The following is a 131,547-nucleotide window of genomic DNA, read 5'->3' as shown; positions in this document are numbered from 1 at the left end:
ACATAAACGCTCATAATCCAACTGAGATCAAGATTAAAATACATACCTTCATCATTCGAACAAATACGGGTACTGCTCCCTCATGTCCGCTGCTCGCTCCTAAGAGAAGTCTTGAGCTAACGGATCTCCCCAAGCCACTTTAACTAAAGGTATCGTCTTGGACCTCAACTGTTGCTCCTTCCAATCCAAAATCTACGACGGAACAACTTCGTAAGTGAGATCCGGTTGCAACTGAATACCTGCTGGGTCGATGAAGCGAGGCTCTTGCTGCCCAAAGCTCTTCTTCAGGGATGATACGTGGAAGACATCATGAACATCCCCAAAATAATCTGGCAAAGCAACCCTATAGGCGACGGACCCTACTCTCTCCAGAATCTGAAAAGGGCCGACGTACCTCGGATCTAGTTTCCTTTTCTTACCAAAACGCTTAACACCTCTCATGGGAGAGACTTTAAGATAAACCCAATCACCCACTTCAAATGACAATTCTCTCCTCCTGGTATCAGCGTAGCTTTTCTGGCGACTCTGAGCTGCCGCCATTTTGTCTCTGATGATCCGGACTTGGCTTTGCATTTCCTGAATTATTTCGGGTCCAATTACCCTACTCTCCCCAACTTCATCCCAACACAAGGGCGACCTACACTTTCTCCCATAAAGAGCTTCATAGGGAGCCATCTGAATGGTCGCATGGTAGCTGTTATTGTAGGCAAACTCAATGAGCGGCAAATGATTTTCCCAACTCCCTTGGAATTCCAGGACACATGCTCGCAGCATGTCTTCCAGGGTCTGTATGGTGCGCTCTGACTGGCCGTCTGTCTGCGGGTGATAATCAGTGCTGAACTTCAACTTAGTACCCAAAGCTGCCTGCAAACTCTTCCAGAACTGCAATGTGAATCTCGGGTCTCGATCCGACACTATACTCTTTGGTATGCCATGTAGCCGCACTATCTTCTTGACATACAAACGAGTCAACTTACCCAAAGAGTCGGTGTTGTTAACAGGCAGAAAATGAGCGCTCTTCGTTAACCGGTCCACGATCACCCAAACAGAATTCTTCCCACTAGGCGTTCTCGGCAAACCCACTACGAAGTCCATCGTGATGTCATCCCACTTTCACTCAGGAATAGGGAGGGGTTGGAGCATGCCTGCAGGTCTCTGATGCTCGGCCTTTACCTAACGGCACGTGTGGCATTTCTCCACATATAAGGCAACGTCCTTCTTCATTCCATCCCACCAGTAATTTTTCTTCAAGTCTCGATACATCTTTGTACTGCCGGGATGAACTGAATACGGGGCCGCATGAGCTTCCGCCATGATCCGTTCTTTGAAATCTGAGTCCTTTGGGACCACTCTGCGATCTCGGAACCGAAGTATCCCATCACTGTCCATGCTATAGTGCAACGGCCCTCGAGATTTTCGGACTCTTTTCCTGATGTTCAGCAGTTTCGGATCCTTTCTTTGGAGAGCTTTCAATTCTTCAAAATCTATTACCCGAATATCAAGAATTGAAGACAAAATCTCTACTTGCTGCGAACTCTCTATAAGGAGTCTTCTCATCCCATAAAGTAACGAATCCATCTCTGACGGTTCGGCTTCATCCTCCAAATGAGACTTCCGGCTCAAAGCATCAGCAACTATATTAGCCTTCCCCGGATGGTACTTGATCTCACACTGATAGTCACTGATTAGCTCCAGCCAACGCCTCTGCCTCATATTCAAATTTTTCTAGGAAAACAAATGCTTCAAGCTCTTATGATCAGTAAATACCTCACAAGCTTCCCCATACAAGAAATGCCGCCAGATCTTGAGTGCAAAAACAATCACAGCCAATTCTAGATCATGCGTCGGATAATTCTTCTCATGGTCCTTAAGCTGACGAGATGCATAGGCTACAACCCGTCCTTCCTGCATAAGGACACAACCCAAACCGAACTTAGACGCATCACTGAAGACTACGAATGGCTTATGCGGTTCTGTGAGTGCTAACACTGGTGCCGTTGTCAACCTGTTTTTCAATTCCTAGAAGCTTCTCTCACATTTCTCTGACCAAACAAATTCTGTATTCTTCCGAGTCAAAGCTGTGAGAGGTCCGGATAGGCGAGCAAAACCCTCTACAAATCTTCGGTAGTAACCGGCGAGTCCCAAGAAACTCCTGATCTCGCGTACTGTAGTTGGGCGTGGCCATGACAAAATGGCTTCTACCTTACTAGGATCAACTGCCACTCCGCCCCGAGAAATTACATGCCCAAGAAATTTAACTTCTTCCAACCAAAACTCACACTTGCTGAGCTTGGTGTATAGCTGGTGTTCTCTCAATCTCTCAAGTACCAGGCTAAGGTGATACACATGCTCTTCAACATCTCGGGAATAAATCAGTATATCATCGATAAATACTACCACAAAGGAATCCAGGTAAGGTTGAAACACCCTATTCATCAAATCCATGAACGCTGCAGGGGCATTAGCTAACCCAAACGGCATCACCTTAAATTCATAATGCCCATACCTCGACCTGAAAGCAGTTTTAGGCACATCTTGGTCTCTGATTCTCAGCTGGTAGTATCCCGACCTCAGATCAATCTTAGAGAACACGGCTGCTCCTTGAAGTTGGTCAAACAAATCATCGATCCGCGGGAGAGGGTATTTATTTTTTATGGTCACCTTGTTCAATTCCCGATAGTCAATGCACATACGGAGGGTTCCATCTTTCTTCTTAACAAATAGAACTGGTGCACCCCACGGCGACGTACTAGGCTGAATAAATCCTTTCTCTACCAGTTCTTGCAACTGAGTCTTCAACTCTTTCAATTCAGCCGGTGCCATGCGATAAGGAGCTTTATGCACAGGAGCCGCTCCAGGTTCCAAGTCTATAACAAACTCCATCTCCCGAACAGGGGGTAGTCCGGGCAAGTCATCCACAAATACATCGGGGAACTCTTCCACAACTGGAATGTCTGCCAAAGACTTCTTCTCAGACGGCGTGGACACCATCTGCACCAAGAATGCATCCGCTCCCCATGCAATCTCTCGTCTTGCCTGAATCGCCGATATAATTATCGGTTTCTCTTTTAACCTACTCCCCACAAATTCCAGACAATCACCATCTGGAAGCTGAAAGCTAATTATCCGACTTCTGCAATTAATACTCGCAGAATATCGGTATAGCCAATCCATTCCGAGGATAATATCAAAACCCAACAGCTTGAACACTACCAAATCCGCATCCAAGAATCTTCCCTCAAAATTTAACGGGTATCCCAAAGCAACCTTAGAACACCACACCATCTCGCCATCGGGTAGCGCCACTACCATAGCCTTCGGCAACGGTTCCGTGATCAAATTACACACCCGAGCAAACGTGGAAGACACAAACGATCGTGAAGCACCGGAATCAAACAAAGTACAAGCATAAAACTCATACAAACGGACTCTTCCTGAACCAAACACACAACCCATGAAATCCAAAAAAAACAACGAAGAAACCAAATACACCAAAAATTAAATCCAACTTTAAAAAAATAAATTAATCCATACCTGTGATTACTCCAGCATCATGGGTCGCTGGTGCCTCATCATCCACCTCTCCGGGTGTGACAGCATAAACCCGGGCTTGCACTGCTTGTCTCGGGTTGGTTCTTCCACCGTGTCTACCTCCACGGCTTCCTTGAGCTCTAACGGGGCAATCCCGAGCAATATGTCCCACTTGGCCGCACCGATAACACTGGGGTCCGCTACTCGTTCGACACTCGCCCTCATGAGCTCTATTACAAGCTCCACAAACAGGCATACGTCCTCCCATGCGAACACTTGAGGATGTTTGAGATCGGGTTCCGGTCCGCTGAACAAACTTCTGAGGCGAACCCGACCTGCTTCCTTCACCAGAAAAACTCCGCCTCTTTTGCCCTGAAGGGGAGCCCAAACTCAGATTATTTTCCCGCTCTATAAGGGTGGCCACATCCACTAACTCCTGAAAAGTGGATATCCGATGGCTGACCACCATACGGCGTATGTCATGACGCAGCCCCTCCTGGAAACGATCTGCTCGCATCTCCTCAGTGGCGACAAGATGAGGAGCAAACCGCTCAAGTTCTATGAACCTCCGGGCGTACAGCTCCACTGTCGCGCCCCCTTGGACCAGATTGGAGAACTCTCTTGCCTTTTGCTTCCTTACCGATGCGGGAAAGAAGCGGTCATTGAACTCTTTCTTGAAACGCTGCCAGGTCACTGCAGCGAAAGATCCCAGTTCATATTCCAACAGCACCCTCTTGGTATCCCACCAATCAGAAGCAGTGCCTTGCAAGAGGTAGCTGGCGTAAAGTACTTGCTGTGCCTCAGTGCACCCACACACCTCAAAAGTCTTCTCCAAATCTTTGATCCATTTTTCAGCCTGAATTGGATCCTCATTTCCAGTGAAGTGTGGAGTCCGATGCGCTAGGAAGCGCTCATAGGTGCATCCGGCTTGCACCATGCTACTGGACCCTCCTGGATACATCCAAGGCCCTCCCTGATATGGCCAAGGACCTCCTGGTTGTGGCCAATACCCTCCTTGTTGCGGACAAGGTTCTCCTGACGGTGGATAAGGCCCTCCTGATGGTGGACAAGGCCCTCCTGACGGTGGCCAAGGACCCCCTTGTGGTGGCCAAGGTCCTTGTGGTGGCCAAGGTCCTGTCTGTTGGGACCTCGCACTCTGTTGCATAAACTCTGTCATCTGCCGAATTGCTTCGGCTATGGAGTCATCTCTGGAGGTATTTTCTTGCGGTTCCTGAGTATTTTTCCTTGGTCTCCCTGGTCTCCCCATTTTCCTATCACAACACCACTCTTGACCCTCATTTAAGAAAACAAATAAAACCATCATAAAACCAACAAAAACAAAAAACAGCACTACACAGCAAGAAACAAAAGAAACCAGCATGCCAAAACATAACTAAATAAATAAAAACAAGCAAACAAGCTCAAACAAATAAAACAAAAAAAACAACTATACTTCACATAATTTTCAAAACACAACTTTAAAAAACATTCTGGTACTACCTACGGGACATGTGGTTTTACCCAGAGCCAAACCGCTCTGATACCACCTGTGACGCCCCCAAATCCCCACGCCCGAACACGGGGAAATTGAGACGTCCGGATGGTGACAACCTGGGTCACCATCCCATCGACGGGTGCCGGGTGTGTGCAAGGCAACAGATGTGTACAGAGAAAACACGCAGCGGATAACGAAAGTCATAACTAAGTACCAGAATTTTTCTTAACGTAATACAAGCTGTTTAAAATATACATAGATAAAATATTACAAAACACAAATACAGTTTTAACAAATATAAAAGATAGCATCAGCAACCCGGTGGAGCCGCATCCTCGGTCTCGGCCTCCTCCTCTTCGTCCTCTAACTCTGCACCAAAAGCTACGGAACCACGAATGGTACCGCAGGTAAGTAAAACCCAAACACTACCAGATAAAAACACATAAAACTCAAACAAGATGCATGAACCATGCCCAATGCACAAAGCCCAAAAACACCAGTTTTCCACACACGCCAAAAACCCGTTTGGCCCAAAACATATCCTTTCCGAAAAACTCGCCAAAAGTCACATTTGGCCGCCAAAAGTCCATTTGGCCCAATATCTCGCCAGAAGTCCATCCGGCCCAATATCTCGCCAGAAGTCCATCTGGCCCACGCCAAAAGTCCCATTTGGCCTCATAAACCATTATCCAATTTTAACCGTATGCACCATGACCTCCCCTAGGGGTCATCCGCACACCCTGGCTCCAGTGTCACACCGTAGAGTACCACCACGCATGTGACACCTAACGAGCGATGCCCAGTTCCGCGCCCCGCGCGTGCGTAGCCAAGCATCCTTTAGCCCTCGCCAGCAAAGGGCCACGGAGTCGGTGAGTAGGGCGATACCCGGTTCCGCGCCCGGCGCGTTCGTAGCCAAGCATCCCCTAGCCCCGCTCCCGTCATCTCTCTCGACAACTCAGGGGACATCACTCAGTTTATTCCGCTCCCGAGTGACCAGAGGAGCTCCACCGAGATAATAACTCATCCTGGCTTGGGCTCGTGATAGACACGCACCCGTAAAACTACTCACGCCAATACACAGGCTTTTCACACATGAACAAAAACACACGTGCATGCACCATGAAATGCCATATCAATGTATAATAAAATAATCCAACAAACATAAATCACATAAACAGGCAACTCCGTCCTCCATCCATCCGACCCCCGAAACTCCTCGGACTCAGTCCGGAATCAACAACCAACAACAGTAAATAATTGAATGAGCAATATATATTAAAATCTGAAAATAGGGTTTGGAAAATACTTACAGCGCTATATGGCAATTTTAGAAAACAAGCGGCGTTGCAAACGGCGGAAAAACAGCAACGTCACAGTGAAAATTCACTGTGGCCGTGGGTTTGAAAAACCCACTTTTGAACGGGGACAAACTAGGACACGAGATTGATAGGGAATTGTCTAGGGAGGGTTGTGAAGCTATTGGAAGTGGCGAACGGCCGTGGGTGGCGGCGGAATGGCCGGATTACCCAAAACGGAAACTAAGCTCGTAGGAGCTGTTCCGGTGGTCGTTGGAGGCCGGAAATGGGTGGGTTAGGACGGCAAGGAGTCGGTGATGAAGTGGTGAAGAAATAGTGGCCGGAGGTGGAGCGACGGCGGCGGATCGGGGCAAAATCCGTGCGCCCTTCTTGGAGCTTTTCCGGCCAAACGGCCGGCCGGTTGGGGGTGGGTTTTGGAGGGGTGGTGCACCGGAGGGAGAGGAAGAGAATGGGACCGGTGGGAGGCCGAACGGTGGCCGGACGGCGGCGGTAGGGTAGAGAGAAGGTGACGCCGGCGTGAGGGAGAGGGAGGAGAGAGAGAGAGCACGGGGGGGTTCGGTCGAGCGGGAGAGGAAAAGAAAGAAAAAAAAAAGAAAAAGAAGAAAAAGAAGAAAAAGAAAAAGAAAGGAAAAAGAAAAGAAGGGAAAAAGAAAAGAAAAAAGAGAAAAAGGAAAAAGATGTGAAAAGAGATGAGGTCCAATCCTCACTCCGGGAAAACGAAACAAACCGCCGAAAAAGATTAAAACCACAAAACAACTAAAAGAAATAAAACACAACCTCAATTAAATTAAATTAAATTAAAACCCAATTTTTAAAATGCACATAAATTAAAATAAAATAACTGATATATTAATTAAAATAAAAACAATTATTTCAGCGAAAATACACTCAAAAGCGGGTCATCACATATTTTTTCTTTCTTTGAATTTTTTTTTAACAAAATATAACATATCTTTAAAAATTTGAACAATTTATTCCTAACTTAAATCAATTTTGTTTTATTTTATTTTTTTTACAGCAATTTATTTTTTTTCCTAAATAATTTTGTTGGTTGTTGATGTGTATTTTTAATAAATATGTATATTTTAATTTGTTTTGTTCTTATTTTTTATTTTTTTGTGTACACAAATAAAATGATACCTTGTCATTTGCTGGTATGAATTTTTTATATATTTTAAAATCTATTTTTCTTAAGTTACATGTAAATTTTTTACTCTATTTTATATTACTCAATACAATTGACCATATTTAAGCTAATCAATGTTAATATTTATATAAATTGACCATATTGACTATTTTTATTGATTATTGACATATATAAAAATGAAATGTTATGTTCTTATTTATTATTCAATTTTATATGTATATTAAATTATATTTGTATTTTTAGCTACATCTACCATTTTTGTTTTCTTTATATTACTTAATATCATTGTTTTATTATATGTAAGACTTTTAGATTGGGTTTATTCATGTTTCAAAGATTTTTTAAATATTGAAATAAATGAGTACTATAATAATTGATTACATCTTTGTTGAAACAAATAAAAAGTAAAACATAAAGAAGACAAAAATAGCACTACAATTAGAAATGAAAAGCATGAAAAGATTTAGTTACCCATTCTGCAAGTCAATTTAGTTTTATAAATTTAAACATCCTTGTAGTTTTCTATTCTTGTTCTTTCATTTTGAGTTTATTTGTACATCAATCATAAAGTTGAAAATTAATCCAAAAGAACCAATATTAAAACTCTATTTTATATAAATTAACCATATTGACTATTTTTATGGATTATTGACATATATATAAATGAAATGTTATGTTCTTATTTATTATTCAATTTTATATGTATATTAAATTATATTTGTATTTTTAGCTACATCTACAATTTTTTTTTCTTTATATTACTCAATATCATTGTTTTATTATGTGTAAGAATTTTAGATTAGGTTTATTTATGTTTCAAAGATTTTTTGAATATTAATATAAATAACTACTCTAATAATTGACTACATCTGTGTTAAAATAAATAAAAAGTAAAAAATAAAAAAGACAAAAATAGCACTACAATTGGAAAAGGAAAGCATGAATAAATTTAGTCACCCATTTTACAAGTAAATTTAGTTTTATAAATTTAGTTCATATTTAGTTTTATAACTATTCTTTTAAAAAGTCAAAAGAATAAGGGAAAACAATTTTACTTAATAGCAAAATGTACAAAATGAAGAAAGTAAATATGAAATCAATCTTATATTAATATATAGGTAGTCGAAATGATGAAGAAAAAAATCAGAATCTGATAAAAAAAGAAGAAGACAAATTTGAGAGAATAACAGAAAAGTAATATTATAAAAGTATTAAAATTAGATTTCCCATAAAATTATCTTTAATTTACCAAAAGAAGACATTATCCAAATTTTTTTTTGGAAAATTTTACTTATTTTTTTAAAACCTCTAACATTTCATTCATTATTCTTTATCTATTTTACTCTATTATTGTTTTATTATTAATTTTTTACCTCTATTTATAAATTTAAGAACTCAATATTTTTTCTTATTTTTTAAAATGTTACTTTACTGAATATTTTAAAAAAAAATTAGATATGATAAATTTTTTATATTTCCATAAATATTTAAAATATTTTTAAAATTATAATAAATATGTGTATAATAAAAACTGTAGATAATTAGAAGTAAATAAATATAATAAAAATTTTAAATGATTATAAGAACATTTACATTACGTTTCCCATAAATTTACATTTATGGGGAAAAAAAAAGGCAAACAAATTAGTTAAGTTATCTAATAAAAAGGAAAACAAAAAAGGCAAAGAAATTTGTTTTTTGACAGAATAACAAAAAAGTAATTGTATAAGAACATTTACATTAAGTTTCTCATAAATTTCTTTATAATTTACCTTGAAACGAGATTTCGTAAAAGTTTTGTAACTTTCACCAAATTTTACTTATTTTTTAAAAAACTGAAACATTTTATTCTGTATTCTTTATCTATTATGTTAAAATAATATTTCTCTAATTTTTTTATTTATTATTTTTAACTTATATGTACAAATTTAACAACTCAATATTTTTTCCTATTTTTTGAATTGTTATTTTAGTGAATATTTTAAATAAAAAATTAAATAAATTTTTGTGGGTATGATAATATTTTTATAATTATATTCTTTATATTTCCATAATTATTTAATTTATTTTTAAAATTATTGTTTAAAACAATCATAAATATGACTATGATAAAAAGTGTAGATAATTGGAAGTAAATAAATATAATACAAAGTTTAAATGATTAGAAGAAAATATTTAAAAAAATAATATTTAAAATTAATTTTATAGCAACATACAAGTGGTGTAAATGATGGGAAAAAAAAAATGAAAATCTAACAAAAAGCAAAACAGACAAGTTTGAAAAAATGACAAAAAAGTAATCTTATAAATGCATTCATATTAATTTTTCCATAAAATTATGTATAATTTAGCTAAAAATGATATTTTAGAAAATTATTATCCAAAATTTTCTCATTTTTCAAAAACCTCTAATATCTCATTATCTATTATTTCTCTATTATATTAAAATAATATTTCTGTATTATTTTTTATTAATTATTTTTTTCTTATATTTACAAATTTAACCATTCAATATTTTTTTTTGATTTTTTTAATTATTACTCTAACGAATATTTTAAACAAAAATTTAAATAATTGTTTTGTGGGTATGATAATATTTTTATAAATAATTTTTTTATTTCCATAACTATTTAAATTATTATTTAAAATTATATTAAATATGACTATGATTAAAAGTGTAGATAGTTGAAAGTAAATGAATATAATAAAAAGTTTAAATGATTATAAATGTATAAATATTTATATAATATAACTATAAATATATAAATATATAAATATTTATATATATATATTGATATATTCGTCCGTATATAGATATAGATACAAATATACAAATATAGATATAAATAGATATGAGTAAATAAATGTAACCCATAAACCGGTAGTAAACAAATGATAAGAGGGGTAGAAAAGTAAATTTGATCCTAACCCCAGACACCCATATATAACCATCTTTGTGATGACCCGCCTTTAAGTGTATTTTCGCTGAAGTAATTGTTTTTATTTTAAGTAATATACCAGTTATTTTATTTTAATGTATTTGCGTTTTAAAAATTGGGTTTTAATTTAATTTAATTTATTTGAGGTTGTGTTTTATTTCTTTAAGTTGTTTTGTGGTTTTAATCTTTTTGGCGGTTTGTTTCGTTTTCCCGGAGTGAGGATTGGACCTCATCTCTTTTCACATCTTTTTCCTTTTTTCTCTTTTTCCTTTTTTCTTTTTCCCTTCTTTTCCTTTTTCCTTCTTTTTTCTTTTTTTTCTTTTTCTTTTTCTCTCTTCTCTCTCCCCGATTCGGACCCCCCCGTGCTCTCTCTCTCTCTCTCTCCTCCCTCTCCCTCACGCCGGCGCCACCTTCTCTCTACCCTACCGCCGCCGTCCGGCCACCGTTCGGCCTCCCACCAGTCCCATTCTCTTCCTCTCCCTCCGGTGCACCACCCCTCCAAAACCCACCCCCAACCGGCCGGCCATTTGGCCGGAAAAAGCTTCCAAAGGGCGCACGGATTTCACTCCGATCCGCCGCCGTCGCTCCACCTCCGGCCACCATTTCTTCACCACTTCATCACCGGTCCCTTGCCGTCCTAACCCACCCATTTCCGGCCTCCATCGACCACCGGAGCAGCTCCCACGAGCTTGTTTTCCGATTTGCCATTTTCGGCCATTTCCGGCCATTCCGCCGCCACCCACGGCCGTCCGTCACTTCCTTTAACTTCACAACCATCCCTTGACCATCCCCCATCAATCTCGTGTCCTAGTTTGTCCCCGTTCAAAAGTGGGTTTTTCAGACCCACGGTCACAGTGAATTTTCACTGTGACGTTGCTGTTTTTCCGCCGCTTGCAACGCCGCTTGTTTTCTAAAATTGCCGTATAGCGCTGTAAGTATTTTCCAAACCCTATTTTCAGATTTTAATATATATTGCTCATTCAATTTATTTACTGTTGTTGGTTGTTGATTTCGGACTGAGTCCGAGGAGTTTCGGGGGTCGGATGGATGGAGGACGGAGTTGCCTGTTTATTTGTTTTATATTGTTGGATTATTTTATTATGCATTGATATGGCATTTCATGGTGCACGCACGTGTGTTTGTGGTCTTATGTGAAAAGTCTGTGTATTGGCGTGAGTGGTTTTACGGGTGCGTGTGTATCACGAGCCCAAGCCGGGATGGGTTATTATCTCGGTGGAGCTCCTCTGGTCACTCGGGAGCGGAATAAACTGAGTGATGTCCCCTGAGTTATCGAGAGAGATGACGGGAGCGGGACTAGGGGATGCTTGGCTACGAACGTGCCGGGCATGGAACCGGGCATTGCCCTACTCACCGACTCCGTGGCCCTTCGCTGGCGAGGGCTAGAGGATGCTTGGCTACGCACGCGCGGGGCGCGGAACTGGGCATCGCTTGTTAGGTGTCACATGCGTGGTGGTACTCTGCGGTGTGACACTGGAGCCAGGGTGTGCGGATGACCCCTAGGGGAGGTCATGGTGCATACGGTTTAAATTGGATAATGGTTTAAGAGGCCAAATGGGACTTTTGGCGTGGGCCAGATGGACTTCTGGCGAGATATTGGGCCGGATGGACTTCCGGCGAGATATTGGGCCAAATGGACTTTTGGCGGCCAAATGTGACTTTTGGCGTGGTTTTCAGAAAGGATATGTTTTTGGGCCAAATGGGTTTTTTTGGCGTGTGTGGAAAACTTGGGTTTTTGTGGGCTTTGTGCATTGGGCATGTTTCATGCATCTTGTATGAGTTTTATGTGTTTTTATCTGGTAGTGTTTGGGTTTTACTTACCTGCGGTACCATTCGTGGTTCCGTAGCTTTTGGTGCAGAGTTAGAGGACGAAGAGGAGGAGGCTGAGCCCGAGGATGCGGCTCCGCCGGGTTGCTGATGCTATCTTTATATTTGTTTAAAACTGTAGTCGTGTTTTGTAATATTTATCTATGTACGTTTTAAACAGCTTGTTTTACGTTAAGAAAAAATTCTGGTACTTAGTTATGACTTTCTTTATCCGCTGCGAGTTTCTCTGTACACATCTGTTGCCTTGCACACACTCGGCACCCGACGATGGGATGGTGACCCGGGTTGTCACCATCCGGACGTCTCAATTTCCCCGTGTTCGGGCGTGGGGATTTTGGGGGCGTCACAGGTGGTATCAGAGTGGTTTGGCTCTGGGTAAAACCACATGTCCCGTAGGTAGTACCAGAATGTTTTTAAAGTTGTGTTTTGAAAATTATGTTAAGTATAGTTATCTTATTTGTTTTATTTGTGTGAGCTTGTTTGTTTGTTTTTATTTATTTAGTTATGTTTTGGCATGCTGGTTTCTTTTGTTTCTTGCTGTGTTGTGCTGTTTTTGTTTTTGTTGGTTTTATGATGGTTTTATTTGTTTTCTTAAAGGAGGGTCAAGAGTAGTGTTGTGACGGGAATATGGGGAGACCAGGGAGACCAAGGAAAAATACTCAGGAACCGCAAGAAAATACCTCCAGAGATGACTCCATAGCCGAAGCAATTCGGCAGATGACGGAGTTTATGCAACAGAGTGCGAGGTCCCAACAGGCAGGGCCTTGGCCACCACAAGGACCTTGGCCACCACAAGGGGGTCCTTGGCCACCATCAGGAGGGCCTTGTCCACCATCAGGAGGACCTTATCCTCCTTCAGGAGAACCTTGTCCGCAACAAGGAGGGTATTGACCACAACCAGGAGGTCCTTGGCCATATCAGGGAGGGCCTTGGATGTATCCAGGAGGGTCCAGCAGCATGGTGCAGGCCGGATGCACCTATGAGCGCTTCCTAGCGCATCGGACTCCACACTTCGCGGGAAATGAGGATCCAGTTCAGGCTGGAAAATGGATCAAAGATCTGGAGAAGACCTTTGAGGTGTGTGGGTGCACTGAGGCACAACAAGTACTTTACGCCAGCTACCTCTTGCAGGGCACTGCTTCTGATTGGTGGGATACCAAGAGGGTGCTGTTGGAATCTGAATTGGGATCTTTCGCTGCGGTGACCTGGCAGCGTTTCAAGAAAGAGTTCAATGACCGCTTCTTTCCCGCATCGGTAAGGAAGCAAAAGGCAAGAGAGTTCTCCAATCTGGTCCAAGGGGGCGCAACAGTGGAACAATACGCCCGGAGGTTCATAGAACTTGAGCGGTTTGCTCCTCATCTTGTCGCCACTGAGGAGATGCGAGCAGATCGTTTTCAGGAAGGGCTACGCCCTGATATACGCCGTATGGTGGTCAGCCTTCGAATATCCACTTTTCAGGAGTTAGTGGATGTGGCCACCCTTGTAGAGCGGGAAAATAATCTGTGTATGGGCTCCCCTCCAGGGCAAAAGAGGCGGAGTTTTTCTGGTGAAGGAAGCAGCTCGGGTTCGCCTCAGAAGTTTGTTCAGCGGACTGGAACCCGATCTCAAGCATCCTCCAGTGTTCGCATGGGAGGACGTATGCCTGTTTGTGGAGTTTGTAATAGAGCTCATGAGGGCGAGTGTCGGACGAGTAGCGGACCCCAGTGTTATCGGTGCGGCCAAGTGGGGCATATTGCTCGGGATTGCCCCGTTAGAGCTCAAGGAAGCCGTGGAGGTAGACACGGTAGAAGAACCAACCCGAGACAAGCAGTGCAAGCCCGGGTTTATGCTGTCACGCCCGGAGAGGTGGACGATGAGGCACCAGCGACCCATGATGCTGGAGTAATCACAGGTATGGATTAATTTAATTTTTTTAAGTTGGATTTAATTTTTGGTGCATTTGGTTTCTTCGTTGTTTTTTTTGGATTTCATGAGTTGTGTGTTTGGTTCAGGAAGAGTCCGTTTGTATGAGTTTTATGCTTGTACTTTGTTTGATTCCGGTGCTTCACGATCGTTTGTGTCTTCCACGTTTGCTCGGGTGTGTAACTTGGTCACGGAACCGTTGCCGAAGGCTATGGTAGTGGCGCTACCCGATGGCGAGATGGTGTGGTGTTCCAAGGTTGCTTTGGGATGCCCGTTAAATTTTGAGGGAAGGTTTTTGGATGCTGATCTGGTGGTATTCAAGCTGTTAGGTTTTGATATCATCCTCGGGATGGATTGGCTATACCGATATTCTGCGACTATTAATTGCAGAAGTCGGACGATTAGCTTTCAGCTTCCGGATGGTGATTGTCTGGAATTCGCGGGGAGTAGATTAAAAGAAAAGCCGATGATTATATCGGCGATACAGGCAAGAAGAGAGATTGCATGGGGAGCGGATGCATTCTTGGTGCAGATGGTGTCCACGCCGTCTGAGAAGAAGTCCTTGGCAGACATTCCAGTTGTGGAAGAGTTCCCCGATGTGTTTGTGGATGACTTGCCCGGACTACCCCCTGTTCGAGAGATGGAGTTTGTCATAGATTTGGAACCTGGAGCGGCTCCTGTGCATAAATCTCCTTATCGCATGGCACCGGCTGAATTGAAAGAGTTGAAGACTCAGTTGCAAGAACTGGTAGAGAAGGGATTTATTCAGCCTAGTACGTCGCCGTGGGGTGCACCAGTTTTATTTGTTAAGAAGAAAGATGGAACCCTTCGTATGTGCATTGATTATCGGGAGTTGAACAAGGTGACCATCAAAAATAAATATCCTCTTCCGCGGATAGATGATTTATTTGACCAACTTCAAGGAGCAGCCGTGTTCTCTAAGATTGATCTGAGGTCGGGATACTACCAGCTGAGAATCAGAGACCAGGATGTGCCTAAAACTGCTTTCAGGTCGAGGTATGGGCATTATGAATTTAAGGTGATGCCGTTTGGGTTAGCTAATGCCCCTGCAGCGTTCATGGATTTGATGAATAGGGTGTTTCAACCTTACCTGGATTCCTTTGTGGTAGTATTTATCGATGACATACTGATTTATTCCCGAGATGTTGAAGAGCATGTGTATCATCTTAGTTTGGTACTTGAGAAATTGAGAGAGCACCAGTTGTACGCCAAGCTCAGCAAGTGTGAGTTCTGGTTGGAAGAAGTTAAATTTCTTGGGCATGTAATTTCCCAGGGTGGAGTGGCAGTTGATCCTAGTAAGGTAGAAGCCATTTTGTCATGGCCACGCCCAACTACAGTACGCGAGATCAGGAGTTTCTTGGGGCTTGCCGGATACTACCGAAGATTTGTTGAAGGTTTTGCTCGCCTATCCGGACCTCTCACAGCTTTGACTCGGAAGAATACAGAATTTGTGTGGTCGGAGAAGTGTGAGAGAAGCTTCCAGGAATTGAAGAACAGGCTGACAACGGCACCTGTGTTAGCACTCCCAGAATCGCATAAGCCATTCGTAGTCTTCAGTGATGCGTCCAAGTTTGGTTTGGGTTGTGTCCTTATGCAGGAAGGACGGGTTGTAGCCTATGCATCTCGTCAGCTAAAGGACCATGAGAAGAATTACCCGACGCACGATCTAGAATTGGCTGCGATTGTTTTTGCACTCAAGATCTGGCGGCATTTCTTGTATGGGGAAGCTTGTGAGGTATTTACTGATCATAAGAGCTTGAAACATTTGTTTTCCCAGAAAAATTTGAATATGAGGCAGAGGCGTTGGCTAGAGCTAATCAGTGACTATCAGTGTGAGATCAAGTACCACCCGGGGAAGGCTAACATAGTTGCTGATGCTTTGAGCCGGAAGTCTCATTTGGAGGATGAAGCCGAACCGTCAGAAATGGATTCGTTACTTTATGGGATGAGAAGGCTCCTTATAGAGAGTTCGCAGCAAGTAGAGATTTTGTCTTCAGTTCTGGACATTCGGGTATTAGATTTTGAAGAATTGAAAGCTCTCCAAAGAAAGGATCCGAAGCTGCTGAACATCAGGAAAAGAGTCCGAAAATCTCGAGGGCCGTTGCACTATAGCATGGATAGTGATGGAATACTTCGGTTCCGGGATCGCAGAGTGATCCCAAAGGACTCAGTTTTCAAGGAACGGATCATGGCGGAAGCTCATGCGGCCCCGTATTCAGTTCATCCCGGCAGTACAAAGATGTATCGAGACTTGAAGAAAACTTACTGGTGGGATGGAATGAAGAAGGACGTTGCCTTATATGTGGAGAAATGCCACACGTGCCGTCAGGTAAAGGCCGAGCATCAGAGACCTGCAGGTATGCTCCAACCCCTCCCTATTCCTGAGTGGAAATGGGATGATATCACGATGGACTTCGTAGTGGGTTTGCCGAGAACACCTAGTGGGAAGAATTCTGTTTGGGTGATTGTGGACCGGTTAACGAAGGGTGCTCATTTTCTGCCTGTTAACAACACCGACTCTTTGGGTAAGTTGACCCGTTTGTATGTCAAGGAGATAGTGAGGCTACACGGCATACCAAAGAGTATAGTGTCGGATCGGGACCCGAGGTTCACATCGCAGTTCTGGAAGAGTTTGCAGGCAGCTTTGGGTACTAAGTTGAAGTTCAGCACTGCTTATCACCCGCAGACAGACGGCCAGTCAGAGCGCACCATACAGACCTTGGAAGACATGTTGCGAGCATGTGCCCTGGAATTCCAAGGGAGTTGGGAAAATCATTTGCCGCTCATTGAGTTTGCCTACAATAACAGCTACCATGCGACCATTCAGATGGCTCCCTATGAAGCTCTTTATGGAAGAAAGTGTAGGTCGCCCTTGTGTTGGGATGAAGTTGGGGAGAGTAGGGTAATTGGACCCGAAATAATTCAGGAAATGCAAAGCCAAGTCCGGATCATTAGAGATAAAATGGCGGCAGCTCAGAGTCGCCAGAAAAGCTACGCTGATACCAGGAGGAGAGAATTGTCATTTGAAGTTGGTGATTGGGTTTATCTTAAAGTCTCTCCCATGAGAGGTGTTAAGCGTTTTGGTAAGAAGAGGAAACTAGATCCGAGGTACGTCGGCCCTTTTCAGATTCTGGAGAGAGTAGGGTCCGTCGCCTACAGAGTTGCTTTGCCAGATTATTTTGGGGATGTTCATGATGTCTTCCACGTATCATCCCTGAAGAAGAGCTTTGGGCAGCAAGAGCCACGTTTCGTCGACCCAGCAGGTATTCAGTTGCAACCGGATCTCACTTACGAAGTTGTTCCGTCGTAGATTTTGGATTGGAAGGAGCAACAGTTGAGGTCCAAGACGATACCTTTAGTTAAAGTGGCTTGGGGAGATCCGTTAGCTCAAGACTTCTCTTGGGAGCGAGCAGCGGACATGAGGGAGCAGTACCCGTATCTGTTCGAATGATGAAGGTATGTATTTTAATCTTGATCTCTGTTGGTTTGTGAGCGTTTATGTGGCTTGCTGTAAGTTGGTGGCTGATTTGCAATTTCGAAGACGAAATTGTTTTTAAGGAGGGGAGGATGTGATGACCCGCCTTTAAGTGTATTTTCGCTGAAGTAATTGTTTTTATTTTAAGTAATATACCAGTTATTTTATTTTAATGTATTTGCGTTTTAAAAATTGGGTTTTAATTTAATTTAATTTATTTGAGGTTGTGTTTTATTTCTTTAAGTTGTTTTGTGGTTTTAATCTTTTTGGCGGTTTGTTTCGTTTTCCCGGAGTGAGGATTGGACCTCATCTCTTTTCACATCTTTTTCCTTTTTTCTCTTTTTCCTTTTTTCTTTTTCCCTTCTTTTCCTTTTTCCTTCTTTTTTCTTTTTTTTCTTTTTCTTTTTCTCTCTTCTCTCTCCCCGATTCGGACCCCCCCCGTGCTCTCTCTCTCTCCTCCCTCTCCCTCACGCCGGCGCCACCTTCTCTCTACCCTACCGCCGCCGTCCGGCCACCGTTCGGCCTCCCACCGGTCCCATTCTCTTCCTCTCCCTCCGGTGCACCACCCCTCCAAAACCCACCCCTAACCGGCCGGCCATTTGGCCGGAAAAAGCTTCCAAAGGGCGCACGGATTTCACTCCGATCCGCCGCCGTCGCTCCACCTCCGGCCACCATTTCTTCACCACTTCATCACCGGTCCCTTGCCGTCCTAACCCACCCATTTCTGGCCTCCATCGACCACCGGAGCAGCTCCCACGAGCTTGTTTTCCGATTTGCCATTTCCGGCCATTCCGCCGCCACCCACGGCCGTCCGTCACTTCCTTTAACTTCACAACCATCCCTTGACCATCCCCCATCAATCTCGTGTCCTAGTTTGTCCCCGTTCAAAAGTGGGTTTTTCAGACCCACGGTCACAGTGAATTTTCACTGTGACGTTGCTGTTTTTCCGCCGCTTGCAACGCCGCTTGTTTTCTAAAATTGCCGTATAGCGCTGTAAGTATTTTCCAAACCCTATTTTCAGATTTTAATATATATTGCTCATTCAATTTATTTACTGTTGTTGGTTGTTGATTCCGGACTGAGTCCGAGGAGTTTCGGGGGTCGGATGGATGGAGGACGGAGTTGCCTGTTTATTTGTTTTATATTGTTGGATTATTTTATTATGCATTGATATGGCATTTCATGGTGCACGCACGTGTGTTTGTGGTCTTATGTGAAAAGTCTGTGTATTGGCGTGAGTGGTTTTACGGGTGCGTGTATATCACGAGCCCAAGCCGGGATGGGTTATTATCTCGGTGGAGCTCCTCTGGTCACTCGGGAGCGGAATAAACTGAGTGATGTCCCCTGAGTTATCGAGAGAGATGACGGGAGCGGGACTAGGGGATGCTTGGCTACGAACGTGCCGGGCATGGAACCGGGCATCGCCCTACTCACCGACTCCGTGGCCCTTCGCTGGCGAGGGCTAGAGGATGCTTGGCTACGCACGCGCGGGGCGCGGAACTGGGCATCGCTTGTTAGGTGTCACATGCGTGGTGGTACTCTGCGGTGTGACACTGGAGCCAGGGTGTGCGGATGACCCCTAGGGGAGGTCATGGTGCATACGGTTTAAATTGGATAATGGTTTAAGAGGCCAAATGGGACTTTTGGCGTGGGCCAGATGGACTTCTGGCGAGATATTGGGCCGGATGGACCTCCGGCGAGATATTGGGCCAAATGGACTTTTGGCGGCCAAATGTGACTTTTGGCGTGGTTTTCAGAAAGGATATGTTTTTGGGCCAAATGGGTTTTTTTGGCGTGTGTGGAAAACTTGGGTTTTTGTGGGCTTTGTGCATTGGGCATGTTTCATGCATCTTGTATGAGTTTTATGTGTTTTTATCTGGTAGTGTTTGGGTTTTACTTACCTGCGGTACCATTCGTGGTTCCGTAGCTTTTGGTGCAGAGTTAGAGGACGAAGAGGAGGAGGCTGAGCCCGAGGATGCGGCTCCGCCGGGTTGCTGATGCTATCTTTATATTTGTTTAAAACTGTAGTCGTGTTTTGTAATATTTATCTATGTACGTTTTAAACAGCTTGTTTTACGTTAAGAAAAAATTCTGGTACTTAGTTATGACTTTCTTTATCCGCTGCGAGTTTCTCTGTACACATCTGTTGCCTTGCACACACTCGGCACCCGACGATGGGATGGTGACCCGGGTTGTCACCATCCGGACGTCTCAATTTCCCCGTGTTCGGGCGTGGGGATTTTGGGGGCGTCACAATCTTTAACTCTTAACCCTTTTCATTTCACCCCTACAACTTTCAGCCGTCCCCTCTCCCTCTCATTTCGGCCCCTACCCATTTGAGCTTCCATCCTCTCTCTCTCTCTCTCTCTCTCTCTCTCTCTCTCTCTCTCTCTCTCTCTCTCTCTCTCTCTCTCTCTCTCTCTCTCTCTCTGTTTTCATTTTCTTGTTTGATCTTTGTTTTTATTTTATTTTTCTTTTAATCTCTTGCAGTTTTGTCCGCATTACTCATCTCTTGCATTTATTTGATTTTTTTTTGGTGCATTTAGATCTAGAATGTTCTTTACGGAAATTTTTCTCTCTCAGTTTTTATCTTCTTGTTTGATCTTTGTTTCTACTTTCTTTTTCTTTTAATCTCCTGCAGTTTCGTCTGCACTACTCATCTCTTGCGTTTATTATATATTTTTTTTGTTCATCTTTTGTGCATTTAGATCTAGAATGTTTTTTACGGGAATTTTTTTTTTCTAAACTTTCAGATCTGAACCGTTTATTTCATTTATTTGTTATTGATTTTTTATACGTTTCGATGAAGAATGTTTTTGACAGTTTTTCACATTTTGTTCTGTTTTTACTTTAAGATCTGAACAATTTTTTTTTTTGTTTGAGTTTCCTTCTCGTTTTTTTGTTCTTGTTTTTGTCTCTTGCCTTATTTTGTTCTTCCGTTCTCTTATTTTGTTGTTTGATGTTTGGAATTTTCAAATCTGTACAACAACTTATTGTTTTGCAAATGATGTATGTAACGTGCGGATCCTCCATGCACAATAACAACTTATTGTTATTTTTTTATGCATATTTTTGAATTTTTTTGTTGGATTTGTTATTTGTTAGTTCTTCCTCTCGTGGTGGCTCAGATTCGCTGCCTATGGCCGCGCGTAGCAGCCGACTACCACGGCGGAAGGTGAAATATTTTTCGTTTGTGTATTATTTCACCATTGTGTATTAACGTACTCTGTTTGGGTTTTAATTTTTTTTTATCTGAACGATATTTTCGGTTTGTTGGTTGGATCTGTTGTTTTTGGTTGAAGGAAGTTTTTGTTTTTCCTGATGGATATTTCTGGGTTTTTCCGTTGAATATGTTGTTTGTTGGGTCTTCCTAACATCGCAGTTCACATCGGCTGATAATGGCCAGTCGGCAGCCCACGACCACGCCGGAAGGTGAAATTTTTTTCATTTGTTCATTATTTTCGTGTATTGATGTAAATTATTAATATAGATAGATATTTTTCACATCTAGACGAAATTTTTCAACTGGATAGTTTTTTTTTTCAAAAATTTTGGAACTCGGTTTTGTGTTTTCACTCTTAACTGCTGTTTTTTTTTTTTTTTGTGTTCTTAGGACATACGAACAAATTTGAAGATTAAATTTCAGAAGATCCAATTTGTATGAGGGATTTAATTTTTTTGTTGGGTTTACTCTGTGTAAATAAAGATGTAAATATGCAAATATAGTAAATATGCAAATATAGTTTTATCTTTCCATTTTTTTTGGTTGTAATACACATGCATATCATGTAATTACATAATATAAGAAATAGATTCATACAATACAGTTAATTTTTACAATACTGAGGAAAACAAATAAAACGTACCTACAATGCTGAGTGAGAGAGCAGAACGTAGTAGAGAGCCACAAAACGGAAATGAAAAAAATTCTGATATTTAAACTACAGTTGGATTCAAATTGTCAGATTAAGAGATAAGTATTAATGGTAAAAAGACAATAACATAAAGTGGGCAAAGTAAAACGATACTGAAGACAATGAACTGAACAACAAAAATAAGGGCAAAATCGGAAAGATAATAAAGCAAACTAATCTGTCGGTGGGAGGCAGAAAGACAAAAATAACTGTCGGTGGAATAAAAGTAAAATGTAAACTGCGGTAATTTCCAAATAAAGTAAAGGATAAAATGGAAAAAAATTTTTTACTGTTCTTAACACTGTAGCAAGCGGATTGCCGCTTATATTATCACTATAGATACATATATATCATTTTCAAAATAATTGTTGATCGCAAATTTCAAGATGTAGGTCCCCCCAACTATTTTTGTATCCCTCATCTGTCTCAACGTCTGCATCCACTCTTGATCCCTTTAACATTTGATTTCAACATTCTTTTGTATCGGTGATCATACGATGAGTCTCGTATACCACATATTTCATATTTTTATTTTTTAAATTCTTTTTTAAATTTTTTTAGATTTATTTTTTAAAATTAATTTAATTTTTTTATTTATTATTCATATACTGAATATTTAATAAAAAATTAAAAAATTAAAAAAATAGATGATATGTAATATATGGAATGATGGATTTATATTTAAAATTATATATATATGCGCGAGCGCGCATGTAATTTTATTTTTTATTTTTTTAATTCTCTTTTTCATACTAAGTACTGAGCGAGCTGCTTGCTTGGCATTGACAAGAGGTAGAGCAATTAATTAAACTCACAGTAGGAATTAAGAAACTCATATATATATGCATCACAGCTGGATGTTGCTAGGTAGCTAGCTAGCATGCATGTGCAGTAGACTATTAGAAAACTTGAAAATTAATTAATTAATTAATGGTGGTGGGGGATGATTAGGAGTGATGTAATAATAGTAGTGGATTAAGGTCAATGATTATCTTCGCTTAGGTAAATTAGCTTTTGACCTTTATAGACCATATCTATTTTATAGAGGAACTACTGTTGGTATTATTTGATACTATAAAAAAATATTTTAATTTGATAACATCTGGAAATAATTAATATATATGTGATCTTTTATTTGCTAAAATTTGTATTTTTTTTTTAAAGTCGTCACCAACTCTTGCACTCATGTCTAAAATAAATACAAACAAAAAAATCAATTTTAAGAAAAGTATCTATCACATGCCTTAAAATAGTTAATATGCTAATGACTTCATTTGGTTTTTAAATATGTGAATGTAATCTTGCATTTGAAAGCGAAAAAAAAATCAAAGGATAATGTTGCACTTTGTTCTCTGGGTAGATAAGGTTACTGTCGCTGTGAATCTGTCGTACATTAGTGAAGATATTTTAAGATTATTTATTTGTGTCGTTTGGGACAGGTTAAAGAATGGAAAATTAAAAAAATGAGTCGTGGGGGCAATTATTGAATTATTTCAATCTCCAACCAGCACGTTTCTTAATTGAGTGGGGTCCACTCAATTATTCGAACCCCAAACACAAAGTCCAAACCCTATATTCTGAGTTATATTTTATTGACCGGAAATGTGTTTAATTAAATCTAATCTTGAATTTATTAATTATTCAAATATTTCGTGTCAAATCCATACCAATTAAACTCATGATAGGTTATGTAAGTATAGTGTATTCTTTTTAAAAAATAGTTAAATTTATTATTAAGAAATTAATTTTAAATGTAGATTATATATTTATTTAATTTTTTTTAAAAAGAGCGTAGGGCACTTATATGATTTTAAATATCATTTTTTCTCTTTAATTTATATATATGTATATATATAAAAGCCAATATCGTTTTGTTTATAAAGTATTAATAATAACTAAATTAGAGTAAATATTTCGATTAAATGTGGGACTATATATAAGTACATATATTTCAGTTACGTGAATTATTTATTTACTTTTTTTAAAAAAAGATAAATTATAAATTATTTTTCCCCGAGCCACTCCAGTATAATAAACACTGGTAAGAATGCCTAATATATATATAAAAAATATTTTCTCATCAGTCACTATTTACCACTCCACACCACACATCTTATAAAAAATACTTATATATCCTACGAAAAGTATCCTTACATCTTATAAAAATACTATAAGTAGTTGGTATGAAAGTGAATAGTGGCTGATCATAATGAATCTCATATATATGTATATATATATATATATATATATATATAATAAAGAGTGCTGCTAGAGTTACCGAAAAACTTTTCCCGAATATCAACTGAATCAGTGTATTTTTTTTGTAATTTTTGATTTTTTTTTCATTCATTTTTTTAAATACATTTTTTTTTAAAATTCACAACACCAAAAACAAAATTTTTACTTAATCACTAAGCCAAAAAAACAGAAAAAAAAAATTGGGGACACATTCGAGACCCAAATCATTTTCCTATTATAAATAGTCATGAATTAGATTGAATCATGCATATATGTTGAAAGGGATATTTAGTCCTATGTATTAATGGGCCCAAGCCTAATAAAAGCCCAGAGGTTGAACTGCAAACCTAAGAATTGGTCTTATACATATACATTGTGAATAATAAGATAGATAACACTTCCAACTGATCAGGAAGATGATTAACCATTATTATACCTCTATAAATAACATCTAAAGGTAATGCATTCATTCATATACTTATATTGAGATAACTTCTCTAACTTAGACATCGAAGTTCTACTGAGCTCTTTGTGCCATCCTCTTATTTCATTGCATGTTATCCGTGTTGTTGTTAGTGTGAAACACGTTCTTAACATACACACATATAGATACATATAAATATACATCATGTAGATGGAAGAGCAACTCAAAACGTAAACATATTAATACTACTATCTAAAATATTTATAATTAGATATCACGGCAAGAAAAATAAGTATTTATAACTAATTTTTTTTAAATGAGAATGATTATTTGCAACAAAAACATACTTATTTTAACTAAAAATAGTAATTTTGTTAGCATAATTGATCGTAAATAAATAGTTTTTTTTATAATAAATGTAAGATGAGAAGCTAGCTAGCTAGGAACTATGAGATCAAGTGGTATTTAATTAAGTCGTTGAAAATGATTAATGTTTTTATAAATAATGGCATATATAGTTGTCTACCGTACCATTATTGCAATGATGAGATAAAGGTAATTAGAAAGAAAGATAATAAAGGAACGTCGAGATAAGGACAAGTGTGAGACAAGAATATTATTTAGTACTAAAATTACTATTTTAGATGGGAAAGCAAAGACGACTACTGTAGATCGAATGCATATGGCATTAACAGGAATATATCTCTAACCTATAAGATATCAAGCCAATATATATATATGAGAAGAGAAAAGCAGTGAGAGAGAGAGAGAGGATGGAAGCTGAAAGGGAAGGCGAAATGAGAGGCAGCTAATTAAGGAGGTTTATATACGAGAGCTGTAGGGTTAGGGTTTTATGGTGTCTAATTACGCTTTCGTCCTTCCTTTTTGGTTACTGCCTTTCACGAATTTGTCCGCTTTGCTCGTCAAATTCTGGTTTCTTCTTTTCACCACCTACACCACCTACACCTTAGTATAAGATTGATTTCACATTCATTTTCTTCATTTTCTACTATTTAGTATCAGGTAAAAATAACTCTTCCCATTGTTTTAACTTTTTGAAATCTGCTTCTTCAGTTTTGGGTTCTCAATTTGCATTTCAGGTCTCAGCTTTAACAGGTTATTTTTTTTAATGTTGGTTCTTCTGGATTAAAGATTTCTAACTATTTCTTTATTCAGTTATTTCCTTATACATAATAGTTAATTGTTACAAATCAATTTAGAAAAAAAAATGCATTACAATAAATTTTAAGATTGATGGACGAATAAACTCGAAATGAAAGAACAAGAATAAAAAGCTGCAGGGATGTTTGGATTTACAAAACTAAATAAATAACATAAAAAAATATTAATATACTTGATTTATTTCATTGTTGTCTAGGTTTTGAAACATATTACTATTGATCGAGGTTATTAGAAGCTCATCACTCTATGCTTCACAGCACGCATTCTGCAATTACACCATGCATGCAAACCAATGTCAACTATCAAATATCAGAAGCTGTTAATCTATGCTTGGTAAAGTTTGGGTAGCTTAAGCATTCTCCAACCTCTACTTATGGTGTAGCCCAATAATGTGTCTCATTGTTGCTGTTGAAGATGAGACAGATCATCCACGCAATTCGAATAAGAGCATATTAATTTAATTAATTTCAGGCTTACGTAATTAATAAACATTTAATTAACTTTAATTGATGGTTGGTGCATGATCAAGTTTTAGATTCCCCACTATGAAATTCGCGGGTCACCTACTGATCATGATGATCATGATCAACTCAATTCATTATTAATTATTATTTATGTTATGCAAGAAAAATATATACTTTTATATTAATTAGCTCTAAAAATCATTAATATTTTTATATATAAAATCGTATTCAATCTTTTCTGATACAGCTTTTTGCTCAATAATTGCGCACCGTAAGCATCAATCTATGTATCAAGCTATTATATATAGCAGTCCCACCCTGCGATATTTTAGACTAATCTTTTATGTTTGACACAAACCCATGGCTGGCTAATTTAAATTCTCATCAGTGTCGTTGGATCCTTTTTAAGTTACTATTAGACTCAGTGACCCTATGGAGCATTTCCATATACACAAGATTCTATATTGGTCATGATCCATATGCAAACCTTATCGCTACTTTGATTGCTCTCATAAATACTTATTTTTATCATTTACTCATTTTTCCGCCCTACTTTATTGAGTAGCTGTAGATGCATTTTTTTTTTTCGAGACTTGATTCAACCTTTTTATGGACAACATTATTGTCAAATGTACTACAGAAATATTAAAATATTACTTTGCGCTTCTTAGCTATCCAAATTAGGTAGGTGGTCAATTCGTCATAGATGAAAAACATTGTGACAACAAAAAAATATAGTCCAATCAAATCAGACGACCAATAAAAAATAAGGGAGATTAAAGGATTGAGTTAAATTGTGGTATTAAAAATTGTCGGTGGAACAAATTATGAAATTTGATCAAAGATAGATACAAGAACAGTAAATCAAACCAAGATGTACTATATATGTTGAACTGTTTTTAAATTGAAGCTATATAATAGTAGATCAACAAGCAAACACCATAAATTAACTATATATGTTTTATTGCACTAACAACGGGAATGAAAGCTCCCTGCCCAATGACTTCAAGAGAAAGAAAGACACGTGATTATCGGTTCCACAAACTCTATGTTGGAAAGCGATATTCCAGCTGCTGTGTCTATATTATGGATGATTTTTTTTCTTTGTCAGAATTCTCAACCTTTCTTGAGAGAAAACAATATATATATATATATATATATTATAGAAAGCCCCCTCCCATAATTAACGTAGCTTTATGTATTAGTATTGGTTTTAACACTTAAAAAGCAAAAGGCACTTTTTTTTTGGTCAAAAAAGTAAAAGGCACTTAATAATTTGTTTGGTGCGTGATAGTCATCATTTCAATTTAGCTTTATATATTTTGCTTTACTTTTTTTTTTTTTTTTTTTTCCGGTTAGTTGTAAATCTCTAAGAAAGTGAGAAACGTTAAAAGTAATTTAGAAAGAAAAGATAAAAAGAGGAAAAAATCTAATTGTAAATACAATTGTATACTAATATGTGCACCAATCTAATGTGATTGGTCAAAAAATAGATTTTATTGAAAATAATGCTAATTTAAATTTTAAATATGAAGAAATCAGTATTAGTACGCAGATTAGTACGCGAGTTTGGTTGTATATAGCAAAACTCTAAAAAGAGACTGGAGAAATGTAAATTATAACACTTTATATATTTCGCTTTACTTTTTTATAAGAGTAGCGCTACCAGCCAGTTCGCAGTGAATTTTATTTTCACACTCGCCAATCATGAATAGCCACGTAAGCATCCCAACAAATTTCAAGTTATACCCGCATGCAGGTAGCCTAAAGGGCATGGCGTCCATTTTCTCACAATATTTTTTGCCCCTGTGACCTTCCATCTCCACTAGCCAGCTTCCTCATACAAGAAAGATTCACGAAATCTGAACCCTAGTTGTTACTAATTTATTTGTCTTGGCACGAGGCAGAGCTTTTGAGGTTCCTACTTTGGTTTCTTCAGGCACAAAACATAATGTATTTTGAAATTAAGCCAACAATGTTTCGAACAAATATCAATCATCAAAATAGACAAAATAAATAGTAGATTAGGATAATTATTTCTTTATTAATTCTTTAGAAACGTATCAAAGATTCATGTTGTAGCTGAATTTGCTTCAAATTGACAGGCAATATATACATTAGAAAAGTGATATTAAGGATGCCATCTTGCCAAAAGGTGGTAACTTCGGGGTTAAAGTAATTTTAAATAGCGGATAAACCCGCTATCATATAATAACAGAAGTTTCACGAATTCTATATACACAGACAACCTAGATACGTGAAAGCTATCTAATTCATTGATATAGAAAATGGCGTTTTCCATTATGATTATTGACTTAGGCATCAAAGGTGTTCTGTTGATAAACCCGCTGTCATATAATAACAAAAGTCTCACGAACTTTACATACAAAGACAATCTAAATTTGTGAAAGCTATCTGATATAGAAAATAGTCCTTCCTTTTTGGTTACTACCTTTCACGAATTTGTCCGCTTCGCTCGTCAAATTCTACTTTCTTCTTTTCACCACCTACACCTTAGTATAAGATTGATTTCACATTCACTTTCTTCATTTTCTACTATTTAGTATCAGGTAAAAATAACTCTTCCCATTGTTTTAACTTTTTAAAATCTGCTTCTTCAGTTTGAGGTTCTCAATTTGCATTTCAGGTCTTAGCTTTAACAGGTTATTTTTTTTTTAATGTTGGTTCTTCTGGATTAAAGATTTCTGACTATTTCTTTATTCAGTTATTTCCTTATACACAATAGTTAATTGTTACAAATCAATTTAGAAAAAAAAATGCATAAATTTTAAAATTGATGGACGAATAAACTCGAAATGAAAGAACAAGAATAAAAAGCTGCAGGGATGTTTGGATTTACAAAACTAAATAAATAACATAAAAAAATATTAATATACTTGATCTATTTCATTGTTGTCTGGGTTTTGAAACATACTACTATTGATCGAGGTTATCAAAAGCTCATCACTCTATGCTTCACAACATGCATTCTGCAATTATACCATGCCTGCAAACCAATGTCAACTATCAAATATCAGAAGCTGTTAATCTATGCTTGGTAAAGTTTGGGTAGCTTAAGCATTGTCCAACCTCTACTTATGGTGTAGCCCAATAATTTGTCTCATTGTTGCTGTTGAAGATGAGACAGATCATCCACGCAATTTGAATAAGAGCATATTAATTTAATTAATTTCAGGCTTACGTAATTAATAAACATTTAATTAACTTTAATTGATGGTTGGTGCATGATCAAGTTTTAGATTCCCCACTATGAAATTCGCGGGTCACCTACTGATCATGATGATCATGATCAACTCAATTCATTATTAATTATTATTCATGTTATGCAAGAAAAATATATACTTTTATATTAATTAGCTCTAAAAATCATTAATATTTTTATATATAAAATCGTATTCAATCTTTTCTGATACAGCTTTTTGCTCAATAATTGCGCACCGTAAGCATCAATCTATGTATCAAGTTATTATATATAGCAGCCCCACCCTGCGATATTTTAGACTAATCTTTTATTTTTGACACAAATGTGACGCCCCCAAATCCCCATGCCCGAACACGGGGAAATCGAGACGTCCGGATGGTGACAACCCGGACCACCATCCTAACGACGTGTGCCAAGTGTGTGCAAGAGCGACAAAGTGCACAAGACAAACGCAGCGAGAAGCAAGTCAATAATTAAGTACCAGAATTTTTCTTAATGTAAAACAAACTGTTTAAAACATACTTAAATAAAATATTACAAGAAACACAAATACAAGTTTGAAAACAGATAAAAAGCACAGCATCAGCAACCCGGCGGAGCCGCATCCTCGGGCTCAGCCTCCTCCTCCTCTTCCTCGAACTCTGCACCAAAAGCTACGGAACCAAGAAAGGTTCCGCAGGTAAGTATGACCCAAACACTACCAGATGAAAATACATACAACCCAAACAACAAGAAAACAAGATCAAACAAACACACGCCCCGCTACACATATATTTTAACACGCACGCCAAAACCCAAAATGCCCACCAACCTCCATAAAGCCACACCTCGCCATTATCCCAGATAATGGCCCAAACCACCATTTTTCCCAGAAAATGGATCATAACTGAAAAACCATACCACAACCCGCTCCGTATGCACCATGATCTCCCCTAGGGATCATCCGCACACCCTGGCTCAGTGCCACACCGTAGAGAACGGCTACGCGTGCGACACCTAAACGAGCGATGCCCAGACTCGTGCCATGCACGTACCGGGCCGGGCCATCCTCTAGCCCTCGCCAGCGAAGGGCCACGGGATCGGTGAATAGAGCGATGCCTGGACTCGTGCTCAGCACGTACCGGGCCAGACCCATCCTCTAATTTCCGCTCCCGGAGTCAGTGAGTAGAGCGATGCCTGGACTCGTGCTCAGCACGTACCGGACCAGACCCATCCTCTAATACTACTCCGTCATCGCGCAGGGCCTCAGAATCGGTGAATAGAGCGATGCCTGGACTCGTGCTCAGCACGTACCGGGCCAGACCCATCCTCTAGTACCGAACTCGTCAGCGCCCAGACGACTACTCAGGGGATGTCACTCAGTATTGACCGCTCCCGAGTGACCAGAGGAGCTCCACCGTGATAATAACCCATCACGGCTTGGGCTCGTGAGACACACGCACCCAAACGCCAAAACGCCGATAAACATGATGCACATGCACGCGATATGCAACGCACACAAATAAAATGCAACGCACACCACACGGCCCAATCGAAACAACCAATAACAACCAACCAAACAAACACTCCGTCCTCAATCCATCCGACCCCCGAAACTCCTCGGACTCAGTCCGGAACCAACAACCAACAACAAACAATTAAATAAATAAATAAATCAATCAATCAATTGAATGAGCAATATATATTAAAATCTGAAAATAGGGTTTGGAAAATACTTACAGCGCTATACGGTATTTTTAGAAAGCTCGCGGCGTTGCTAACGGCGGAAAAACAGCAACGTCACAGTGAAAATTCACTGTGGCCGTGGGTCCGAAAAACCCACTTTTGAACGGGGACAAACTAGGACACGAGATTGATAGGGAATGGTCTAGAGGTGGTTGTGAAGCTAATGGAAGCGACGGACGGCCGTGGGTGGCGGCGGAATGGCCGGAAATGGTCGAAAATGGCAAATCGGAAAACAAGCTCGTGGGAGCTGCTCCGGTGGTCGATGGAGGCCGGAAATGGGTGGGTTAGGACGGCAAGAGGTCGGTGATGAAGTGGTGAAGAAATGGTGGCCGGAGGTGGAGCGACGGCGGCGGATCGGAGTGAAATCCGTGCGCCCTTTGGAAGCTTTTTCCGGCCAAATGGCCGGCCGGTTGGGGGTGGTTTTCGGTGGGGAGGTGCACCGGAGGGAGGGGAAGAAAATGGGACCAGTGGGAGGTCGGGAGGTGGCCGGACGGCGTTGGGCCGGAGGAGAGAGAGAGACGACACGGGAGAGGGAGGGAAGAGAGAGAGAGCACCGGGGGGGGAGCCGATCGGGGAGAGAGAAAGGGAGGGAAAAAAAGAAAAGAAAAAAAAAAAAAAAGAAGAAGAAGAAAGAAAGAAAAAAAGGAAAAAGAAAAAGAAAAAAGAGAGGAAAAAGGGAAAAGATGAGGTCCAAACCTCATTCCGGAAAGCAAAACTAACCCGCCAAAAAGATTAAAAAAATACAAAACAACTAAATAAAACACAACACCAAATAAAATAAATTAATTTAAAAACCAACTTTAAAAAACGCAAATAAATTAGAATAAATAGCTAATATATTAATTAAAATAAAAACAATTATTTCAGCGAAAATACACTCAAAAACGGGTCATCACACAAACCCATGGCTGCTTAATTTAAATTCTCATCAGTGTCGTTGGGTCCTTTTTAAGTTACTATTAGACTCAGTGGCCCTACAGAGCATTTCCACATACACAGGATTTTATATTGGTCATGATCCATATGCAAACCTTATCGCTACTTTGATTGCTCTCATAAACACTTATTTTTATCATTTACTCATTTTTCTGCGCTACTTTATTGATTAGTTGTAGATGCATTTTTTTTCTTTGAGACTTGATTCAACCTTTTTATGGACAACATTATTGTCAAATGTACTACAGAAATATTAAAATATTACTCTGCACTTCTTAGCTATCCAAATTAGGTAGGTGGTCAATTTGTCATAGATGAAAAATATTGTGACAACAAAAAAATATAGTCCAATCAAATCAGACGACCAATAAAAAATCAAGGGAGATTAAAGGATTGAGTTAAATTGTGGTATTAAAAATTGTCAGTGGAACAAATTATGAAATTTGATCAAAGATAGATACAAAAACAGTAAATCAAACCAAGATGTACTATATATGTTGAACTGTTTTTAAATTGAAGCTATATAATAGTAGATCAACAAGCAAACACTATAAATTAACTATATATGTTTTATGTCACTAACAACGGGAATGGAATCTCCCTGCCCAATGACTTCAAGAAAAAGAAAGACACGTGATTATCGGTTCCATAAACTCTATGTTGGAAAGTGATATTCCAATTGCTGTGTATATATTATGGATGATTTTCTTTCTTTGTCAGAATTCTCAACCTTTCTTGAGAGAAAACGACATATATATACATATATATATATTATAGAAAGCCCCCTCCCATAATTAACGTAACTTTATGTATTAGTGTTGACTTTAGCGCTTAAAAAGCAAAAGGTACTTTTTTTTTTGTCAAAAAAACAAAAGGCACTTAATAATTTGTTTGGTGCATGATAGTCATCATTTCAATTCAGTTTTATATATTCCGCTTTACTTTTTTATAAGAGTAGCTCTACCAGCCAGTTCGCAGTGAATTTTATTTTCACACTCGCCAATCATGAATAGCCACATAAGCATCCCAACAAATTTCAAGTTATATCCGCATACAGGTAACCTAAAGGGCATGACGTCTATTTTCTCACAATATTTTTTGCCCCTGCGACCTTCCATCTCCACTGGCCAGCTTCATCATACAAGAAAGATTCACGAAATCTAAACCCTAGCTGTTACTAATTTACTTGTCTTGGCACGAGGCAGAGCTTTTGAGGTTCCTACTTCGGTTTCTTCAGGCACAAAACATAATGTATTTTGAAATTAAGCCAACAATGTTTCGAACAAATATCAATCATCAAAATAGACAAAATAAATAGTAGATTAGGATAATTATTTCTTTATTAATTCTTTAGAAACGTATCAAAGATTCATGTTGTAGCTGAATCTGCTTCAAATTGACAGACAATATATACATTAGAAAAGTGATATTAAGGATGCCATCTTGCCAAAAGGTGGTAACTTCGGGGTTAAAGTAATTTTAAATAGCGGATAAACCCACTATCATATAATAACAGAAGTTTCACGAATTCTATATACACAGACAACCTAGATACGTGAAAGCTATCTAATTCATTGATATAGAAAATGGAGTTTTCCATTATGATTATTGACTTAGGCATCAAAGATGTTCCGTTGATAAACCCGCTGTCATATAATAACAAAAGTCTCACGAACTCTACACACAAAGACAATCTAGATATGTGAAAGCTATCTGATATAGAAAATAGTCATTCCTTTTTGGTTACTACCTTTCACGAATTTGTCCGCTTTGCTCGTCAAATTTTGGTTTCTTCTTTTCACCACCTACACCACCTACACCTTAGTATAAGATTGATTTCACATTCACTTTCTTCATTTTCTACTATTTAGTACTAGGTAAAAATAACTCTTCCCATTGTTTTAACTTTTTGAAATCTGCTTCTTCAGTTTTGGGTTTTCAATTTTCATTTCAGGTCTCAGCTTTAACAGGTTATTTTTTTTAATGTTGGTTCTTCTGGATTAAAGATTTCTGACTATTTCTTTATTCAGTTATTTCTTTATACACAATAGTTAATTGTTACAAATCAATTTAGAAAAAAAATGCGTTACAATAAATTTTAAGATTGATGGACGAATAAACTCGAAATGAAAGAACAAGAATAAAAAGCTGCAGGGATGTTTGGATTTACAAAACTAAATAAATAACATAAAAAAATATTAATATACTTGATCTATTTCATTGTTGTCTGGGTTTTGAAACATACTACTATTGATCGAGGTTATCAGAAGCTCATCACTCTATGCTTCACAGCACGCATTCTGCAATTACACCATGCCTGCAAACCAATGTCAACTATCAAATATCAGAAGCTGTTAATCTATGCTTGGTAAAGTTTGGGTAGCTTAAGCATTCTCCAACCTCTACTTATGGAGTAGCCCAATAATGCGCCAGGACACACAGGTGATCAATCTTTTAAATGAGACTGCAAGTTTTACATACCATTAGACAATCCAGGACCATAAAGATGAAGGAACCAGGAGACGGAGACAATTTAACCCATTTTCCATCCTTAGTTTCAACTTCAAGCCCTGAAACTTCATCCTCGCATAGGATTGTGGTCCATATTTTATCAGTATGAGGTTGGAGCCCTTTCATATATTCCCCAGCTGGAGGAGCTCTATATCTCATTACCCTCAGCAGTGTGTTACATGAAATAATTGACTCTGTTTTCTCTCCCAACCCATAACCGTCAAGAATCGCCCTTACTATTATATGATTCAACTCTTCCAGCGACTTTAGTATAGAAATAACAGCTTGGCTATTGGAAACAATACAACATGCATAAAAAATTTATAAAAGTAAAGAAGAGTAAAGTAAGTTGAAGAAGTGCAAGAAGAATAGCTTTTTGCTTTTAGCTGTCTCGATGTAATAGTGCTCAACATGAAGCCGAAGATAGTGAACCATTTTTGAAATCTTCTAAGAAGGAAAAGTGATCTTCAAAGGGAGATTCTCACCATAACCGATCATGACCACCAGGCCACATTAGCCCCGTGAAGCTTTTAAGGGATTCAAAGTTAGAGGCATCTTCAATGCCAAGGCTCTCGTACAAGGGAATTGCAGCAATCTGCCCACAGTAGCCAAGGGCAGGATATAGATTAACATTTTTCTGTTTTGTATACAATGGAAGGTCAAATAGTTGTCGTATCGCTGAGAATGTTTCGGCTCTTGATTGTGTAGGTATCTTATCATATGCTACTTCAAAACATCCATAATTTTCACAAGCCTCTCAAACCCTCTTGCACAGCTTGTGCCAACCTTCAGTTCCTCAGTTCAAGACCGTGTGTGTCAAGAGCAGCCCTCCATACTTCTCCATCATGCAACATGATGGCATCAATGAAAGACCCCTCATCAAACATAGAAAAATCACAGCGTAGTAACAAAAGAAACTTAGCAAATATAAAGACAAAAAGATACTTAGGACTTACTTCTACTCGTTTTCGTAGAATATCAATTATGTTTTGGAGGTCTTCGTGAGCCCTTTTCAGGTTTGTATCTTCCATTTTAGTGTGTTTATAGAAAAATAATATCATGAGAAGTTATATTGCAAATCCTAATTAGCTCAAAAAAATAAAATTCACAAAAATCTAAACCTCAATCAAGCAGAGTAATAAAAAACCCATTAGGTTTTCCCAAGCAAACAAATGAAACACTGGTTATGATAAACAAATACATTAAAAACAAGGCATGGAGTTGAAATTACCGCGATCTTTGATCCAATCAAACTAATATTCTCCTTCCTCTGCAAACAAAAATCACAGAATATATCATCAAATCCATAAAAAAAATAATACATAAATTAAAAAAGGTAGAGAGAGAGAGAGAGAGAGAGAGAGAGAGAGAGAGAGAGAGAGGATTTGGGCATTTCGTAGGTATAATTTTTGCTTATTGTTCTCTCAGTTCAAGCTTCTTGTCCTCTCAGTTCAACATGTTTTAATTTCTGCACGATCATGAAATTTGTGATACACATATGCACGAGTAAAAAAAAACCAAACACAAAGAGGATCAAATTTGAAATTGAAGTTCAACCCAACAGAAGGAACCGAAATCATATGGATGTCCATCACACCAAAAAAAAAAAAAAATCCAAAAATATTGAACAAAATCTTCCGATTTTTCAGAAAAGTAATCATTCAAACATTCGTTGTTTGAACAAAAATTGAAAAAAAAATAACATAGCTTTGGGAAGATCCATCGGTGTTTTTCTTCACCCACCTTTGTTTCTCATTCAGATGGAGGATGGGATTTTTCGGCTTTTGTCTTTGTCGGGCTGAGACAGGAGGCATGCGATGTTGAGGTTGGAGATGAGGATGGAGGTGGTGGTGTCTCAATTTTGCTTTGTTAGAGGTAAGAGTGTGGCGGTGGAGAGAGAGAGAGAGAGAGAGAGAGAGAGAGAGAGAGAGAGAGAGAGAGAGAGAGAGAGAGAGAGAGAGAGAGAGAGATTATGGGTGGGAGTGTCGGCATGGAAGAAGAACTAAAAAGATCATAAATGTAAAAAGACTAAAATAGCAATCAGCAAAAGAAAAATAAAAGCAAACCCAACGAAATTTTGAATTACAGCTAAAGGTAAAATTGGATAAAAAAAAAAAAAGTTAAACGAAAATACTGTAGCATCAGGATTCCCAATAGTAGAGTTTTAATATTTTTTTATTATAAAAACTTTTGCACGGACAGTGTACACAAAAATGAAAGGAAAAAGTGATGACATGAAACACACGGAAACGAAATGTGATTTTACTGCTCATTTTTGTAGCAGTGGGATAGGCACTTATTATTATAGAAAGATATATATCAGAATGCTAGGTACATTTCTATGTAAAAACTGTTCACATAAGTTTGAATAATTTTATCTTTAAAATTTTTTTGAGATTATAATAAGATAATTCTTAAAATATAATAATTTCTATTTAATAAAATATATCAATAAATCTATATACGCAATCTCGTTTAGAGATTTTTCTCAGTAAATTATAACAACCCTTTTTCTGTCCCACTCATTGGCCATGGGCTCGGTTCGGGCTTCCGTAATACCAATTTTCGACCCAGTTATGGGCCCAACCTAAGTCCATTTTTATTTTTTTGGAACTAACCTAAGTCGATTTTCTTTCTAGAGATGATACTGATATTTATTAATTCACATTATTTCATCATTTTAATATGTTATCAAATGATTAAAAAATATTTATTATTAATATTTTCATATTTATCGTTTGATGTGGGAGATTATTCAAAAGCGATAGATCTTGGTACAGGATTGACAAGCCCGTTGTAGTGTTTAACCAGACAAATCCCCGCGGAAGCGCCTGCGCACCGTCAGATTAAGGAGAGAGATTGAACATGAGCCGTCAGATACAGGAATTTGAAAAACCCTAATGTTACCCCCATCTACCATTATATAAACCTGGCCTCCGCCAACGGTCTTTCTTCTTTCTTCTTTCTTCTTCCATTCGCCTCCTCCGTCTCTAGGTCCTCCTAAACAAACCCTCGACCCTAGTACAGGCAGGAGAGGTTAAAGAGACGGCGCCGTTTCGCTGTCCGCCTTGACTGAGTCCTCAGCTTCGTCTTGGCCCTCGATTTTGCTATATTTCTTAGCGTCAGTCCTCTATAGTTCGATCTCTAAGTTTTCTTCGAAACCCATAGCATCGTAGAAATGGCGGTGAAACCCACCAAGTCGGAAAAGAAGGTCGCTTACGACACAAAGCTGTGCCAGCTGCTTGACGAGTACACTCAAATCTTGGTGGTGGCGGCCGACAATGTTGGATCCAACCAGCTACAGAACATTCGCAAGGGTCTACGTGGCGACTCCGTGGTGCTCATGGGTAAGAACACCATGATGAAGCGCTCTGTGCGGATCCATGCTGAGAATACCGGAAATCAAGCCTTCCTCAACCTCATTCCCCTTCTTGTGGTACGTTGCGCTCTTTGGTTTCTTAAATTTTCTCGGAGTATCTTAAATGGAACAATTTGAACTCACAGGAAAAGTATGATTTTTTTAACGTAATTTTTTTTGCATAGGGCAACGTGGGGCTGATTTTCACTAAGGGTGATTTGAAGGAGGTCAGCGAGGAGGTTGCCAAGTACAAGGTCCGGTGGTTTGAACCCTTTACCTTTCATTTGTAGTTCATTCGCATCGAGATTTTCACCCTCTGGTGTTGGTTTTTGTGTATATGATTTGGTACTTATTTTAGTACGTTTATGATTTCCATGTGGTTCACGTGGTGGAGAAATCCTTGCTTCAATTAATTATTGTTATACACCAGTAGCGTGGCTGAAACGGCTGTCTGAGAATCCTAAGTTTTCTTTCCTGTGGTATTTTGATAATAGAACGAACCATAGGATCGCTCATTGACATGTATGCGGGGTGTTACCATGCGTTTCTCAGTAAATATGGTAGGTTGCTGGGGAAAGCTAGGAAATTGATGAAGTATTTTTTACGGTGCTTCGTTTTTTTTAACATTCATGAATAAATAGAAATTTATGTCAATTCTCGTATATTGTATCACTACTGAGTTCGTGGTAAAGATCATATCCTGCTCATACTAGGATAAATTTTGAAAAACGACAGCTAGTCGTATTTTTCTCTTTCTATGTGCATTACAGATTTCTTGGCTAATTGAGGGTGTATTAGACATAATATTTTCCAGGGTGTGGCCATTTGCCTGACTGACACTGATTCTGTTTGTGGTGCCTGATTTTTTACCTGTAGGATGCTTACATTAATAATATTCTCCAAAATAAGTGTGGTTTCCCTGGTTTCATACAATTGTTTTCTAAAGCATTCACCCATAATTGTGGCATGTGTTTGCTAAATTTTTCTTTATTTGCCTTGGTAGATTGAAATTTGGTTTTTTTGTGTGGTTATAATGGCTTTCTCTTTATGTAGTCTCATTGGTGTTCATATAACTCGCATACTTAAACAGGTTGGAGCACCTGCTCGTGTTGGTTTAGTTGCTCCAATTGATGTTGTTGTCCCTCCCGGCAACACTGGACTCGACCCTTCACAGACCTCTTTCTTCCAGGTTTGTGATCTCCATAGGAAGTCTTTTCAATTTTTGCTTACTTGAAACATCAGTGTCTTATGCCATTGCCTTTCAGGTTCTTAACATACCAACGAAGATTAACAAGGGTACTGTTGAAATTATCACCCCTGTGGAGCTTATTAAGAAGGGTGACAAGGTCGGCTCCTCTGAGGCTGCCCTGCTTGCAAAGCTTGGAATAAGGCCATTCTCTTATGGTCTTATTGTCCTATCTGTTTATGATAATGGCTCAGTCTTCAGCCCTGAGGTGCTTGATCTTACCGAGGATGACCTTATTGAGAAGTTTGCCATTGGTGTATCCATGGTCACCTCATTGTCACTGGCTCTCTCATACCCAACCCTAGCTTCTGCACCACATATGTTCATCAATGCCTACAAGAATGCTCTAGCAATTGCTGTCGCTACTGATTATTCCTTCCCCCAGGCGGAGAAAGTTAAGGAGTACCTGGAGGTATTTCATCCCCATAACTATTGTTGACTCTTGTTTTCTATTTCTTCAGTTATAATGGACTGGCTCTTTTGCTCTGACAGTTGTTTAAATTCTTTCGTTTCCCATTCAATTAATTATTTTTGTAATTAATCCAGGATCCTAGCAAGTTTGCTGTTGCTGCGGCCCCCGTTGCAGCAGCTTATTCGAGTGCTGGCCCCGCTGCTGTTTCTAAGGAGGAAGAGAAGGAGGAGCCGGCTGAGGAGTCCGATGATGACCTGGGTTTTAGTTTGTTCGATTAAGTTTGTATTGGTTATGTTTTTACTTAAGGATGGCGATCCTTTCATTTAACCTTCTTTTTGGATTTTAAATGCTGGACTTTATGTTTTATGTTCTTTTGTTGACCTTGTTCTCTTGGGAAATCACCAAGTTTAGTATGCCCTATTGCTTAGCACTTCAATATGCTTTTTGCTATTGAATTGTTCTTTTGGAGAAGTATCAACTATCAAGTGTAACAATTACTTGGCAGTTACTATTACTCTATTTTTTGCTAGCTAGTTATTTTCTACTATCTCAGTTCTTAGTTTAGATTACATTTTGCAATTTGTTGGTTCATGTGTGTGTTTATCTTTCTCTATTTCGATGGTTCTATGTTGTTGACTTAACTCCATACCGGTTTATGTTTATTGAGCAAAGCTGTACACTATACTCCTATTTCATTTTTATTTCAGTATAATTGATGGGCAATGTCATCTCATTACAGTGGAATGTGAGTGTTGAATAGAATTTTCCATGTTTATATAGTTGAAGAGTGTCACCAAATTCATTTGTTGTATCTTTTATGGTTACTCGCAATTTAAATTCCTATGTGATTTTTATTATTAATCAAAGCCTCGACAAAACCTGAATCTTCGGAATGTATCGAATGAGTTTCATGCTGCCATTTCCAATTTGTTGACTAATTGACTCGTGGATGTATTTTTTGGTCTTCGAAGCAAATAAAATAAGGAAAAAGGGTAGGGATCCAATTTTTTGTTTTTTAGTTTTTTTTTTTAATTTTATAACTTAATGATTAAGAAAATATTGTTTATTAATATTGTGAATTTTTTAAAAAATATATATTTAAAAGTGTAAAAAAAAATATATGAAGAAAAAAATTATTTTGGTCTATGTGGGTCTACACCCACCAAAATAAAGTAAAATAAGATTCCAATAGAAAATCAAAAGCGGGTCCTAAACAGAAAACAGACGGTGGCTCTGATGGCTGTAATATAAAAGGCCCAATGACTTTCGGAAATACCAATCTATAATGAGAAGATGATGAGCTAACCCAATTGATTTATTTCGATACACAGCCTCAGGCTAATCCATGGTTGTTTTCTAGGTGTGTAATAAACAATGTCGGTGCCTGATAGGACTTTGTTTTCCTAAGAGTAATTCTACGGAGCAGCCACTGTAGCGCTGCACACAGTGCACACCCTACGTGGCTGCTTTTTTTTTATTTTTAAAATTTTTCCTACTAAAATTGTATTTTGAATTACCATCGACCCATTTCGTCAATTTCGATTTGAATCCATCCCGCGTCCCCCTCCCTCTCATAGCCTAGCACGGTAGCACCATCGAACGTCGCCTTCCCTCTCGTTGCCCAGCATCTGCGATTCGTCGACCTCCCTATGCCCATCGCCGCCAGCACCCGCGACTCCTAGCTCTGTTTCGCCGCCCATCTGCTCAGCAACAAGAGGTAACTCCACAATAATGCATTTCTACTTCGGTCTTATTAAGTTTTGCTTTTACTGAGAGAGGTGAAGTTTGGGACAGATTTTTTCTTTCGAAGATGGGTATTGGGCTTAGGGCATGGAGATATAGAACTTCATTTATGGGTATGGAAAGTTCTACTTTTTAACTCTAAAGACATACTTAGTGTGCAAAGTGGCTGTCGAAAACATTTTTACCCTAAATTAGAATTCTCAAGTGAACGCAGTTATGCAAACGCTAGCTAGATTCATGGAACCACCTTTAAAAGTCGTCCAAAGTATCATTTACAACAACGAGTTGGACCGTGGTGGATACAAGATACATCATGTGCAAGTAATTCTTAGCTTCCATTTTATTAGATGCTTTGTCCCTTGCCTTCTCAAAATTGGCTTGGAATTTTGGAGTCATGTTCAAGTGACTTTCTCAAAATGCTTTCTTGAAGTTAATGGTTGCTAGTGATGATCTTTGGAGATTTGAAGTCTTGGTTAGCACATTATTTGTAAGTTGTTGATGACTTGATTGTTCGGGTAACAATTGGTTGAGTACTTGTGCATACATGGTTCTAATTTGTTTCCCCTCGCTAGGTAGGATGAGTGAGAATATGAGGATCAGTTGGTAACACATCTATGCATGGATGATTACATAATTGAGTTTGATATATTGATAGTGCGTGTAGATTTAATAGAATATGAGTGGTTCTTTTCTATAGGGCTAGGCTGGTCTGATTGAGTTCTTTTAAAATGAAATGTCAAAATCTACTTCGATCTGGACAAAGGAAGGTGAAGGTCCTATTTTAGGATGCAGATTTGTCATCCATACATAATCATAGATTGGTTAAATTGATAGGATATTTAAGCTCGGGTTTCAGTACAAGCCAACAAAGCTAATTAAGTGAAACTCCAGCAATAATAATATTACAATTTCCCCTTCAAATTAACTCCACAAATAAAATCATAGTTAAATATACGAATTTTATTTAAATGTTTTACCAAACTTCATGACTTTAACATTTTGTTTAGTTTCTGATTTTGGTAGGATCAAATTTTAAAATAAGCTCTTACATTTTGTTTTTTGTGACACTTTTGTCAAGGTAAAGTCCTTTGGGGGGTTTTGAGAAAGATTTGCAGTTTTTGACTCTCCCTATTTTTTTTTCTTGAAAAGAGAACTGAGCTTTCAACCCAATGGTTTCTAAGCAATATTTACAAATATCAAAATATAGAAATGGTGTTTGATTTTATCTTTGAATTGCTTCTGTGATTCTTTTTTTTTTTTTTTTAATTAACTGCTTCTGTGATTTTTAATTGTATATGTTTACATATCTTCACTTGGTAGCACGAATTGACTAGTCTATATGCAGTGTTTGGTTCTTTTCTTCCTCAAGTTGTTAAAATTATGTTAATTTACTGTATTTTAGTATTTTCTTGGAGAAATTTGCAATATTTATGATGAGATTTACTAAATCTACTTGTTATATGCAGATTGGTGTAATGATGGAGTATTTTGACTATTAATGTTGTAAAGTTTACAGTGTTTTGTGTTCATTTTCTGATGAGGTTTTGATGGTATTCTTCTAAGTCCAAATTTTGTTTTGTGCTGTTTTGTTTTGGAGATGATCTGGATGAATCATTTAGATCAAGGTTCACCCATAGCATAGCTGCAATTTATGTGAAGATTGTTGTTTTGTGCTTGTGTCCAAGTGCCCACAATTTAGTAGATCTCATAGCTGCAATCCTTCAGAGGGTGGGAGATGACATTGATCCCAACAGGCTACCTTAAATTCTGGTATTTTTTATGATGATTGTATTTCAACTTTGTTCTTTTTTGAAAACTATGCCCCCAAAAATAATGTCTTTCAAAAGCTTATGTTAGGTTTATAGGTAAAATCGATATTTTTTAGATTTGTGAAATTGTTCTTAGTATATGCCTTTGTTCTTTATTTTTGTGTGAGACCAGCTAAGAACCATAATTTTTCTGTTCTTTTTCTCAGTTTAATTGCACGTAATTTTTCTTTCATTATCATTATTTTGCTATTTGGTCTCTGATTTTTGTGTTTGAGTTCGAAAAAGGCTTCTTGCGTTTAATTGCTTTCGTTGTATGTAAAAATCCATCATGGGCATATTTAAAAGATGAAAAAAATATGTATATTGGGATTTTAAAGACCTAGAGACTATAACCTCCCTGCCCCTCAACCATTTTTTTATTATCTGTGTTCTAATTGTCCTAAATGGAACCCAACATGCATACTGAATTTATAGTAATTTTCAAACCATTCCACTTTTAAAAAGGGGAATAATTCAGGAAAATAAAGAACTCGTGGTGTGCTGAAGATGGAATAATTAATAGAAAAGAGAAGCAAAAAAGGAGTTATGAGGCATTTGTGAATTCACATGAATAAAATTTTAATTGGGTTCTTGCCTATTCTTATAATCAATAAAATTTTATTTACTGAAAAAAAAAGTTTGTCCTGCCTATTGTACCTTCCTTTCAATTTGTTGGTTAGTTAATTTTGTTTTTGGTGAATATTCAATGCAGTGCAAGGTATGCATGCAGACATTTATGTGCACCACCATGGAGGTGAAGTGCAGAGAGCATGCAGAAGGAAAGCTCCCCAAATCTGATGTTTATACTTGCTTCCCTCACTTAAAAAATGAATGAATGTTGAGATGTATTCAGAATATTATCATCATATATGTAATTCTTTCTATTATGATGTGCTTTAGTCCTCCATCGTGGTTGCTTTATGCATATTGTGGTATTGTCTGTTTGAGAAAGGGAAAGAGAGAGTCATGTATACTTGTTTTTGGTTCAAGTGGAACTCAGTGTTCAATTATAATGAATATCGATGCCATTGGTGATGCAAGCTTATTTAATTGTGATGAGAAATGCATTGTTCATGAAAGGTTGGTGGAGTCATTTTAATCATTTTCAATAACTAAGCAACCAATCTAGACATTTCTTGTATGAGAAATATTGTTCAAGTTAAAATTTGCCATTCCCAAACACAATTTCCATGTGGCATGTTATACGACTTATTCTAAGTCATCATGCTTGGAAGTTACTTAAAATGTATCACGGCAATAAGTGCAACCAAGGATGATAAGATCTAGGATGAGAAAAGTATTGCCCTTTCAATAGTAAAACAAGGTTTCCAAATTGTCGCTTATGATGAATCGCTCAGATGGATAATACTGATGAGGTTTTAATTTCATGCATGCAAGTTGAGCCCCACGGAGAACAATTGAGTTTCTCTTTGCCATCTTTCATAGATCATCAATTGCCTCATATATAGAAAAACTATTTTCTATTGTAACTCAAATGGTTTAAAGGATCGGCCATCAGGTGATACCCCCACAGTTAGGAAAGTTTTCATAATCTTGGCCACTCTTATATTGGCCCTTGGGAAGGGTAACGTAAAAGAGGATATCTATTGCGGCCAGCTTCACCACCAAACTCTGCATGTAAATATTACTTACTAATCAATGACAATCATGGATGGCACTGAAGTACAGGATTGAAAATTTCACAAAGTTTCATTCAACTAAACATGAGTCTTCGCATTAATAACTCACACACAAAATTGACTGCCCACATTTAGTTACAGGGTGCCATAAAAATTTATAGGGTTTATAATACATAATCCAAATAGCATGGCCTCTTCTTTGTTGGCGCACAGGACTCCATGGGATCAGCCTACTGTGTGCACATCTTGCTTTCTGCTACCCTCACTTGAGAGAAATATGGATGTGCCTGCACCACCAACATAAAAGTGGCAACATTTTATCATGCCCTAGAATAACACTGAGATACTTGAGTCATCAACACAAAGTTAGCACGCGACTTTATTATCAATTGTTTTTTGGGGGGGAAGGGTGGGGGGGATAGAGAGATGAAAAATTCAAGATATATCAACTATCAAGTCCTTAAGACTTTTATGTTTTGGGAAAAAGCTGTGGAATGGGTTCAGCCGGAAAACAACTATTAAGACTTCATGTCCTTAAGACTCTGTATCAACTATCAAGTCCTTAAGACTTTATGTCCTTAAAACTCTGTATCAACTATCAAGTCTTTAATAAAACAAAACCAAGATATAAAAAATAAAAAATAAAAATACATACAATCAGAGTACAATATTTGTTACTAACTAAAAATTCAATGCATAAAAATAGTCTAAACCATAGAAATTAGCTTCCCCCGTCACTATAACGGATTACAACAAATAGGGGTTCAGCTAGAAAACAATCGTGGAGTTGTCGTGGATCTAAACTATACCTCTTACAGCATTTGATATGGAAGTATGGATCAAGTGCACTCTAAATAATAAGGTATCTTATGAGCAAGGTGTTTGTAAACAATGTTCTTAATCTTTTTAATTTATTATTGTAAACTTGGCCATCTCATCTAAAACCAAATAGATTGAAAATTACAAACTAATACAATAAGTACTTCCACTGTGCTCTGAATAAAATACAATTGTACCAACAAACTGCAATGAAATGATATTTTTCCATCACAAACCCAAACTGGTCGAGCATTTAAATGTTTTAAAACATCCATCATGTTAAAGACTACAATCACTAGGTAATTTTCAAACTACAAGCACCCAATCCCAAACTCGAGTATAAATTTCCCCCAGACTACAATGAAATGGTATTTTTCCATCACAAACCTAAACCAATCGAGCATATGTTCTTTCTTTTTAGGTTTACCCGAGTGAGGCAAACTCCTCTATGGCCGCAGATGTTTGGAGGGGTGGTCAAGAGGTGGTGGATCTTCCGCCGATCTTCCGTGGGGTGGTCGAGAGGGATGAAGCACGCAATGGGACGATGGTCTCGTTACACGGGGTTGTCGCTGCGTAAGAGGGAGGGAGGGTCGCTGCGGGAGGGTGGTCTCATCACGCGAGGTCGTCATTGCAGAAAAGGGAGGGAAGGTCGTAGTTGTGGGAAGGTGGACTCAGTTAACAGATTTCTAATGGGGAGATGAAACCCAGGCCACTGCTGAAGAGATGAACCCATGGTTGCAGATTTTGAATGGGATTTGGAAGGTCTCATTGAGGAAGAGAAGAGCGGGGGTGTTTAGGGGAGATGAAACCCAAGGAATGGAGGGGGTGCTGCAGATTTCAAGAGGGAGATGAAGAAGGTTAGCATCGCCAAAGAGATGAGGGGGAGATGACATGCTTAAGAGAAAAGGGGGAAGATCGGGGCGTGAGTGGGGTTTAGGGCAAATACTGAGGGAGGGAATGAAAAGCTAGGGAGAATTTGGTCTTTTAGCAGCGCCACGTATGGTGTGCAGTCTGCTGATCCCAAGTAGGGGCTGCTCCCAATACTTTCTCTTTTCCTAAAGGCTTTTCGGAGCCTTTGTGTCCCGTCCCCAAAAAGAAACGAAAAGGTATTATTCATCATGGGCTAGCCTATACGATAAGTGTCGGGCTGGTTTAACGAGCTCCGTTCCGTTCCATATTCATTCCTTACTTCTTCTTCTTCTTCTTCTTCTTCTTCTTCTTCTTTTTATTGGTGGATTTTGGGAGGAGATCAAACCAAGATCTCTCTTATGGAAGTTGAGTCTCATGCCATCTGAGTCATATGCTCTCGGCTATTCATTCCTTACAATTTGGAATGCAAAATCCAATTATGTTATTTGGTATCCCCACTAGAATTAGGGTATTTTAATAATTTTTATATAACTATTTTCACAATTATGTTTTAAAATGAAGATATCTTTATAATTACTCTATAAATTACTATATAAAAATTGAAATTTTATATGCAATCACTTTTGCATACATCTTATACATTCTACTCATATGATTAGCTGTCGCTTTTTCTCAATATAAAATAATTACTTTGGCCAATCATATCAGTAAAATATACAAAAAATACGTAAAGTGATACAGTTACGCATGAAGCCACGTCACATAGAAGCATGAGGGCTACTAAACCGAACGTACAGCTGGCCGACTACATAGCTTGAATTGGCAAGCTGACTTTCCAATATTTCTTTCCATGCAGAGATGTTATTTTATTTCTCTTCCTTACGTTAAGATCGTTTACTTTCTTTGTTGGTATTGTTTCTTTATTCAACCATTGTTTCCTTTTGATGTAATTGGTTTATAACCAACGATGGGAATGGGCAATGGTTTTTATGCCAGGAGTTATCAATAAAACGTGGTCTTCTCAATATCATGAATTGAGTATTGGTCTCTCTGCACCGTGAGCAGAGGACTTTGGTGCTTGTACCTATCAATTGGTATCAAGAGCCGGTCGATTTTCCCTTCCCACTGTCCATGGCTGATCCCGCAAAGAAGAATAAGGTTCGCTTTGAGCAACTCGAAGAAGCTGTGTTGGAATTGCGCCGCGGCATGCAAGCTATGCAGGAGACGAGTGTGACCACCCAAACTCTTCTTCACGAGTTGGCCTCCTGCTCTTCTAGTCGGGATTCAGATCGTCGCTGCAAGGCTTCGAAATGACATCTGCCCAAGGATAGTCCACCATCATCACCACATTCTACCAATTCCAGGAGTTCCGGCACGGATGCATCTGCTGAAAGCGAGAATGATGGCTCTCGTTCCTCTCGAGCGTCTGATACGGAAATCGATGAGGGTCGCACCACAGCTACGGACAAGACTTTACGCATGCATTCTCGCATAAAGCTTGAATTTCCTCGTTTTGCAGGTGAAGATCCAACTGTTTGGCTTGACTGTGTTAAACAATATTTTGCTACTCAAGAAATTCAGGACAAAAAGAAAGTGACGCTCGCTGCCTACCATCTCAAGGGCGAAGCCAACCAATGGTGGCAATAGTACAACCGTTCCCATGACAAAAATACCATCTCCTGGCACAAATTTGAAAAGGGAATCTTGCGCCGTTTTGGATTGACAGATTTCGAAGACTATGACGAGGCGCTTAGCAAGATTAAAAAGAGGGTCACTTTTCGGGAGTATCAACAGAAATTTGAGAAGCTGGCTAACCGAGTGACTGGTTGGCCAAAGAAAGCATTATTAGGTGCTTTTATGGGAGGATTAAAGGAAGATATTGCAGTTGAGGTTCGTATGTTTCAGCCTAAGGGACTGAAGAATGCTATAGACCTGGCCAAACGCCAGGATGAGAAGCTACTGAGGGGCCGCAAGCCGTCTGGCTGTGTTTCTTCCAACACTCGTCGTATGGGCACTGCTATTTCCACCAACGCCACTACTCTGCTACTCACTACCAAGCCTATACCCGTGAATGCAATGAAACGTTTGTCATTTGACGAGATGCGACTTCAACGTGAAAAATCTCTGTTTTAACTGTGACGAGAAATTTGTTCCAGTACATCGTTGTCAAGCTCAATCATGTTTCATTGAAGCTGAAAGTCCATTTGATGTAAAAAATGATGATGAGGAAGAATTGTCGCCTACGGATATACCAACAGACCCACTTATTTCACTCCATGCATTGTCAGGGAGTATTGGCAATCGTACTATACGGGTACGTGCTCTGGTCAACCGGCAAGAAATTAATGCACTGATCGACGGAGGATCTAGCCATAACTTTATTAACCAAACGATGGTTAACCGATTGAATCTCGCAGTTACACCTATCACTCCATTTTACGTCCAAGTTGCTAGTGGAGAGAAACTCGCCTGTCAATCTAAGTATGAGAAGGTACCTATTTCATCCAAGGATTTTTCTTTGAGACGACGCTATTTGCCTTACCAATTCGGGGCCTGGACCTTGTTCTGGGCTATCAATGGCTTGAAGGATTGGGTTGTGTGGTACATAATTATGCGCGTCGCTCTATGGAATTTGTTATTGGCAATCGAAAATTTATAATTCAGGCCGAACCTGTGGGTCTCTCTATGGTTGTAGACGTTAATGCACTGCTGCTGGAATGGAAGCACGGCGCTGAGCTATTTTGCTTGGCTGCTATTGAGAGTGAGCCAGCACTTCCAGTGGATTCCACTCCAAATTTGAATCCAGAAATTTAGACTATTTTATTGGAGCACCAGGAGGTATTGAACACTTCATAGGAATTGCCACCCTCACGAACGTTTGACCATCGCATCTTGCTGAAAAATGAAGCCGCACCCGTCAATGAAGCACCATATCGGTATGCCCACTTTCAGAAAAATGAAATTGAACGCCAAGTGGAGGAGATGCTATCTACGGGCTTGATCCGTCCCAGTACTAGCCCCTTTTCGTCCCCCGTCCTGTTGGTTAAAAAAAAAAAGATGGAACTTGGCGCTTTTGCACTGACTATCAAGCCTTGAATAAGGCGACTATTAAAGACCGTTTCCCAATTCCCACTATTGAGGATATGCTAGATGAGTTATTTGGTGTGACTTATTTTTCTAAACTAGATCTTCGAGTGGGCTACCATCAAATTTGGGTTCAGCCGGACGATGTCCATAAAACGGCTTTTCGCACCCACCATGGTCACTTTGAATATTTGGTGATGCCATTTGGGCTTTGCAATGCGCCTTCGACTTTTCAAGCCGCCATGAATTTAATTTTTAAGGTTCATTTACGGCATTTTATTCTTGTATTTTTTGATGATATTTTGATTTACAATAAAACTTGGCCAGATCATTTACGTCATCTTTGGACTACTCTTGGAATATTGGTCGAGCATTTCTTTTACATCAAACCTTCCAAGTGTATTTTCGACGAACAGGAGAGAATACCTCGGTCACATTATTACACCAGCAGGTGTAACAGTGGATTCTCGCAAGATTGATGCTATGCTCCACTGGCCTCAACCCAAAAATATTACCGCACTACGGGGATTTCTCGGTCTCACAGGATACTACCGAAAATTTGCGCAAAACTATGGTCTCCTCACAAGACCATTGACCCAGTTATTACGGAAAGGGCAGTTCGCATGGAGTGAAGAGGCTGACCGTGCCTTTGCTTCCTTGAAGACCGCCATGACAACTACCCCTGTTTTGGCACTTCCTAATTTCTTGGAAGACTTCATGATCGAAACGGATGCTTCTGGTTTAGGCATGGGTGCAATGCTTTCCCAAAATGGTCGGCCAATTGCTTTCCTTAGTAAGGCCATCGGACCAGCAAAGAAGTCTTGGTCCACCTATGAAAAGGAGATGCTTGCAGTATTGGAGGCTATAAAATCTTGGCGACCTTACTTACTAGGCAGACAATTCAAAATTTGTACAAACCAAAAAAGTCTTCGTCATCTCCTAGAATAGTGTATCACCACCCCAGAGCAACAAAAGTGGGTTGCTAAACTCTTAGGATTTGATTATGAGATCGTTTACAAACCTGGGAGGGAAAACGGCGTAGCCGATGCACTTTCACGAAGTGGTTTAAATTATGAGTTGGTTGTCATCTCTGGACCGATATGGGAGATTTGGGATGACTTACGGAAGGCTACAAAAGAGGATGCCACTTTGGGCCCTTTGGAATGTCAACTACAGGCAGACCCCCTCTCTATTGCGGGTCATAATCTGAAAAATGGGTGCATCATGCGAGAAGGTCGTATCCTTGTTCCTGAGGTTCCGGCCATTAAAGAAGCTCTTTTACATGAATTTCATGACAGTGCTGTGGGTGGGCACTCAGGCATTCTTCGTACCTACAAGCAGCTTTCTTTGCTTTTTCACTGGCGAGGCAAGAAAAAAGATGTTCGGCTCCACATCCAGCATTGCGACACTTGCCAACGGAACAAGTATGATACACGACAACCAACCGACTTGCTTGAGCCATTACAAATTCCATCTGGGGTGTAGATCGATGTGTCCATGAATTTTATCGATGGCCTTCTGAAATCAGGCGGTAAAAATTTCATTTTTGTGGTCGTCGATTGGCTTACTAAATTTGCCCACTTTATTGCATTGGCCCAACCGTATACAGCTCGAGATGTTGCGGATGCATTCGTTCGGAATGTGGTCAAACTTCATGGACTGCCATCGTCCATCGTCAGTGATCGGGATCGCATTTTCATGAGCCATTTCTGGCGTGAGCTCTTCTGTTTACAAGGCACTATGATGCACACTAGTTCCGTATATCATTTGGAAACTGACGGACAAACCGAAGTCGTAAACCGTTGCTTGGAGCAGTACCTTCACTGCTTTGTGCACACGACGCCAAAACAATGGGAAGCTTTTCTCGCCTGGGCCGAATTCTCCTATAACACCTCCTTTCACAGCTCCATACAGATGACCCCATTTGAAGCGCTTTATGGCCGCCCTCCTCCCGTTCTAAATGCTTACATACCGGGCTCCACAGCAGTCACTAAAGTCGAGAGTGCTCTTGTTGCTCGCGACAACATTCTACGCCAACTCAAGACTAATTTAGTGATCGCTCGCAATCTCATGAAACAACAAGCTGACAAAGACCGTCGGGATGAAGTTTTTGTTGTAGGTGACTGGGTCTATTTGAAGTTACAGCCCTATTGACAACACTCTGTTCTTAAGCGTCCATATCAGAAGCTGACGAGCAAATTTTTTGGACCCTATCAAGTTTTGGAGCGCATCGGCAACATGGCTTATCGCCTAGTTACCTCCTGATGCTAAAATCCACTCTACCTTTCATGTGTCCCTCTTGAAGCAACGCCTTGGGACTTCCACAGTTGTACAACCCACTCTACCCCCTTAAACTGATGATGGATTGCCCCTGTTACAGCCTGAAGAAATCTTGGGGTCACGTTGGGTCTAGAGTGCAAGTGGTCGTGTGAAGGAAATTTTGGTTCACTGGAATATTTTACCTGCCGAAGACGCCACTTGGGAACCACTTTCGACTATTAAGGAGCAGTTTCCTACTTTCAACCTTGAGGACAAGGTTTGTCTCGCAGAGGGGTGAATGATACGGTTACGCATGAAGCCACGCCACGTAGAAGCATGAGGGCTACTAAACCGAACGTACAGCTGGCCGACTACGTAGCTTGAATTGGCAAGCTAACTTTCCAATATTTCTTTCCATGCAGAGATGTTATTTTATTTCTTTTCCTTACGTTAAGATCGTTTACTTTCTTTGTTGGTATTGTTTCTTTATTCAACCATTGTTTCCTTTTGATGTAATTGGTTTATAACCAACGATGGGAATGGACAATGGTTTGTATGCCAGAAGTTATCAATAAAACGTGGTCTTCTCAATACCGTGAATTGAGTATTGGTCTCTCTGCACCGTGAGCAGAGAACTTTGGTGCTTGTACCTATCATAAAGTTATTGTAATTTGCGTGTAGCATAATTCCTGTTCACAATTTCAGACCCACGAAACTAAACACATGTATTTGACAATCGTGGTTAACAGTTAACTTGACCAACTCCTGCACTTCCTTGTCGGATTTGTTCGATGCGTATGGCTAGCTATGTAGTCTTTAAATTTGAACCAGACACGAGCCAACATGACGTGCGGAAATGGTAAAGAATAATCTTCATTCGAGAGAAACGTACCGAGGATATCTCTTCTAAACAGCCGATCCATTCAAAAAGAATTATTTTCGTGTTATTCATGTTTGACTTCCAATGAGGAGGCAAACCTGTCTTATCACTCGCATATAATATATTTAAAATAATATATTCTAATATATTTTATATATTTGTTCTCATCCATTAAGACATGATCGTTGATAAGGAACATTCAGGCAGGCTTTGTCCTGCATATATATATATATATATATATATATTTTATTAACTAAATTTCCATAAGCATGAATTGTCTACCATTATTATAGCTACTGCAACACCGACATATGCCGTTGCTCGTATATTACTTTTGACTTCGGTGCCCGAAGTGACGATTTGAAGTTATCTTAAAGGGGAATAACATTCATGCTTAAAAGGTTTCTAAGCATGACGTACGCATGAGCTAAAACTTCTGCCCAAAACCAAATTTCCTACTTATTTTTAACTTAATTATTATTTGGTTAACTACTTTACGTTTTTTCCTGTTCATAAATGCACCTTGATTGATTGGAATCCAACGAAATGAATTCAACTGGGACACGATCATATCTGTATTTGTAGGATTTTTGTTGAGAATCCTTGTATTCGCATCTGATCGGTATATGTACGATGTTTAAGATACGTACGGAATACTAGAATAGCTCGATTAAATAACTTTGACATCTTGAAAAAGAATGTAGGGCATTGGCGACTCATAACTAATTAGGGAGAATTCAGATGCCATCACTACAAACTTTAAGAACTCCAGGTCTAATATGAGAGAAGACATGTATAAATAAGGTTGACTCCTGATGTTTCGATGGCCCAGAAATAATAAGTCAGTCTCCTTTAATAACAAACTTTGGCTGTCTATGGTACTTTTGACATTTGAAGTCTATACGATTCGTTCATTTTTTTTTTCTTTTTTTCTAAGCAAGTAATTACATAGATAAATTGTGGCTATATGATACAAGATTATATGGGGTGGAGTCTCCAATAATCATCACAAACCAAACAAACACAACACTAGTAGAATAAAAAAATTAAAAAAAAAAAAAGATATGGAGCCAAATATTGGCTTTCATCCATTTCCTATTAAGAAAAAGTTGCTTGAAATGGTTTTAGTATAGTCTGATAAACAAACTATTAGTCTGCAACTAAAAGTCATAGTGAAACAAAATGTGTTGCAACTTGTTTGTTGAACTGGTTGAAGGAGTCTTTTATGACCATTTTTCCTTGATCATCAGTTAGGGAAAGCATGAATATAGAAACGTAACAACTAAATAATACGTTGACATGCTGGCATATGATCTTCATTGTTTGTGGTGCGCCACATGTGGTGGTTGTAGGAGGCCGATAGGCAATTGCCCGGCTCATCTAGTCATATGGACAAACATGACGAAAAAAATTGAGGAAGAAAAAAAAAAAGACTATAAATGACTCTAACGTTGGCTAGACAGAGGAATGAGAGGGAAGCCTCAGCTCCAATTCCCCTCTGGATGGAAGAAATAGAGAGAAACCGACAGTTAGATAGAGAGAAAATGATCTCAGGAGATAAAAAATCTAAACTAGTGATATATTTATCCAATTCATGCTTTTATTTTCATTATTATAATTTATAACATCTGAGTCTTAAATTTCAATAATTTTTTTTTTTCATATTTATCCTTACAGGATACTCCTTTCTGCGACATCAAGTATTGGATGAAAAAAATAGTAGTAGATCACATCAAAATAATTAATGCTACAGATTGTAAGGCCTCCAAAGTATTTTCGAAGTGGCAGCACCCCAACCCCCCAATTAGACAGACAGTCTTAAAGGGCCAAGAAAGAACACACAAAAATCATAGCAAAATCTGTATAATCATCGTTATTTGGCCTTTTATGACAAATTCAAATTGATATGAAGTTATGATCACTATTTGTGCAGTGCGGATATGAACTCAAATTGTTCAAAATAAAAAAGGATAGAAATCTGTGTTAGCCTAACACGACGTGATGTCCAATCCAATGGCACATTCATCAACAGTCTGTTACTACCGGTCTCTCTCTCCTTCTCCTTCAATGCATCATCTATTCTTTTACTTGACCAGATACTGGACAAGGATCGTTGAAATTTGAATTAGTCTTTAGTTGAATGATTAACAAATATTATTATTAAATATTATATATACATATATATATACATATTTTTAAAAAAACATGTATAATGTACTTAAAATCCGGATAAGGTAGAGAAACAAGAGCCCAAGCATATGCCAGAAACTCAGATTCATCCCTATCTACGAGAAGACGTGCAAATGGGATGATCCCGCATTCTGGGTGCGTTATGTAGGTAACCATAATGCCCCATTATCTACCCCAAAACATGCTTCGTTGCCAGTAAACCTCTGCAACATCACCTTTGACTCCCTTCAAAGTCAAATAAAAGAAAAACATTTAATTGATCGGTTTGCCATTCTTTCTAAGTTCAAAGACCAAATTAAAAATAAATGTTTTATTTAGTATACAAATAAGTGGACACCTTGCTCAACGACACATGTCCCATGCTAGACGTGCAAGCCAACTAAACGTTCAATGCCAACAGTACATGCCACGCGTCATGATCGGGAGCGCTGGTTTGGCACCGCCAATGGGATTCGATCTGTACACCTATGCCAGACAGATAGAGTGGATGATAGTGGGTGGCGCAGGTGATTTACGTGCCACGTGTCTGGAAATGGGGCCATGTCACATGCCTTCCCGCGCGATTAGTTGGCCAAAAGAGAATCGCCGAGTTGGAGCCAAGCCAGGCCATACGGCAGGGGCCATCGCCTCAATGGAGGCAAGCACATATATTGACCGACACGTGTACCAATCAAAGGCAGTGGGATTGGCGGAGTTGAAGCGGTAAACGCGGAGGGTCGAGTCCAACTAGTGAAGCTTCTTTGTTTCGCCAACCTTTGAATTGTGCGCAGTGCGAGGAACGGACAAAAGGAATGGAGGCTGGCTTTATCCAAAAGACCAAAGCCAACGTGAACCACTTCCACCTTCAATGATCTGAAATGGGATTGATTGAGGAAAATTCTTCTTATGAAAATTATTAATTTTTTCTTGTTAACATAACTGTTGAGAGAATACAGTAGGATAAACGTGACATTAGTTGTTATGTTTTACTACCTTTGACGCTGTTAACCATAGCTGTGGATTTTGTAGGGCTTCAATTACGCTGAGTGGGTCTTATTATAATTTATATTGGGGTGAATTATTGCCATTGCTATTTTGTGGTTGGGAGAGGGCCGTTCTACATATATAGTAACTTCGTACAGGGGAATTCGATTATTTTCAACAATGGCTCTTCATTATCGCTAGCTGGATGAAGTTACACTTCTGATGTTGACAAACAAGGGATCAAAAACGTTGAGAGAGGAACGACGATTGTTGTGTGAACCCCTTGAATTGGACTGTTTATTGATAGTTGTTGGGTATAAGGAAAAAGAACCCAAAAGAAAAAGTAAAGAGTTTTGTAGGTTGTTGCTTAGTTGATTTGTTTGAGCATCTTTAATGGATTAGCTAAAAATTAAATTTATTGAGTATTTAATTATTAGAGAACAAAATATGATAACAATAGATTAGCTAAATTTCAAATAATTGGACTTTGAAATTTGAAGGTTACTGTAGATGTACCAAATATATATTTTATTAATTATCTCTATTTCCTCTTTTTCATCAACCACTTAGATTTCTTTCCTCTTTCTCTTTCTTAGTTGAATTATGCTGTCATTTAATTATTATTTTTTTTTGGGTATGTTACAAAATTTTATTTACTTCATATGAAATAATATTAATTTAATTATAATATGATTACTAATTCACATATAATAAGTAGAATGATAAAATATGAAAAAATTAAATAAATTAATAGTTAAAAAAATAAATATTTTTTAAAATAGTATTATTTTATTATTATATAATGAATAAATGAATAATTCAATGTGAGAATTTGATGTGAATATAATAGTTAAAGTCAAATTCATATCATATTATTTTATTATTATATAATGAAAAAATAACTACTATTTGGATTGGAATAGTCAAAGTTAAATTTATTTAACATGAATAAAGAGTGTCCTTTAATTTTAACTAATCCATTGAGAGTTTTCTTTGAGCAGATTCATCTTTGGATGGAGAAATATGTTAGAAAAAGATTCGTTAAACCTGCAAATTGACATGTATTTGATGTTTGCATATAATTTCTTAATGGTAGGCTTAATCCTTAGTTTCATGCTAACAAGATGGAATATTGATGGATCGAACCTAACAAATTAACAATTAACGGGAAAAAAAAATCTTTTTTGTTTGATGGTTTTTATCGAAAGTACAGTCAAATCCAGTTGCTTTAGCATCTTATCTTATCCTAAACACGATCAAGTTGCTGATCTATATATTAATCTACTTTATCGTTTCACCATCCGAGAAGGTGGACTCTAAATGGACTTGCTCCATTATATATCAGCCTTATCATTATTGCTTCTTTTAATTTTAATCAGTATTTGCCAAAAATTTTATTCCGACAAAAAACCCATTATTTTCAGCTTTTATTCCCGATGTGGGCGCATGAAATCTTAGAAAATCTTTGTACCTTTCGTATATCCAACGGCAGAAATTAATATATTAACAGAAATACTTAATTTGGGTCTTCGAATGGTTTTTTTTTGTTTTTGTTTTATTTAGTGATTAAGAAGGTATTTTTTAGTGATATTATGAATTTTTTATTTTTTAAAAAAAAATTAAAAATATAAAAAAATAAATGAAAAAAATGATTAAAAAAAAAAACTTTTTAACTTATTTGATAAGTTTCGGCTACATCATTCGGCAGCTGGCTGCACCTGCACCTGCACCGCTGCAGTATTTTTTTTCTTTCCCTGTAAAGAAGGACAAATTCCTGAGTTTCCTATACCTGGTAAACCGACGACAATACATTCGTAAACATTTTGATCAACATTGGACTCGGTAAAGAACACTGACGAAGCATCCTAGGAAAAGACCAAATGCTGTTCCTTTGCTGCGCTGCTTACTATAACATCCATCCCCCCAACGTTACTTGGTCCAGCCCATCATAACACGTGGCTAAACGTGACTGCATTCTAATTTCTACACCATGAGCAAAACAAGAAGATGCAAAGCTACGGGATCTAGAACATCAGCCTCCTACGCGGACCTAATCCTAGTCGAACGGCAACGTACAATGACCCAGGTCCAACTTCAACGATACTGTTCCTAGAGATTACAACAAAGGGCAGCTTCCTTCTTAAGCGTACAACGCGCTCGAGCACCTTCTGGCTTCTACGTTAGGTGAAATGGATAGGGTACATACATGTGCCCTTTTTATTTTTATTTTTTCATTTTTTTCGTTTTTTAATGTTTGTAGACCACCCGCGTCTTTCATATTCCTCGTTATTCATATTCGTATCTTCAGTCCACACGCCTTTTGGCTGGCTGGCTGGCTGTTCAAATTTCCTCTTATCTACTATAAATACCCCTTTATGTCTCTCACTTCCTCAAATTCACACAAAACCATAAATTACGATTCAAATTTTCACTCCGCTTTTGTTTCGATTTTGCAGTTCAAAAATGGTTGATTTAGAGCGGATGGCAAAGACCGTCTCATCCGCCAAATCCCCCAAACTCTCCAACAAACTCCAAGTCTCCGTTCCGCCATCCTTTCGTGCTGCCGAAATATCCGCCGCTACTGCTGACGTTTGCTCCAATTACGATAACTATTTTCGCCTCCCGGAGCTTCGGAAGCTATGGAGTTCCCAAGAGTTTCCGAGTTGGAAAAACGAATCTGTTTTGAAACCGGCCTTGCAGGCTTTAGAGATTTCATTCCGGTTCGTCTCGACGTTCTTGTCGGATCCGAGGCCGTATACGAACCGGCGCGAGTGGAGGCTGAGGCTCGAGTCGCTCGCAACGTCTCAGATAGAGATCATTGCCAATCTCTGCGACGATGACGAACAAGACGGTGTGACACGTGGAACAGCTCCTATCGTCGATATCAGGTCTTCGAATGGCGTCTTGGCTCGCGATGGGAGCTACGCCGAGGTGTGGAAGATTCCAGGTGAGACGACCGTGGTGAGCCGCACCAGCGAGGCCAGCTTGCTTCCTCGGCTTGCCACGTGGCATAAATCAGAGCGCATCGCGCAGAAGATCCTCTACTCCATCGAGTGCGAGATGCACAATTGTCCATACACTCTTGGTTTGGGAGAGCCAAACCTCGCAAGTAAGCCGAACCTCGAGTACGATCTGGTTTGCAAGCCGAGCGAACTGCACTCTCTAAAGAAGACTCCGTACGAACACATCGACAACTACGAGAACCAGACGCTCTACACCACGCACCAAATCCTGGAGTCGTGGATCTACGTGTCGCAACAGCTCTTGAAGCGAATCACAGAGCGAATCGAAAACAAAGATTTTGAAAGAGCCGCGAGCGATTGCTATCTGATCGAACGGATCTGGAAGCTTCTGGCTGATATCGAGGATTTACACCTCTTGATGGACCCGGACGATTTTCTCAGGCTCAAGAACCAATTGAGCATCAAGTCCTCCAACGAAGCGGGACCGTTTTGCTTCAGATCAAAGGGGCTAGTGGAGCTCGCGAGGCATTGCAAGGATCTGAAGCACAGGGTGCCGTACATTCTCGGTGTTGAGGTTGACCCCATGGGTGGGCCTAGGGTCCAGGAGGCGGCGATGAAGATCTACCGCGAGAAGAAGATGGAGAAGATTCACCTGCTTCAGGCTTTGCAGTCTATTGAGTCGGCTATGAAGAGATTCTTCTACGCGTACAAGCAACTGCTCGTGGTTGTGATGGGGAGCTTGGAGGCGAGCGGGAACCGAGTCGTAGTGAGCTCAGATTCGTGTGACCCGCTGAGTCAGATCTTCCTTGAGCCGACATATTTCCCGAGTTTGGATGCTGCAAAGACGTTTTTGGGGGATTTTTGGAACCATGGACGCTGACAGAAGACCCAGCGAGTCTAATCGGGTTTGACTCGAGAGTCAAATTGTTTGACTCGCGTTTGCGAAGCCGAGTTTTCAGAAATCAAGGGGGTAGTGTTAGGTTTAGACACACTTGGGAGGTGAAAAGTTAAATTAATTCTTTGTACTGTTTTTGGCTTAATTCTGAATATTTGAATCCTTGGTGATTTAAAAATTTTCCATTATACTCATATACTTGTAATTTTTTGTGCATTGATCTTTATAAATGGACAAAGCAATAGACCAAGGTTTGATTTTAAAACACCAAAGTCGAGTTCAGAATGGAGCAGGAATTAATTCAATATGACAATTGGAAATTTGGACGAGTTTGAAGTAAATATTTTAGTATTAATAAAAATGTTATATATTGATTAAAAAAAAAAAAAAAAAAAGCACATCTCTCAAACTTTATATGATTAAACTTAATAAAGAATCATATAAAGTTTTGGTTTGAATTTGATGAGAGAACAAGTTCTATCAGTGATTTAGTGAATTCACCAAAGAAAAAAAAAAAAAAGGGCTCCTTGTCGTCTGAAACAAGGAATACCAGCTTATCAATACAAATTAGAATAGATATCCAGAAGATGCTCAAGGAGCTGAATAATATAAGGCGGCAGAAAATTGAGATATCTCCCGCAAGCCAAACTTATTTGCTTGTATTAGCCAGATTGATTACACAAAATTAAAAAATTTATCTCATCTTAACTCATCATTACAATTTTTTTAAATCTCTATATAAAATATACTAAATAATTTTACTTTTTTAAATCTCAATATAAAATTAATATTATAAAATTATATATAATAATATTTATTCATTACTATTTAAAATATCTCATCTCATATTATCTCATCTATGTAATCAAACGGCGCCTAAGATCTTTATTTATACAAAAAATAATATTATAAATCATATTCTTATTTTACTTTCATCCATTATAATAAAATTAGTTTAAACCAAAAACAAATTGTAATTTCTTATAATTTAAAAGGTATCTATTTAATTTAGACAATGAGTGATAATTAATGAATAAATTTTATTACGTACAGACGAATTTACATATCAATTTATGTATTAATATTGATGATTTTATATTCAAAATTTAAATTGACATTATTTTTAATAAAATCCAATTTCTAATCAATCACATTAAATAAATATATATATTAGTATTCAAAATCACTTATAATTAAATTTTCGACAATATTATATATAGTCGTGAAATTATAAATGACGCGCAATCACTTTAAAAAAGAGTAAAATCTACGATTAAAAAATTTATTTTTTTATGTGAGTCATATTAATTCATTTTTTTCAAAACGACTGCACAACACTTGTACAACTACGACGGTAAATATCATTTCTCTTAAATTTTTCCTTAAAGAAAATTTGGTGGGTATTATACTAAAATTTGTAGGGATGGCCACGTGTACAGCCTAGACTATAAGCCGGTCACTCACGTGTTCAATTACCTCTTTTCTTGGTTGCCGACGAATTAATACCAAGCTGAACAAAGAAACGAGTACAGTGGTACCATCTTAGTTTCTTTTACGTCGGCTGCAAACGTGGTACCCTACGTTTGAAAGTATCACTGTCAGTCTCATTCATATGACAAACGGAACAGATCGAGGTGTACTCGATTCTCCAACCCCAAAAAAGATTATTTTCTGGATATGAATGAAAGAATTCCTAAACGCAAAGACAAAGAAAGCCCCATCTCTGAATCTTTTATGGCTTTCTATTATTAGATAAATGTTTGATACACGTTCTTTAATTTAGTAGTCTTTCTATTTGATAGCCAGGCTGATCCGTGTAAGCAAGGAATGAATAAAGAGGTATCGATCCTTACTGTCTTGGAAACTTCTTTGTGCGACTTTAATCCGTTGGACAGAGATGGAATTGTTCTTGGCTCATGAAGTATTCTTTGGTGTGATTCTAAGGGCTCCCTTTTTAAGTACTTATTCTTTAGACTAGTTCATAGCAACCAAGTAAACAGAGTTTTTATACGTAATTTAGTCAGAAGTGTGAAACTGAAATACATTAATGACATCAAATCACATCCAGAAGTTTCTTTTAGAGCTTTGTCTTCCATCATTATTCATGTCACTATGGAAAGCTGCATCTAGGTGTCAGAAAGAACAAAAGATATGTCCATATCCATATCTATAGATTCCTACTAAATCAAGCCTTTGGGATTATGTCGATCTTAAGAATATCGAAGTTGACTGCGGAATTTAAGCAAACAAGACAACCATCTAGTGTCTTTCATTCTGCTCAGAAGGTTGATCTGAGTAGGTATCTCACATGGTAGCAACTGCCACATGTTACAAAATCAAAATACATGAAATCAATCCAACGGATATGATGACTTCTACTGCCCACACACTAAGTGAAAGTTCAATATTTTACAACTTAGAATCCCATAAGAAGTGGAATGGCTAATATATATATATATACCTTTTGTCTTGGAATAACTCAATTTTCTTTTTGATAGGTAATAATAACTCAATTTTCTAAACCCAAAAGTGTGGAAATTCAGCAATTGAAATGAAGGATCATTGCTGTGTGTCACCAAAACCAGACATTGCGGCCATCAACAGCCTTTACAGAAGTAGACACTAAAGGCATTCGCCCAAACTCTGCAACAAATCTATTGACGCATTGGGTTCTTCTTTCACTATGGCCTCCCATGCTACTGATTCCAGTTGAACCAATCTCAAATATATTACCTTCAATAATGACACCACCAAAAAATTTTGAATATAATTTATACAAAAATTATATGTTAAAAAACTAGCGAAATACCAAGAATAAGCAGAAAGGAAAATCTTGGAAAAACCTTTCCAAGTATTAGTTGCGTCGTTCTTTGGAGGAGAAAAAAAAACTGACTTCTATTTTTCAGTTTCCCGCTATAAAGTGGCAGTTAGATACCATTATGTATATGCATTCGCTATAAAAGATCCACATGTTCTCAAAATGCAATAAAAATTATAAACTTTTAACTATAATATAGACACACTAGATTGCACAAAATAAAACGTGGTGTTGTACCAAAATCAAACTACTAAAGAAGTTTTGGTATTTGGTTAAGAGTCTGTTGAGCACCACATGCTACATGCCATAACTGATCCCAATACTAAGCTTCCACATCCACGGGTTGAAGGACAGAGTCAGTCCTCTTTTTCTTTATGGGCAAAAAGAGCAAAAAGAGATATGAGGCAAAAAATTCCCACCCAACTACTCCCCAAACAGATGATAATCCCTCAAAAGACAAAATAATTCTGTTTTTTAAGATACTGGTTCTAACCCTTGGTTTAAAAAATAAAACGGTAAGGTAATGTATGCTAGTATCTGGTGGATGTTGAATTCATGACTTCTCCCTCCCATACATTCTTGTGGGTTGAGAAAATGCCATTTGAGCCAGAGCTCAGTGGCGCCAGTCCTAACCTAAATTTTCCACTGGCAACGGCAATGGAGGACAGATCAAATAACAGTGGAAAGTTTTCATATGATCATTTCTAACACTGGCTTCCTTCTTAGGGCCTTTGACCAGTAATCACATGATCAGCATATTTGAATCTGCAATAATCAGTGTAATAACAATCGAAATTCCACTGCTCCCTACATATTGCTCATGGCACGAGATTTCAAGTAATATATGTAGCTTTCTGAGGTTTGCTGCATATGTTTTTCATCAAAAAAATTATTTAACATTCTCATCCTAAATATAGTCCATTATCACAATATGAATATCTGCTATGATTTACATGACATTAAATCCTACTAGTTTTTCAAAAGGAAAAATTTAGCTAGTTGGGTGTGTAAATTTGTCTACTTCCGTTGAACTTGGGTTCCACTCCTCTACACTTATAATAAGGTTTTCAATACTTATCAACCAAATGGCAAAAGAGAAATAACCCAATGACAATAACCAAATTTGCATCCTGGCATTTACCTTTCACCCATATAGGGGGAGCACCTGAGGCATTTGCAACGAGAAAAGACATTGCAATATCTTCACAATTCCTGGAATATCCATTCCAAGATTTGGTATGAATATACTATCAACAAAAGCAGGGGAAACAAATTCCAAGCAATGCATTAAGCAGATGGAGAAGAACCTGTTATTTGTTACGTATTCTCTAACTGATGCTGACATTTCATTTGTGTACAGACTGAAATACTTTTTGTGGAAGAAGGCCGCCTTTGAGAGTACCATACTGTATGTACCCGTCCACCAAACTGACCACCACCCACCATATACGTAGTAATCACTGCTAACTTTCTGCACAGAAATGGAATTACTAAAATGGCAAGTTTTGACAGATCCAGATATTCAACATGCAGGTAGCTTCTTGATTCCTTCTAGGTAATGCCAACAGAAAATAAATGGGGGTGATATAAACGAAATTGATACAGAAATTCAAATTCCAGGCTTAGCTCAGGATTTGACACGAGTCATAAGTCATAGACTGCCATATTAACAGCTTCATGAAAAGTTTGCTTCTTCAGATTGATCCCCAAGTTAAATTATGACAACTTGTCAAATTTCTTTTCCTTATTGTTCTGTGTGCTATAAGAAAGAATGTACTTTACCACATTTGATAGGGCAGAAACTTGAATGATGACAAATAAGGCATATGTTTCACATACATTCTTCCATACTGTGGACAACAAATGGATTTGCGGGAGGGGCGGTGGTGAAACAGGTGGTGAAACCGGAAGTGACCAGAATCAGGTATTATAGAATACATATATATATATAATATTTTTTTATCGAACATGAACATCAAATAAATAGAAAGGCAAGAACTTAAATTAACTAGCTTGAGGGTAAGGAATTATTTGAAAAAAGGGGTTTCAAGAAAGAGAGGAAATAGATATGTGATAAAGGCATACCGATTGATCAACCCAATGTATACGTGGTACAAACCCCACCATTGTATCAGGTGCACTTTGCCAAACACTAAATGCAAATTCCACAGAGGAGCAAGGAAATATCACGTCATCGTCAATTGAAAAAACAGCATCTGCCTTCAAATCCTTAATCTCTTTAAATCTATTGTTCAAACTGTCTTCCTTGTTGACATCAAACTTTAGTTCAACTTGTTGTGCAATCCCAGAGTTGGACTGTACAATGTGGTCTAGAAATTTCTTAAGAGAATCTGATGGAGGATTGGGCTCACTCCAGACAATGTGAATAGATTCAAGTCCAGGACATGATGAGTAGTGAGAAATCGACTGTTTCAAAAGATCATATCTTTTCCATGTGTTCATTACAATAGCATATCCTTTCCTGTTGGAGAAAATATACATCCAGCATTAATACATAATACGAACTGGTATTCTGTTTAAGGAATGATATAATGGCCGACAATTTCCAGAAAAACAAATAACAAATATGCCTGTTAAACCCACCTATTAATACATTGTCCCCCAACACAACTTTGTGACCATGCATATTAAGCTCCAATCTCTCCATTTTCTTACACAAATATATTCATCTAAAAGGATTTCTTTATTCATAATACAAAGAGTCCTCTCAGTAGCGGGTATGAAGTGTGTGAACTGTGAAGTGTGAATACCGCTCTCTTAACTTTATGCTTCTTTGAGGAGCAAATTAAAAGTAAGTGCTTGACAGAGATCTAAAGAGAAAAATAAAAAACACGCAAGGTTAATGATGTGTATATTCTATCAGAAATATTTTACTTTTCACCACCATCCAGAATCACTCCCTCGGTAAATATTATGCCATTCCAAAATAAAATGCATAAAAACCCTTCCACTTCTTTTCTCTTTTCAGCTTTTCAGTTGTCAATCCCCCTCCCACTCCATCCCTATATGATAAAAAATCATGGGAAATTTGAGCCTTTTTTTTTACACCAGCACCAACTGCTTTAAAGCAAAACTAGAAACCTCCTACTTTCTTTTACATAAAGAGCTTTAGATTTTTTACACCAGCACCAGCTGCTTTAAAGCAAACTAGAACTTTCGTATTTATTTTACCTAAGTGTTCAAAGATGTCCTTCTCTTTTTTCCCTTTTGGGTGACAGTCTTAGAGTTTATTACAAAAACTGAATAAATTTGTCTGCTTAAGCTAAATGAACTGCAATAATCCATATGAATCCCAAATCTAAACAGTAAACACCAAGACATGGTCAAACTGAATTGTTTCTTAAGATATTCACTAAACATGGATACAAACAAAAATTTTACGCACGATAAACTTATACATAAATATATATACCTACGCACCAGATATATAATTCTTATAAATACCAGTGTTAATTAATCATAAGTTACTGATCAGAGAGTATTTTGTGTATCTAGTTGTACGAACCGTGGAGCAGATAACCGTCCCAAACCAACACCGGGACTGGTCCATCCCGTAAAACCCGAAGCACGACTCAGAAGCGCGATAACCGTGAAGGCGATGCAGCAGCAGAGGACGAGCTTGATCTTGACCGATCCGACAGTGGCGATCGCCAGTTGCCGGAGCCTCTGTACTGTGCGACGGCTCAAAAAGCTTCCTCTCATCGCCACGATCCCTCCGCGTCCGAGGCGGTTTCAGGGACGAATCGATTCGGTCTCCCTCGTCACTGCTCTTGTAGAAAAACAAAGATCCATGCATAAGATTAGACCCCGCCCGTTCTAATACCCGACGGTGCCGTCCGGTGATTTGAGAGAGAAAAGGGAATAATATGGTGAAGCTTAGGGCTAAAAACTCGTTCACATTGAAGGACACGGCGTAATCTCACGTCTTCTTCTTCTTCTTAAGTTCAACTGTTCAAGGGGATTGAGGTTCCACACTTCCACTGATGGAGAGGAACGGAGATTATTTAGTGTGTTGTAGTGGACGTGAAAACGGTGTTAGCGTCCATTGAATATATATCATCATATGCCGTTGGATCACTCGTACACTCCGCCTGGCCCATTTGGGCTTGGCACCCATCCCAGTCTCAGATATTTATAGCTTTTTTTTTCAAGAAAAACAAAATTGTTTTATTTTTAGCAAGTCCGCTTGATATTTAATATTTAATAAGAGAAATAATTTATAAAAGTTATAAATTTTTGTGAAAAAATTAAATTCTATTTTAGAAAACTATAAAAAAAAACATTTTCTATTACTAAAATTCACTTTATTATAAAAAAAATTTATACTAAATTTGTCTATTTTTAATTTATATCTAGCATTATAGAATCGGCTCGTAAGTCTTTCTGTTTTGGGAATGATTTGGACGATCTGATAAATAAAGCTGGAATTATTCACTATCCAATGAGTGGCTCTGCAGCCACAGACCCGACAAGGGTAATATTTTTTTATTTTTTATTTGGTATACTCTTAAATATTTTTGTTTTAAACAATAAAATCTACAACATAAATAAAAAATACTTAAAATTTAAGTAAAAATAATAACAAAATATATGGAAAGAAATGCTCAAACCATTATCGGTATACTAAGCACTGCTCTTAACCAATTTGGTATCCACACCTCTCCCAATATAGTTGGTAGTATGTTTTATCAAAAATTCTATCCGTAATTATTTTTACATATATTTTTATATATTTTATTAATGTGATTATTTATATATTAAAAAAATTTGATACAACCAATCATATTAATAAAATATATAAAAATATATAAAAACATGTATATTCATGTTTTATACATGTTACTGTTAAAACCTTTTTCATTCCAACAAACATAATACTAGATATTGTCAAAATACTATAATCATAAAAAGTACGGAAATATGATTAACATTAACTAGGATCATAATACAAAGAGTAAAAGTGATCAAATTTAATCGAATTAGACGATTCAAAATATACAGAGATAAAAGAACGATATTAAATATTTATGTGGGGTTAAAGTGTTCAAAGATCTTATATTTAACGGGGTCTAGCCCAGAAACGGATTAGCAGTCAGGAGCCCACAATTAGATTGAAACATCCCTCCACATTCTGATGTATATTTAGTGGTTGGGCCGATCCAATTGATCTCTACTCTAGCCCACAATATAACATAAATATAAAGAGCATATCGATAAGGAAATGATTGGGAGCCGCTGGGGGAATACATTGGTTTATATATATATATATATATATTAAAAATACATGTAAATAAAAAAAACAAAACTATCTAGCGATAGCTCCAGCTGTGGCTGTACTGCCATCCATATCAATAACCACTATCTTTTGTCCTTTCTCTTTATGGTTAGTCATCGAGGGTCCGAGGGATAATCAGGACAAAATAATTCAGAGGAATTTCACGACAATAACTGGTTAGTGGATACTAGGACCAAGGCCGGCTCAATGGCAAGGTCAATTAAGTCATTTTTTAAGTCCCATTTAATGTAAGGTTTTTAAAATTAAAAATAAATATTTTTTTCTTAATTATTTTAAAAATAAAAATAAAAACCATTTCATTATATTAAATTTTAAATAATTTTTTTTATTTTTCAATATATGCAAGGTCCCATAATACTAAATTTAATATTTAATACAATGAATTATTTATATTTTAAATAATTTTTTAAAATCTTGCTAAATTGAGGTGCTAAAATTACATTGAGGCCTCATTTTAAGTTGTAGTATTCAATATAAATTCAAAAAAAATTTATTTAAATATTTTAAATAAAATCTCATTTTATTTAAAAATTTAAAAATATTATATATAATAATTTATATTTTATTGTATTATAATTACAAATGACTAATTTAAATTTCGTCTTAAACCTTAATTTATATTGAGCCGCCCCAAACTAAGACACAAAAAATTTAAATTGATCGCGTGGAGAAATAAATGCAACTCAATTTTCGAATAACACCAAACCCAAGATCAGTTTCATAAAAGGTTATAACTTTGAACTTAACTATGTTTGGATGTGATCATACTAGTCCTAATGTACCGGATTTTATTAGAGCTCTTCAATTTTTTACCATAAGTAAAGGTTGATCAATAAAAATTTGGAGCTACCGTTCTCTTTTCCTTAAAAAAATAATAATAATAATAAATAAATTCCATGTTCGGCGCTGAAAGTCTGGGACGTCCACCACTAATAATATTGTGGGCTCCTAATTGGACCAACTGGGCTGCCAAATCCATGTACAAACCCAACTACAAATCTGTCTTTGGGATGAAAACCACATCTTTTCCTACACAAGGGATTTCCAACTGTATTCCGTGCTTTTCACTTTTTGCTAGTTTGGATGATGAATTATTTTGAGAATATTATATTATTATTATTTAATACTTTATTTTATTATTTTTTATTAATATTCACAAAATATCTAATGTCCTTACTACTCATACAACCTTAATTATACTTTTGCTATAATCATGATTACAAAAATAAAAAATAAAAATTGTAGGATGTGGCTTCAGCTAGCAATAGCTTTGCTCTGGGTGCCAATAGAGTCTCTGTAGTACGTCGAGTGAGCCTCGTGCAAGGTGACAATGTTGTGGAATTTCGGGCAATAATTGAATTACCTTGATAATGACAGTGAGTAGACATTTTATTAAAAAATAAAAAATAAATTTATAAATTAAGTATAAAATTAATTTAATTATAAAATAAATCGAATGAATTATATAAAATTATATAAATTTATAATTTTATTTTTTTGTCATCTTTTTGTAATTATAACACTTATTATTTATAAAAATCCATTATACACTAGTCTCTAAAAACTTATCTTCAATCTCAGAAAAAAGTTTAAAGAAAATTATGGATCATATAGAGTACAAAAAATATTTCTCAATCCGTGTCATTGGCGGTGATGTTGTATAATGTATAGAGACATTTTGCCCTTCGTGGGGCTGATACCCAATTTTATTTATTTAACTGTCTCCATTGTGCCTCAATCTATTTGTCTTGTACGTCGTTTGCATTCAAAATAAAGTATCGATAATCATTTGGATTCGCTTATCAGAATGCCCAAAACCAAACGCGAGACTTGAACATATCAGATAGAAGCTACGGTCTAGCTTAAATAGGCGGTTGTTTCGTAGAAAAATAAATATACAATTGCTATATGCTTTATGATGTGTTCGTCACAATGGGATAATGATCGAGAATTTTCTCTTTGTTTACTCGGGAGTACTTGTCCGTCCTGTAAATGTCATCCACCTATTTCTTGCCTAAATTAATTTAGTATTCATATGCTCCCAAACAAATTCAGTATTTATATGCAATTAGGTTCTGACAAACCCAGACCATTACAGACTAATAAATTGCCATACAACTGAATAATAATGTTATAAAAACTTGGGTAATCTAATAGAAGTTTCATTTGCAATTTGTAACAAAATAGTGCTATTGGTAATTTTTTAGAGTAATGCTATAACTCAATCATACAAAAATAATTCTATAAGTTGATGTGATTTTATATGATCCGTTATATTTATTTTATAATAAAAGTAACTTTACAGTTTACAATCTGATTAATCACACTAAACTATGTCAGTTTGTGAAATTATTTTTGTGTAATTTCTTTGTGGTTAAAATATTTCTCAATTTTTTATATCTAGAAATGATGAAATAATAGTTATTAAAAGAATAAAAAATATTTTTTTATGAATTCATCAATATAAGCTACTCCACTAATGCCTCTCTGAAATTAGAGATATCGAATTGAGAATGGAAGGACTTACAGACAATAGAAAAACAATATCTGGTGGCGCACATGAGCAGTTGGGGCTGGGGCAGTCCCCAAATGAAGCCGACGATCGAAGTGCTGCTGTAGTAGTGCTGTGGTCCAGAAAAGAACCCTGGCCCTATACTGGTTGTACCAATTCGCACAAAGTGCATCTTGTCTTTGAGTTTGAACCACACCAATGTGGGGGCGGCTTTGCCATCCAGATTCTAACTCAGATGCGAATTGTGGTGCGAGTCTCGCCTGTAATTTTCTCCCGAACGAGATGATGAAGATACATTTGAAAGAAGATTCGAAGACATTGGCATGCGACAATAACATCATTTTTTTTTTCTCCTTTCCTTATCCGAACATGTCATCCGTAATAAAAAGACATGTTAATGGAAGAGATTAATCTTCTCATCCAAACAAAACTTCCCGCATGAATGTCTGCCACCCTTGGCCTCTGCACCGTGAACAAGTAATCATTAGCTCATCTACTCACATGTATAAAAAAACAATATTAATAGGGCTATTAGAAGCCCAATGGTCATTTAACAGGCAAATGATGAATTAATTATTACGAGCCATGTTGAAAAAGAACGATTAACTATTGGGTATTTGTCATCACTATCGTTTGGCCCATAATAATTGGCCCCACGTAACAAATAACTCAGTAACGTCTTAATGTTTGTGATGATTATAAAACCGTATATCCAACATCGATCTCTTGGATAAGCTTGAAAATAATTAATGTTTGTGATGATTATCCTGATCTTGTCCATCACCTCACCTTGGGATTTTATTCATTTTCCATATTTATTATATATTTAATGTTATATAAAGAACTCATCTTACAACAATAAACAGTGTATAATATATTCATAAGTTTATTTATTAATACATAAATATTATTAATATAGAATGTATAATCACATATAATATTTATATCTGAACATTTTTATGACTGTAATACTCGAGGCGAATGTGAAGATGCATCCGATAATACAGTCACAGGGAGGAGGGCGAGGGATCAACTGGTAGTCCATGAAAAGTGGGAAAAATCAACCAAACAAATTTTCTCCATTTTTAAGAGCTTCTCATAATAGGATAATGTAATGTCATTTAAAAAGAAAAGGAAAAAAAAAAAAAACGAGGGTAAAATAGACTTAACGAATGGTAGTGAAAATGATTGGTCGGCCTCTAGATAAGAAAATAAATGCATTCTAAAAACATCTACATGTCCCACCACCTCTCCTCAGCAACTCTGGTCCGGTTTTGCTTTATATAATCCCACAACCCACTCACCACTCTCAACGGGCGCAGCAGATCAAACGATCACTCACTAATCAACTCGTTTGTTGCTAAAGCTTTGGAGTCGGGGGCCTCGGGGCTGAAATGGAGGGTAAAGAAGAGGATGTTAGATTGGGAGCCAACAAGTTCCCGGAGAGGCAACCGATCGGGACGGCTGCTCAGAGCCAGGACGATGGCAAGGACTACAAGGAGCCGCCACCAGCTCCACTGTTTGATCCTGGCGAGTTGAGCTCTTGGTCTTTTTACAGGGCTGGGATTGCCGAGTTCGTGGCGACCTTCCTGTTTCTGTACATCACGATTTTGACGGTGATGGGCGTTGTTAAGCCAGTCGACCCCGGTAAAAATAAGTGCGCAAATGTCGGGATCCAAGGGATCGCTTGGGCCTTTGGCGGCATGATCTTCGCCCTCGTCTACTGCACCGCTGGCATCTCAGGTTCGACATTATGCGGCTGTATTTTTACAGTTATTTTTCTTTGCCTTCTAAAATCTAAATGGTGACTGGGATCCGGATCCCGGTGATGGAAAACAAAAACAGAGCCCACCGTGGGGCTTGAACCTACGACCACAAGGTTAAGAGCCTTGCGCTCTACCGACTGAGCTAGACGGGCTCATACTTCTATTTCTAGCTGAATACATTAATTAATTTTTATGTTTTTTTTTCTTTTAAATTGCGGCAGGAGGTCACATAAATCCAGCCGTAACGTTTGGGCTGTTTCTGGCGAGGAAGCTGTCGCTGACGAGGGCGTTGTTCTACATGGTGATGCAGTGCCTTGGTGCCATCTGTGGTGCCGGTGTTGTGAGGGGGTTCTTGAAGGGCGAGTACGTAAGGTTGAATGGTGGGGCCAACTTTGTGAACCCTGGATACACCAAAGGGGATGGCCTTGGCGCTGAAATTGTTGGTACCTTCGTTCTTGTCTACACCGTTTTCTCCGCCACTGATGCCAAGCGTAGCGCCAGGGACTCCCACGTTCCAGTAAGCAGTCTCCCCTCTGGCTCTGATCTCCCTCTCTCTTTTTCCTTCTTTCAATATGATGATTGGTTGATATATTTTCTTCTTGATTAGATTTTAGCACCTCTACCTATTGGGTTCGCGGTATTCTTGGTACACTTGGCTACCATACCCATTACTGGAACCGGTATCAACCCAGCTCGGAGTCTTGGTGCTGCAATCATCTACAACAAGGACCGCGCCTGGGATGACCACGTAAACCATCTGATTTCTCCCGTCCCTTGATATATATATATATATATATATAGATATATATTTAAATCATATATAACGTATGACCCTATGGGGTAGTTGTTTAATTTACACTCTTAATTTTTTTTTTCCCTTGAGCAGTGGATTTTCTGGGTGGGACCATTCATTGGGGCAGCACTCGCAGCTCTATACCACCAGGTTGTGATCAGAGCCATTCCCTTCAAGTCAAAGTGAAGCTAGTGATGATTTGTATTTTGTGGCCATCGATGTTGCAAGTTAAAAGACCAAGCTAGCCGAGTCTGTCCAGATTTCTCTGTGTTTGTGTGGGTAAGATAAGATATGTAATAGTGGCATGCTTCTTTCAAATTCCCTCCTTAATTTCGTGTCTTTCTTCTTCAAAGGGGAAGAGGTTGTTGATGGGCCCCATTTCTAGTAGGCGGGCTTTGTCTGTTCGGCTGTGAATTTGTGTATTTTCATGCAGAATAACAAAGATCAAACTGTTTCAAAGCTCATCATGTTCCAAACTATATATAAATCAAATCAGTGTACTTCTTACCAGAACTGAATTCATGCTCGTTCATGCACCATTTTCACCTTGACTGTTGGGTATTGGTCATAGGTCTCATTTTAAGGTCTGTTTGGAATACAATTATTTTAAAATATTCTTAGACTATTTTATTATTATTTACAAATAATTTACTACTAGTAATTATTATTTTCATAAATAATTTATTATTATTCATGATTGGTAAAAAAAAAAAAAAGGCAAAAATAAGCTCATAAATTAGTTCTCGTAAAAGTAATATATATAACTCATCACTGTTATATAACTTTTCTTTGGGCCACTGTCCATTCGATTGTCTTATAGTCGGATATAAGGACATTTACCTACTCCCACCTACAGTGGCGATATAGATAGCTCATTCTGTTTCTCACTATTTAATCATTGTCATTGAGCTTAATCTAGATCATGAGATCATTAGGCCGCCTATGACCTGATTGACATAATCCATAAGACTCCAAAATATATGTCTTACCTCCGAAACCCCATCTCGAAATGTATCCAAAAATATCATTAGATCAAATGTCACAATCAAGTAAAAAAAAAAAAGACTTGATAGTTATCAAGTCTTTGAGTATAGTGACGGGAGAAAATGGATATTATTATATCACAATTCAAAACAGGAAATCACAGTTATTATATCACAATTTTATTTGAAAGTTGGTTCATTGCACAATAATCACCACTTATTACATTAACTGATATAAAAAACCGATGCTTTTAAATATGAATATTTTAGTATTTATTAAAATCCGAAAAAGTACTGACTAATTCAATTAGTACAAAACAACCAAATCCACACGGCATACGTAATTAATTGAATAACTTTTGGGTTACGAATTGTGACCTGATCAGCTACAATCTTAATTAATAATTATTGTTGCCAAATAGTAGTCTTAGTTATAAGTTTTAAAAAGATATATTTCCGTACAAACTATTGATAAAAAAGTAGATCCTGCCAATAAATAATAGGTTTTTTTTTTACACATTTTTAAAGTATGATTCATTTTCTTATAAAGATTTTTTCTTATAAAGATTTGTATGAAATTTGTTTATTTAAAATTTGTACAAATCATTTCTCATTTATTTAAAAAAAGAAAAAAAGGTTTTTTTTCTCAACTGTCTCTGCATATAAATGAAGCTAGGGACTAAATACACGAAAGGTAATGAGTTAGGGTGGCTAATGGCCATAGTCTATAAAACAGTAAGTTAGAATGAGCATGTTGCATTTTGATTGACTTACAAATGCATGATGTGTCACAACATAAACCATTCCTGCTGTAGAAGTTAATATGGCTCGGGTTTGCCCCATAGCATATAATGCATTGTTACAAAGTAAATAGTAAGAAAATTGATATGATAATACTACTCATTCTAATGGGAACATAATACACAACTACTTTTCCACTTATATTTAGCAGTTATATATCTCTATTACTTAATCAAATAATTATTTTACAATGTGTAATATTGATCGAAAATGACAAAATATTGAATGAAGATCAATATTCCCCTTTTAACCTAATATTTATTTTTTGAATTCCTTTTTTAACCTAAAACTAAACAGAGCATTTAGATTTGACTTTGGACTTCCCACTGAGAGAAATCCCATAAAACTTCTGGGCCAGAAAAACCTTTCTATTTGTTTCACAAAAACTCTGTTTCATGCATTCAGGGAAATATGTTTGCGAGTTTACCGCAGGGCATCACACAGTTGTGTTGTGTATGTTTGCGAGTTTACCTCAGGGCATCACACAGTCGTGCATTCAGGGAAATATGTTTGCGAGTTTACCTCAGGGCATCACACAGTCTGCCCCAATCTCATCGTGTAGAATGGGCCGAGACACATTGTAGCACCGCTCGTGGCCCAATAATAACCGAACACTGAACAGAGTGTTTAGCTTTAGCACCACTCTCTTCTAGTCTCAACGTCTCGGTACTCTCTGCAAACCCTAGCTCCCGCTGTGCATAGACTGTGTGCCCAACCGAAACCAGACAATCCAAGCGCAGAGAATGGCGGCGAGCGAGCACACAGTGCTGCAGTTCACGCCGTCTTCGGCGAGTTTGTCCGCGAGGGTTCACCCTCTGGTTATCTTCAACATCTGTGATTGCTACGTGAGGCGTCCTGACCAAGCCGAGCGGGTAATCGGTACCCTCCTTGGATCGGTCTCCTCCGACGGCACGGTTGAAATCCGCAACTCCTATGCCGTTCCACACAACGAGTCCTCCGACCAGGTTTTCCTCCCTCCCCATGAGATTTACATCAAATTTGCGTTATTATAATATTTATCTTGGATTTTAAGATTTATATAATTACTGTTTGGTCTGTAAGAAAAAGAAAATCAGAAAGGTAAAATTTGATTATTTGGTACCTGACTTAGGATGATGAATGAATTTGCCGTATTTTATCAGTAGAAGTTTTTATTTTTGGGAAATTTAATTGCGGCTCGTCTTGGCTTTGATTTTATGCCAACTTAGCGTGTCTTAACTATCAAATTAGAAGTGCCAATTCAGTATTTGGTTTTAAAGACCTTGTACAGTATCTTGCTTGTGATACTCACTGATAATGCTCCCACACGGGCGGAATTAGGATTTGGTATTTGGGGGGCGATTGACAAAGTATGTAGTATGAATGAGTATAAGTGATATGTATTTTTTGCACGTGATTATATAAAAAATAATAATCATATGTCATAAAATTGTATATAAAAAATATGTCTATAAATTATCTTATAAGATAATTTTTCTTAAGATTTCTGTAATTTGCTAAAGACCATTACAAAAAGACAAGAAAATGAAATATCAACTTTGGATTTCCCATTCAAATTAAGCTCGACGACAATCTTTTATGAAATAAAATTCATTTATTATCATCTATGAAGTGAAATTTTTGACAATTTCTTTCTTGGCAATTAACATCAGGAATTTGAGAGGATAATTTCAGTAAAAAATTTGAAGGCCCGCGTATTGGGGGGACTAATTTCAGTAAAAATTTTGAAGGCTTAAGAAATATTATACTTATATATATACTATATTAATTTTTTTAAAAATTCCTAGCATGCATGTGGTTCCGCCCCTGCTCTCACACATCAACAAAATTCATGTTTTCTCATGCTCTTTCGGATTTTCCTTAATTTTTTTTTTTTTGAAAAAAAATTGAGTTGCAGGTTGCTTTGGATATCGAGTACCATCACAATATGCTAGCATCGCACCAAAAAGTGAATCCGAAGGAAGTCATTGTTGGATGGTAAATGGCACGTTGCGTTTTTTACTCTTGTAATATTTAGTTGTTGATAATACTAGGAACTATTTTAAAGCTGTGAAATACAGATTAACAAAAGGGGTGCGATAGGAGGTGGATTTTATACGGGGAAATTTGTTTGGTATCAGATCATGTGAACCGTTATCAAAGGTCAAAATGAAGTTCATGTCTTAACAACTTGATATCAACTAAAATGCGGCTACTTTTGAGCTTTAGGTTTCTCGTGTTTTGAAAATGGTCAGGAGCTGACTCCTGCTTGGCTGCCTTTTGGATTAATTTGGGGTTTATGTCAAAGGAGTTTTGATTTGTATGAGCTGGTTGTAATCTTTCTTTGGTACCTTATAAAAGCAATGAATGTATGCAGGTATTCAACTGGTCTTGGCGTCACTGGCGGTAGTGCACTTATCCACGAGTTTTATTCTAGAGAGGTTCCAAACCCTGTTCATCTGACTGTTGACACAGGATTCAGGAATGGACAGGGAACAATCAAAGCATATGTTTCTTTCATTTTGTCTCTTGGAGACCGGCATCTTGCTGCACAATTCCAGGAAATTCCTCTTGATCTTTGTATGATTGAAGCTGAACGAGTTGGATGTAAGAATTCACTTTTAGTTCCACGTTCCTTTTGAAACGATTCATGACAGACTTTAAATAATGGCAGTTGATATCGTAAAGACAAGAACGATCGACAAACTCCCAAACGATTTAGAAGGGATGGAAGCTTCAATGGAAAGGCTATTAGCTCTAATTGATGATGTCTACAAATATGTTGACAATGTTGTGGTACGGTTGCAATATCTTCTCAATTGTTGATCATGTGTCATTTTTTAGTTTGGCACCGGGTGTTGGGGACAAATTCTTGAATAATCTTCGGAGTTTTCAACAAGTGCACCTTGGGTGACTCAATAAAAAATTTCCCCAGTCCAACGGCCCCAAGAGTGGGAATGCGGAGTTTGTTTTGTATGGCTCTCCTCAGGATCACTACACCACCCCTTGAGGTTACTGGTCACCTCCTTTTTGTTTAAGATTATAAATGTTTTTCTTCACAGGATGGCCATGTAGATCCAGATAACAGTATAGGGAGATTTTTATCAGAAACTGTATCGACCCTTCCCAAACTGTCACCATCAGCTTTGGATAAACTTGTAAATAACAGTCTACAGGTAATTGAATATATTAGGTTATTACCTTCATTGAAGTTAGAATTATAGTACATGTACTAACTGACCATTCAACTGATTATCCAATGTGGTTGTTATTCTGATGGTGAATTTAATCCTTTTTTTTTTTTTTTCCCTTGCAGGACAATTTGCTCTTGCTCTATTTGTCAAGCATCACCAGGACGCAGCTCAGCTTAGCCGAAAAGTTGAACACAGCTGCTCAGATTTTGTAATGCTAATCTGTTGGAAGGAACCCGTGTGCCAAGAAAATTCAATTTACAAGTGTTCCGTCCGTGGACCGTGATCTATGGCAACTTTGAAGAGGCTGATTTTTTATTCGGAGAGAGTCATGATATGCTTGCATGATTTTGAATAGGCGGGGATCATCGATTTGAGGAAAGAAGAGTGCTTTGAGGTGGTTGAATTATTTCTGGAGCAAATTTTTTTAGTCGAGATCAAGTACTATATATTGTTTCTCCTCTGGACTCTGGTATAAGAATGCTCCCGAGATTTTCTTTAATTTTTTTTTTTTTTGGTTTTTTAAATAGTAGTTAAGTTTCTTAGATTGTTAAATGTGGGACTATTTCCACCAAACCGCTCAAATCTATGATTCTATCGTACATGTACAATTGATTCCAGCAGATAACGAGAGACCTAGTCATGCGTTCTTTTATTTTTATTTTTACTTTGTAAGGAAGCATTCATATATTTTAGCAAAAGCGGTACAATTGATATGTTTTCGTAGTTGCTAGGCAATTCTGGGTAAGGAAAATGACAGATATATAATTATTTTTATAATTATATTATAAACTAGAAGTATTCTTATAAAATAATTTATAAAAATATCATAGTATATACTATAAATTTAGTTATAAGTGTAACTGTACATTAATATGTACATCAATCTAATGTAATTGATTAAAAAATAGATCTTATTAAAAATAGTATTAATTTAAATTTTAAATATGATAAAATTAATATTAATATATAAATTAATACATGATTTTATTTACACGTAATAAAACCATAAATCTTTTTATCTTCAAACATGAATATGTATAGGATAGGTACAGATCGTCTCAATGGTTTCATGAAAAGTAGGCGGTCTAAACATTATTGCATGGTCAATTTGGTAATTATGTGTCCTTCGAAATTATTTTAGGAGAGGTTCAGCAAGTTAGAGATCTGATTGATGATTCCTTATTCGGTCTATCTAAAAGCAATACCTGAATCGGTCGATGACTACATTATTTAAGGTGAGGATCGACCAGGAATCGAAGAAAATTGTTGTCATCGGAAGATAATGGGACCGGATTGAATAGAAATAAGTGTCCATCACTGACGAAACTGATAGAAACTACTCATTATCTTAAAACTGTGTGATAACGGGACCGGATTCGCACTGCTATATATAAAACTGTCGATATATATTACACTAATAATGCACTTTCCGGTTGGGGCGGGGCCTAATAAGGGAATAAAATACACTCGTCTACGTAGTTCTTTTTAAACGTACCATTAAATAATGATATAACATGTGCGGGAATTCAAATTTATTTACATTTAAATGAATAATTTCATGTTTTGCCCACACTTGGGGTCATTCTACTGATTCTGATTGGGAGTTCGTTAGCATTGATGCTTCATAAATTCCCCATGATCATGCTGTCATTGGATGGATGGGACGATGATAAATGCCTTTGCCTTTTTGTCCGGACGGAGGAAGTGGAAACTTTAACTCCTGTTAATGTACTAGTAGACAAACGTGGTGGAGACTGATGAAAAGTTGCAGAAGACAAGAAATATGGGGCGGCCTAGATTTCACGCGTGCCCGGTTTGCAGCCTAGACTTCTCGAATCTCACTGAATAACATTTTCCTCGTTCTTCCCTGTCGGAACCCCAGCTCTCTCTCTCTCTCTCTCTCTGAACGTTAAGAAAATGTAAAGTTGCACTAAGATGATACGTCGACAACCAGTAAGGACAGGCAAGCACGACAGTACCATATCTTTTGAAAAATATTCTAATGATAAAAAGATTAACAGCTCTCTCCCTCTCGACCTAGCTCCTATTGGTTTTTTTTTTTCCCTAAGGAATTTTCTTTTGAGTTTATTTAAAATATCACAAAAGAAAATAATTCGGGGATGGAGTTTTAATTGATAATTCTTTTCAGATTATCATATATATGATAAATAATCGGTTAAAATAAAAAAACACAGGAACCTCAGTTTCCGGAGCCTCCTCTATGAGGCTGAGGTAGCACCAAATGAGTGTGAATAGACAGACAAATTATTATATTATTATAAAGCGATACGGATAATAAGGAAATTCACAAACAGATGCTGCGTTGTTGAATTGGGTAGACGGCCACCTGCAAAATAATTTTAGAATTGGGTTTATTTTATTGAGACAAAGCCGAAGCGTCGTGCCAAAGTACAAACAGACAAATTTCACGCCCGTGAATAAGAAGCCCTCGGGAATTGTAGAAATTGTGCGCACAACGATTTCCCGCTGTACTTTATTTTCTCAAGTACGTATAAAGTGGAACCCCATATCTTTGATTCTTTATGATAAGTTATTTTTTCGATATATCAATCAGTATTTTCTTCTAATACGTGCAATTTCTTGTAATAATTACATGAGTACTCGACGAAGTTTTATGACAATTGATATAAACACAACCAATGTTTTTTTCCATGTTGTCAGATTAAATTCTCCTCTTTTAACTTTTATCAGTTTTTGGATTATTAATAAATAAATCTCATACAAATTTTTGTATTATTGGAAGCTTATATTAGCATTATTTTAAATGAGTATGAAAATATATTCTTTTGCTACAAATAAATCGAAGTGTCAACATATCACTTGTAATGAAACTTATTATAACTTTAAAAAAATTTAAAAACTAATAATTTTTAACGATGTAGGCGTTACATGTTAACATAATTAAGTTTGGAAGAGAATCTTAAAATTTTAAATTATAATTTTCATAATCTAACATATCAACTACGTATGTATAATATCCCATGCATGCACCGGTTTCCAAATAAAACATTTTCTTTAACGACACTTAATAAAACAAAAAACCTTCTACGCACACCACTTTATATTTTATTTAACTCTAGCTATATATGATAGTTTTGAGTACTGACATATCAATTAAACTATAGCCTAATTTCATATGAAAATATCACAAGTTTCCGAATGTTCGTATTTCAAATCCCGCATAAGGTATTGCAAGTGCGATGAATTTGCAATCTCCAAGAGTACCCTACCTCACCATTCTCAAAAACTTTATTCAAAACTAAATTCTTCCTTAATTAAGGGACAAGCTGGTTGAAATAGAATATACTTGCCATGCACTTTCATTCAGATCACTTCACCTAGCTAGCTAGTGATCATGACCTATATATAATCAAAATAATATATATATATATATCCTTAATTATAAATATTTTAGGTTCCCAAAATTTTATCTAAACAAATTTAAGAAGTTGCCTAATTTTTGAACCAAAAGATGACTTAAAAAAATGCATGTGGTTGGCCTAATTAGACAGGAGCCACATGACATGAGAAAAGCCGAGTTGCTCCCCGGCCCTTTCGTTGCTCATGAGTTGTCTATCCCAAATCTCTATTTGGTGGCTTTTAATTGTTGTCTATTAGTTTATGTTCCCATATTCTTAAAAGAAGGTTTAACCCAACCTTTAAATTTTTGACTGAGCTGTACCCATGGTCAATCAAAATGAGTATCTCTGTCAGTCTGTCGTGATCACAACCGTCCAACCCAAATCGGACAGTGTGGAACTTTGACTTTCACTTGCATCAATCTCTTTTAGGCTAACATCCACTTAAGATATTATATGAAATTTGAACAATTCTATATGATCTTTAGCAGACACACACTTGTTTAAAAACAAAGCTTGGATTACTCGGATGTCTTGGTGGGGTTGGACTAACTAGATTAGTCTACTCATGACCATCATTTTTTTATACATATTGAGTCATATATAATAGAAGCAAGTGCAAACTTTACTGAAAAACACAAAACAACCCTATCTACATATACACAAATTTATATGTATGAACTCAAGGCCGAGTTCACAGATTTTAATATACGACAAATAATTTAATCATAACTAGTGAAACTTACATATTGTCTGCTCGCAGACCGAAACGTTCAACAGTGGCAGCTTTTACGCTTGTCTCTCTATTTCTATCACTCAGCACAAAAATCCGGGAAAACACACGGAAAAAATCCGAACAATACAATCTCATATTCCCTAAAATCAAAGCAAACTGGAATAAACAAAGGGTAAATTCAGCTATATATTCATTGATCTCTGATATAATAACAAAAGAAAACAAACCACAAAGGAAGTTTCAAATAAATTATTCATACATGGTATTATATATGCACACGAAGTACTCGCTTCTTTTCAGTTCAGAAGCTGATCAGAGCGAAAGTTTAGATCAGACAGAACTGCTTAAAAGCATTTGAAGCTGAGAGATGGAGGAGGCCGGAATGTCAGCCTTTTGCGTTAAAGCAGGAAGTGTTCGTGGTGGTGGTGGTGGTAATGGAAGTACTGGAACCAAGTGTGGGCGTTGGAATCCGACCGCTGAACAGGTTAAAGTTCTGACTGATCTGTTCAGGTCCGGACTTCGAACCCCGAGCACTGATCAAATTCAGAAGATATCCACTCAGCTTAGCTTTTATGGAAAGATTGAGAGTAAGAACGTCTTTTACTGGTTCCAGAACCATAAGGCTAGGGAAAGACAGAAGCGGCGTAGAGTATCCATCGATGAAAAGGATTTGATCCTCCAGGACGAGAAGATTTCATCTGCAAAACGTAGGTTTAAGGATCTAGGAATACGAAGTTTTTATATCTGTCAAAATAAGCTTCTTTTCTTCACTCATTGTTTTGAAGAAAACAAACTCCATCAGCAATTACTCCTTTTAAGTCTATATGATCGGACTATTGTATATATGCACCAGGACTGTCTAACTTGTGCTTATGTTTAATTTACTCATCTTGTTCCACTATATTTCGCAGATTTCACCGACATGAATCGGTATTCCGAGCCCGAAAGAGTGATTGAGACCCTCCAACTTTTCCCATTAAATTCTTTCGATCCTGAATCCGAGAAGCTGAGACTACATGCAAATGATTACAAGGAGATTACAGGCTTTTCTTACAAGATTGGGACAGAAATGGAGCACTCACCATTGGATCTGCGTTTAAGTTTTCTGTAAACAAGCTTCGAATCTTTGCATGTGGGGGGGAAAGAAAAATGTTGTCTTGGAATCATTGGTGTATTTCCGAGGAAATATTTAGGTTTAGAAAGAAGGGGGAAAGAAGTGGATAAACGGTCAAAAGTTGTAGCTGAAAATTTTACGTAGCAATAGATTCTTCTCTTTTTTAAATTCATTCAATGCTTCGACATTCTTCTCTGCATGCTCGTAAAACATTGTTTTATCTCTCTGTGCTTACTCTGTTGGATTTTTGTACGCTCGGAAATTGGAGTTTTCCTCTCGTCATTTGAAAAGTGTTGTCGGGGTGCATAAACATGATAATGGTAGAAACGGATCGTAGAGCGGGGCTGCTACCAATTAATAAAGTTTGAATTTTTATTATGAGTTTGCCAACCGTAGGTCAACACTGAGATCAGATCACCACACGTTAATGTTTGAATCTAGCTTTATCCGTTATAACTAGATGTCTATCTCCCTACCCTCTTCGAAGACGTTATTAAATTCCTCGATCAATCTTAATTATAAGGACAGTACTGTACATGTTTCTTAGTTTCATAGACAATACTTGAAACGTGGTGTGCATTGTACGAACTACGTCTGCTATGAGCTTCAGTAATGTCAGATAACTAGACACACGTGATCATGCGGCCAGTTCGATTTTAATTTTAATTCGCGGAGAGGACACATATCAGGATGCACCACCGACGACAGCGTACTATCATCGTGTGAATTTGACTTTTAACCACGTGGTCTCGACTTGACTTGATGATTAAAATTCATAGCATTATGCTCACATTATTAAAAAACGGTGATTATATAAGAATTTGAATAAAATTAGAAGAAATCCTTCTCTTCATGCCCAAATTGTTATGTCTCGGCTGACCTCTAATAGTGATTTAAGTTTAATCTCAGGCCTTCTATTTGAGTCGGTCTGACTTTCCCCGAAAAAAAAAAAAAAAAAAAAAATCCAACCAAACTTTTTCTCTAACAGGCCCATGCTTAAAGCCAGGTTAGGGCTCTAATCCAGGACTCGGGCTTATAAAAGGCCAGCCCATGTTTTAGGCCCAACTAATAACCCGTTCGGAGTTCTTAATGTTTGAAGTCTTCTTTGAGGGAGAAAGAGCAACCGACAAGGCAATCAAAATCAATTTATACGGCGAGTGCTGCAGGGGTTTCCTGGGGAAGAAGCAAGCTGTGAAAATCGAAATCGAAGCGGAATGGATGTGATAAAGACACAGCAAATAGCGGCGAGACCCATCGAGAAGGTGATAGTACATCCTCTGGTACTGCTCAGCATCGTCGACAACTACAACAGGGTCGCCAAGGACACTCGCAAACGCGTAGTTGGAGTTTTGCTTGGTTCCACCTTTAAAGGCACCGTAGATGTCTCTAACAGCTATGCAGGCAGGTTCCTCTATAATACCTGCTTCTTATTCAATTTCCTTGGATCTGGAGATTTTCAAATTCGTATATTTCAAGTCTATGGAAAATAATGGCTATAATTACTGCTGCTTAGATTGTCTTCTTTTCTGAACCTTTTGCTAATGTAAATTTTTATTCACAGTACCATTTGAAGAAGATGAAAAGGATCCAAGCATCTGGTTTCTTGACCACAACTACCACGAATCAATGTTTTCCATGTTCAAGAGAATAAATGGTATTGCTTCTAATCTAAATTTTCGGTCCCGTTATTTCAGATGTCCAGTAGTTTTTTTTACTCAGTAAATAAGGATCTTATTGATGAGGAATAGGCATACCCTAAGTAGTATGTTAAAAGTTTATTATTTTTCACAGCCAAGGAGCATGTTGTAGGATGGTATAGCACTGGTCCAAAGCTGCGGGAAAATGACCTGGATGTTCATGGATTGTTTAACGAGTAAGATTACCAAATTGTAATTTCCCGAGTAATTTTACATTTTTGTTCGAGTTTCTCAGCATTTTTATTTGCATTTTATTCGTCTTTCCCTTTACGTTTTTATGCCCTAACTTTTGCATTTTCTTCATTTTCTTTCCCCTTTACCTTTTATGCCCTTACCAATTTTCAATGCGCCTCATCATTTGATCTTCCTAGAAGGTTGCAGAGCTACTAATTGTCGATTTTCCTTTTGAATTGTTGGATGGTTCGTGCACAAATTAATATAGAGAATGCTTATTGGGGAGATTTCGAGACTTGTTTTTCCAATATTTGTAGCTTTGGGATAAGGCAATTGTATTAGAGGGGGCTAATTTTAATGACTTGTATGCTATTTTTTTGTTCGTAGGCTGTAATTAGGTATTTATCTCTTGAATACTACTTGTGTACTTGGGCTATGCCTAATTTTGAGGATCAATAAATTTTCTTATTAGAAAAAACAAATTATATGGTTCACAACTACTTAGAAGAATTTATTACCCTTAATTGCATGTAGATCACTAGTTGATATTTTCATCGCTTGATAATTGAATCTTGGATATATGAATTTCTGTGCTCTTTCTTCCTCTGATTTTCTCCATGTAGCATCTTCATCTTAGAAAATTGAGCTTCTATATCCCCTTTTTTCCTCCTAACATGCATTTTAAGTGCCATGCCGGGGTGATGGGCGCCCCACAGTCATGCATTCGAGCAAGAGCCTTTGCCTTTCTTTGCTGTGTAAATAGTTATATTTTTCCATAGGTTTTCTTCCTCCATCCCGCATTAATGACAGTTTCTTGTATGGCAGCTATGTTCCGAATCCTGTCCTGGTCATAATTGATGTCCAACCCAAGGAACTGGGAATACCAACAAAAGCCTACTATGCTGTTGAAGAAGTTAAAGAGGTAGACCACAACTTATATTTTCTAGGTCTTGTCATATTATTATATTACTTATAGAAAAATGTCGTCATATTAGCACAGCTCTAGTATACCTGTTTCCTTTAATGGCTAAAGCAACTTTTGTTTAAGACTCGATTCATATTTTCTACGACAATGATTTGAGAGTTTTATATGTTTACAGAACGCCACACAGAAAAGCCAGAAAGTGTTTGTGCATGTGCCTTCAGAAATTGCTGCCCATGAAGTTGAGGAAATTGGTATTGTCATTAAACATAAAGCCGAGCTGCATTTATTTTTGCTGCTTTGATTTTATTTAGTAAATTATGAAGAAAAAAAGCTTTTTTTTTTTTTTTTAATTTAAATTTTATTAACACATTTTACCCGCCCCTGTCATAGGAGTGGAACACCTGCTTAGGGATGTGAAAGATACCACCATTAGCACCCTTGCAACAGAGGTTTTATCTTGACTCTGTATCTTTCTGTTGTGTTTATGTGTGTGCACTTTTTATGTCTCTGTTTTTTTCCTTTTTTTTCCCATTTCCTTTTTATAACCCTGTGGGGGTGTGGTGGGCAGGGGACAAAATCTTAGCATCTTTTGTTTTGTGCAGGTGACCGGGAAGCTAGCAGCACTGAAGGGTTTGGATGCCAGGCTCAGAGAGATACAGGGTTATCTTGACCTTGTTATTGATGGAAAGATCCCATTAAACCATGAGATTCTTTACCATTTACAGGTTCGTTCCTAGTTTCCTGACAGATAGGCTTGATCTAGGACTTGTTTGATCAACACGTACTCTAAATAGTGTTTGAATATATTAACAAAATCCTTCAGCAGAAAAATGGGTAAGCCAAATGGCTCCTTCCCCTTCTGTTAGTGCAGGATGGAGGGTGTAAAGTCATGGTGAAACTTTTAATTTTTTCTAATGACGTGAAACCTCACAAGGCACGGCCTTGGCCCTTTGAACTCCCCCACTAGGGAGTAAACCATATCGAAGACTTCACTTGTCAAAACTGTATATGGTATTTATAGTTCAACACTCTTTACGTTCATTCAGGGCCATAACTGCTGCTACTTAAAAAGGATGGGGGGGCTATAACTGCTGCTGTGACATGAGGCAACTCTGTTGAGTGATTTAGTGTTCTTCCATTTTTGTCCATGTGCACTCATGTGCCTTGCGTATATGGATTGTGCTTTTTGAATATTTAGCTTTTACAATATGATATTGATGTTTTCAAAAGTGATAAAGCATGAACCGGGGGTTCTTGCTTTTTTCTTGACATATTTACTTTGTCCACTTTTCTTCTGTTGCCGATGCATTGATAATTGGGTGAATCAGCATGTCTTTTAGTTCAATGATCTTTATTCAGAATTTTTATATTGTGTTTTTTTTAGTTACCATTTCACATTTCCTTATGGTTCTCGTGTGCTTTATGCTATATATTGGCAACATATGTTCATCTTGAGTACCATAGGATTGACTTAAACTAATCCCCTATAACTTATTTAGGAATTTGTGGCCGGCTGCTTCTAAGTTTGATCCTCTGAATTTGTATCTGCCCTTACCACAATTCATTATTCGCCCTACATTTTTACTGGTCACCGGCAATGAAATTTACCAATGAAATTATTTTGATCGTTTGCATATTTTATGATTTTCTGTTGCAGTGACTGATGATCTTTTGTCTGTATCTTTTCAAAATACTTGTAGGATGTGTTCAATCTACTGCCGAATCTCAATGTGGCTGAGTTGATCAAGGGTTTTTCAGGTTAACTTACACTTTCCTGTTTAATTCGCTGGGTGCTTTTTTTAATCAAGATTTTCCGTAATGAAAATTAAAGATACAAAAGGAGGGGATCAATGCATCAAAGAAAAATAAAATGAAAGTGGAACAAGAGCAAATATTTGGTCCGATCCCATGTTTTCTTGATTAACTGTTTGGTGGAGTGCTGCGTTTTTCATTTTTATCTTTAGATTGTTGAGTGATGCCCTTAATGTGCAGTGAAAACGAATGATATGATGTTGGTAATATATCTCTCTTCCCTTATACGAAGCGTGATCGCTCTCCACAACCTGATCAACAACAAGGCAAGATACACTTCCTAAGTCTAATATTAGAATTTAAAACATTATTTTAATATTAGCATCTCTTGTACCAAAATCTTGATTATATGCCCTGATGGCTTAAACTTATCTTGTATGATTTCAGATCCTCAATAAAGAACACGAGAAAGCAGAAGACTCAAAGCCAGTTGCCGTACCAGCTACAGCTGGAAGCTAGAAATGTAGATCTCATCGGGCTTGGATTTTTGGGGGGGATTTATTGTTTATTTCTGAGTACTGAATGAATTTTAAAATCTGAGTCTTGGTGACTTTTGCTGGCCAGCTTGGGGTACACGTGGACATTTATCTAGTTTGGTCGATCCTTGGGTTTACTTGGGTCCGGATGAGCCAGTGTATCCTGTGTACTTTATGCCGGTCTTAATTCGCAGCTTGATAACAAGAAATATTATTGGGAGCAGCCCCTGTTTGGGATCAGCCGATGCACACCATACGTGGCAGTGGCTTAATGACGAAAATCTCCTTAGCTTTTCGATTCCCTCCCTTTGGATTTTCACATTTGACTTTTAGATACAGAATTAGGGTTCGAGCTCGTCGCCTCCTCTCTACTGATCGTATCCCCCCTCTCTCCCGATCGTCGTTCAGTGCACTCTCTCCCTCTCCCCCTCGTCCTTGTCGTTCTTATCATCTCCAAACCATGAGGAGAGGAGAGGTCGAAGAGAGAAAAATCTTAATGAGAGAGAGAGCTTGAGGAGAGAGCGAGGTCGTATAGAGAGAGAGGGATTTGCTGAGAGAGAGAGTTTGATGAGAGAGATCTGATGAGAGAGAGAGGTCGGAGAGAGAGAGCTTGAGGAGAGAGAGAGGTCAAAGAGAGAGAAAAAACTTGAGAGAGAGAGCTTGAGGAGAGAGACAGAGGGGTCGAAGAGAGAGAAAAAGCTTGAGGAGAGAGAGACGTAGATGAGAGAGAGGAGTCTAACAATTTAAAGAAATAAAAAATACAAAGTGTGTAAAGTGTGCATCCGCACAGTTGCCGTACCAGCTACAGTTGGAAGCTAGAAATGTAGATCTCATCGGGCTTGGATTTTTGGGGGGGATTTATTGTTTATTTCTGAGTACTGAATGAATTTTAAAATCTGAGTCTTGGTGACTTTTGCAGGCCAGCTTGGGGTACACGTGGACATTTATCTAGTTTGGTCGGTCCTTGGGTTTACTCGGGTCCGGATGAGCCAGTGTATCCTGTGTACTTTATGCCAGTCTTAATTCGCAGCTTGATGACAAGAAATATTATTGGGAGCAGCCCCTGTTTGGGATCGGCCGATGCACACCATACGTGGCAGTGGCTTAATGACGAAAATCTCCTTAGCTTTTCGATTCCCTCCCTTTGGATTTTCACATTTGACTTTTAGATACAGAATTAGGGTTCGAGCTCGTCGCCTCCTCTCTACTGATCGTATCCCCCCTCTCTCCCGATCGTCGTTCAGTGCACTCTCCCCCTCTTCCTCGTCGTGCTTATCATCTCCAAACCATGAGGAGAGAGAGAGAGAGAGGTTGAAGAGAGAAAAATCTTAATGAGAGAGAGAGCTTGAGGAGAGAGCGAGGTCGCATAGAGAGAGAGAGAGAGAGAGAGAGAGGGATTTGCTGAGAGAGATCTGATGAGAGAGAGGTTGGAGAGAGAGAGCTTGAGGAGAGAGAGGTCAAAGAGAAAAAAAACTTGATGAGAGAGAGAGCTTGAGGAGAGAGATAGAGGGGTCGAAGAGAGAGAAAAAACTTGATGAGAGAGACAGAGGGGTCGAAGAGAGAGAAAAAGCTTGAGGAGAGAGAGACGTAGATGAGAGAGAGGAGTCTAACAATTAAAAGAAATAAAAAATACAAAGTGTGTAAAGTGTGCATCCGCACAGTTGCCGTACTAGCTACAGCTGGAAGCTAGAAATGTAGATCTCATCGGGCTTGGATTTTTGGGGGGGATTTATTGTTTATTTCTGAGTACTGAATGAATTTTAAAATCTGAGTCTTGGTGACTTTTGCAGGCCAGCTTGGGGTACACGTGGACATTTATCTAGTTTGGTTGGTCCTTGGGTTTACTCGGGTCCCGATGAGCCAATGTATCTTGTGTACTTTATGCCGGTCTTAATTCGCAGCTTGATGACAAGAAATATTATTGGGAGCAGCCCCTGTTTGGGATCAGCCGATGCACACCATACGTGGCAGTGGCTTAATGACGAAAATCTCCTTAGCTTTTCGATTCCCTCCCTTTGGATTTTCACATTTGACTTTTAGATACAGAATTAGGGTTCGAGCTCGTCGCCTCCTCTCTACTGATCGTATCCCCCCTCTCTCCCGATCATCGTTCAGTGCACTCTCCCCCTCTCCCCCTCGTCCTCGTCGTGCTTATCATCTCCAAACCATGATGAGAGAGAGAGGTCGAAGAGAGAAAAATCTTAATGAGAGAGAGAGCTTGAGGAGAGAGCGAGGTCGCATAGAGAGAGAGGGATTTGCTGAGAGAGAAAGTTTGATGAGAGAGATCTGATGAGAGAGAGAGGTCAGAGAGAGAGAGCTTGAGGAGAGAGAGAGGTCAAAGAGAGAAAAAATTTGATGAGAGAGAGAGCTTGAGGAGAGAGAGAGGGGTCGAAGAGAGAGAAAAAGCTTAAGGAGAGAGAGACGTAGATGAGAGAGAGGAGTCTAATAATTAAAAGAAATAAAAAATACAAAGTGTGTAAAGTGTGCATCCGCACAGTTGTCGTACCAGCTACAGCTGGAAGCTAGAAATGTAGATCTCATCGGGCTTGGATTTTTGGGGGGGATTTATTGTTTATTTCTGAGTACTGAATGAATTTTAAAATCTGAGTCTTGGTGACTTTTGCTGGCTAGCTTGGGGTACACGTGGACATTTATCTAGTTTGGTCGGTCCTTGGGTTTACTCGAGTCCCGATGAGCCAGTGTATCCTGTGTACTTTATGCCGGTCTTAATTCGCAGCTTGATGACAAAGATGTTCATTGATTGGACATTCAAATGCGATTTCGTATAAAGTGCCTCTCCTTCCATTTCATTCGACCTCGACTCTCATGTCATTAGAGAAATAGGATTGTTATATTCATAAATAGATTTCCATAAATATTATGAGACAAATATTGTCTGTTAGCAAACAGATGTCCTGAATAAGAAAATTTTTACCTGTAAGTCGGTGTTACATTCTATGTCGTTGACATGACAACACTATAAGAGAAATTTAAAATTTAAATATTCTACAAATCAAGTTTTGTCTCTCAACAACAGCATGGAGGGGTGTGCTTACAAGTGAAGATTCGCTTCCCTCTCAATTCCATAGGTATTCACCCCAGAACCCCTCCCAACGTTGTTACTTACCTTAACACCATCTTTCAGAGACTCCACTGCTTTTATCGCTAGTTGGCAACCTGTTAGGCGATTACACCTTGTTGACTTGTTGCCTACTCGGCATGGAGATTGCGTTTTAACAGGATTTTTACACAAATTTTGCACAACTCTTAGATAAAACATTATTATTTTTTAAATTCAAGCCCACCAAAGTTAAAATCAAATTTAAATAAAATCAAAATATAACTATTATAACTATTTGATTTTAGAGTTGTTTAAATTCAATCCATATAATTTTTGTTTGATGGTTATGTCGCCATAATCAAAAGCTCGCATGTAGTATATATTCCGTTGGATTAGAAGGACCGCATAGCTAGCAAGGTTATGCCATGATGCCAGTTATAATACCTATTACAATAGATAAGGTTAGAATCTATATCACTATCTTACTACCATCTCATTTTACTGTTGGCAAAGTTTAATCCAAGAGTTAGCTACTAAGAGTGAGATGGCGATTGGACAGTGAATATTAATTGATGCTAGAGATTTTTGCACAGAAGCTCCGCCTAAAATTGAAACTATTATCAATCAGCAAGATAAATATAACATAAGATGCTTCATACATGAGTTTTTACTTGCAAAAGATAAAACATATATCTCAATAAGATTGTTCTAAAAAATAACAATTGCCCCAAAAAAACTGAACCTAGAGTCACCTATTCTTTCTTTTTTGACAAGAAAATAAAAAAAACAACAATATCCTCGTCGGGCTAATTTTTATCTCTCGAGTTAGAAACCTATTTGCTTGATTTTTTTTAATTCGATGACATAAGATTTTTTAAGCTCTGATGGGTCATTTCCAGTCATTCTTCTTCATTGTAATCAGCTCGAACCGATTGCTCGAACTCAGCATCCATGACGACTCCATCCATAACATGGACAACAATCTCTCCCTTTCTAAGATCTACCCTTTCTGACCGAATCCTGTTAACAACTAGCATCCCATCTGTATCTTTTGAAATGTACAACGTAAACCCAGAAATTGAATCATAAGAGACCTCCCTGTCAAATGGTACCGTAACCGATGAAAGAGTCCGCGGAACAGCTGAGAAACCCAATATCCGAGAAACTATAGCATACGTATCATTCATCTTCTCCCCCACCATACTATCATTCATCCGTAGTCTCAAATCACGCTCGAAAGCTTTTTGGGAAGGGACAAAGACAGTAAAAGCAAGATCCTCAGGCAACATCTCCATCATCATCTCCCCAAATCTCCCTATAATCTTCTCACTCTCGGGAAGTTTTCCCGATTTCTTAGCTCGGTACAACCCAACTGCCCCACTTTCAACTGGTACTTCAGGAATCCGAAGCATCGATATAATAACAACAAAAAGGCAACAGATAGAGACAACAACGCACACGAAAGCGATTGAATTCTTCAAAAGATACCCCCTCTTCATCTTCTTTGACAGTTCCATAACTTGCAGTTATTTATCTTGAGCATGACTTAATTTATACGCTCAGATTAATATTCAAGTTTGAAGAGGTATCGCATTCTTGATCAAACTCCAACCATTAACAGCATGCAAAACCCCCCTAACAAAACAGAAACAACTTACCTCCACGATTTCAAATTGTTGATTGTCAACTAAACATCACAACTACCCATATCATAAGAAACCAAAACGAATCCAAAGCTTAGGACTAAATCAATGGTCAACATAATTTAAAGATCAAAGTAAGACGGGAAGGGCTGTTACCAGGGGAGATATTGTGTTGACTGATGAGAGAGGATGGAGGGGAGATCCGTAACTTCGTTTTTTCCCGGCATAGATCTGCGTCGCCTTCGTCGTTGTCGACCCTCTCACCGTCAAAATCCCAAATCCCCAAGCCTTTGGATTTAGATTTAAGAGGCTGGCACCGGACGGCTTGAAATTGGGTCAGTTGGCCCAATCTAGATATGGTTCGGCTGTCTATTGTGTACGTAATCGTTTCAGGCCTTGTTGTGGAAATTGGATTTTTTCAGAAGAAATTTTGGGGTAGCACGTCTTACCAAAACCGAAGTCGTACAAAATCTTATACTTTCCTATCGTTTAAAAAAAAAAAAAAAATTGTATTTGAACAAATTATATATTTTAAAAATAATTTTAGATAAATATCTTTTTAATTAATGATAGCCTCAAATAATTAACATAAATAATTTGTGAAAAACAAGTATGTCATGGGATAAGAATTCCAAGCAAGATTATCACTCGTGGGACAGGTTTTCTTCAATTTTAAGAGTAATTAAAGAGGACCGAATCTTATAAATTCAGTTATGAGACAAAAAACAGAAAAAGACAAGAAAGTACAGAACATTAATAAGAAACTAAATTTATGTCACAAAATAAACAAGCAAACAAAACGCTCCAGGTAGTTCCCACACCTCATCCTTCCAGAATACTCTACTTGACCCATCAATCACATTTTTTACGCTTTTGATTGTTTCGTATCCCCACAAAACTCTTTTTTTCCCCCTAACGACATGAGACGAGACCCATATATTTGCATTTTTCAAAGTTGACATGATTTTGTCATATTCAGAGCATATATCATGAAGCATGCCAAGCCAAGCCAAAACCATCTTTGGTTTTTTTCCCTCTTTTTTATTTAAGATTTAAAAGGACACATGCTGCATGAACTCTGAATCCGACTCGAGCGCCGCCATCGTATCCGCCGCCAAAACAACCTCAAGATCAACGCTTCCACCACCTTCTCTCCCCGGAAACGCCGATATCTTCCCGTCAAATTTGTTGGCCCTACCGCTCCGAACCGCCAAAGGCCGGCCCCACCCGAAATTGATGTCGTACATCGGAAATCTCGCGGAGCTACCCATCGTGATTGATGCACCATCAAAGTTCCCTAGCGGGAAACACTTCGGATCGTTCTCCCAATTCTCTACGTAGCGGCGCACCATAGAGTCGTCGTGGGCTATCACATTCTTGTTGAGTTGCTCTGCGCACCAGCGCAGATCCCGAGATAACACGTCACCTGCTGACGCAATAGTCGGACTGCTTTGAATTGCATTCCCAAAGTAGTACGGATCCAGCTTCGGCTCGAGCCTGTGACGGCAATTCACTGCCATTCTGAATGTCGTCGCCTTGTTAGAGGGCAATTTCCTCGCACGCGTCACCGCACGCCAGAGAAGTGCAGAGAGTGACTGAAACGATGAAATTTCCATGGTTTTGTTTTTGTTCGACTCCTTGTCGTTTCTCGATCTCGACATGGCGTTCTTGAACCAGTTTTCTAGAATCGTCGTCACCTTGCCGCTATTATTATTTAGGAAAGGGTCGTTGCTCTGCTTTCCCAATTGCTCTACTGCGTCGACATCGACGTTATCGATCCATTTCCGATTGTTGGTCCTTGCTTTCAGCTTCAGAAGTGCTTCTCTGCTGAAGCTGAAAATTCTTTCACGTAACGGCTCGTTGATGGAGAAGGTGACCTTTGGACCACCCTCTGGTAATCTCAGCACCGCCGACGAAATCAATGGCGAGCTGCGGCTGAAGTCCGCTTGCTTCGAGACCCTCCTCATCCCACGAGACAACTCAGCGAAGGTGTTGAAGAAATTCCAAAACGACGTGCCATCGGTGACCGTGTGGTTCATAGCGCAACCGATGAAAACGCCATCAGCGAGCTCCGTGACCTGCACAGCCAATAGGGGCTTGAAATGGCCTTCGTAGCTCACGGTTCGGTCAAAAGCGAAGAACTCCTTAATGCAGTCAGGCACATGGGTCGGAGCCAAGAGGTCACGAACGGACAAACTAGTAGCGGTGGCATGGATAAAGTCGACCCCGGCGTCGTTGCACGTGATATACACGTAGCCATCGGAGTCTGTCCTCAATCGACCAGCGAGAGGCGGGAAGTGAGAGAGAGTTTGAGAGAGACTCAGTTTGAGGAGAGAGATAAGGGAATCAATGGGGATAGGAGGGCGGGTGAAGAGGCCACCCTTCTGGATGTAGTGGACAGAGAGCATGGGAAGGTCTGAGACGGAGAGCATGAGGTCTCCGAGCGTGGACTTTTGGTCCGGAGACACGGTGCATTTGGATATTAGAGTAGGAGAAGAGAGACCTGTAGAGCAAAGCATTTTCAGAATGGGGTACGTAAGTTTTTTGGGGAATTTTTCTGAGAATGTGGGTATTTATATATGATTAATAGATCGAGAAGAATGCGCCTACCTCTGGTTCTCGCTCGCTGGGTGTAATTGCGAGTGAGGAGTGAGGAAGGAGGGAGGAGTTGGGAGGGGTATATATAGGGGCCAAGGGGAGGTTTCGTTCATGCACTTACCGATCGAGGGGGGGCTATACTATTTTCCTTCATTCTATTTTATTAATTGTCTTTATTTTCCTTGTAATATTCTTTGGTGTTGGGTTGTAATCCGGTACCTCGATTCTGAATTTTTCTTGATGGTCGCTATTCGTAGGCTATGATAATTGGAACCACGTGACCCTGTGCTTCTGTACGCAAAGGTATGGTTTTTTTTATTTATTTTGTGTATATATACACATTGTTTAAAATTGGCCGGAAGTTAATTATTTCTTTTGTGCATCGGAGTACTATATATATATATATAACGTTAAGTATGAATAGCTGTGAATAAAATAAGCCGCAAACACTATAAGAAAGCCGTGATCATATATATTACTTACGAAATGAGCTCACCTACTTCAATTCATATGTATTACTTACGAAAGCCATGATCATGATGTGGAAGATAGACATGATTAACTCCAGAAGATGCATGGATATTTTGTCCCCAAATGGCATGCAATAAGAAGTCATATTTGTAAGATATTATATATTGATTATAACGATAAATAGCGAATGGATGATGAATTATACGTATTAATATTAATTCTAATTAATAATGTATACGTATTATCTAAGGTTAAAAATCTATGTAAAATAAGATAGTAATATTTAGATCTTCTTTCTTTTTAAAATAAGAGAAGTGGAATACAAGAAGTCGAGGATTAAGGGAGACAAACGTTATCAAATTGGCTAGCTAGTAAGTATCTGATCACGATTATATATATAGCCACTAATGTATCTCACTTAATTTCTATGATGGATCAAGTTGGCCCCCACTATATAGATATAATATTATTCTAAGACATGGTCCTTTATGATCGAGAAGGGCCAAAGTCAAATAGATTTGTCCGATCCATGATTTGACATATTAATTAACGTGGAAATCCTTTTTTATATAAGCACACTACTACTGGTTTTTCACAGAGGCCTAGCTGCAGTTGGCAAGAAGTTAAAAACATATATATTTTTACAATCATGGAAAGCATGGATAAGGTAGCCGAGAGTGTGAATCTAATCATTAGATTGCCTAATTAAAGGGTGGAAAATGGGACATTTATCCTCAAGCTGGGAAAAGGAGATGATCACCAGGAATTTGTATTATCTGCCTTTATATTTTGATGACACCTGTAACATCATTCATCCACGTGCGATGATGATCATGAATATGTGAAAATAGCATGCATATCAAAATGGTGGGGGGCAAGCTAGCAACAAGTGGCCATTTTCTAGAAATGGTCTTGATGATCATTTTAGACCGAGCTAGCTAGAGATTAATACAGAATCTCTTTAAGATTTTTTCTTCGAATCTCAGAGTATCCCACTAAAGTCTGCCTTTTAAATTACACAATATAACGTACATACCATCATATATGAGATTATACGCATCCATTTCTTATTTTCTTAGCATTAAATTAGATGGTTTATGTATGTTTCAATCTTAGTAAGGATGTCATTTGCCCAAAAAGTCGAGAAAAATCTACGTGTGGGTCAAAATATATAAAGAGTGACAGAGAATTCCACTTGGCCACCTGTCTCCATATTGTTGCCCTCTGATATATACTGGCCGGGGAGACCATATCTCTTGCTATAATGCGACAATTAATCTTCATACAATTATTAAAATACTTACGTACTCAGACTATCTACCATTTTTTTTTTTATCGGATATACTAAAAAGAAACATCACGTTACATAGCAATGGCATAAGATATTACGACCATCTTATATTTCCTATAAATATATATATATTATTAATCATAGATCACAAATTCAGCAAATACGCGATCTTAATTCTTACACTTTACCCTTACTCATATTTAGAAAATAATCTATGACGGTGGGAGAAAATTAACTAAATACCATTACTTGAGTACGTATATAATATATATCGATTGATTTAATTAAAAACATGTGATTCATGGCAAATCATTTAGAAAATAGTACTTTTACTGTATACAGTTATTTTTAAATATTCTTTATACATTCTATTAATATAATTGATTAAAATAATTATTTTATATTAAAAAAATGACACAGTCAATTATATTAGTAGAATACATAAAAAATATATAAAAATAATTATACATAAAATTTTTATTTAAAAAATACATGAGAGAAAATTATAATTACGCCTTATATCATTTAATCGATATGGGTTTTGGGTTATACGTACTATCTGAATGTCGCATTTTGATTAATATATGTATATGATCTGGTAATTAAATAAAATAAGATTAATATCGAATTAAATTTTGCGTAATCAAGCAGAATGCTTTGCCAATTGGAACCATATAAAATAAGGTTAGCGAAGATTCCACGACGAACCAAATTTCCTCATGCAAGATTATATTTAATTACTCGTAAATAATTAGGAACGCCGACTTTTTACGTTCTGTATGTTGGCTGTCAATCATTCTCCAAATCCCAAGAATGGTCGGCGTTTAGAATCTTAACTGTTTAGCTAATACTGAACTGTCTAATTGATCAGGAAAATTAATTACGTCTACTTGCGATTTCTTTTTAATAACTAATATTAATATCGCATGTAATTATAAATATAAAAATCCATTTAAAATACAGCTACTTCCGAGATTATCTGACCATTCATGCGTAAAGGTCGGTTAACTCGTGAGAATCTCCCGCAAAACCGTCATTTCTGATTTGTCGGCTCAAGTGCTCGAATTATAGTCCTTAAAAATTATTTTTAGAGCTAGCCTAGCCAAGTTGTCCAAGTACTGGCCTGACCTAATCAGAAGTCGTCGCAGTGTGTGTACCTTTGGCATTTTTCACGTGTATGACAGTTCAATACCAACTTGAGTAGTTCAAGTCCAGCCATGAAACTGATCCATATGATCACTTTTTATATGTCCTTGCTACCTAGTACCTAGTGTAACCACATCCATCCCCTGATGTGTTTGTTTAAGGTTCTTTGAATTTGTAATAATGTAGTAAATGAATTTTATTTTGGGTCTCATGAAAAGGAGGTTTTCCCCAAGAATTTTCTCTTCCCATATGCAATGGTTCGTGGCAAATATCTACGCATGCAATCGCAATGACCATTGCAACTGCCATTTTCTAATGGGCAATTTAAATAAAATAAAAACATACAAGAATAAGGAAAACACTATTTCCACGTATAAAACTCACCGAATGGATTTTATTATTTTTTCATTTAATGATTAAAGAAATATTTTTTATTGAATTTGTGATTTTTATTTTTTTGAATATTTAAATGGTTTTAAAAAAATATTTAAGAAAAAAACAAAAGAATATATTTGTTCGGTGGCTCCCCTCAGTACGTGGCCGGAGTAGCACCACCTAAGAACAAACAATATTGGATCATACAGTACAGAAAATAAGAATAAATGGGAAAATGGTACCAATTAAATTGTACGATTCGATCTATAGCACTTGGCCAAAGTGAATTAAGGAGGCTAACGTTAATTGGAGTACTAATCCCAGCTTATATATACAGATTTAATCGAGACATACACTGTGGGAGGATCTAAATTATATGTATGTAAAGTATTCAACGCTGAATTAATACTTTCAATCTCGTGTCCCCTCGCAATATTCTTGGAAAAGAGGAAACAAACAAAAGCTATTTTTGGAGAACTTAGAGCATCAATGCAGTGTCAGATCAATGTGGAAGCACCCAAGGATATTAGAGCTACACGAAGTTCGAACGCGTTGAAAGCCGGTGCCTTGTGGAGGAATATGGCCGGTAAATGGAGTACTTGTGGATCAGGAGCTAGCACATCATTTGGAACTAAAAAATCTGGTCAACTCTCGATTTTTAACCGCTAAATATGGAGGCGCATGGTGGTCACACGTCGTGGTTGGTAGCCCATGCATGATTTTCACATGAAGTCAACAGAATGGGATGCCAAGGGTTGAGATCACGAGTCAAGTGGGCAGATTAAAAAAAAAAAAAAAAGAGGATAAATTATGTGTGTGGAGGAGTGTGAGAGGGAGAGAGATCAACAAATGAAAAAAAAACAAACAAACAAACAAAGAAAAGGCTGATCAGGCGATGAAAGTTTATGGAACCCTCAGTAGCAATCTGCCATATTGTCGCAAAAGTAAATTTTCATTTCAAAAAGAGAAGGCTCAATAATCTTTTGCAAAACTTAATTAACACCCGGCCTTACTACTTTCATGAATTGATGATGATAGTTTTATCTAGTTATTTCCTTCAATATTCCTTATTATTAGGGGTGCACCAACTTAATTGGAGTTGGATTCACTCAAATTCAACTCCAACTCTAACTCCGATTTTTTCAAGGTTCAAAGTTGAACTCTGGTTTGTCTAAGTTTCGATTCGACTCTGACTTTGACTTGTCGAAGTAGAGTCGGACTTAGGCTTTCAACTTTAGACTTTTTCCTAGTTTCATATTTAGTTTATTTAAAAAATATTTTTTTGTGGGTTTTCAAATATCAATTTTTTCGAAAAAAAATTAAAAAAAATTAAATCATTTACTATGTGACGCCTCCAACTCCCACATACAGACACATGACGATTGACACACACTACTAATTACTTTTATTCTAAAATGTAACTTATTTTTATACTAGATTTATACTATAGTGTCTAATTACATGTTATCATATTATAGTATTACATATTATTTTTAGTATATAATTACATGTTTTCTACTATAGTATTACATGTTATTATATTATACTAGTGTCTAACTTATTTATAACTTATTTCTATACTAGACTTATTTCTATTGTATAATTACATGTTATAATACTTTAGTAAATTTGTATTATGTGTTATTAACTTATTATATTAGACTTATTAGTTATTTCTATACTAGTGTCTAATTTATTTATATATAAGACTTATACTATATTGTCTAATTACATGTTATTCTACATTAGTATTACATATTATTATATTAATGTCTAACTTATTGCTAACTTAATTATACACTAGGCTTTCTAACTTAATAATAATCTATTATTATTAATGTCTAACTTAATAACTTAATTATTATACTTTAGTAAATTAGTGTGTTATTAACTTATTATACTAGACTTATTTAAATACTAGTGTCTAACTTATTTCTGTACTTGATTATCTGTAGTAGTAATACTATGATGTCTACATATACTAAACTATCATTAATCTATTTATATTATAGTATGAGTGTATTATTTTACAATAATTAACTCATACTAATATATTATTGAATTTAACAAATAAGTTCTAGCTATATAACTATATAACTATAATAGCATATATGATAGATATATAGATAAATACATATTTTTATAACATATATGCAATATCGGAATTAGATTCAGAATTGGAGGATAAAGTTAGGTTGGATCAAAATCGGTCCAACGAACACCTCCAACTGAAAAATTAAAGGAAATTTGACTTCAACTCCATTTTGTGGGAGATAGAGTGGAGTCAAATTCAGAATCGAATTTGTGAACTTTTCCTCAGCCCTACTTGTTATGTATACTTTTACTTTGTAGCCCAAATGTATACTATTACCACTCGCTTTCCAAACAGCTATTAATTTATTGTAAACAGAAATTTCATTAATGTTATTCCACTTCAAACAACGCGCGACCATCATATAATAAAAGAACCAAAACTATATATGCGCCATTTATGCGCTGTCAGTGGTGTTGCTCTTATATATATAACGGAATTTGGACATTAAAAATAAGCGTGAAGATTCATTGATTAATGAGTAATGTTATATACACATTTTTATCTATTTTTTTTTATTTTTAAAATATGATATTTTTATTATCTCGAATTATCTTTTATCTTTTTAAAAGATTTTTTATTTAAAAAAAAAATTTGTGAACAATATCACCTCACTATAATAGAGTTTTTTTTTTTTGATAGATCACTATAATAGAGTTAGAATATAGTATATAGATTTTATTTAAGTGACATATATGGTCATTAGCTAGCTACTAGCTAGACAAAAATCATGATGGGCTCAGAGCAAAAGAAATTTAGAATTTTGCCACTTAATTGATAGATAATGACACGCATGAAGGCCGAAGCAATGAACCTTCGAATAAAGTTAACAACATTTGCCCATACATGGCACCTACTACCTTCTTGAGTTAATGGCTTACTTCATCTCCAATAATCTCTGTCCATATGACGGCACAAGTCAAACTTTGACCCTCCAGATCACTATATGTCTATATAATAATAATAATAATAATTTATTTGGGTTGTTTGGGTTTATAGGGCGGGTGAATATTCATGCACCAGAATATATATGGACTGTGCTAATTGGGTGTACGTTCCCGTTGACGTTCTTTGAATGAGGCATAAGGCCGGCCATCCATGCATGCTTCTTAATTTCCTGACAGGTTCAGACGACCAAATTCATCCTGGCCCAAACGAATCCCAAATTATAAACTGATCTGTTCGATTGACTATTTCTTACAATATTTCACCATTTTTTAATCTCATATAATTTTACATGATACATTAAATTATAAAATTATTATTATTATTATAAAATAAATTAATATATCATATTAAATTATATTTATTTGTAAATTTAATTTTATAAAATCTTTTTATTTTTGTTAGATGCAACACTTCTCAACTTTTTTAACTAACGGGTCTCACTCACAAAGTTCATAAAGGAAGATAACTATTTAATCCAATATTTTAGGGAATAATATCTTTAATTAATCTAACCGTTTCAAGTCCGACACATGGCAAACATCTCTATATGTATCTCATTTATATAAGAATTAATCGCATTAAAAATGACACTTATCTATATATATATATATAAGAAAAGAGAATATATTCATTATAAAAAAAAAAAAAATCTTTAATTCATAACTATCGTAACGGCCGGGACAATATGAACTGACTTAATAATCAGGGATCCTAAGGAATTTAATTGGCAACTGTCTTTTATTTAACAAGAAGAGCTGACCTTCAATTCACTGATCTGCTTCATAAAAACAAGTCAATATCCGATCAAGCTTTAATTTGGAGAAAATTTAATATACACTAGCTAGGGCGCTAGCTAGAAGGTAGAATGATGAGGCTGGAGGGGTCGATCATTTCTGTCCGGCCAACTGCAGAAGAAATTGACATTCCAAGGATAAGATTTCCCCACTAAAGAATATAATATATTCTAGGATAGATGGCCTGAACGTGCTCGTTTCCCGTCGCCTCATCAAACTGTTAGCTGTGGTTAAGCACACATACATCCACCAATCAATGCAATCATCCAGTACCTCCGTCGGCGTAGGCCCAAGGCTAAGCTCTGCATTTAGTTACTATTGTTTTTATCATACATTGAAACCTAATTCTTGTAGATGATATTTGTAATTATAGAATACATAATACATTTTTTTTGAAAAATAAATAATTAACTAATGGAAAAAACTTCAAACCGGATTAGGTGTCTTTTGAGATTTTACACCCTTCGATAAAATTTAAATACGTAGGAGACTTACATGTGTTACGCTGTTTGTGAGTTGAGGGGATTTTTCATTTTATTTTAGTTTTTCCTGTCTTCCCCAAGCTCTCCCATCTTCTCTCCCTTTTTACACTTCCCTTTCCTGATCTATCTTCTTCCTCCTCAGCTCTCATCTCCCTTTCAGTCTTTCAGAAATAATGTTTCTATATTTGTGAAGAGAAAGGAAAAAGTAAGTCTCTCTTACTAATAGGACCTTGTGCTTTTAATTTGGACATGTAAGAATACCCAAAAATAAAATAAAAAAATGTTTCTTCAATTGTTATATATTAATGGCTAGAAACATTGCAGAAAAATATTTCTTCAATTGATGTGTTTAACAGAGCAGAAATTATTTTCTTTTTGTTTCAGGCTTGAGAGAGAGGAGGCCGGGCTGAGATATCCACCTTCGAGAGAGAGAGAGAGAAAGAGAAAGAAGATGATTTTGTGAGAAATAGTGGCCTACATGCAATTCTATTACTCATTTTGCTATTTTCTGTATGTGCCTGATGGCTTGCAAAATTTCATATTGCAGATTTTACAAGTTCGCTCGAGCGGAGGCTTTTGGCCGCTCGAGCGAATTCAGGCAGATTCAAACGCTCGACTGCCGCTCCACAGGGAGCTCGAGCGGGTTGCTGAAAAACGAAGATCGCTCGAGCGGAGACATTGGCCGCTCGAGCGAAATCAGGCAGAGTCGAACGCTCGATGTGCGCTCGATAGGACGCTCGAGCGAAATCAGGCAGAGTCGAACGCTCGACGCGCGCGCGCTCGACACCCCGCTCGAGCGAACATCGTATTTTGACAGATTTTAGGTTTTCCGCCGTGGGACCATATAAAAGGCCATTCTTCACTCTAGAGCCGCGGTTTTTGACTAGAGAACACTCTTTGGGAGAGAAAAACATAGCTAGAGGGATTCAAATCATTTGTTTTGGAGACAAAATTCCAATTTATTGCACGTACGTTGGATTCATACACGAGCACGGACGGGAGAAGGGCGTTGAATCGTTCCCTTGAGCTTTTGACGACCAGTTGAGGCTGCAAGGAGGATTTTTCAGTGTTTATTTTCTTCTTCCCATCTTCTCAGAATAATTATGGTGAATTCGTTTATGTTGAATTCCAATTCTAGCATGAGCTAAATTTTCTAATTTCTAGGAAAACGATGTAACCTAATTCCGAACTATGCTTGTTTGTCCATGCTAATTTAATGAAATTCTCTCTTTGTTTATCTGATTTATTCTGAATTTATTGCTTCTAATTAACTGGCCATTGATTAGATGATTATTAATCTTGTGATTTGCTATCGAAAGAGGGAATCATAGGGTAGATCTTGGATATTTCAGCATAGGTAAGTATAGAGATCGAAAGACTTGTATGAACCTGTGTAGTAATTAAATCATTGGTCTTATTGCGTTCTTGATTATTTAATTTGCATACTCTTGTGTGAATTGATAAACTAGAATCAATTCCAATTGACTATCGAAAGAGGCTTTTGGATGAATTAGAGATTTGCTAATAGACAAAAGAGGTTTAAGTTAAATTAGCTGGATGAGAAAAGCATAGTGAAGAATTATGGTGAAATCGATTTCCTAGAAGTTTTCTTCCCTATTGAATTTGATCTTCAAACATCAGTTTTACTTTCTTTGCTTATTTCTCTTGAGTTGATCTAGTTTTATTTGCTACTACAAAAACCTTAGCGATTCCTCTAGATAGAATTGAGATTAGCATAATTTTGGTATTTGGCAAGAGTAAGGTACCAATCCCTGAGGACGATACTCTTCTTATTATTTTACTATAAAACTACGATACTGTGCACTTGCAGTTTTGCACCGGTCAGTGCCATATATGTGTCTATTAGTAGGTTTCAAACAAGAATTCTCACTCATCCTGTTCGTACCACCTCCCTTAATTAATATTGGATTTACAGGAAAAAAATAAATTTTTAATAATAAATTATTCAATTCTTTTTTAAAATGAATGCATGACACTTGCTTAACTTATAATTATATCTAATATTACTCTATTTTTTAACCCACAAAAATAGTGAGCCATATAATTTCCACAAACATCCAAATACGTTCAATCAAATGATATGAATAAAAATATGTGCATTTAATCCTTTCCTTTCTTTTTCGCGATCATTTAGTCCTTTTGCTTTTGGGGTTATGCACTTTTTTTTACCTTTTATTAATATTTAGTGCTTTTCTTTTTCTTTTAGTGTTATAGATCATCACTTACGTACATCAAATACATATCTCTATCAACCGTGCAGCACTAATTTGTATACAACTTTGAGATATGCAAATCAGGGACCGGAGAGGAGTCATAATTATATTGTACCCTTTTCATGATACATGAATGCCAAAAAAATATGAGTACGTATGAATCATTAGACTTTTCCTTAATTAATGGGAATCAAATTCATGAATACTATGATCTTGAAATCATGTTATATCGCTAACTGGCCTAAAAGCTCGAGTTTATAAGAATATACGTATTTAATCATTCAATTAGAATGATAAGAGGCCCCCTTGAAAATTCATAATCTTGTTCTATATTTGTAGAGACTTAAGGAGGCCAACTTTTTTTCTACGTACGCTATAACACATGAGCTGCCTAAGGCTCTAATATATATATATATATATATATATATAGGTTGTTATGTTATGTCCGTCCTTGATTTTCCCCCCAACTCTCGACACCCAACAAATTTTTCACAGTCGTTGGCTTTGTTCTTCTTTATTGTTTGGCTTTTGCAGGCTACTTTGATCGATATATAGTCAATTTCGTATGTTAATATACATGTTTTAAATGTGTTTGCCCCGTTTGGAAAGCAAATCCTCCTCAACTCATTTCATCTCATCATTATATTTTTTTCAAATTTTTATATATTTTTTCAAATCCCAACACACTCATAATATTTAAAATTAATATTCTAATAATATTTTATTCAACTCAACTCAACTCAACATCTAAATCTTTAAATGTTGTTGAATAAAATATTATTAAAATATTAGTCAATTTTATAATTAAATGATCCCTAACTTTATAATCCTGGACTTTCTCTTTTAAGTACCCTAACTTTCCCTCAACTTAATATTGTCACCGAAGGAAATTAAATTAAAGATATAATGGGAAAAACAAAATAGAAAAAGAAGAAAAGTATGAAGAGTGAAATTCTGAATCAGCACAAGCGGACACTTTTTGCAGATCTTATTGAATCTTTAGCATGCAATCGTACTGTCCTAAATTAAATGCTACGAAAGAAGCCATTCTTTTTTCTTGTTTGGCTCGTGGGAATGCTATCTGATTCATTCAAAGTTGAGATGTATAGCCCAACAGGCATATCACTTGACTTTCAAACAAAAGGTTTAGACCGATAGGCATGCATTTGCCAGCAAAAGTATAGGATGGATGGACGGTTGAGCAGTATGCTTACGTAGGTAACGCCGCATTTGAACAAACTGTAGAACAAATTAGGACAGCACGATTAATGCGGTTGTCCCGGAATCTGTAATTCAACCAAATTCATGCATGTTTTCAAGAATTGACAACGATAATTGTCCTTTTTTACCTGGGGATCGACAGCCAACAGTGTGGATCCTTTTGTACGTGTACCACGAGTGTTTGGCTTTTAGTGCCATGTTGAATGAGGTCAGCGTTGCATGTCACGAGTATTTGGCTTTTAGTGCCATGATGAAAAGTACTGAAATAGTATCAAAAGTATATAAATAAATTATAGAAAACCCTAATCCATCAGTTGGAGAAGTAAAAAGTAATGATATACCATCAATTTATTTATAATTTATAAATAATTTTAAATATAATAATATTTTTATATTATATTTAAACATATTAAATTATTAATAAAGTCAAAATAAAATTTAAAATAATATTATTTTTCTACATATTTATATACAAATTATAAATAAAAAATAAGTTTATCATTTTTCGAAGCAAAATATTGTACCTGTCTATCAATATATATATTATCTCGTTAATTTGTGAATATTATTTTTTTAGAATTTATTTGTAAACGGAACAGTACTCCTATCTATCTAAACACTTACTTTTTAATACTGAAAATTCATATATACTTGGAGAATGGTTGTGTAATGTATACGATTTTATAAAGATACTGATGCACTACACAATTAAAAAAGAATGAAAAAAAGAAGATCGAAGAAGAAGTAGAATAAGAAGAAACAAAGGAATTAAATTAATACAAAGTGCATCGATTTCTCAAAACGTACGTAACATGTTTTGGTGGGGGCCAGGAAAATCGATTACGGGAAAGAATGTTATAAGAACCAAGCAAATCCCACTCCGGCCAAGATATGCTCTCTCTGACCCCCTCTCCCCCTCTCCCAGATTAATGAAACGAACCTATTTTCAACGCAAATGCAATTGGAACCCCACCAGTCACTGAAACATCCACCAAAGAAAGTTGAAAACAGTAGAGGTTTCATATATAAAGAAAGCCATTATCATTTGGTGCTCCAGAAAATGTCTGAAAGTGGCACCATTAACCTCAATAATGATTGATATATGCTCCTCTCTTTTTCTTTTCTTTTTTTCTTTCCCCCGCCCAACAACCCCCCCTTCCCTTTCTCAAAGGGAGGGGAGAGGAGAGGACTAAGTGATAATTGGGTTACGGGACAATATTGGCTCTCAACTACACCCTGGACATTCTCCTGTGGTGCGATGTGAGGTTTCATGTCGTCCAAATGCACGCGGGACCTATGTCATATGGTCGTGGCACTTGCTGCCTTTACGAAGGTTTTCCCAAGCGAACTCCACTAAAAAATAGTTACTTTCTGTTAGGAAAATGAAGTTGTTGTCTGCTTAAAGAATAGTATTAGCTAGTAATAAATCTTATAGACTTTTTTTCTAATCAATATATCTTATACACTTAATAGTACGTAACATGTGTAGATTGGAAAAGGCCAAAAAATTTCCTCACATATCCCGCTCTCAGCTGAAAAGCCGAAACCCATCTAATTATCTTAATGGGGGCCCCCAATATGAGATGGAAGGGGTGGGTGAATCTTGCAATTCAGGGGATCGGAAGCTCCCTTGCGGGAGATCAAGTACATTGGACAGGGTCGTATACGCTGCTCATCAAGACATATTTGGATAATAGAGAAATTTGATGGCCACCCACATCTTTGATTTTTCTTGTGACTATCATCTTAATTAATTCGTACAAATAAATTTCCACATTATTTGTAGCCCCTCATGGTATTGATACCAAGAATTGACCTACGTTTGGGACGATGAACTTTGCTCGTTTCGTCTTTATCGAGTTCAACGTGCCACGAAAAAGTTTCAGATGGTGTGGAAATTATTAATTTGGATCTGGCTGTCATTAATTAGTACTGTGCTTAGTCCCATTAATTTCACGCAAACGTCGAGTACCAATTGGTGGGCCGTCCTGGAGTGCAGCAGTTATACTTGACCACTCGTGAGCAGTTAAAAGCAGTGGGCTAAATTCAGTGTTCGTAAAATATATAACTCCTGTGTTTCTTCTTTGTCTCTTTTCCCTCCTTTTTTTTTTTTTTTTTTTTAAATAAAAGTTTCCTAACAAAACAAATCAAAATAATTTCCAGGCACTCAAGTGAAACAGGTAAATGCAGTGTAATTCCTAATACAACTGCTCATCTAATAATATCAAGGGAAAGTACACTTATAACAATCTCAAAATATTGTTCAAAGTGACGCAATACAATTTTAAGTTCTTAAATAGCTACAATTTACATAATCTATCTAAAACATATAATTTATTCATTTTTAAAGGCATGAATTGTGCTATACGAGGTTTTAGTAATTCGAGTATACAATATATTGGTATGTATTTTGGAATGCAAATATTAAATACTTCAATTTGAAAATGAAAAGTATATATTATTCCCAATAACTGTCTTTCTTATGACTTTTTTTTTTTTTAATCAAGTAATACTAATATGTGGAGTTAGATCAGAGATTAATTAGCTTGACAAAATGACTATACACATAAATTGTGTTTCACACATAAATTTTCTGAATATTATTCTCTTGAGAATTATGTTCATGTGATATTTTGCATTCGTGAAATTACGTCATAAGCGCTTGTGCGTACAATTTTAACAAATTTAGAATTAAGTAATTTTAGGACGAAGGAAGTATCATCAATTTTGATGGGTCAGAGTCAGACGGCTAGATTTAATAGTAACTCTATTTTGGACCTTACCGAGCACGTGACCCATCCACCCACGAACCCAATTTGCAACCAAGTTTAAGGTACAACTACAAGGTCACCGAGGTATGAAGTACTTTCTCGGTATTTTCTTCTTCTTTTTTTTTAAAGGCCGTGAGGTGTTGAGTTTTGATGCAAAGGCGCCCTCTTATCTGCTGAGGCACATGAAGCATGTAATTATTTGTTGTCAATTAGGACCCAACCCTAACAACTGTATACAAGTTCACGCAAGCCAGCAAACATGGAGTACGTAAACAATGTACGAAAGGCAAATCTCCGATGTTCAGAAGAGAGCAATCTCTAGGCGCCAAGGACGCTAGCTAAAGTTATGCAATTGCTACACAACTAACATGCTCTCGGGTTTAGGGACAGTCACCCATGGATAACTATAACTCAGGCCGGAGATATAGGCATTATGAACAGGGGACAACCTCAGCCCCAGCCCATCCTGACGGGTAACAATCTGTAGACTGTAATGCTTAACTACCAAAATTTTTAAGTCAAACGCTGGGCTAACCAAATACCTTCTCTATAACTACAGCACTAACCAAATCCTTCGTTAACAAGGAATTCAAGATTATATGGTTTGTGAATTGAGGTTTTGGATAGCTTGCCATGCCAAGCATGAGCCAAGTTCGGCTACAGATTTTGATATGTGCCCGTGCTGAATCCTAGATTATTAACAGCTCAGGTCACCACAAGCTTTCAGAAAGCACTCACACAAACTACCCCACCATCCGCCAATTTTTTTGTTGAAGGTGTCCAGTACAGTCATGATTAATCTCCACAGACATTGTTGGACTGCTAAAAGTTTTCCATTTCAGATTGACAAATACGATCAATAATAGCAACTTAAACCTTCTGCTTCACAAATAAATCCCATCCATTGAGAACTAACTAGGTTTCCTCCTTTCCACACGATTTCAAATTTCACACTTTTGTCCATCTTCACCGCTAATCCCCCACCCCCAAAAATAAAACAATCGATTAAATGTTCAAAATCACCGTAATGTCATCGTACTAGTATGACAAACTTCCGACTCTTGCAAGATAACATATGAGAAAATAAACCATTCTCTAGGCAGCCATGCATGTACAAAAAATGGCATAAAACCTACATTTGTTTCATAACAATGGCACAAACAAACATTCCTAATCCCTGTCAAAGAATCCAATGCTATCGACAAAACATTTGAGGTAGAATGGAAACAGACCTAGAAGTAAGAGGAGAAAAAGATTGTGTGAAGGGGCAGAATATAGCAAAACTATATCTAGGATATTTTTTAACAAGCATAAGTGTATCTAGGACATCGCAAAGTTTAGTTCCTAGGTGACAATTATACATTTACACAAGAAAGCTAAATGTACTAATTGAAATTTCCTGAGCATACTTCGAACACATAGACACCAGAGAGCAAATACAAACTTAAATGCAGCAAAAATACACTCAAAAAGATCTCTTTAGGATCAAGAAAATATTAATGCAAAACCTCAAGGAGAAAATCCAGTAAGTGAAAGCTAAGTAGTCCAATATACAGGTCAAGAGTCACTTTCTTCTTCTGTCTCGAGGAATCATGATCTGAGCAATGCAAAAGCAGTAATTAATGGCTTAGTTATTATTGAAACGTCCCGTTTAAAATGCTGACCAAAAAAATCAATTGCAAAATATATAGCAGTGAAAACCATTAGGATCTAACTTAAAGCTCGGGGAAAAGGAAACACTTGAAGAATCTTAGCAGAACCCAAAAAGGTTGGCTCAAGGGGTAAAGTCTTTGGTCTTGGTGGTATGCTCCCTTCAGGTCTAAGATTCAAATCATTTTGGGTGCAAACTGCAAACAATTCCTAGGGGCCATTGGATTGAGGGATTTTTCTATTGAATTATCCGATGTGCACTTGCAGAAAACTCCTTACCGAAGGCTGTGCACCCCCGGAATTAGTTGGGATGTGGTTCCCAGACACCCGGTGCCAGTAAAAAATAAAAAATAATAAGAATCTTAACAGTAACTGACGCAATGCCTTGTGCTGCTATTGGACTGTTGTGGCTCCGGGAATATAGGTATTCCCATCCTAATGGACTCCGGTTATCAGGTTATTGGAAAAATACTCTACCCAAGTAGAATTCATCGTGGCCATGCAAGTTTAAATTCCATTATTCCTCCATTAACAAAAAGATAAATGTGGAAGTATGTGTACCCACTTCCAGTCTTCCAACCGGGAGAAGGGATTAGCGAACAAGACCCACAACCAGGATAATATTTAACCAGGAAAAATGCTCAACTGAATCCACTCTCCGTGTTCCTCATTAATCCAAATCCAAAGACGGGACACTTGTCCACCATATCAGACTTCTTTCATTTTCCAAAAGAACCATTGGATTGTAAACTCGTATGGAAAGCCCACTGCCGAAGCCAACTTCCGGAATTCATATAAGAGTGAAGGGTTAGGCCCAACCTAAGGTGTTACAGCTTATCACTTATCAGGCACTTTAGCTTTGTAAATTGCCCCACCTCAAACAAACCTTAATACGTATACTGGTTGACTCACAGTATTCAAGCAATTTCACAAAATCCTATAATTATATGCCAAGCCTCATGAACGAGACGGACGGACCATTTATTAACTGGAAGAAAACTCATAACACCAAATAAGTTTCAACCCATAAAAGCAACCATCCAAAGCTTTAAACTGGACTCAGATTCAATCACAAAATATACAGACATATAGATATATTCTAAATTCGCTTAACTAGCATTTTCCCAAGTAGAAGCTCACCAATATCGTTCCCAATATATCAATAATCGGAACGATAGTCGCCTCGGTAATCGCTGTAATCGTCTCGCGCAGCCAAGTCATTCTCGACCCTATCAGCGATCTTCTCCTCTTCATACTTCAATCCCTCGTCCAATGCCAGCCCACCCAACGCTCCAGCGACCGCGCCCACAGCCAATCCAGTCCCCAAACCCATTTTCGAGGACTTCGGCTTCTGATCGTACGGCGAGTAATCCACAGGTGCCGACGGCCCACTGGGCCCGGCAGGCACACCGTAGTTCACGGGCCGATCGAAGAACGGCCTGGGTGGCATCGGCGGTGGTGGCGCACTGGAATAGTACCCTGGATAGTACCCAGAATACGCATCAGGATATGAACTATATGGATACGGAGGCGGCGGCGACGGTGAGGGCGATGGAGACGGGGCGGGCAGTGGTGAATTGTACGGAGATTGCGAGTAACCCCTGTAGTCGCGCGGTGGAATGACAGGGGCACTGGAGTAAAAATAGCTCGGTGGAGGGGCAATATGGTAATCTGGAGGCAAAGGGCGTTCACGGACTGCGAGCTTTACGCGGATCTTGCCCTGGGGACGACCGGACGGACGGACGAGATGGAACGTTCTGATACCGGTCGATTCGTTGGGGTTTTCGGCGAGGTCCTTGAGCGGGACACGAAGTGTGCCGACCAAGGGCTTGGGGGTCTCTGAAGGTTTGGAGTGAAAAATCTCAAGAGTGAGGACGGATTCTTGAAGAGGGAGGGCCAGTGGAAGGGTGAATCGTTCGTTCCAAACGGGGCGGGTGGAGCCGGCGTCGTCGGATTTGGTGGCGAGTCGGCGGTCGGGATCTACCCAGAAGACTGCGTAAGGCTTGAGGTCGCCGATCTTCCAGTTTACGTTCTTTAGGTGCTTGGCGGAGACGATGGTGAGCTCCAGGTCCAGAGGTTTCGGTGGCTGAGGGCGAGAGGAGGCCATGGCTGTCCGTGGTAAAGTTGGTAACGGGGAGAAAAAATCAGAGGACTGTTGTTTGCTTGGGATACTAATTACTAGAGGCTGAAGTCATTGGGTATAGTCGACGTTCTTGCCATTCATGGGTTGGTTTGTCCTTCGGTCCGTGGACCGTGGACCGTGGCCCATGTTCCACCCCCACCCCAAACCCAAAAAACATATCTTACGCAAACGATTTATAAAAGACAAGCAAAAAAACTACAACCAATATTAACTTAGTAATAAAATTGACGTCACGTGTAGAATAACTTTTGTAAAGTTTTTAATTCTTTTTTTTCTTTTTTTTTATTTGTGACTTTACTTGAATCAGAAACGGTTCCAATATGAATCAATATAATCTACAGGAAAGTGCTTAAGCCACGAAAGAAATTTGGGTTCATGATTTATTCTATGTATATATCACGACATTAATCCACAACAACTTTTAACGGAGAAAACCTTCTAACCGAAAAGAGTGTTACATGCTAAATAACACCCTCCAATGATATCTACACGTAGGCCACCCATGGGACTAACTGTGGGAACACGACACACACATGCAAAAGAAAATTCCTACACACTCATCAGTCTTCTCTCTTGGACTCGATCCTCTCATCTCACCCCTTCTCCCATCGATCGTAAAGCTCCTAAGTTCTAACCACCTCATAAAGCACCTACCCTATCTCTCCTCAATGCCCTGATCATGTGACCCTCTCTCGACTACCCCATGTCTCCTCAATGTTTAAGTTTATACAAATCAACAAGGGAGATAAAATAAATCTAATATTTCAATAAGGAAGGGACTCGACGAGCAACAATGGAGGCGTTCAGTAGGACTCAATGGCAAGAGGGAAGGGACTCGGCACCGTCTGGACAGGGACTCGACAGGTGCTCGTCGGCGTTTGGGCACGGCTCGATGACATTTGGGTGTGGATTGAAGGGCGCAGAGATGAGAGAATTTTATCAAGGAGAAAAATCCCTCATTTTTCTTTGTGATAAAGTCTTCATTGCATTGGCAGTTCCACGTCGCATTTCAGTTCATATTTTTTTTGATCCAAACATCGTTACAATGCTCTCGCTATAGGGCGGCCCACTACACCACCATCACCGTCATCCACCACTCTAATTGGCATCGTATAATGCAGACTTCCGCGATGAGTTGTTGGCTTCTGCTACTACTTCTTCATCTTCTTTTATCGCCAATATCAAGCACTCTCAGGCATTTGCTTGTTTTTTGGAGGCTGTTTTTTCAAAATTTCATATTAGGAATTCTTCTCAATTTATTTCCTATGTAATAGTTTCTTCGTGTTTGTCTGAGAAGATTTTTCCTGAGAAAAGGCATGGCTCGACGATGTTTGGCAGCGGCTCAAAGGTGTTTGGTAGTGTATGCAGCAAGGAAAATTTCTAATACCAAATGGGTGAAGGGAAAAACAACAGATGAAATTTGTAGGTAGGGCTGAGCACCGACGAATCGGAGTCGGTATTGGAGTCATCCGACTCCGACTCCGATTTTATCGGAGGCCGAATCCGGCCTCCGACTCCGCCTCCGAAGGTGTTAGACTCCGCTTCGACTCCGCCTCCGACTTGTCGGAGCGGAGTCGGAACGGAGTCGGAGTTGGGCGACGGCGTTGATGGCGTCGGACTTGGTTGGCTGCGATGGCACCGTGCGATGACTGATGACCCAGGTCTGCGATGGCACTGGCGTCAGACTTGGCACCGTGCGATGACTTGGTTTGCCGATTTGGGAAGTTGGGAACTGGGTATGGGGGAGGGAAGAAGGGAAGAAGGGAAGGGGAGGGGAGAATCGATTTCTGAAGAGTGAGAGAGAGAATCGATTCGGCGCAGGGGGAGGGGAGGGAAGAAGGGAAGAAGGCTTCGGTGAAGGCGAGGGGAAGGGAATCGAGGGGGGAGGGTGAAAACCCTAATGGGTTGCACAGAAACGGCACCGTTTGGGGTTATTTTAACCCCAAACGGCGCCGTTTGTGGGGGTGGGGGGGAAGTGCAAACCCATTAGGGTTGCACAGAAACGGCGCCGTTTGGGATTATTTTAACCCCAAACGACGCCGCTTGTTGTTGGGGGGGGGGAAGTGAAAACCATTAATAATAAAAACATATTAATAAGTTAGTAAAAATAAATTAATAAGTTAGTAAAACTATATTTAACAAGTTAGTAAAAATATATTTAAGTAAGTAAAAATATATTTAAGTTAGTAAAAATATATACTATTATATATATTATATATTAGTAATACACTAATACTAATACTAATACTATTAGTCTATTAATATATAGTAAATTAGTAATATTTAGTAATTTATATACTATAGTCTAATAACTAGATAGTCATCATAGTCTAGATATAATAACTAGTAACTAATAATATCTAATAACACTAGTTAGACTAGTACTAATAGATAATAACTTAAAGATACTAATTTAATATACATATAACTAATATTAATATTTATTAATTTATTTACTATAGTCTAATAACTAGATAGTCTAGATGTAATAACTAGTAACTAATAATATGTCTATAACACTAGTTACACTAATACTAATAGATAATAACTTAGAAGATATTAATTTAATATATATTAACTAATAGTATACTATTATATATATATATTATATATTAGTAATACACTAATACTAATACTATTAGTCTATTAATATATAGTAATATTTATTAACTTATTTACTATAGTCTAATAACTTATAACTAGATAGTCTAGATGTAATAACTAGTAACTAATAATATGTGATAACACTACACTAGTACTAAATTACTAATAGATAATAACTTAAAGATATTAATTTAATATATACAACTAATAGTATACTATTATATATATTAGTAATTTACTATATACTAATAGTCTAATACTATTAGTCTATTAGTATATAGTAAATTAGTAATATTTATTAACTTATTTACTATAAGTTTATAACTAATAACTAGTGCTAATTGCTAGTATATTATTGGATTTAACTAATGATGTTACTATATTTATATTTATATGATTACTATATAGAAAAACACATATATTTTTTATAAAATATGTACACTAGCGGAGCGGAGTCGGATGCGGAGTCGGAGTCGGAGTCGGAATAAGAAGTCGGAGTCGGAGTCGGAGGATCGGAGTCGGATCGGAGCGGAGTCGGAGTCGGATCCGCCTAGACTCCGACTCCGACTCCGACTCCGACTTTTCATGGGAAAAAAACTCCGACTCCGACTCCGACAAGTCGGAGTCGGAGCGGAGTCGGAGCGGAGCCGGAGCGGAGTCGGAGTCGGAGTCGGATTTTCGGATTTCTGCTCAGCCCTATTTGTAGGCTTCATACTTTGATTTCTTAGTATTAATCCCATGTGACTGATCTCATTTCTTTAGCTTGTAATGCACTAACATGGTATGTTGGGATTGGTGGGTGTTAAATGGACTAAAATTCTCGGTTTGTTCCAAAAAGGATATGTTCCTATTAATATAGTTGTTGCCCTATCAGGTATGACATCTAGTGCACGACTCCAGCTTATACCTTGATGTACCAATGCCCATGCCACCTGCTTGGGCCATAAGCACAGCATCAGCGCTCAGCTCCCAGGCCACCTATTTGGTCCATCTACACAGCACCAGCGCCCAGTGCCTAGGCCATGCACACAACAATAGAATGCCTAGCAGTACACCTAGACCACCAGCAAGGCTAGTGACAGGTCTTAGTGCACATCAACAGCACACGGCATGGCCATGACAACGCTAGGGCTGTGCAATGATATGACCAGCGTGCACAACAGCGGCCTAGCAAGGTTAGATGCTTGCCTCAACAGGCATGCCAACCTTGCCCATGGCTCATTTTTGCGCCCTACAGCTGCAGCTCCTAGGCCCCTGCCCAGGCCATGCCATTCCTACGCATGGCACCTACTTGTGCCCATCAGCACCAGCGCCCTGGGCCACGACACACCAGCAGGCACGCCACAGCAAGCCAACGCTTAGGCTACCTGTTTGGGCAATGCCAGCCATGTCAGGCAGCTCTAGTAGGCAGCCCAACGCTCATGCCCATGCTTGGGTCGTGCCAGCCACACGCACAGCCTGCCTATGGCCCATGCCATGGGCTAGTTCAGGCCACCAAGGGCCATTGTCGTGGGCCCCATGCTACTATTATTTATTTATTTATTTTAGTTATTTTATTGTTTAGGGAACCTATTAGGATTCCAACTAGGTTAGTCTATAAATAGGACCATTAGCATTTCATTTTATACCTTTGATTTTTTAGCATATTTCCTTATAGGACGACTACATTGTTCTTGAGACTATTTTCGGTGCTTGACACTTGGGCTACTTTGGTGCAATTCATGAATCTCAATGAGATGATCATCACCTTATAATTCGTGAATAGGTGGTAATTTATTTATCTTATTTCAACACCGTGTAAGTCGTGAATCGGTAGTGAATTATTTATCAATCTTATGAGTGTCTTCATTTTTTCATTCATTTACCTATCTTTGTTCTTATTTATTTCGTAGTTTGTTTATCTATATTTTCTCGCATATCAAACATATCATATGCTTTATTCTTACTATTATTTGATTTCTCAAAATATCCATATTTATTAAAAAGAGAGTCTTCATCTTTCATTTGTCGAGTCATTTATTCTTTGTTCATATATTTTTTTCCAACTTTTTCATCTAATTTTCCATTGATCTTAAATTTTATTGCATCATCTCATATTTTAAACACAAATCACGCCTAGCCCATTCCAATTCCATAATTCCTAAATTCTTCATTCATATAACATCATAGATCTACTATTCCTAAGAAATCTAGCCAAATTATCCATTATCCCGTACTTTCCATACACTTTCTCACCTACCAAACACTTCATAAGCCTCCATAAATCCAAATCCCATCATAGATTTATTTTAAAAAGCCATAAAATCTTAGATCTATTTCCTCCAACAAGCCTAGTCGTAAACCTAATTCTCTTAAGAATTTCCTATATTTTAAGAAACCCTAACCATAGCCTCTACTAACTCTTAAATCTTAGGAGTTCTTCGAAAATCCACTTAAACCCTAAAACCCCTATCTCTTCATATCTTGGCCGAATTCTCTTGAACCCTAAAATACTTCTTACACTTTTGGATCTCATCCTACACATCACAAACTTTAAGATTCTTTCCATCTTTGACCTAACCAAAACTCTAGACTACCCAAAACAACTCTTCTAAAATTCACAGCTCTATCCATTCACCATTCAAACCCTAATCTCACTTTAACATACCAACACTAATCATCATCTAAGTGGTGCCAATGCCAAGGAACATCATCAAACCGTCCAATATTGCATTAAACAAGCAAATTCATCACTTAAATCATCAAAACTCATTATTATCATCAGATTCATTAAACACCATACTTTAATTAACTTAGAAACTTTTTATTGTCATAAATTATTCAAGACCAAGCAACTTTTCATTGTTATAAATTATTCAAGACCAAACAAGATGACGAGGAATATTCGATCATTACAAGGCAAAACAAGACTAAAAAATCATAGTATTTAGAGACTTATCGAGTTCGCTAACACAAGAGTAAGAGCACTCACAATGGATTTTGTAAAACCTATTGTTATGTAAAATTTAAAGAAAAATAGTCTAAAATATGCATCTAACGGATGTTTTATTTTTTTTCTATTTACATTTGTGTACAGTGTTGCCTCTAGATGTGGAACCAACTGTGCACAGATGTAAACATATTTTAATTGTTTTCTATATTTTATTATACTTTTTCTTTAAAATTAATTTCTTTTATTGTACTTTTTCTCTTATTAAATATTAAAAGATATAATATTAAAATGATATGAAGAAAAAATAGATAAGTTGATATATGATGTATTGTACAAATCAGTATATAAAATAAAAAAATGAGATTTAATGATGTATTTTAAAAGATAAGATAAAAAATCTATTTCCAGTACTCTAAGGCAAGTTTTAACACCTCCACTACGATGCTCTTCCCGAACTGCCCCCCTCATTCTCGGCCATTTCTCAAGCAAAATCCCACCCGGACCTCCCAAACACAAAATTAAAAATGCAAGACAATAAACCCGACATCGCCACCAAAAACTCCAAGAAGGCCAATCTCTCAGACCACTACTCTATCAAGCACATTCTCGACGAGTCCGTCTCCGAGGTAAATCCAAAGAACAGAAAACCCTAACTTACCTATTTTTTTGGACAGATCCATGATCATGTTCTTCTTTTTTATTTATAATAAAATTAGTTGTGTACTTCTTTAATTGTTTCCATAGATTGTAACAAGTCGTGGATATGTGGAAGACGTGAGGATGAGCAATATACGATTGTTGATGGGCACGATTATAATCATCATTGCTCTGGCGGCTCAGTTTTACAGGAAAAAGTTTCCTGAGAACAGGAATTTTCTCATCGGCTGCATCGTATTATATCCTTTGTTCTTACCTGGTTTTTGTTTTTTGTTTTCGTGTGACTTCTCTTTCTGTTACCGGTAATTTCTGTTTCATTGATGAGAAAATCCGTCTCGTTTCTGGCAAAATGCGGGATAGGGAAAGGGAATCTAAATATTTCCGGTTCGAGTTTTTAAAATATTTAGCTCGTGTTGATAATGCGTTGGCTTTCCTGTTCAACTTTGTTTGATCTTTGACTCCGGCAAGTATATAGTCTTCAATGGGTTATTGCAGCTGATCATCTACACAAATGAGAAGAATGAAATTCTGTTTACCTATCCCCCTGTGGTAATATCTCTTTCCATATGGAAACTTAGCAATAATTCTAGACGATGTGTTTGTCTTTGGAAATACAATCTGCTTATTGAAAGAAAAGAGGATCAAGTGATTTATATTACAACATAAATATCCATACATTTTTTCGATACCTGTATGGCTACTTTCGTCATCACTGAAGTTAATCCCTATCCCAAGTTTCGTGGAGGGAGGAAGGAAGGGAGTGTGAGCTATGATAACAAAGTTTTGGGAGATCTGCCTCTCTGATTTACAAAGCTTGCGCTAGAGAGTGTGCTTTATGGTTGGGAAAGAGATAGCTGGATGTTTGATATTTGAAGATTATTGATGGAGTTAAGGGAAATTGAGTTGTCAAGTCAGCCCCTTGGGTAATTTTCTGCAAAATTTTTCGGACCAGGTTTTATGTATGTAAGATTGGTTAAAAACCATAATGTTCCACGAATATAATGCATTCTTTCTTGTATCATAGTTTATGTTCTAGTGGCAATTGCTCTAAAGCAAACCTCATGTAAGTCATAAGTTCTTGATTTGATTCTAAATCCTTCCATAATTGATTTTAATAGTACCGACACTGGTTGCATAAGATAGTTGACTGGAGGTATTGGTGGCGAATCATCAGGGTTTGGTTTTCTGGATGCATGGATGAAATACTGCATGCTTCAAACTATTTTATTTTAAACCATCAGTCGCATATTGTATGGCTACATGTATTCATGGCGTCTTGCTGATGAAAAAAGGCCCTGGATTAGATATGAATTTTTTTACAACTATTAAAAAAAATTATGAATGAAGGCCATTATTGAAGATTGCTCGAGTTTGTTCATGTGAGCCTTTGCATTCCATGGTTGGGTTTTAGAAGTAGCCATGCTTTTCTTTAGAGTGACAATAGCATAATTTGCTTTGGGGGGAATATACAATGACCTGGAGACAACTCTCAAGATATACAATTCTGAGCTTAGTCATTGCATCATATTTTTAAAAGATTGATATGTTGGGTTAGATTGCGGAGTTTCTCTGCAAACTCCCGTCCCTTCAGATGCGTATCTTTATTATTTATTATTTTTATTTTTTCTAATACCAGCTTTAGTCATTGGCAGCGTGTCCTATGAGTAAGTGTAATGGGGAGTGGTAGCATCTTATCTTTCTTTATTGTGTGCTAACTGGGGCCTTGATCGTACGTTAATAATCTGACACCTGGTTGGATTGTTTATCCCTGCATTCATGAGGGGGGTCTTTATGTGGCTAGGGGTGGAAGATGGAAGGAAGAGTAGCAGGGCAGCTTGGTGCTGTTGAAGGAAATATATAATACAAAAATCTTTGAAGTATTGGACTAGTCTTGCTAAAGCTTTAAATGTTATCTTGTAATGTGATTTCTTGCATAGATGTTGATTTTGTGATCATTGCACTTATCCATGAAAAAGAGTTCCTTGTTGGAGGTTTTGGATCTTTTTAAATCTAAGCTGTCTTTAAGGCCAGGTCTTTGGATACCTTCTGTGTGCAGAGCATATCATTTTCTTTTCCTAATTTAATTGAATTCAACTTATCAGAAAGATAAGATGTGTGTGTGGAGAGATAGGAAACTACTTTTCTTTGTTAGGCCGTGTTTATTGTTTTTTTCTCAATCTTTCCATAATGAACTTAACACCCCCTTTGAGGTCTAGCCATCATGGTCTCTTAAATGCACACGTAAGCTCAGAAATCTTAGCATGCATTCTCTATTTCTGAAGGCTAAGAACTTGTTCTTGCTTGATTCGAAGAGAAGCAAACACAATGCAACCTCTCCAAATATTTTCTGTGCGCATAAATCGGGGGTGGTTTGACAGGAAAAAGGATCTTCCAGCTTATTTTATATTATATAAGACTCCATTTGTTTATTTACTTGTAAAAAAATAATATCTTGTAAGACTCCAGCAGTTGAATTATCTACCTTTGTCGGCCAAATATGCCGTGCTTACGTCATACAAACTGATACAATGAAATTTAGTTGTTCTCCTATCTAATTTAGTTGCTATTTCTCTGGACAGGGATCCTTTACCGGCACAGGCTTGGTGGTGTCTTCCAAGTTGCCGAGATTTTCTGATACGTACACACTTGGCATAGCGAGTGCAGATCCTAAATCTATTTCTGCAAATCAACCAGTACAGTTAACCAGAAGTGTTACTGAATGGTCTCTCTCTCTCTCTCTCTCTCTCTCTCTCTCGCTCTCTCTCTCTCTCTCTATATATATATATATATATATAGACACACACATACACACGCATATGTATGCTAGCTGTACATACTCATTGAACTGCACATCAATATACGCACTGTTACATTTCTGGTCTCTTGTGATGTTATAGGTTCACAAAGGATGGAGTTTTGGTGGAGGGTCTATTCTGGAAAGATGTTGAAGCATTAATTAATGAATATGCAAAAGAACCAAAGAAGATTAAGTGAATGACCTTGTCTGATCGGGCATTGGTTCAGAACTCTAGTCATCTTTTGACGTGAATCCAGATGTTTGTCAGTGATATCATGGTTTTTGGCATTGAGAGACAACCAAACAAATGGAATTAAAATGGCCGTTTGTGGTGCATGAGTCAGATCGTTTTCATTATACAGTTGTTTCTTTCTAGTTGAAAATTTTACGTCCAATCCAATGCTGAGAATGGATCTGTATAAGGATCATGCACAATAGCTAGGTAGATTTTTTGTTAGTAAAATCGTACGCGTTCTTTCCATTTGGCTTTTTTCTTGCTTCCTAAAACTTAGAAATATGTGATGGTGTTGCGTACCGTGTGTTGGGTTGATACTGTCTTTTACCAGATCCAAGTTTTGCTTTGTTCCGATTTTTTACTGTATGTTTTGACGATGCCGCCGATTCTTACTTCTTAGGCCAATGTTCTGGAGAAGGATAGACTTCGAGACTGGGCTTGTGTACAGGGAAGCGGGTATTTCTCTACTTTTACTCACCACTGATTTCCTAGCTATGCTTTCTGTACAAAGAATGCTTGTCTACACGGAAGCGGGTATTTCTCTGCTTGTACTCACCACTGATTTCCTAGCTATGCTTTCTGTACAAAGAGTGTGCAAAAATCATTGTATCAGGCGAATTTCTTTTGAATCTGGTCATTTGATAGGAAACCTATTATTTCGATAACTTATGCGTGCCTCGGTACGTCGTTTGATCCTCTCTCACTTGTGAGATTCAATCATGTAAAGGATTGAATATGGAGCGGGTCCTTGTCGATGCACATTAAGCTTCCATCTTTATTTTTTTTTTCTCAAAGAAAAGAAAAAAAAAAAGGCTAACCATTCGTCACGGTAACAAATGAAGAGGATGTTTGATAATGTGATCCAGAGGCATATTCCCGGCATATGCTCCATAAAGTCCAGTCTCATCTGGCCCTCCCGTCCCCTATGTTAGGCTTTTATCTTTTTCCACCCATTCATGACTTATTTTAATGAAGCTTTAAAGAAGTTATTGTATAATGATAAGACAACATAGGATATGACCTGTTAATATAAAGTCAAGGTGGCTCTACACCTACCGCTCAGAGCTGGTGGAAAAGTTGGGAGTTTTCGTTGGTGTATTTTTTATATTTTTTACTTTTAGTTCACATGTATTTTTTTAATATTTTTAAATATTTTAAAAAAATAAAAAATGTCTTATCATTAAAAAAATATTTTTTTTATTAAATAAGATGAAGTTTGTATAGTAAGATGATATGAGATAAATTTATATAAAAGTTTAAAATTGAATAAAATATTATTATAATATTATTTTTAATATTATTATTATTTAAAAATTTTAAAAAAATTAAATTATTTATTATATATATATATAAATTTAAAAAATTATAATAATAAGATAAATTGAGATAAATTAAAATTACTTTTATATTCAAATCTAACCTAAAAATCTCAACTAGAATCTCTAACAAGAGCTCACAGCCAAAAGAGTAGCATTTTACGGAACTTAATATACGAAAAACGTCTCAATTTTATATGTTTTTGCAAGGAAAAGTGATAAATATACATTATATTTTATAACATTTTACACAATAACGTTTAAAAGGAGAAATATTTTTATAAACTATTTTATAAAATTAACATTATTTTATAAAAATATTTTTATTTTATAACATGTGTTACGTAAATTATTATAAAATATATTGCGTATCTATAATTCCTATTTGCTAGTGAAAATAAATATATAATTCGATAATAATATTGTTATTTAAAAGTATTATTCTGACAACTCTAGCCAGCAAGATTCGCCATCCGAATGGGCAGCAGAACTGCGAAGACAATCATTTCAGTACATGGGACCTACAAAAGAAGTATCTGTCTGTGAACTGGGTCCGCATCTTTGACACATCATTAATCTACGGGTCGAAATTCCAAACTAATCAAAAAGTTAAAAAAAAAACAAAAGAAATAGATGCCAAAAAAAGTAAAAAAGTAAAAAAAATAGTGATCCATAATAATTGGTCTTGTAGTCCCCCATTCATTAATTAAACCAAACAGCCAGCTCGTACTTTGTTGTTCCCTCAATCCTCGTTAATCTCGATCCCTCTCCAACGCGCACGCTATCCACCAGCAGTACCTACATGTTCCTCCTATTAGGCGCTGCCGCTTCCTTCCTTCCTTCCTTACTTGCCTACACGCAAATGTCGGCTACAATTATGACGTGGCAGTTCCCAAAACGTCCAGTCGCTTGGGCCCACAGAAACCATAGTGGGACACACTTGAGAGGAAGATGACGTGGAACATCCACATGCAATCATGCTCGGACTTGAAACCGACTCTAAAAAATCGCATTTCATAAACCGATTTCAAGTCCGCTAGCTCCTCCCTCCCTCCTTCCCGGCCTGTTATTTAATGGACCCGGGCGCCTCTTATCGTACCATTTTGGCACAAACAATTCCTGTGGGAGATATTTGTTTCTCTCTCAAAAGTCGGTCTTCCCTCTCTATCTCCCGTTCCTTATTGCGATCGATTTCCTGAGGCTCTGAGTCTGTTTCCACTTTTCTAGTTCGGTTTTCTATATTCCGAAGCTAGGGTTTCGAATCTGCTTGCTGATTGTTCGACTTTGTTGAGGGGAAGTTTCTGAGATTGGATATGTCGGACTCCACAAACCACGATTCAACTCGTAACGATAAGATCGAGGATCTTGATCGCTCGAACCGATACGATGTCGAGGACTTTGACGATTCGTCGTCGATGGATGCGCTCTCTTCCTGTGACGTCGGATCCGTTGCGAGTTCGAGTGGCTCGCGAGAGAGCGGTGGGTCGACAGGCGAGATTGGGCTCACGGACCGGTTGACGGATGTTCTTGTGGACGGAGGAGATGGAGATCTGTTGCTTCAGCAGAACGATCGCGAAGACCGGGTTCTGCAGTGGCTACAGGCTTTGGATATGCAAGTGATGGGGGCTTGTCGAGCCGATGAGAGGTTGAAGCCTTTGTTGAAGACGAACGCTTCGAATGGAGTCGCCGAGGATCGCCTGCTGGCTCATTTAAGTCAGGTATGTATCTTATTTGAAGATAATTTGATTCTCTTGAGATTTGGATACTTTTTCATCAAAGAGTTCACCGCTTGTGGTGGAAGTTTGTTTGGCGATTCTATGTAGGAATTGGTGTGGTGGCTGGTGATGGTTGCACGGTTTCACGAATTGGCCGTGAGTCAAAACATGGACATGATTAATTGTGCATTGTGTTGGATTGATGATTTCCATATATGTATTTTGTCCGCAGAAGCTTTCTTTCGTGCCATATTTATTTGTTGTTTATACATCTCTATACTTAAATGATGGATTCTATTTTGTTTCAATTAACAGAATTTCGAGCCAGCAGAGGTTGGTATGCTAGCGAGGTGCTTCTGTATACCTCTAGTTTCTCTTCGTGTGGGAAAGATCAGCAGGCAAGGAAATCAGTTGTGCCCAACTGGTACAAGGTAATTTCAGTAACATAGATGTCGGCGTGTCTACATGTTTTATGTTCTTGAGATGTGCGATGTCGTGTTTGATAACATTGCATATGACGTTTTGTACCTTTTCCAAGTCATCGTGTTTCAAAAGTAGTTGAAAGCTCTACTTCTTTTCGTCTCTGTTACGGCATTCCTTTATTATAATTCTTAAATCTCCCCACGTATACGTTTAATTTGATTAGCGTTCTACGAAAATAACGATCTCTGTAGTTACTTACAAAAAAATATATTGACAATAACTCTCTGAAATAACTATATGATTCATCTCTTGCTGCAGTAGAGGTCAATCATCATTTATTCTTGTGATTTCTCAAACTGGTGATTCTCTCTCAGGAGGGGCAATCATTTTGATGTCAAGCTCTAGAAGTTCATTTTGACATGCATAATCAATAGATTGTTGTGTTTAAGGAATAAATTCTTAACGGTCAATCACTGTTGCACCTCTCTACATTTTGGTGTTCTGCATCCGTGTCATTAGTTTTACAAATACAATGAATGCCATTGATGTTTCTTTTACCCCCTTCCAGTGACAACGCATATATGGACAATGTTTTGGGCCGTTTTGTAGCTATTTCATGTAATTGATTACGAATATTCCATGCTGGCAGCCGGTGTAAAAATATGGCATATATTTTTACAGTATATATAGCACATGCTAATATATCTTTTAATTTGTCTGTGATTATAAATGTTAAAGCTCATGAATGTATATAAATACATATATATTGGTTTTAAGAACTTATGGTGCTTTGGATTTCAGCAGATACTTGCACAACAAACTTTTGTTTGTAATCTTCTTGTTGACTGTTAACCTTGTGAAAAGATTTTTTTTGGTCCCCATACTTTCAAGCAGTCCTTTTAGTTGATCTTGTTTCTGAATATAGTTGATAGTGATTTTTGCCAGTTTTATTTTTTTCACATGTTCATGATGGGTTACCACTTAACTCAAGCGGACAGGGAGGTCATTTAATTTTTGACTCGTTACATGTTGGGGCTTCATGTTACAATGTCTAGAAAGTATTTTAACTGCAATCATGTAATGGCTGCATATGCTAGATTCTATTTTCTTGTTTGATAGACTGCTTCATCTTGATATGACACTGCATCGCTGTGGTTGCATTTTCACATGGGGCGACACGATGGAGGTTAGTTTGATGATTATACCCAGTTTAACTGGTTATAAGAATAACAGTCAACTGTTAGTTCTTGTATCATTTTCTCATCCTTCCCAGAGAATGAAGTGAAATAAAGGTAGCTTGAGTTTTCTTAGATAAGGAGTCTGTTCAATGATAGAATTGATCTTACCTTCCCTTCAATTGTGAATCTAGTTTCTGTTAACTTCAATTTAGCGAATATCTGTTTTTTTTTTTTTTTTATGTTAATTATCTTATAGATGGTAGCACCTTACCCTTCTCTTGTATTCTTCCATGGCATCTTGTTTAGAAGAATTTTTTATTTTTTTATTTTTATTTTTCGTTTGGGGGATGGGGATTAAGTTTTGATAGTGTTTGAACTCTTCTTCTACTGTTACATTTTGTGTATACAGTGTTTCTGGAAAACGTATCCGTGTTGATGATAAATAGAAATATCAGGAATCTATATTTTAGCTTATTGATGGTGAAAATCTTCATTATTCCAAATAAATATATCTTTTGACTTGTAGGTAAAGTGGGCGTATTCTATTATGATCTCTGAATTAAGAGGAAGTAAAGGTAGTTTCATGCTCCTGTATTATATATAGCTTGCTGCTGCCTTTTGGATTTTTAGGGTTGACATTTGTAATTTGAGTGTAAAATGCCTTGTCTTATATGCTCTTGATTCTAAGTTATTGTCTCTGTCTGTGTACCTTTCTCTGAAGATTTATTTTTGGACTTGGATAGTCTAATTTCTGCACTATACATGTTAACATTTATCTTCTGTCTTCATTGAAAACAATGTTTCGCTTTGTGTCTCTTTCATGAATTTGTCACCTGGTTTGAGGATACGTGTGATTATTATATATATATATATATATATATGACTTTTATGTCTTCTTTAAATTCATTTTGCCAATGACTTCTTTAGCATCTGTACTGTGTTGCTCGAGAAGTTTGAATAAACTAACAAGGTTCCATAAGTAATGCATTGTTGAAGCCGGTCAATGCATAAACCCAAAAGAAAAAAGTGATATATGAAGAGATATATTTTGAACTTATGCTCAACTCCATATACATTGAAGGAGGTTTGGCAAAAGTTAAACTAGTACAACTAAATATTTGTCATTTTTAGTAAGTTTGGGGTCGAAAGTCTGAAAAGAAAGGAAGAAAATTCTCTGTGCTGGATAATTTGTGAAACTTAGTAGTCATTCTTGGTTAATTTGATCTCGTCCAGGACTATTTTCTCCACTGGAGAAGCAGGTACTGGATTTGTTTACATGTGTTTTGTTTGTTTGGTGACTTTGGAGAAAATGGTTAGAACATGACGTGCTTTAGCGTTTCTTTGCTAGTGAGTTAGGGATTATATTTGGCAATAAACAATTTGCAGGAAATCCTGTAAATTATATCTGAAACGACATTAATAGATACCTTTAAAATAATGAAAACATCAGTATATATACCTATCAAAAAAGAAATTCAAAGGCATTAATAGATGAATTAGGTGAAAAGTAGTATTTTTGATAAACTGGGAAGAGTTTTAGTACAAATCGCCAAAGGTGGAAAAATGCGGTAGAATTGATGTTTAAACTGAAGAATAGGTGAAAATCTTTGACGGGGCAGTACTTCTATTCACATTTTCTATTTTTATTGGCCCAATGTCTATTTATTTACTTTGTTGGATGTAGTTTTGGTAGTCCTTTCAGTATTCAATTTTTCTAAGTCATTCTTCTTCTCTCCATTTTTGCAGGGGAAATCTGAATCTTGCAGTTTTGCCTACATCGGATCTGCGCCTCTCATTCACTGGAGACGATGGTCTGACTGAGAGATTATTTACCATCAGTAAATCCCAGTGCGCTTCTGTAGAAGTGGATGAGATCCCAGCAGATAATTCTGGCCGATCATTCCATATCAAGATCCCAGAAGGCCAGGTTTTCTACTTTTGGTGCTCTGAGAAGTCGAAGCTTTTGGGAATGGAATTGCTCGCAAAGGTGTGTGCGACTTCAAGAATGCATGTGTGCACACACTCCACTGTCATGATAATTTGAGTGGGCCTTGACTCTCAAATTTACTACTTGCAAGTTGAAATTGATTTGAGAAGAAAAAGAATTTGCTCGAACTATTTTACATGCTACTTTCTCTGGTAGAGTGGATGCTAATTATATTTTTGCATTTCCCTTCTAGCAGATGAGGGATTTACTCAAGAGGAAGCCTTCTATTGCCGAATTAACGGGAATTTGTGAGTCACGCCTCAGCTGCTTTGCAACTCATCTTCGTGCCTATCTGGTGGCAACAGTGGGTAGTTCTCGAACAAGTTCTCCAGGATCACCCATTACTTCCTTGGGTACCACCGCTGAACTGTTTGATACATCTCAGAATGGACTGTCCTCATCAATGTCGACAAAATCTTTGCGATCTCGGCACTCTGGAAGTCAAGCAGCAAAAGCAAATTCTTTTCATCAGGGTAGCCTGAGTCCAAGATCCAGTTCCTTTAAAGAGGGCCTGCCAAGAAACTTGTCTTCTCTAAGGAGTGCTGCTAGGGAAAAGTTGCGACGGCGAGCGGACGGTCATGTTTCTGCAGTTGACAATCTGACCATTACTTCATCAACTGCATTTGAAGCATCCTCATCAAATAATTGTGCGAGTGACAACCTCCCAGAAGTCACCAGGAATATGTCGTACTCCCCATTGAGTTTTCTAGAGTCACTGGGGAAATTAGCTGCCGTACCAGCTCTTAGCCCCACGACTCAAATATCTTGTGTAGGCTCGCCTATCTTCTCCCCTTACTATTGTTGGTGCCCTCCTGGTATGCCAACTGTGCAATTCTCAGCCGCACCTCAACAAATCCCCGTATCATCAAATGAATCACTGCCATTTCCCTCGCTTTCTTCTTTATTACCCAATACGATGCCATCCAGTTTGTTGACTTCCACACCACCTCTGGGTCTAGACGAAGCTTCCACAGTGAACTTCCCAGCCTTGCGGTCAGACCAATTGGTCCGGTTGCCAATTCAAACTTCTCAGCAGATACGAACTTTCACACCTTTAATGTGTGATCCAATTGTTCACATTCCAGTTATTGATGTTTGCTCTTCTGGTCAAGGCTACCTAGTTAGTGCCGGCCCTGCTATTTCAAATGTCATTCCTCCATTGCACCCAAAACTTGTGAACCCATTGATTCCTGAAACTGACACCATGGTAGAAAAGGGTGCGAGAGAGACTCTGCGTCTGCTTATTAGTGGATCATCCCAGACAAACCCACCGTTGATGGAGGTATTGCCTGCTGTTCTAACAAAAGCAGATCAGAATCAAGGCATGCTACTTGCTGGTAGCCGAGGTCTATATAGTGGAACCACAGATGTCGGTGTCATTGCAAGTGGCATCGCTGCTATTAGTCTGGCTTCACTGTCTGGGAGATCGGGTGGTGGCAGCTATGAGAATATGGATATAAAACAGGCGGGATCTAGTTGCTTGGGTGGATCTTTTTCAGATGACGAGGGAACCACTTCATGTTCAAATTGTAGGGAAGAAACTGATTGACAGAGTGCGCTCCTTCGCATGCGCTCTTTTTTAATTCCTCCGTAGATCCTGTATTTGTTCCTACAAATGTAGATAAGTGGCTGTAGGTTTGCCCCCTTGAGTTGTAACTAGTGAAAATCATAGCGTACCTTGGCTCTCTTTTGAGCCATAATTGTACTAGTTCTTGATTAGAATGTGAATGAAATTTGGATTTTGTTTTAAGTGGTGTTTATTCTTGTTCTCAAGTTTGATTTTAATTCGTTGTTATTTTCGTTCCTGTAACAGAATTCTGACTTCAATGTTGATCTGCCACCACGTATTTTTCGGTTGAACTACGGGACTGGGAGTTACCACTGCAATGAGAGAGATTGTTTGATTAAAGATGATTTAACTAATTTTGAACATACCTTTTATGTATTTCTGTTTCATTTAATATGATATTTTCTTCACAAGTTCTCGTAAAATCTAGGATCTACACAACGCTATTTAACTTTTTCATACAACTTCAAAATACCATTATTAACTTTTTATTTTTTCTTAAAAAAGTATTGTTCTCTCTCTTTTACGTTTGCCATTTTGTCCATTTCAATGCACTGGAATGAAAATGTTTCTTGAAATATGTTGCTACTTGCTAGCATAAGACATACCAAATTTAAAAGGTTAGGGTATTTGAATATTTATATTGCATATCCCGCAAAACCTCTCCTTGATCTCGTATCAACTTTGTCGGGTAACTTATAGGGCTTAGATTTGGGATCCTGTGGCAATATATATGGTTTCGAAGCAATCCCTATCTATAGATTGTTCCAATAACAACCTTTATCTGGTTAACTCTGAGATCTAAGCAATTAATCAATATTATTTTCATATTTCCCACTGTTTTAAAACCTTTGTATTTCATCCCTCTAGGCTATATATTTATACAGTACTCCTATTGAAACAATTAAAAGAAACGCTAATTTTGATGTGAACTCGAGATTTCATTTATGAAAACCCATCCTCTCCCTTCTCTCCTCTCAATTACTTGAAACAACTTTAGTTAATCTTGACTGAAGAGAAGAAATGAAACTTTTGTATACTCGACTTAAGAGCTTAGATAGAGACAGTTTAGTCTTTATACAAAGAGTAAAGTAAACTACTTAGTAAAGTCACCTAACTGTAAACTTCAAACTATCTATTTACACTATCTGTTTATCGTAAGGACTAAACAGTCATTTTGTATACATTTGACATTATCTATGATAGTCCCCCTCAAGATTAATGCTAGTTGTCATGAACATTCATCTTGGACAGCAGTGTATGAAAAACAGAAGAAGCAAGAGCCTTGGTAAGTAAGTCAGCAATCTTTTGGAAGAAGATA

The 131,547-nt window shown here is 37.5% G+C and overlaps 12 protein-coding genes, 1 long non-coding RNA gene, 1 other non-coding gene and 1 pseudogene across 20 annotated transcripts; 9 read left to right on the top strand and 6 right to left on the bottom strand.

Annotated features, from left to right (window-relative positions):
• Positions 1-20,524: 20,524 nt before the first annotated feature.
• On the top strand, positions 20,525-21,427 carry LOC122303754. Its single transcript, XR_006240809.1, has 2 exons — positions 20,525-21,103; positions 21,285-21,427. It is a non-coding gene; the product is annotated as an uncharacterized LOC122303754 (long non-coding RNA).
• A 12,804-nt stretch (positions 21,428-34,231) lies between these two features.
• Positions 34,232-35,319, bottom strand: LOC122301310 (annotated as a pseudogene).
• A 1,917-nt stretch (positions 35,320-37,236) lies between these two features.
• LOC122291923 (60S acidic ribosomal protein P0-like) lies at positions 37,237-39,837 on the top strand. Its single transcript, XM_043099974.1, has 5 exons — positions 37,237-37,724; positions 37,832-37,900; positions 38,737-38,835; positions 38,912-39,304; positions 39,439-39,837. Exons 1-5 carry the CDS (start codon positions 37,467-37,469, stop codon positions 39,580-39,582), a joined length of 963 nt encoding a protein of 320 aa, XP_042955908.1. The 5' UTR covers positions 37,237-37,466; the 3' UTR covers positions 39,583-39,837.
• An 18,048-nt stretch (positions 39,838-57,885) lies between these two features.
• On the top strand, positions 57,886-59,683 carry LOC122291912 (nematode resistance protein-like HSPRO2). Its single transcript, XM_043099964.1, has one exon. It carries the CDS (start codon positions 58,024-58,026, stop codon positions 59,401-59,403), a length of 1,380 nt encoding a protein of 459 aa, XP_042955898.1. The 5' UTR covers positions 57,886-58,023; the 3' UTR covers positions 59,404-59,683.
• Positions 59,684-61,655: 1,972 nt separating this feature from the next.
• On the bottom strand, positions 61,656-66,367 carry LOC122291878 (glycosylinositol phosphorylceramide mannosyl transferase 1). Its single transcript, XM_043099906.1, has 5 exons — positions 65,763-66,367; positions 64,322-64,718; positions 63,544-63,707; positions 63,378-63,448; positions 61,656-62,151 (listed from the first exon to the last, which is right to left on the bottom strand). The coding sequence occupies exons 1-5, from the start codon at positions 65,957-65,959 to the stop codon at positions 61,991-61,993; spliced, it is 990 nt and encodes a 329-aa protein (XP_042955840.1). The 5' UTR covers positions 65,960-66,367; the 3' UTR covers positions 61,656-61,990.
• Positions 66,368-71,332: 4,965 nt separating this feature from the next.
• On the top strand, positions 71,333-73,088 carry LOC122291884 (aquaporin PIP1-2-like). 2 transcript variants are annotated; one of them, XM_043099924.1, is made up of 4 exons: positions 71,333-71,808; positions 72,053-72,348; positions 72,439-72,583; positions 72,718-73,088. In XM_043099924.1, the coding sequence occupies exons 1-4, from the start codon at positions 71,460-71,462 to the stop codon at positions 72,867-72,869; spliced, it is 942 nt and encodes a 313-aa protein (XP_042955858.1). In that variant the 5' UTR covers positions 71,333-71,459; the 3' UTR covers positions 72,870-73,088. The 2 variants fall into 2 exon arrangements, with proteins under 2 accessions (XP_042955858.1, XP_042955853.1); XM_043099919.1 differs by having other exon boundaries at positions 71,341-71,808; positions 72,439-72,579.
• TRNAK-CUU lies at positions 71,911-71,983 on the bottom strand. Its single transcript has one exon. It is a non-coding gene; the product is annotated as a tRNA-Lys (tRNA).
• Positions 73,089-74,772: 1,684 nt separating the features above from the next.
• LOC122291895 (eukaryotic translation initiation factor 3 subunit F-like) lies at positions 74,773-78,233 on the top strand. 3 transcript variants are annotated; one of them, XM_043099942.1, is made up of 6 exons: positions 74,787-75,373; positions 76,306-76,385; positions 76,765-76,967; positions 77,062-77,183; positions 77,450-77,563; positions 77,704-78,233. In XM_043099942.1, exons 1-6 carry the CDS (start codon positions 75,152-75,154, stop codon positions 77,791-77,793), a joined length of 831 nt encoding a protein of 276 aa, XP_042955876.1. In that variant the 5' UTR covers positions 74,787-75,151; the 3' UTR covers positions 77,794-78,233. The 3 variants fall into 3 exon arrangements, with proteins under 3 accessions (XP_042955886.1, XP_042955876.1, XP_042955870.1); XM_043099936.1 differs by having other exon boundaries at positions 74,793-75,373; positions 76,765-76,994; XM_043099952.1 differs by lacking the exon at positions 77,450-77,563 and having other exon boundaries at positions 74,773-75,373; positions 76,765-76,994.
• Positions 78,234-81,937: 3,704 nt separating this feature from the next.
• LOC122303745 (WUSCHEL-related homeobox 5-like) lies at positions 81,938-82,983 on the top strand. Its single transcript, XM_043115681.1, has 2 exons — positions 81,938-82,404; positions 82,609-82,983. Exons 1-2 carry the CDS (start codon positions 82,065-82,067, stop codon positions 82,806-82,808), a joined length of 540 nt encoding a protein of 179 aa, XP_042971615.1. The 5' UTR covers positions 81,938-82,064; the 3' UTR covers positions 82,809-82,983.
• Positions 82,984-83,916: 933 nt separating this feature from the next.
• Positions 83,917-88,190, top strand: LOC122291869 (26S proteasome non-ATPase regulatory subunit 7 homolog A). The gene is made up of 10 exons (XM_043099894.1): positions 83,917-84,212; positions 84,373-84,465; positions 84,603-84,684; positions 85,508-85,604; positions 85,783-85,858; positions 85,998-86,056; positions 86,210-86,332; positions 87,308-87,365; positions 87,600-87,685; positions 87,807-88,190. Exons 1-10 carry the CDS (start codon positions 84,026-84,028, stop codon positions 87,876-87,878), a joined length of 933 nt encoding a protein of 310 aa, XP_042955828.1. The 5' UTR covers positions 83,917-84,025; the 3' UTR covers positions 87,879-88,190.
• Positions 88,191-91,553: 3,363 nt separating this feature from the next.
• Positions 91,554-93,028, bottom strand: LOC122291859. Its single transcript, XM_043099885.1, has 2 exons — positions 92,756-93,028; positions 91,554-92,591 (listed from the first exon to the last, which is right to left on the bottom strand). Exon 2 carries the CDS (start codon positions 92,471-92,473, stop codon positions 91,856-91,858), a length of 618 nt encoding a protein of 205 aa, XP_042955819.1. The 5' UTR covers positions 92,474-92,591; positions 92,756-93,028; the 3' UTR covers positions 91,554-91,855.
• A 315-nt stretch (positions 93,029-93,343) lies between these two features.
• On the bottom strand, positions 93,344-95,266 carry LOC122291846 (uncharacterized acetyltransferase At3g50280). Its single transcript, XM_043099862.1, has one exon. The coding sequence runs from the start codon at positions 95,116-95,118 to the stop codon at positions 93,652-93,654; it is 1,467 nt and encodes a 488-aa protein (XP_042955796.1). The 5' UTR covers positions 95,119-95,266; the 3' UTR covers positions 93,344-93,651.
• A 16,349-nt stretch (positions 95,267-111,615) lies between these two features.
• LOC122291851 (protein SRC2 homolog) lies at positions 111,616-112,859 on the bottom strand. Its single transcript, XM_043099873.1, has one exon. The coding sequence runs from the start codon at positions 112,777-112,779 to the stop codon at positions 111,832-111,834; it is 948 nt and encodes a 315-aa protein (XP_042955807.1). The 5' UTR covers positions 112,780-112,859; the 3' UTR covers positions 111,616-111,831.
• A 5,926-nt stretch (positions 112,860-118,785) lies between these two features.
• On the top strand, positions 118,786-122,641 carry LOC122291834 (probable signal peptidase complex subunit 2). 2 transcript variants are annotated; one of them, XR_006236778.1, is made up of 6 exons: positions 118,786-118,977; positions 119,096-119,247; positions 119,476-119,557; positions 121,588-121,730; positions 121,906-122,247; positions 122,441-122,641. XR_006236778.1 is itself a non-coding variant. In XM_043099847.1 (5 exons), the coding sequence occupies exons 1-5, from the start codon at positions 118,876-118,878 to the stop codon at positions 122,000-122,002; spliced, it is 576 nt and encodes a 191-aa protein (XP_042955781.1). In that variant the 5' UTR covers positions 118,786-118,875; the 3' UTR covers positions 122,003-122,286. The 2 variants fall into 2 exon arrangements, 1 of the variants encoding a protein (XP_042955781.1); XM_043099847.1 differs by lacking the exon at positions 122,441-122,641 and having other exon boundaries at positions 121,906-122,286.
• A 1,803-nt stretch (positions 122,642-124,444) lies between these two features.
• On the top strand, positions 124,445-130,409 carry LOC122291822. 3 transcript variants are annotated; one of them, XM_043099836.1, is made up of 5 exons: positions 124,950-125,074; positions 125,158-125,227; positions 125,387-125,502; positions 128,419-128,659; positions 128,856-130,409. In XM_043099836.1, the coding sequence occupies exons 2-5, from the start codon at positions 125,201-125,203 to the stop codon at positions 130,206-130,208; spliced, it is 1,737 nt and encodes a 578-aa protein (XP_042955770.1). In that variant the 5' UTR covers positions 124,950-125,074; positions 125,158-125,200; the 3' UTR covers positions 130,209-130,409. The 3 variants fall into 3 exon arrangements, with proteins under 3 accessions (XP_042955754.1, XP_042955770.1, XP_042955763.1); XM_043099820.1 differs by lacking the exon at positions 125,158-125,227 and having other exon boundaries at positions 124,445-125,074; XM_043099829.1 differs by lacking the exon at positions 124,950-125,074 and having other exon boundaries at positions 125,081-125,227.
• Positions 130,410-131,547: the final 1,138 nt, after the last annotated feature.

The sequence above is a fragment of the Carya illinoinensis genome, chromosome 1 (assembly GCF_018687715.1).
Source record: "Carya illinoinensis cultivar Pawnee chromosome 1, C.illinoinensisPawnee_v1, whole genome shotgun sequence".
Lineage (NCBI taxonomy): Eukaryota > Viridiplantae > Streptophyta > Magnoliopsida > Fagales > Juglandaceae > Carya > Carya illinoinensis.
Note: the sequence above shows the minus strand (reverse complement) of the source record. Positions and strands in the feature narration are given on the sequence as shown.

Bases quoted from the DNA above. Each gene is read 5' to 3' on its own strand.
- LOC122291912 (XM_043099964.1), top strand. From the start codon at position 58,024: ATGGTTGATTTAGAGCGGATGGCAAAGACCGTCTCATCCGCCAAATCC.
- LOC122291834 (XM_043099847.1), top strand. From the start codon at position 118,876: ATGCAAGACAATAAACCCGACATCGCCACCAAAAACTCCAAGAAGGCC. The intron at 118,978-119,095 runs GTAAATCCAAAG...TTGTTTCCATAG, and splicing joins TCGACGAGTCCGTCTCCGAG to ATTGTAACAAGTCGTGGATA. The intron at 119,248-119,475 runs ATATCCTTTGTT...TGACTCCGGCAA, and splicing joins CTCATCGGCTGCATCGTATT to GTATATAGTCTTCAATGGGT.
- LOC122291884 (XM_043099924.1), top strand. From the start codon at position 71,460: ATGGAGGGTAAAGAAGAGGATGTTAGATTGGGAGCCAACAAGTTCCCG. The intron at 71,809-72,052 runs GTTCGACATTAT...AAATTGCGGCAG, and splicing joins CTGCACCGCTGGCATCTCAG to GAGGTCACATAAATCCAGCC. The intron at 72,349-72,438 runs GTAAGCAGTCTC...CTTCTTGATTAG, and splicing joins CCAGGGACTCCCACGTTCCA to ATTTTAGCACCTCTACCTAT.
- LOC122291923 (XM_043099974.1), top strand. From the start codon at position 37,467: ATGGCGGTGAAACCCACCAAGTCGGAAAAGAAGGTCGCTTACGACACA. The intron at 37,725-37,831 runs GTACGTTGCGCT...TTTTTTGCATAG, and splicing joins ACCTCATTCCCCTTCTTGTG to GGCAACGTGGGGCTGATTTT. The intron at 38,836-38,911 runs GTTTGTGATCTC...ATTGCCTTTCAG, and splicing joins CACAGACCTCTTTCTTCCAG to GTTCTTAACATACCAACGAA.
- LOC122291859 (XM_043099885.1), bottom strand. From the start codon at position 92,473: ATGGAACTGTCAAAGAAGATGAAGAGGGGGTATCTTTTGAAGAATTCA.
- LOC122291869 (XM_043099894.1), top strand. From the start codon at position 84,026: ATGGATGTGATAAAGACACAGCAAATAGCGGCGAGACCCATCGAGAAG. The intron at 84,685-85,507 runs GTAAGATTACCA...CTTGTATGGCAG, and splicing joins GTTCATGGATTGTTTAACGA to CTATGTTCCGAATCCTGTCC. The intron at 86,057-86,209 runs GTTTTATCTTGA...TGTTTTGTGCAG, and splicing joins TTAGCACCCTTGCAACAGAG to GTGACCGGGAAGCTAGCAGC.
- LOC122303745 (XM_043115681.1), top strand. From the start codon at position 82,065: ATGGAGGAGGCCGGAATGTCAGCCTTTTGCGTTAAAGCAGGAAGTGTT. The intron at 82,405-82,608 runs GTAGGTTTAAGG...TATATTTCGCAG, and splicing joins GAAGATTTCATCTGCAAAAC to ATTTCACCGACATGAATCGG.
- LOC122291822 (XM_043099820.1), top strand. From the start codon at position 124,670: ATGTCGGACTCCACAAACCACGATTCAACTCGTAACGATAAGATCGAG. The intron at 125,503-128,418 runs GTAATTTCAGTA...CCATTTTTGCAG, and splicing joins TTGTGCCCAACTGGTACAAG to GGGAAATCTGAATCTTGCAG. The intron at 128,660-128,855 runs GTGTGTGCGACT...CCCTTCTAGCAG, and splicing joins GAATGGAATTGCTCGCAAAG to ATGAGGGATTTACTCAAGAG.
- LOC122291895 (XM_043099936.1), top strand. From the start codon at position 75,152: ATGGCGGCGAGCGAGCACACAGTGCTGCAGTTCACGCCGTCTTCGGCG. The intron at 75,374-76,305 runs GTTTTCCTCCCT...ATTGAGTTGCAG, and splicing joins ACAACGAGTCCTCCGACCAG to GTTGCTTTGGATATCGAGTA. The intron at 76,386-76,764 runs GTAAATGGCACG...GAATGTATGCAG, and splicing joins AAGGAAGTCATTGTTGGATG to GTATTCAACTGGTCTTGGCG.
- LOC122291851 (XM_043099873.1), bottom strand. From the start codon at position 112,779: ATGGCCTCCTCTCGCCCTCAGCCACCGAAACCTCTGGACCTGGAGCTC.
- LOC122291846 (XM_043099862.1), bottom strand. From the start codon at position 95,118: ATGCTTTGCTCTACAGGTCTCTCTTCTCCTACTCTAATATCCAAATGC.
- LOC122291878 (XM_043099906.1), bottom strand. From the start codon at position 65,959: ATGAGAGGAAGCTTTTTGAGCCGTCGCACAGTACAGAGGCTCCGGCAA. The intron at 63,708-64,321 runs GTATGCCTTTAT...ATTTCTGTGCAG, and splicing joins TACATTGGGTTGATCAATCG to AAAGTTAGCAGTGATTACTA. The intron at 63,449-63,543 runs GTTCTTCTCCAT...TGGATATTCCAG, and splicing joins GAATACGTAACAAATAACAG to GAATTGTGAAGATATTGCAA.